This window comes from Vanacampus margaritifer, chromosome 16 (genome assembly GCF_051991255.1).
Source record: "Vanacampus margaritifer isolate UIUO_Vmar chromosome 16, RoL_Vmar_1.0, whole genome shotgun sequence".
NCBI lineage: Eukaryota > Metazoa > Chordata > Actinopteri > Syngnathiformes > Syngnathidae > Vanacampus > Vanacampus margaritifer.
In genome coordinates, this window is record NC_135447.1 from 16,002,862 (window position 1) to 16,147,040 (window position 144,179).

The 144,179-nt window shown below is 38.1% G+C and overlaps 5 protein-coding genes across 12 annotated transcripts in view; 2 read left to right on the plus strand and 3 right to left on the minus strand.

Moving 5' to 3' along the window:
- The window catches only part of bbx (BBX high mobility group box domain containing), a 43,256-nt gene extending 25,023 nt beyond the window's left edge, over positions 1 to 18,233 (minus strand). For all 4 annotated transcript variants that reach the window (XM_077547292.1, XM_077547293.1, XM_077547291.1 and 1 more), the window contains exons 1-7: positions 18,091 to 18,233; positions 16,901 to 16,985; positions 11,565 to 11,760; positions 4,229 to 4,474; positions 3,886 to 4,087; positions 3,740 to 3,807; positions 118 to 189 (exon numbers count right to left, since the gene is read on the minus strand). In XM_077547292.1, the coding sequence (XP_077403418.1) occupies positions 118 to 189; positions 3,740 to 3,807; positions 3,886 to 4,087; positions 4,229 to 4,474; positions 11,565 to 11,747 (771 nt within the window). In that variant the 5' untranslated portion in view covers positions 11,748 to 11,760; positions 16,901 to 16,985; positions 18,091 to 18,233. The remainder of the gene's footprint in view (positions 1 to 117; positions 190 to 3,739; positions 3,808 to 3,885; positions 4,088 to 4,228; positions 4,475 to 11,564; positions 11,761 to 16,900; positions 16,986 to 18,090) is intronic.
- A 14,384-nt stretch (positions 18,234 to 32,617) lies between these two features.
- LOC144036574 (zona pellucida-like domain-containing protein 1) lies at positions 32,618 to 57,459 on the minus strand. 3 transcript variants are annotated; one of them, XM_077547296.1, is made up of 12 exons: positions 57,391 to 57,459; positions 50,854 to 51,020; positions 50,619 to 50,722; positions 43,714 to 43,940; positions 43,444 to 43,628; positions 39,344 to 39,416; positions 38,032 to 38,129; positions 37,639 to 37,719; positions 35,530 to 35,701; positions 34,374 to 34,491; positions 34,265 to 34,285; positions 32,618 to 32,804 (listed from the first exon to the last, which is right to left on the minus strand). In XM_077547296.1, the coding sequence occupies exons 3-12, from the start codon at positions 50,710 to 50,712 to the stop codon at positions 32,647 to 32,649; spliced, it is 1,227 nt and encodes a 408-aa protein (XP_077403422.1). In that variant the 5' UTR covers positions 50,713 to 50,722; positions 50,854 to 51,020; positions 57,391 to 57,459; the 3' UTR covers positions 32,618 to 32,646. The 3 variants fall into 3 exon arrangements, with proteins under 3 accessions (XP_077403422.1, XP_077403421.1, XP_077403423.1); XM_077547295.1 differs by having other exon boundaries at positions 50,619 to 50,725; XM_077547297.1 differs by lacking the exon at positions 35,530 to 35,701 and having other exon boundaries at positions 34,374 to 34,465; positions 50,619 to 50,725.
- hspa8 (heat shock protein 8) lies at positions 57,455 to 65,511 on the plus strand. The gene is made up of 9 exons (XM_077547294.1): positions 57,455 to 57,619; positions 59,931 to 60,148; positions 60,263 to 60,468; positions 60,542 to 60,694; positions 60,881 to 61,436; positions 62,541 to 62,743; positions 64,036 to 64,234; positions 64,323 to 64,555; positions 65,077 to 65,511. The coding sequence occupies exons 2-9, from the start codon at positions 59,944 to 59,946 to the stop codon at positions 65,272 to 65,274; spliced, it is 1,953 nt and encodes a 650-aa protein (XP_077403420.1). The 5' UTR covers positions 57,455 to 57,619; positions 59,931 to 59,943; the 3' UTR covers positions 65,275 to 65,511.
- A 3,292-nt stretch (positions 65,512 to 68,803) lies between these two features.
- Positions 68,804 to 100,037, plus strand: jhy (junctional cadherin complex regulator). Of its 2 annotated transcripts, XM_077546970.1 has the most exons (9): positions 68,804 to 68,961; positions 74,065 to 74,405; positions 80,436 to 81,105; positions 89,058 to 89,144; positions 89,279 to 89,361; positions 91,981 to 92,251; positions 94,793 to 94,879; positions 98,068 to 98,196; positions 98,881 to 100,037. In XM_077546970.1, the coding sequence occupies exons 2-9, from the start codon at positions 74,101 to 74,103 to the stop codon at positions 99,085 to 99,087; spliced, it is 1,839 nt and encodes a 612-aa protein (XP_077403096.1). In that variant the 5' UTR covers positions 68,804 to 68,961; positions 74,065 to 74,100; the 3' UTR covers positions 99,088 to 100,037. The 2 variants fall into 2 exon arrangements, with proteins under 2 accessions (XP_077403096.1, XP_077403097.1); XM_077546971.1 differs by lacking the exons at positions 68,804 to 68,961; positions 74,065 to 74,405; positions 80,436 to 81,105 and adding an exon at positions 87,536 to 87,575.
- Positions 100,038 to 107,079: 7,042 nt separating this feature from the next.
- bsx (brain-specific homeobox) lies at positions 107,080 to 109,753 on the minus strand. Of its 2 annotated transcripts, none has more exons than XM_077547273.1 (3): positions 109,445 to 109,753; positions 108,221 to 108,411; positions 107,080 to 107,889 (listed from the first exon to the last, which is right to left on the minus strand). In XM_077547273.1, exons 1-3 carry the CDS (start codon positions 109,725 to 109,727, stop codon positions 107,665 to 107,667), a joined length of 699 nt encoding a protein of 232 aa, XP_077403399.1. In that variant the 5' UTR covers positions 109,728 to 109,753; the 3' UTR covers positions 107,080 to 107,664. The 2 variants fall into 2 exon arrangements, with proteins under 2 accessions (XP_077403399.1, XP_077403398.1); XM_077547272.1 differs by having other exon boundaries at positions 107,080 to 107,907.
- Positions 109,754 to 144,179: the final 34,426 nt, after the last annotated feature.

Here is a 144,179-nt window from a genome sequence, read left to right on the forward strand (position 1 = left end):
GCATTTCATCTACTATTTGACACCTATTCTCAATTACTATTTCCAAATTAATTTTGTTTGCTGAATTACTCATTTCTCTTCACGAGTATAAGAGGATGACTTGGTCTAAGAACATACCTGCTCTTTTTCTGGAATAGATCTCCCTTCCTTGGCTTTATCTGGTAAAATGGATTTCGTGATCGAAGGGCTCTGGAGAGATAGATGTTGGAGTTATAGAGTACAAAAATTTAAAGGCCTTTAATTTGAATTAAATAGGCTGCTTCAACATTCTGCAATGAAAATTAATGTATACTGTGGAGACTCCGACCAGTTTTGTAAGGTCCAACTAAAAACTCACAATGACAAGGAAAATATGTCTCAGAAGTTAAATACAAAATCCTTGCAACTTGAAAATTAATGTATACTGTGGATACTCCGACCAGTTTTGTAAGGTCCAACTAAAAACTCACAATGACAAGGAAAATATGTCTCAGAAGTTAAATATAAAATCCTTGCAACCTTTACATACAATTGCCAATAAAAAAATATTGTCATAATAATGCTATTTATCTCATTTTTCAAATTATTTGAAAAGAAGGGATAGCAAAAGGAATCTCAATAACTCCTTCTGAAAGTACCATGGACAACTGAGCAGAGGACTTTTTGCATAGAGACCTATTTTCAGATTAGGTCATTTAAAGGTACTGTGTGTAAATGTTCACCACTAGATGTCGCTATATCATAGAAAGCAGCCGCAGCACGAGCATTTCGAAGCACGCACACTATGGTGACTCAGAGAGACCAAACTTCACAAGTCTACCACCACTTATTTGGCATAAGCGAACGAGCATTTTGGCGGGCAACGGCGACTTGGCAACTGTTAGCCAAAGCAGCTAACAAGAGCAGCTACTGGGAGTTAGCCCGAGCCATAGGCTGGATTGAGTGGCTAACAAGAGCGGCTAGCGGGAGAAGCTAGTAAAGCTTGCAAGTGCAAAGCAGAAGGTGACAAGCGACGGGAGCCCGAATCATGGGACGACCACATGCAGGCCCCAGCTGTGGAAGGTAAGCGGCGGTCGACCCATTGTGTCCGACACTAGCTACAAGCACCACCAGGGCTAATTATGTTCCCAAAATTGTCTTTCGGTGCCACACAGAGCTGGCCATCTGGCAGATGCCCAGTGGGCCGGCGTCTTTTGGGCTGATGCAGTGCTTTTTAATTATTATTTTCCTCCATTTTTACCACAAGAGACAGGCCCACAATTTAGATGGGCTAGTCCATTAATCCATTTTCGAATATAGACAGTAAACTGAACCAAAATCAGTGTCAGAACCATGTGTTGGGGAGGGGTGGTCATGAGTCGGGCTGGGTAGGGCCGGCAGATTTAAGTCAAATGCCAGGGCCAACTTTTTGTGCCAGTCCAGCCCTGGTGCCACATACAGTACATTATCATGTACACGGTCGTAACTGCAGACCGCCATGAAAAGCCAACGGACTCAAATCTTGCCCTTTTTAGGAGTCTTAGCTATTCAATAACATGCCTGACTTAAAAGGGATACATGACTTATTGAGGCATTTTCAACAGGAAGAATATAATATTTTGTCTATAATTAATGTGATAACTATTATTTTTCATGAACAATACTTTTAAAAACTAATTTTGCCACTTCCTGTCGAGTGAAGATGGCATCAGATATGCCGAGGGAACCGGTAACGACCAATCATGGCTTAGTTTGCTGACCAAACCCAGAAAACAGGTGAGCCGTGAGCACCCCGAACCAGCAGCAGCAGCTGATAGCGACACACTGCCAAGACATATTGTCTGCAGACAATGAGGATGCCGATAACCCCGATGGCTTTGCAACAGAATGGACGACGAACAATCACCACTCGATTGCCCGAGGCTACCACAACTGCGTTGCATCTGTGGGTATATTTACCTTCAACACTGGAGCGCAGTTGCAATAAGCTCGGACAACCGAGCAGCAAACACTCACCGTCCATTTCGCCACAAAGCCATCAAAACTTTCAACATCCCCATTGTCCACAAACACGTCCCGACAATACGTCACCCAAACAAAACTCCAGGAAATGAATCATTTGAATGTACCCGATGTGGTCTGTAATGCTTGCTACATTTTGGCCACAAGCACCTGCTGACCGCCCGTCGTCACCGTCAGCCGCCCCCGCGGCTCCAGGCCCGGGCACCAGCGAGCCCCGACCGCGCCCTCAGTCTTGTTCTTTGCACGTGAAATCCTGCACGAGTGGGTGACGTCAATACGCCGGGTACGAATAATGTTGCGTTGAAGTGCGCCATGGAAAATCATCAACTCATATACTCCTGCACAGTCACAACTTAAAACGACGTGCTTCAGAACCGAAACATGGCACCGTTGGATTTTACGTGAATCGGTGCTCGGTAGTACCGACCCAAATCGGCCTATACCACAAAAAGTACTGTTTTTGGTAGCCATCCCTACCGATTACTGGTTAAAACAAAACAAAACGACACATCCGCCCTCCCGGGCCCCAAAGGCAGAAGAGCGCCACGGCATCCCCGGCCGGCCCTAATGGCAGAAGTGCGGCAATGCGCTCCAGGCCAAAATGGGTTAAAGATTAACTTGAAGCGGTGCAACGGAACATCATTAATACCATGGTCGGTTTGGATCAGGCCCCACAGTTCGGAACATGCCTGATCCGCGGATTGGTTGGGTGGGGAAAAACAAAAAACAAAGTGTACATTCACAGTCGATACCATTCTGACATGTCAAGGAAGCAGAAACATACTCAACGTAACATGCTAAGCCTAACTTCAAAATGAAGTTTACCAAATACTGTAATAGATTGACAGCAATTCAAATAGCCTTAGTACACTTTTACTTTGAAGTTGGCCGACGTCGTGGCATGATGGCTAGCTTGACTTCCCTTTTAAACGTTCGTAGTTTTGATTGACAAAGTTGCGACCAACATCAACACAACGCTATCCTGAACTCATGTTCAATTGCTAATTTAGGACCCCAAGAAACCGCTAATTAATTACGCCGTCATTGTATGATATGGCAAAAGTTTCCGACGTAAGTGGCTAGCAGCTACCTGTTAGCATGGTCAACGAGTGTCTGGCTGCTGGCTGGTAAGTTTGACAGCTTACTTGAATTCTTTTTCAATATCCTGGACAAAGGCTACTTCGTAATTAACTCTCCTTGTTTAAAGGAAAGGAATGTGCGTCAAATTGCACGTCTTTTCATTATATATATAAAAAAAAGATTAATAGAACTTTCTCTTCATTCATTTTATAAAACACTTTTAAAAGGCCATTAAAAAGAAAAACAATCAACTCAAAATGTCAAACTTAGCTGTTTAGATGATAGGAATACAACTTTAAGCCATTAATACCTTGTTATTTTACACATGGACTATGTAAAAATAAATTCTGCCTTATATTGCACTTAAAGTTGTGTTCCTAAATCCTAAATGGTTATATTAGACATTTTGAATTGTTTTTTTTTTGTTTATGGGAAAAGGCGTTTTACAAAATAAATGAAGACACTAAATCCTAATTGGCTATATGAGACAATTTGAATTGATTTTTTAAATTTATTTAATGGAAAAAGCGCTTTACAAAATATATGAAGACAAATTACTATTTCTCTTTTCTTTGCATTCTTTTTTTGCTGATCCGAAAAACGATCCGATCCGTGACTCAAATCAGTGATCCGATCCAAACCGTGACTTTTGAGATCCGTTGCACCACTAGTAACTTACCTCTCGGTTTGTTAGGGCATGCTCTCCAGCTAACAGCAGCATACTGAGGCCACCCATCTTAGTTGGATCTAAAATGACAGACAGTGGTAGAAATGCCTTAGTATATACACACACAAACGAATCCTTTGAGTGTTATTTATGCATACCGGCCATTGCAAAGTTCAGTTGTGGGACATCAGTTTTGGGCATTTTTTTGCAAGTGGATGAGTCCTTGGATATATTTGAAGTAAAGGACCACACTTTTTTGCGAGAGCTACAAACCGTCTGACACGATGGTCTCTTAACTGGTTTGCTGGTGGTAGGACACCATTTATAGTCTGGGTGTGCCTTCATAAAGGCCTCCTTGTACTGCAATCACAGGAAGAAATAGAAATCCAAAGTATTTTTGTAAACCGTCAAATGTAAAAAAGATTAAAACGTGCCAAAAGTGCAAATGTTGTATATCAATTTATAATATATGCTTGTCTATGATGAACAGGCAGTTCTCACCTCCTTGGCCATATCCGTGTATTTAAGCTTCTCTGCAGGCTCCAACACAGCCCACCAGTCAGCCAGGATCTTGGTGGCTCCTCGGTTGTCCAGACGAGGGTGTTCATGTCGCACCAGGGAGCGATGCCGTTTGCAGAAGAGAAGAAAGGCATTCATCGGCCGACGAGCTCGTTGTTCATTTGGGTCCTCTGGTGAGCCTGCGCACCGGCCTTGAGACACCTGGCCCTGGCCACACTGCAGTGGTTGCTGAAAATAATACATCCTAAGATTAATTTATAATAAAAAAATGACAAAACTTGTTTTCAATAGCATTTATGTCAGAGTTTTTCAATAAAATGTAAAGCTGAATGATTTGGAAAAATAATGTAATTGTGATCCCCCCTAAAAATGTGCGTTGCAATTTGATTTGTGATTGTATTTCAAGGTCCTTTTCTAACGTATTTTTCAACATTTTTTAATACAACAAACAATATCAGATGTATTAAATATGCATTATAGGATATTAAGGTAAAGGCAAATGAAGCATCGATTAATAGGAAAGACAGTTTGTGTACTACAATCACAGGTTAAAATTTTTTATAAATACTTTGACGTGCAGTTTAGCATTTACCATGACAATATAATTCTGCCACACGGGTTTGGTGTAAACATAAGTCATTGACGGAGTTGATTTCCTATGACATAGCACAAAATATAACCTTTGAGGTCCCAGGTTAGCCCACTAAATCCCCAGACTTGTGAAAATAACATAAGATAAATAAAATTTGATAAAGAGGGTAATGTAATGCTTAAGTTTGAAAATGAAGAATGAAAATGCAAGAGACCTTATTTTTTTAATATATTTACAAGGTTATGTTTTTTTTTTTGTTTTGTTTGTTTTTTGTTTGTTTTTTCCAGGAGAGCTCAGTATTGTTCATTCGATTTGACATCATCATTGCTCTCCTTTTTTTTAAAAAAACAAATAAATGAAAAAAAATTAATAAATGTTTTTATTTTTTTATATACTGTATATATTTTTTTATTTTATTTTATTTATTTTTTTTATATATATATATATACACATATACAGTATATATACATATACACACACACATATATATGTATATATATATATATATTATTTTTTTTTGTATGTGGGTGAGTATGTGTACGTGCGTGTGTGTGTGTGTGTGTGCGTGCGAGCGTGTGTGTATTCATCAGTTCACCTAAAGCCCATTAAAAAAAATCCCATACTAATTAAATAATATAATAATAAATTGCCAAATGCAGAAACATCAATGTAAGTTATCACGATGTAGTGGCTCTCGCTAACAGACAGAATTAAGTAACCAGAATTAGGTTAAAAAATTCTATATACGTAGACCATGTTTCTATAAATTTTGATATTTGGTTTTTATTTGAGGCAGATAGTTTTTCCATTAAAATGTGATTTATGAGGAGGTTAGACCATTGGTCGATATTCAAAGTTTGTTTATTTTTCCAGTTAACAAGAATTGTTTTTTTAGCGATAGTAAGGGCTACAAGTGTAGATTGAAATTGTTTATGTGGTAAGTCAGTTGTTGTTAGGTCACCTAGCAAACACAAGTATGGGGATAAAAGTATCCTACAGTCCAAAATAGCGGAAAGTTTTTAGACTTTAGTCCAGAAATACATAACCGGAGTACATAACCATAAAGCATGAACATAAGTGTCTGTAGTGTTTTGTAAGCATTGGAGACAAATGTCGGAGTCTGAGAGTCCCATTTTCTTCATCATATATTGAGTAATGTATGTTCTGTGAATAATTTTATATTGGATAAGTTGTAAATTTGTGTGTTTTGTCATTTTAAATGCGTTTTCACAAACTTAAATCCAAAAGTCAGGTTCCGGTGCTATAGACAAGTCTGTCTCCCATTTCGAGATGGGTAAAGACATTTTATCAGTATATGAAAGTAACTTATATATTTTTGAAAGTTTTTTTGTTGTTGTCGGAGAAAGCTTGTTAATATCTTTAGCTAAAACAGGCGGTTGGAGCGTACCCCGAAGTGTTGGAATTTTTTTCTTTATCATATTTTTAACTTGTAGATAATGTAAAAAATTTCCGTTTTTTATATTGTATTTTTGGAGCAAGGATGTATATGATATAAACATATTATCTGAGAAGAGATGGTGGAGATGTGTAATTCCTTTCTGCTCCCACACAGCTAAATGAAACGGTTGGTTGTTAAGTTGAAAGTCGGGGTTATGCCATAGGGGAGAAAGTCCACAGGGCTCCACTTGGGCTTTTGTCAATTCTAGTGCCTTCCACCAGGCAGTCACGGTGGCGGAAATCATTGGGTTTTTAAAACAATTATGACGCTTAATCGATGTTGTAATAAAGAGTAAATCTCGAAGTCTGAGGTTATTACAATCCTTCTGTTCTAGTTCCAACCAACAGTTAGTGTCTCTGTTGGGTTGTGCCCATAGAACGATATATTGTAGCTGGTTAGCTATATAGTAGTACATAAAATTTGGTGCCTCTAGACCACCTTTGGATTTACTTTTCTGAAGAGTAGATAGACTAATCTTTGCTTTTTTTTTATTCCAGTAAAATTTTGTTACGGCTGAGTCCAACAACTGGAACCATTTAGCCGTAGGTTTAAATGGAATCATTGAGAAAAAATAGTTTATTTTGGGTAAAACTTTCATTTTAATGGTGGCTATTCGTCCTCTTAGAGAAATAGGAAGATTATTCCAGCGCTCCAAGTCACTATAAATGTTATCCAGAAGTGAAGAAAAGTTTAAATGAATTAAATCAGTTAATTTAGGTAAGATTTTTATGCCTAAGTATTTTAAATTACCTATAGGAAATGAGTAGTGTGGGTCCTGGCTTGCAGGGTTCCATGAATTTTCTGTAATAGGTAGAAGTGTTGATTTTGTCCAGTTAATAGAATAATCTGATAACTGTGAGAATTTAGTTATTAAATTAAATACTTCCCCTAGCGAAGTAGCCGGCTTTTCTAAATAAAGTAAGATGTCATCGGCATATAGATTAATTTTATGTTCTGTTACCCCAGAGTGAATTCCTTGAATCCTTCTTTCCTGACGTATGGCTAATGCAAGTGGCTCAATAAATATTGCAAATAATAAAGGGGATAGTGAGCATCCCTGTCTTGTGCCTCTCTGTAAAGTAAAGATCTGAGATATAATCCCATTAGTAGTAACTGTAGCTTTTGGAGAATCATATAATACTGATACCCAGTGGATAAATGATTTCCCAAAGCCAAATTTATTTAAAACAGCAAAGAGGAAGGACCAGTTAACTTTGTCGAAAGCTTTTTCTGCATCCAATGATATAATAACTGCCTTTTTATCATGCCGCTGTGACATGCTAATAAGGTTAAAGAGTCTCCTAATATTATTAGTAGAGTGCCGATCTTTAATAAAGCCTGTTTGGTCGCTATGAATGATTGTTGAGATTACTGTTTCTAGTCTAGATGTGAAAGCCTTAGTGATAATTTTAATATCAGTGTTAATTAGTGAAATCGGACGGTAACTTGATGGAAGGGTGGAGTCTTTTTCTGGCTTTAATAAAAGTTTAATTGCTGCTGTATTCATGTGTGGGCGTATGTAACCCTTAGTTTTAATTTCTGTTACTACTCTTAAGAATAGTGGAGCAAGCATTAACCAGAAGTGCTTAAAAAATATAGCCGGATAATCATCCGGGCCAGGTGCTTTGCCATTAGGCATACTATCTAGAGCACTGTACAACTCGTTTATAGTAAGTGGCGCATCTAACATGTCTTTATATTCAGTAGTTAACTGAGGTATATTTAAGCTACTGAGGAATGCCTCAATATGCTCAGGGTTAGGCTTGTTAGTTTCTAAGTATAGGTTACGATAATAGTTATAAAAAATGTGATTAATTTCTTCTGGTGATTGTGTGCATTCACCAGTTGTCCCTTTAATAGCCGTTATAAGAGACTTTTCCCGATTGCGTTGAAGTTGGTTTGCAAGAAATTTACCTGATTTGTTATTATATTCAAAGTTGTTATATCTCAATTGTTGTATTATAAATTCTGTCTTTTTAGTTAGCATATCGTCTAACTGTGTTTTTGTATTTTGTAAGTCAGTCCATATTTGGTTATTTGGGTTTATTGCGTACTCATCCGTCAGTTGTTTAATTTTATCTTCCAAGTCTTTTTCTGATTTTTGATCCTGTTTCTTTTTATAAGATGAATATGATATAATTTTACCTCTAATTACTGCTTTCCCAGTTTCCCAGAGAAGAGATGGCGATAGGTCTGGAGAGTAATTTATTTCCAAAAAGTCTGCCCATTCTTTTCTTATAATTTTGTCAAACTCTGCGTTATGTTATACAAGGTTATGTTATACTTCACAAAAAGAATAGTATAGTGTTCAAAAATAAAGCATTCGGTGTGAAGGGCGTAAGGCTGCTTTCATAGTTTTGAGTAGTAAAATAAAAATATTAAGTTTTAAAGGGACAGCAACGTGAAAAATCAACTTTTTGGAGCTTTTAGCCATGTTAAAATGCTAATTCCTCACCAAAAACATCACCAAAGTGGTGTTGCCCCTCTATGAGAAATTCATTCATTCAAGTCATTCTGCTTTCCAAGCACCAGCTCCTCCCAACCTGAGAAAACGTGCAGGTGCTCACTTTGTTTTGTTTTTTTGTTTGTTTGTTTTTTCTCTCTTTCTTTTTTTTTTGTATGTGCGTGAGTATGTGCATATGTGCGTGTGTGTGAGTGTGTACTCATTAATTCACCTAAAAACTATTATAAATCCCATACCGTTCACCTAAACTGAATACTTCAGAAACCAGCGTGAGTCGTGAGGTTGTCAGGAGACCCGAGGAAGTATCAAAGAAAAGAAAGAAAAGAAATCCAGCACCGACCAGACATCACCTATTACCCACCGGGTTACCAACCAGAATATTTCACCAGCCCCAGAAACATCTAAATTCCAACAAATTAGGGAGAACTCAAGAGACCAAAGGAAAAACTGAGGAAAGGAAGGAAGGAAAGATGAAGCAGAGTGAGAGCCACAGACATCAGCCTCCACCGATTAACGACCATAGGAAGAAGCAGATAGTTTTTGAATTTCGGTAGATGCTGGTGTGGTGGATCTGGCATGCATGAAAACCTCCACCAAAGAGGGGAGCCGTCGACCCCGGACAGGACAGAGCAAGCACAACTCCCCAGGTCACCCCAGGCCACGGCAGCGTCAAGGCTCAACCCTCGAGTTCCGCAGGGGGCCACCGGCCGGAGAGCAGACCCAGGAGCCAGGATCACCCCAACACGGCCCGTGCCCCAAGCCCAACGCAGCAGAACGGGGCTCAGTTTGTGACGTCATTAGGTGAGGACCCACGCCCGCACCGCCTCTGTGGACTAAACGCACACCCACTTTCTCTCTTTCACCCACCTCCATGGGATAGTGACAAAATAGCCTTTATCAGTAAACATTCTGTCCAAATGAATTCAAAGCAATCAATTAATTATCCTTCACATTTGCAATGCCAAAGTGCAATGAAATAACAATTGGCCCTCTTACAATCCCAGAAAAGGTTCTTGTTGACACTTGTGTAAACTACAACGAGAACTTTTGCACTGCCTAACCTAACTGAACGAATAGTGTAGTGGTTAGCGTGCTTGCACTGTATGCAGTAGGTCCCTGGTTCGTGACCCACTCAAGTTTTTTTTTCCTCCTTCCTTCTCCTCCTCCACGATTTCTTACGGCAAGGAGCCGTTTTGTTTCAAATGTTTTTTTAAGAATTGATGGCTTGCGTGGCCATTCAGAAGAGTGCTCTAACGCAGCGCTCCAACAACAGGCTGCAGCCGGGTCGTCGAGGGCGCAGCAACCACACGGGGAGAGGCAGGTTTTACTGAACTGGGCGTCTTACTTCCGCGTTAGAAAAATAACCAGCAAAATACCCAATATTTCATTAAAAATTACATCGCCATGGTGTTAAAGGTAATATTTAGGCCATGTACACACATAGCAAGGTATTTTTTTAAACGGATATTTCCCTCTTCTGGGTTTTAGAAAAAAAATTGTGTCCACACCACCACGTTTGTAGAAAAGAAAACATCCACAGCTAACCGCATTAATGCATTTTTAAGTACGTTCATAACAATTCCAGACCTTAAGGTGGCAACAGTTCCCCAAATCCTATCCAATCAGAGTATGCCTCAGTCAGGCGACGCCACTTCCACAAATTGGGCCTACAATGAGATGCATGCCAAGCCTCTAGGTGGCAGCCAAATACTGCTCATTTCTTGACGTCACTTCACCATACGTCACACAAGCACGGACTGTCAGCCGCTAATCTGTATATATGTGGATCAGTGCTGTCAGCGCACACAAGACTTAATTTTTTTATTAATTAAAAAAAATACTTGTAAACAGACAATGAGTACATAATTAACGGGGCATAGAGAAAAACAAAGAGGATAAATACAAAATCTTAAAAAGCTTCACTTTTTTTTTTAAACAACTTTTTCTCCCACTCACCACACACACACACACACATATATATACAAACATGGTCTCCCCAGTGAGGAAGCGAATCCACGCTGCCTTTTTTCTCTTCTTTTTTAACAACTTGAGGTATGTGATTGAGAGTGATGTGTGTAGAGGACGACGTAAAACTTTGTTTACTAACGGACACACGTGACCGCAAAGCCGGAGAAACCTTCGTTTGCAATTCGTTTCCAACTGCGCTCCCGCTCATCAGCGGGAGGATGTTTTGGGGAGGATCTGAAATGCTTCGGACATTGAAACAGACACTACACACTCGCAGCCTCGCACCCGTCGACGGGAACGCGCAACCGAGGGGCACAAAGGCGGAAGCGCAAGTACTGGGACGCAGCCCACACGTCGCAAACCTGAAACAGAAACAAAGTTGATGGGTGAAAACCCGGAAGTCGGAAGTCCCGCCTCCTCCGTGACATATAGTCCATTTGCACACGACCATGTTTTTTTTTGTCTTTGCATATGGACACTTGTGCCTGGTATAGCGATGTTCCCCCAGTGCAATTTTGACAGACAAATTGGCCATGCCAATGTGGCAAGCGTGGGAAAGATTTACTTCGCTATTCACCGTTTCACCTTGTCATTGGCGACGTGCTGAAAGGGGAGCACAAACCTTGCATAGATAAGCTTCTGTGAATTGCGACCATTGTCACACATACCCAATCAAATTCATTTTCCTTTTTTTCTTCTTTTTTTCCTGGAAAAATCCATTTAATTTTCCAATATCAGAGCCGATACCCGATCCAAGTATCGAGCATCCGTACTGAAAATGCAATTAATTGTTCAGCTCTAATAAAAGGCACACACAAAAAAAACACAAAATCACCTCGGCCAGCTCCTCTTCATCGTCTTCTTCCTCCTCCTCCTCCTCCTCCTCCTCCTCATCCTCTGAGAAATCCAGTGCCTTTTTCGAGAGTAGCGGGTGCCACTGCAGGCACTTACGCTTGGGCCGCTTTCCAGTGGCGTCCCCAACAGTAGGGGGCTCCTTACACCCTTCTTCACCCTTCATGGTAATAGAACACCTAAAAACAACAGATTTGTACATTGTTGCTTAAGGCAGTGAATGGAGTGCTCAGGCAATTAATACTGATAATAAGGCTATAAAAGAAAAACATTCCAACCAACCATTCCAAGTTGATGTGCAACGATTAATGGATTAACAGACAACTAATAGCCTATTAAATTAATCAATAATTATTTTGGATAACTGATAAATATAATGAATACAATTAGCAGGACAAATTACTAATCCAGAACCACGCGGGAGATAGCGTTGAAATTTGTGAGTCTAATTGCTGCAAAACGGAAACAGATAAAAATATACTTTTTTTTTCCCGATGAAAGAAGAGACTCTAATCGTTGTTTTAGTAGATTTGATGTTTTAATAGTAATAGAACACAATATTCTGTGGGCCTTGCAAAACCAGTCAAAATCCAGTAAAACAGCTGGGAGTGAAGGGGGTTGCTTCAGTAAAAAAAAAAAAGGCTTGGACCTTGGAGTGAATGAGTTTTATAAAAATAAAAAAAAAGATAAAGTAGCAGCTTATAGTCCGGGAAATTACGGTATATTTTCTTGGAAACTTCTTGACCGGCGGCCAGTTTACTTGGGCAAATATTAACATGGTGTGGGAAAGGCTGATATGACTGTTTGAACTCAAACTGGCTGTTTGATCAATTCTAGTCAGGTTTCTGATCTCATCACACTACTGAAATAGCTCTGATTAAAGTACTAAATGATATAAGATTGAACACTGATGCAAGGAAGGTATCGGTGCTCATCTTAATGGCATTTGATACAATTGATCATAATATACTGATGAACAGGCTGGAAACTTGGGTGAGAATTAATAGAACAGTCCAAAAGTGGTTGCGGTCCTACTTGGAGGAATTGAGTTACTTTGTGGCCATTGGAAATTTTGGATCTGATCAAATGGCCATGACATGTGCACTCCCTCAAGGGTCAGTCCTTGGACCCCTTCTGTTAAGTCTGTATATGTTATCTTTGGTTAAATGCTTCATATGCAGAATGATGACATACAGCTGTATTTATCAAAGTCTTCAAATGACAGCATTTCAACTAATGTATTGTGTCACTGTCTAGAGCAAATTAACAACTGGATGAACCAAAATTTCCTTCAGTTAAACCAAAACAAAACCGACGTAATTGTTTTCGGCAATAAAGAAAAGAGGATTGCTGTTAAAAAACACCTCGAGTCACTGTCTTTAGAAACTAAAGCCTAAGTTTGTAATCTTGGGGTGATAAAAGACGCAGACCTGACTTTCAGCAATCATATTAAATCAATCACTAAAACAGCCTTTTACCAGCTGAAAAACATATCCAGACGGAAGGACTGCATGCTCCAAGCAGACCAAGAGAAGCTTATCCATGCTCTTATCTCCAGCAGACTTGTATTATTCTAAAGGTCTTCTGACTGGACTCTCTCAAAAGAACATCTGACAGTTGCAGCTCATTCAAAGCGCTGCAGCTTGGTTTCTGACCAAAACAAATAAATCAGAACATATCAGTCCAGTCACAAAGGATTAATTTCGAAATTATGCTAATGGTCTATAAATCATCATCATCCTGAATATAGTCATGAAATGCCAGAGGTGGCAAATCCAGGTCCAGAAAGTAGAAACCCTGCTACAGTTTGGCTTTAGCCCTTGGTGTTAGCTAGCTAGCTAGCTCCCTAGTAGGTAAATGAGCACCATGGTAGCTAGCTAGCTAGTACCAGGGGCTAAAGTCAAACTGTGGCAGGGTTTTTACTTTCTGGACCTGGATTTGCCACCTCTGGAAATGCTGATTGAATAAAAACCCAGTAGGGTTCTAAGATCTGCATACTTGGGTCAATTAGTGGAACCCAGAGTTCAAAGTAAACATGGTAAAACTGTATTTATCTGTTATGCTGCACAGAAATGGAATAAACTGCCAACAGAAGTGAAGTCAGCCCCGACTGTAAATTCTTTTAAATCCAGGTTAAAAACTTTTTTTCTTGACCTTTGATTAAGGTTTTTTAAACATTTTTAAATCATGTTTTTTTTCCTTTTAATTATTTTAGAAAACTACTCCTCTTTCTTTACTCTAAATGTTTTTCAAGCTTACTGTTAATGTGTTTTAACATTGTCAATGTAGGTTATTTTAGTTTTGTTAGTCTTTTAATTTTTATAAACTACTTTTGTTGTCTTTGCGTCTGAATATTGTTAGCTGTTGTGTTTATTGATGCTTGTAGGTGTTGCATCTGCTTGTGTGAAGCACAGTGTATGAAACCTTGCATATGAAATGTGTTATAGACAGAGGTGGCAAAGCCAGGTCCAGAAAGTAGAAACCTGCCACAGTTTGGCTTTAGCCCCAGGAGCTAGCTTGTTTACCTGCTAGGCTAGGGAGCTAGTAAGCTAGCTAGCATCAGGGGCGAAAGCCAAAATGTGGCAGGGTTTTTACATTCTGGACATGAATTTGCCACCTTCTGGTTATAGAAATAAACTTGCCATGACTTATGGCCGACATCTCCTTTGTGACATCATAGAACTTGTTGCCGCGAGTGGTATACATCAGCTTCTTTAAGCACAACACACAGAAAGAAGTACCTGGCTCTCTTAGTTTCTGGCACCAGCACCAAAAGGCTTTTCATCTCCACCTATTTTTATATCACTGCCCAGCGCCATTTTTTTTTAAGACCGTTGTCAATCAATCTATTCTCTATTTTTTTCTGATCTAATTTCGGTGAAACAACCATCGGCTTGGATCAAGACCACCCGGAAATAAATGTCAGGCTACAGGTTAACTTGGCGGATCATGAATCAGTCAATGGCTGGAGATCAGGCATGGTGCCGGAATACTTTAAGTCCTGAGGAGAATGTTCTTTTGTACAGAGACAAAATTTGAGCTTTTTTTTTTTTCGGGGGGTAAGCCACATCAACTCCAGGTTCAATACACAAAATACACTGTCCCGACTGTGAAACATGGCTGGATTATGTTATGGGGGCTGTTTTGCTACATCTGGCACAAGGTTATTTGAATCTGTGCAAGGTACGACCTAGAAGAAATCTCAAGACTATCAAGGCAATCTGGAGAGAAATGTGCTGCCTAGTGTCAGAAAGCTGGGTCTCAGTCACAGGTTTTGAGTCTTACACCAGGATAACAACCCAAAACACACATCCAAAAACACCCCAAAAAGGCTTAAAAACAAAAACATTGGACTATTCTGAAGTGACCTTCTATGAACCCAGATCTAAATCCCATTGAACATCTGCGAAAGGAGCTGAAACATGCCATCTGGAAAAGACTCCTTTCAAACCTGGAACAACTGGAGCAGTTTGCTAACAAGGAGTGGGCCATAATACCTGTTGACAGGTGCAGAAGTCTCGTTGACAGTTACAGAGAGCAGTTGATTACAGTGATTGCCTCAAAAGGTTGTGCCAGAAAATATTAAGTTACAAGTACCATCTTTTTTGTCCAGGCCTGTTTCATTCGTTTGTTTTGTTAAATAATTCTGTTGAGCATTGAGTGACAATTCAAAAGTAATGCCTGATTGCGTTTGATTAATTTTCAAGTTTTTTTTTTATTCTTTCTTAAATGTATTCAAGTAATATTTTTCTTTCATTACCAGAGGAGTACCAGCAATTTTGTCCACGTGTGTACGTGGAACCCAAATTATAGTATAGATTTTAGAAAAAATATTAACCACTTCAGACCCGCATTTTTTTCTGCTTGGCAAAAAACTGATTTTGACTCTTTTTAGACATAAGAACAACATGAGAAAAAAAATTGGGGTTATCTCATGTTTTTATTTGTTATAGTGGACGCCAGGATAGAATGGCTGTAACGTGCTGTAAACTTACCGAGCTAATACGTAACATTTTTAACATAAATGTCATGCAAATCAACTTGCGTTAGCTAGGATCCAATCATGAAAAGTGCTGTCTCGAACAAATATTTTTAGAATCGATTAATCTATTGATTATTCAATGAATTAATCATTTTAATTTAGCATTCAAGTGTATTACAAAAGCATTTTTTCCCCTAATTACTGCTTATTAACCAGTGATTCGTTGTTTATTTCATACTTCGTATTCGTATAGTGATTAAAATTGGGATTGATGTACTATGTTATCGGATCGGTCATCGTTTTCCAAAGTAAAAAAAGATGTTTACAAATGTCTTATTTTGATTAAACACAGACGATAATCAGTCTTCTTTCATAAAGGACTGCAGATATCAATAAACAATTACTGTTGATATGCTGAAATCAGAGGATTTGGATAATTTTTAATAAAAAATGGCTCCAAACGATTACTTGAATATTAAAATAGTTGTCGATTAATTTGATAATTGATTTCTTGTCGCTTAATCGATTAATTTTGACAGCTCTAATCATGAACCAGAAGCGTTTTATTGGTTTAGACACGCAAATATGTCATGTCCACTGCAATCATCCATTGGTCGAAGGGGTTTTAAAATGACCAAATTGGGACATATAAGGTACAGTCCCAATAAGGTAATGATATTTAAAATAAAATAGCAACTGTTTAAATCTTTAAAAACAAGCGCTGTCTTCTTTCCAGCAAACGAACAATGGAGACAAATACAACTGTAAGTTTGAACAAAGTAAAGTGTTTCTTCGTGTTCAACCGTCAACATGGTATACTATTGTGCCCTCCCTAAAAGTGCCATTCTGTAGAAAGTGAACAGCTTTCCAAACAAGAGGAAGCGATTCATTTGTAACTCCTAGAATTAACTGTAAAACTGACACATACATAAAGCATTGTATATGTAAAGGGGAAGCCAATTAAAAAAATATTTACAGTATGTTCTGCGTACTCCTACTAGTCTAAACACGGTACTCTGATTAATATTGCGTTTGTGGGCTATGAATGAAGTAGAAAGATCCACCCGTTTTTATCTATCTTGAGGGTTTGACAATCTGCCTTGTACTGCCACTTGCTGTCAACCGAAAATGACATCACAGTGCCTAAGAGCCCAGGTAACGACAGTCACGAATTACCTGTTTTCTGGGTTTGGTCATGTGACACTGGTAAGCAGAATATTGCACATTCTGCACATGAAGAAAGTCATGACATGGGTGCCATATTCAAAAAAATAAATAAAATGAACTTGATCCCAGTGCTTGTCTTTAAGAATGTTAAATGGAAATCCAGTACTTACAGATGAAATTATGGAAGTATGGAAATGTTCTGCGCGTGATGAAGACGGATCTGCCAAAACCTTTTTGCCATGCAATGACGATGTCCTATAACATACAAAACACAGTTCTCAGTTCTCACTGCAACATTTATTTCTCTTTAATTAATTTAACTTTAATAACACATAGTCTATAACAATGGATAGTCGATCACATTGATTCCTAACAACAGTGGTCCACTGTGTCTGATTTAATTACAGTTCACTTCAATAGTGCATACAATCTGCCCTTTTGACCAAAACTTAAACGCCCAGCATTAACGGGATGCAGTCCATGTTATATGTCAGACATTCTAAACATAGACTATAGATCTTGAGAGCATCCTATTGAGATTTAGCTGAGATCTCGGGTCAACCCAGCTGAACCAGATCAGACATCCTCTTGAGTAAAGTCTTGATCATCTGTATTAAGCATTTGTCAAATCACCTTTCAAAATTCGATCCATGCGCAAACAAGCCGAAAAGAGTCCATTTTGCTTTCGTTTCGAGAAGAGAAAGTATAGTAGTGAGGCATTTCATACTGTCAAGCGCCCCAACGGCAATCCCCCTGAATACATTCCATTACCTTAAAAACAGTTACACGTATTTATTAATTAAACTGGCACTAGTTTGTGCATGCATATGGATTTTTGTGCAGCATTTTGCTCTACATAGCTCCATGTTCCAGCCGTCTTACTACGAATTAAAGTAGCTAGTTAGCTTGCTAGCGCTACACCCTGCTAACTGGATGTGTCACTGTTAAGACAAAATGATTAGAACAGTGCGAGCTTGTTTAAAATGAAATACAGAAGCCACTAACGAACTGTGATCTTTAGCAACAGTTGCTTTACATTCATCACGGATTTGGCGAGATCTGATGCGGACATGGAGCATATGATGGGGCAAGTTATACCATGTCACCGATTGCAGTTGTAAACATTGCAATTATTTTACACGGTAGTTTATCGACAGAAGCGAAAATACATCATAAATGCAATACGGTACAACACAAAATCAGTGGCTTTTCAAAGGGATAAGGCCAGACATTGCTCCAAAGCGGCGATAGTTTTCACGATGATAAACCGTGAGGCTGATGAGTTACGGCAGAGTTTGACCGGAAAATCGATAAAAGACCATGTCCTTTGCCATGATTGACTGTATATTTTTTAACTTACCCTTTCTTCCTGGTCAAGTAACGCGAGGGTCTCTCATTATCAGTGTCTTCAACCTTTTTTTCTCTTCTTCTTCTTCTTCTTCTTTTTTTTTTTAACTCATTGACACATCATAACAGTTCAGCACGAGCTGTACTCAACACAACGGCAAGTTCCACTAATCCAGAAGACTGAAATCCGGAAGCAAGGTAATTTGTTACCAAATAAAAAAATAAAAATATATCAAGAGAACGTAAAAATTTAAAAATGTATGGTCTTCTACATGAAATGTATTCTTTAATATATTTGTACTGTACGCAGCATAAGGATCGTATGCTATCGTGACCATTACCACCAAACATGCTTGATTATTTTCGCACTTAATTTGAAACGATGAAGTTTTGACTGCATTGTATCTATATAATCCAATGGGTTACATAATGGTATAAAATAAATGTTTTTGTAGACAATCTTGTTTTTTAATAAATCACACCGGAAGTAGAGTCACTTCTGACTATGATGGAGAACGAAACTCGAAACTAGATGATGTTATGTACGAGATGATGAATGTTATGTTCCGCAAAGGCGAGAAATAAAATGACCACGACCCACATTAAAACAAACAAACATAGTTTGGACAGTTTCTCAGTTACAGAATGAAAACTACGGACAGTACTTTCGTTTTTCTCGATTCGAAGTGATAAAAGTTGAAGGAACAAACTCAAACAAACAGCCAACAATATAACTGGACAGGTTTTGCGCATTTTGTACTTTATTTACACCATCTCATTGCACGCATATTGATGACATGCCACCTGGACGAAGAACGTTTTTTTTTTTTTAAACAACTGTCTCAAACATACACATCTGTATCAAAGACAAATATATACAAAAATGGTGGCTTTTGTTACAGCGCACTACCAAATTCTATGAGGAACCATGATACAATGAAAATAAAATACACAATAAAATAAAATACAGTTTAAAAAAAAGTTAGGGATTTTCACATAACATGTTTATCAATTGTACAAATAAGTTTAATAGCATTCCTATGTTTCATCAGTCTAAGGCTCTTTGGAAAAAACTAACTCGTGAAAATAGCAGAAATTTGGTTTTACCTTCAAGAATTTACATTTGTGTAGAATTTTTTTCCCTAGGTTAAGAATGGAGTTAACCAGATATTCATCAAATAACATCTTTCAAAACAACACCAAAAGATACATCTTTTTGAGATAATTCCCTTAATTGGAAAACTTTCGATGGAAGCTTGTCATGTATATCGATACACAATGTCTGTGACCACATACAATCAAAAAAAAACAAATGTACAGTCGTTTCTACTTCATCACAAAAAAATACATTTACTTGTTTCAATAACAAATCGCTGTTGCACAAAGTCATTAGGTAGATAAACCACATTCATAACTTTAAAGTGTACTTTTTGGCTTTGGGAATTATTGGAAATTTCAAATATTTAGTTATTAATCGGCAAATAGTGTCTTTAGAAAATTATTTTAGGAATATAATTTTTATAAGACAAGAGTGGATATGAAATATTGTTAAATAATGTTCTCAATACCTTGTTTGGAACTTTGGTTTCCTTAAAATTATAATTCCCAACCCCTTTAAAGAACTGGAAGACCGGGGATTGTTGGCACAAGGCCACTTAAAATGCATCGGATCAAACCAATAAATGAATTAGGGATGGCGTTAGTTATTGAGTAAAACATTTGCGACAAAACTCAACCAGATAATGTTAGGAATCAAGGATGCATCTGTCGAGGAAGGACGCATCTGTACTTGCTCCTGCACTCGCTCGTGACTTTTAACTATTTTGTTGACATTGAGATTTTTAACTACATTGTTGCAATAAGCCTGGCGTAAAAAGAGCTGACGAATTTGAGGAGATAAAATCTTCTCTTGCAAAACTCAAAGAAATGGTCACCGAAATACTTGAAATGAAAAAGAGCATCGAGCCACTTCTGCAGGAAATTCAGCAGTTGAAGAAAGAGACACAAGAAAAAAATCGCCGCATTGTCACCTTGGAACAAAAAGTGGATGATTTGGAACAGAATCTTCAAAACAACGATGTGATAGTTACAGGTATCCAGATTAAACTACGCCACGGCCCTCGGGCAAGAACTGCGACCAGCACAAGTGCAGTTGATTCTGACCAAGCTTCAACGAACGAGACTGTGGAACAGCAAGTGACAGTTCAACTGAGAGATTTGGGATTAATTGTGGATCCAGCGCACGTTCAGATGTGCTTTTCGCTTCCAACTGGGGGGACACGACCACCGGCAGTTCTGATCAGGTTTGTTGACAGGAATAAAAAGATTGCTCTTTTGAGAGATAGCTACCATCTTAAAAGGTAAACATGTCTACGTCAATGAAAATCTCACAAAATGAAATGCTGACATTGTCAAAAGGACGCAACAATTGAGAAAGAATGGATTTATTGAGAACACATGAACAAAAGACTGTTGGATCTTCATCCAAACAAAAGAAGACTCATCTTCTCAGAAGATAATACGGATCGTGAAAAGAGCGGAAGAATTGGCGGAGTTTGAGAGACAATAACTGCTATCAGTAACTCACATCATTAAATTGTGGATTATGTTTTACCGAAATGAAATTATTGTAACATATTACTAATTAACCCAAAACTGGAACTGTCAGTCATGATTTGAATAATGTAAAATAGCATATGATTACTTGCTGACAATGCAAAGGTTAACTCTTGTTTATACACCTGCATTGATAACATGTATTGCTGTTCCTGTAAGAATGTAAACATTATCTGTCTCTATTTCTGTTTTGACATGTGTTGTAACATGCAAGACTGTCGTGATAAGGTTGTATTGTGGCTGCAATGTATCTGCTGTAAATAGTTACAATGGGGTTGGTGAACATGGTTCTGGGATGGGTCTAGCGGGGGCTACTCCGCCGGGTGGGCCGCCCTTGGTGAGCCCTCAGGAGTATTAAGATCTAAGCATCATTGGATGCTGGCAACAGTGGTGGCTGAGCTGACCAGAACCGAGTGAACATTGCTGTGGACACAATGGGCAGAATGCAAACCAATCTACTCTTCTGGAAGCCATAACATGTGTGAAAGCTGATCCAAGGTCAGCGAAGACGCTACTGGTGAACGAGCATGCGCTCGCCTTGGCTGCTCGCCTGGTTGGGTGGACCTGTTGGTGGCGTTCGGGAACCGATTTACCAATTCCAAATGATTGGTACTAGCTGCAACTTACACACAGACATTACTCAAGATGAACTGAGCGAGGAGTGTGCAGACTTAATTCTGGGATTGATAACGATATGAATCAATGAACTTCATAATCAATATATATGACTGATGCGTATAGTAAGAATCGATGGGGACTGGTTACTAATAAGCCATGGCTTCTACCCGTCAGCCCTTGTTTTGGATGTCAATTTTGCAAATTATATGATGTGATCGATTTAACCTGTAATAATGTGTCCGAAAGGAAAAAATAATTCAAAACAAAACAAACCAATTATATAGCTTATATTTGCAATAACAAGTGTTATAAGACAGAAAATCTCTCTGACTGTCAACCATATGCAACACAGACCAAATGCCCTTTTTCAGCCAGACCTCACTAAACAGCGATTTGTATTTAATTGTGATGTATCTGTTGTTCCAAATTGGTGTATTGTATGGGGGGAAGTTATGACTGTATAGAAGTTTCCGGTAAAAAGGACCTTTTGGTAAAACTGTGATAATTGATGGGGAGTCTTTGAACATTGAAATCAGATTTTTGTAAAAAATGAAATTCCACCAAGTTTCTCAAATATTTTGTTGGGGATATGATACCAGAACGAATTGTCATTTAGGAAAGATTTTAACCAATTGATTTCCAGGGTTCCATTTATAAATTCAAAGTCAATAGATTAAGGCACCTGGACGAAGAACGTGAGTGCAGCATTACAGAGAACCCAACTTGCAATCTGGACACAGTCATGAAAGCAAAACAGACATTTGATATTTCTAAATAGGATCATTGTTTTATTGCTTGCTTGTGCTCAGTAAATATCATTCGTTAGCTCTTTTTATTAAAATCTAACATTAGCCGGCAGGAGCCGTATGTTGAAGCTGTCCTTTTTGAAACCAATGGAGCAAAAAAATACAAGAACTGGACAAGCTACAAAAAGGCACAAAACGAATGTATCTTTGCCTCCTTCCATGGAAAGAAAAAACGACATGCGAAGCAGCAAATGTGTTTTTTTTTTTTGTGATAAGGAAGTCCAACTTTTGCATTTATTTTCACGAATGACCCTCAGATGGCTCTAGTATGCCAGTGCTAAGGAGGAGTCCTTCTTCGTTGAGAAGAGTCCACCATGGAGGAAAGAGATCATCCTTGCAAGTCGGAGAGGAGCATCCATAACATAGATGATAACATGTAATATAGGCCTGCTTAATAAATCCTTAAGCAAACATCGGTGTTATCATGGCATGAACTTTAATACAGTACTTAAAAATGCATGCCACTGGTTGCTGTGACCCAAACAGCTTTATTAGAGCCCGAGCAGCAACCGTTGCTCCAACCAGCAAGTTGCCTGTTTTCAGGAAGAGCGGGGATCACTCCCATAGAAGCTCCAAATGTGTATTACTGAGGTCAAATATTGAAATGGGAATGCATATTAAAACCCTGGAGAACCCACGGGGTCAAATTTGGCCACTATAAATTCTGCTACTCAAATAACAAAGACCTTTTTTTTTTTTTTTACAAATTTAACTTCAAAAGTCCAGAGTGCCACTTCTGACCCCTGCATGGGGCCATCTAGTGGATAAATATTGCACTTACATGAGCCAGAGTGGTGGTGACAAGATGGCTGGCAACATGCTGTTTTGTTGAGCTGGAAATCAATCCAAACAAAACCATCTTCTCAGCAAACCATCAGATGGTAAAATTTTGTTTTTTTTGTTAATCTATTTCATATCATGTTGCAGAATGCCTAGGAGTATGTTTTATATATATTTATTTTGATAAATTAGCAACTCTGAGCTAGTTCAAAAAACAAGGGTTAAAATTGAAAAAAACATATATTTTGGTGATCAGTGAACTTATAGCAGTCATTTAATGTATAATTTATAATTTTCCAAAGAAGAAAAGGGTTCTTGGGTTCTCCAGGGTTAAAAGCATTTGTGGGGCGCTGCTAAGCTTGACTAGAGTAGGACGCGAATGTGGAAGCTCCTGTCGGTTCTGATGAAAATTGTATTATAAGTGTGCTTTTTGCAAGAAAAAATGATCCCCGTTGCATATTGCTATACACTTTGACTTTAATTTCAACTTTTGACCGCATTACAATGGCTGGTAAAAGTGTAAAAACTTGCAATGTTGTACAGACTCAACTGAGGCCTACTTTGCAAGCCGCGTCCACGTCTCCCGATGGTTTGCCTGCTATCGCTAAGACCCCCACCTCGGCTTTAGCAGACCAGGACGTCGCAGCTCTCAAGCTAAAGTTGTTGGCTTTGCTGAGGAAGGACATAGCTGATATTTTCGACAAGTTAATGCAGGGGGCTTTGCTATCTCTGTTTTTCCCGATCACACAGCTAAGATAGCACAAGCCCGGACCGCATTTAATGATGTTAAGAGACAACTTTGGGCTATCGACGATGTCAGATTTGGTCTTTTTCATCCTGCGCGCCTTCGCGTTACCTACAATGTGGTGGAGACGGACTTTGTGTCAGCGGAGAGGGCCAGCGAGTATGTCAAAACTTTAATTTCTGAGTAGGCTGTAATGAAAGTCTTCTTGAGTGTATAGAGTAGACCCTTTTTTGTTAGTTTTTAATGTACATTTTTGGAGGTTTTAGTTGCTTGAGGGGATATCTATGTATGCAAATGTCTTTGTTATGTTTGTTTTGTTTAATATCCCCCTCCATTTCTGAGCAGGCTTTAGGCCTATTGGGAATCTTGAGTCAACAAAGGTTATTTTTCCTTTTCTTTTTTTCTTTTTACAATCGATTGCTGAGAAACCTGCATTGCGAATTTTGAGTCTATAGAGCAGATTTTTTTTTCTTGTACATTATTAAAATTATACAAATTCTGTTAGCTCAAGGTGATATTTGTTGTTTGCTAATGCCGTTGTTTTGCTAAGCAAGCTGTATTGGGAATGTTGAGTATACAGAGCAGACATTTTTCAAGTTGTACAATTTGTATTTGCTCACGGTGATATGTTTTTGAATACTTTTTCTTTCTTTTTTTCATTATTATGGAACCGTTTTGTTACGGTATTACGTCATTAGTATATACGTCATCATGTTAATTTACTTTACTTTATTATTTTGTATTATTATTTGTGGTTAACTTAATATATGAGGGTCCAATTATAAATGCAGGGTTGCATTTCCATTCTGTGCATCATGTTTGTCAGAGTTTGAACCAGCAGTTTTTTTCCCCTCTTTCTTCCACTCTTTACTTCTGATTGTTTAGCTTTTTTGCATCTCTGTTGTTTACACAAATTGTGTGGACAACTTTGGTTACTGTGGGATACAATGCTGTCTCTTTTCTTTGTTCATGGAGATTTTGGGTGTTTACTTGTTTAGGGGGATGGTGAGGGAGCGTGCCTCACCTCTGCATTTCTAGGTTATTTGTATGCTTTTTGTTTTTTATTTGACTGGTTAGCAAAATTGCAAGCTTTATCGTAGATGGACCAGGTACACATCTTAGATTTGTTGACTGGAATATTAGAGGCATGGGTAATCCTGTCAAGAGATCTAAAGGTTTTTACGCATTTGAAGCGCTTGAATTCTGCTGTAGTGTTTCTACAGGAGACTCACCTACGGATTAAAGATCACCATGGACTGCATTGCCAAGTCTTTCATTAAAATTTTAATTCAAGGGGGGGGGGGGGGGGGGGGGGCTGCCATTTTAATTAACAAAAAAGTACAGTTTTCACCCACTCAGGTTATTTTTTTATACAACTGGCAGGTATTTGATAGTAGCTGGTACGGTGATGCAACAAAAGGTGATGCAACAAAAGGTTTTAATGGTAAAAGTATATGCCCCAAACTTTGATGATGTTGAATTTGCTAATAGATTATTGAGCAGCCTTCCCTTACTAAATACTCATCAGGTGGTTTTCGGAGGCAAATTTAACAGCGTTTTTTTTTATTATCCATCATTGGCTTGGTCCAGTCTGCCTAAAGTAACTATCTGCTATGGCTAAAACATTTTTAGATTTTATGAAGCGCAATGGGCTTGTGGAGCCATGGAGATACCATAGCCCTTCTATGAAGAAATGTTCTTTCTTTTCCAAGGTGCATCAATCATACTATCAGAATTTTTTTTTGTATTGATATTAGGTTGAATTCATGTGTTGTTGTTTTCCGATTATTCGGGTATCGTTATTTCTGATCATGCACCATTACTGTTAAACATTCACCTTGCTAATTATAAGTGTAATCCTCCCCACTGGAGATTTGACTCATTACTGGCTGACCAAGAATTTTGAAATTATATTTTGAATTCTATAGATGATTTTCTTTCCTTTAACCAGAATGATTCAATTTCATACTCACTTCTATGGGAGACCCCCAAAGCATATCTTACTATATTATTATTATTCAATTATATCTTACTCGGCGCTCTCCATAAAGAGGCTTGATTCTAGACAGAAGGAAATCACTTCTGCGATTAGTAAGTTGGATCAAAGATATGCACTGAACCCAACTCCGGAACTGCTTAAAGAACATGTTGATTTACAAGCAGAATTTGATTTAATTTTAACTAAAGAAGCTGAGCGCTTGCTACTACTGAGTCGAGGTACCCATTATGAATATGGTGACAAAGCTGGCTGGTTATTGGCTCATCAGTTGCAACCACGAATGGCTTCCCGTTTAATACCCAGTATTAAAGATGCTTGTAATGCGATTACCACTGATCCCATTCAAATCAACACCACGTTTAAATTCTTGTATTCTTCGTTGTATAAATTTGAGAGTCCTGTAGATTCAACTCAAATGGATGAGTTTCTTAAAGTTTTGCCAAACCCGGTCGTTAACCCTGATATTGCTGAACAGCTGGACTCGTCGTAAGAAATGCAATTATTGTAATGCAGTCTAACAAGGCTCCTGGACCAGATGGTTTACCTCTAGATTTTCTTTAAAAAAAAATATTAGAAAATTGGCGCCACTGCTTTTGTCTGTGTTCAATGAGTCCTTAGAATGTGGTTCGTTGCCACCCACTTTGACACAAGATACCATCACTCTCCTCCTCAAGAAGGACAAGGAACCAACCTCATGTGTTTCATATCGACCATTATCTTTGCTCAATGCTGATGTGAGGGTGTTGGCTAAAGTAATTGCATCTTGTTTAGAAACAGTGCTTCCGTGTATCATATCTGAGGAGCAAAATGGTTTCACCAAGGGCCGTCAGCTGTTTTTTAATACCTGTACACTTTTTAATATAATCTATGCTAAACGCACTGCTGAACTACCGGAGATAGTAATTTCATTAGATGCTGAAAAAGCGTTTGATAGAATGGAATGGGAGTATTTGTTTGCCGTTTTGAGGAAATTCGGGTTTGGTGATAAATTTATTTCTTGGATTCGCCTTTACTCATCTCCTAAAGCCAGTGTTCATACTAATGATACTTATTCTAACTATTTTGATCTCGGACTTGGAACCCGTCAAGGCTGTCCGCTGTCGCCTTTACTCTTTGCTATTATTATTGAGCCCTTGTCGATCGTGCTGAGATTTTCTTCCTTTTTCAGAGGAATTCGAAATGGGGTAGAGTACAGATTATCTTTATATGCTGATGACCAATTATTGTATGTAACCGACCCAGGCCTTTTAGGCATTATGGAGAATTTTGACTCCTTTTCCGGTTATAAATTAAATTAGGAAAAAAGTGTGTGCTTTCTGTTAATACCAGTGCATTTCTCTTGCAGTATTCTGCCTTTTCAGTTTGCAGTGTCTGGTTTTAATTATTTGGGTATCAACATGACACGGTCTCTGTCCAACCTTTTATCCACTAATTTCACTCCACTTATCTCGAAGGTCTCCTTTGATATTCAGATGTGGAGTAACCTCCCCCTATCATTGATTGGTAGGATTAATGTTGTTAAAATGAATATAATACCCCAACAAAATTTATATTTCAGTCAATCCCTCTTTTATTGCCGAAACAGTTTTTTGATTCTCTGGATAAGATTATTTCTTCTTTTATTTGGGGCTTGAAGCCACTTACGGTTCAGAAGACTTTGCTGCAAAGTTGTAAATTGAGTGGTGGTGTAATTTCCACTTTTAAAATTTGCGGCTCATGTACACAAACTTGGCTTTTATTTAAATGCCCCTGACTTTGCATGGTGTAAACTGGAACTTTCAGGCTGCAGGGGTTCTTCTTTATATGCTCTAATATATTCCTCTTTACCCATAAGGCCTTCATTGCATACAGACAACAAAAGTGGTTCTTAATACTCTTAATATTTGGTGTCAGTTTAGGCGGCGCTTTAAATTTTTAGAGGCTTCTTCTTCGGGTCCACTATATACAGTAACAACCACTTATTTCCTCCATCGCGTTTGGATCCGGTATTTTTAGGGTGACATGACATAGGTATTAAACAATTTAGGAATGTATTCGTACATGTCTTTAAACATTTTGCTAGCTTGTCTGCCACGTATGACCTCCATCAGTCACATTTGTTTCGTTAATTTCAGGTTTGTAATTTTGTTTCCCAAAATTTTGCTAGTTTTCCTTCTATTCCACCGATGCAGACTTGGTGACAAGTGCTCTCTATTAATCCACTGAAGAGGGGAACGATCTCTGGCATTTATAATTTTATCTTGTCCTTAGGCGACCAAGTGGGTGCCAAAATTAAGAATACGTGGGAGAAAGAATTGGGGATACAAATTGATGAGGACTACTGGGAGCGTGCTATTTATAGCATACGAACTACCACTTCCTGCGCTCGTTTGGGATTTATCCAATTTAAGGTTATACATAGGGTCCACTTTTCTAAAACAAAACTTTCTGAAATGTATCCAGATGTTGCGGATATATGCGAAAAATGTCATCGATCTCCCTGTAACCTTAGTCATATGTTTTATTCGTGTCCCAACCTGTTTGATTTTTTAACTGGATATTTTTGGATTATTCTGTTGTACTTCAAGTGAATTTACAATCTTCCCCATTGGTAGCGATATTTGCATGTGCCAGACACTACTCTTGCATAAAATTCTACACAAAAGGAAATTGTAGCCTTCGCATCTTTACAGGCAAGATGTTGTTTATTATTGCACTGGAAGTCTCCCAAGTATTCTTCCATTTCTTTGCAGCTTAAGGACACCAGGTTTTTATTTTTTAACTTGAAAAGATTAAATATCCACTTGAGAGGATCCACTGAGGGATTTTTCAAAAAGTGGCAACCCCTAATCACTTCACGAAGTTGAAGCTATTACCCATGTAGATACGATACGATACGATACGATACAATATACTTTTATTTTCCCCGTGGGGAACTTTTTCCTGGACTCCGTCCAGCTGCAGTTTACAGTAAGGAAAAAACAACAGAATAGAAAGAGATAAAATCAAAATTAAATAAGAAGTGCAGCAGTAGTTTACAGTAAGAAAAACAACAGAATAGAGAGAGATAATTAAAATAAATAAGAAGTGCAGCAAATAAGTAGAAGTCTTCACAGAAGTATACATGTGTAGAGAAGCACATACATGAGGACTGTACACACTCATATACACACACACTCCTTTATATGTATATTGCACCACTTAGTTAATGTCGGTTATTAAGCAGTTTGACGGATGTCGGCAGGAATGAGTTATTGTAGCGGTTCAGCCTGGTTCTGGGGGCCCTGAATCTCCTGCCGGAAGGCAGTAGCTGGAACTCATGATGCTTAATGTGAGTTGGGTCATTAACAATGTTCTGTGCCAGTCCGGTGACGGACCGCTCATAAAGCATCTGTAGGGAAGGATGATTCCTGACCCCCATGATCTTCATGGCAGTCCGCACCAGACCGGCAATCTGTGATCTTGACTGCACAGTCAGGTTGCCGTACCAGGCCGCAATGCCGTATCTGATGATACTTTCCTATGCAGCCCGGTAGAACAACAGCATGATCCTCTGCTCCACTCCATAGACCCTAAGTCTGCGTAAGAAATAGAGACGCTGTTGGAGTTTGGAGCAGAGACTTCCAACGTGTACCCTCCAGCTGAGTGTGTTGTCGATGTGGACCCCCAGATACCTGTATGAAGCCACCTGGCTGATGTGATTGCCTTTAATGACGACTGGCCCGTGGTCACCAACAGTTTTTGGATCAAATATCACCTCCTCTGTCTTCACTCACTTCCTCCACTGGACAAATTTCTCTATTTCTGAGAAATAGTCCAGTGGGCTACCGCCGGCCTGCAGCAAGCTGACGATAGCTGTGTCATCAGAGAACTTAATGATAAAGTTCTCAGGGTGTGATGTCACACAATCATTTGTGTACAATGTGAAGAGGACCGGGGAGCTGACGCAGCCCTGTGGGGCGCCTGTGCTTTTCTATCTGGGTTCCGAGAGGGAGCTGTTGACCCTGACCTGCTGTGTGCACTGTGTCAGGAAGGAGTGATACCACCTTGAGATGTACGGGTTCACATTCATCTCCTTCAGTTTACCCAAAAGCAGGTGCGGTTGCATTGTGTTGAACGCTGAGCTAAAGTCAACGAACAACACACGTGCATAAGCTTTAGGGACGACCAGATGTTTGCTGACCATATGTGTGATGCTGTTGATAGCATCGTCAGTGCCGCGACCCCGCTTGTAGGCAAATTGTTGTGTGCCTGTGTGTGTGTGTTTTTTTTGCTAACCATTAGGAGTGTTGAAAAAAATCGATTCAACAATATATCGCGATATTACAGCGGCACAATTCTAGAATTGTTTCAATATGCGGCCGAATCGATGTTTAAACACATTTTTATTTAATGGGAATATTCAACAAAACGTCTTAGGGTTAGGGTTCACATGTTAAGCATGGAAGAATGTTAAAAATAATGGAACATTAAGGGTCTGTTTCTCTTTTGGTCATTGGATAGTTCGTTTGGAAACAGATATTAAAATTAGAAAGAAGACTCGTTATTTGATTTTTGTTTTAAAATAGATTGAAATACAGTTTGATTTTCTTGTTTGGATGTCTAGGACAAGTAAGGGAAAGTCCAATAACAGTTTAATTTTCAACTTTTTTATTTCAGAAATGAAAATAGGATATGGCAAAAGACACAAATCGAAAAACGGCCCGTATTTTGTGTTTTTTTTTCCGGAAGTTGTCACTGCGGACATTTCTCATACTGGCCAGGAGAACAACAATAAAAACAATAAAAACAATATTGTCTTCTGTATGACCATCTGCAGCCAAAATTCCACAAACGGTAACCACACGAGGAGATAATTTCTGGTACCCGCCTTGTATTGCGAATAATACTAATAATAATCATCATCATCATTATGGGCACCATCATTTTTTTGTCCAGGCCTCTTTCATGATTGTTTCTTTTTTTTCCCCCTTTTTTTAAAATAAAGCTGTTGAACTTCAACTCAAAAGCAATGTCTCATTTTCATTTGTTAATTTTCTGTAACGTTTCATTTATTACTACGTTATTTTAAATTTCTTTCTTTCTTTCTTAAAAAAAAAGGTTGATCAACATTTTTCTCCAAGTGTGGAATTTAGAATATTGATAGATCATTGATTGCAGAACACTACATCGTTTTCAGACGCCACGCTATCGCCATCTGCTGGCCAGTATGAGAAATGCTCATGGTGATCACTTCCGGCGATCAAAACAAAAATATGGGTGTTTTTTCGATTTGTGTCTACTGCCGTATCCCATTTTCGTTTCTGAAATAAAATTTTAAAATCAAACTGTTAATGGACTTTCCCTTACCCGTCCCAGACATCCAAATGAGAACATCAAGCTGTATTTCAATCTATTTTAAAACGAAAATCAAATAACGAGTCGTTTTTTTAATTTTTAATATCTGTTTCTAAACGTAAGATCCAATGACCAAAAGAGACACGGACCATTAAGCCTTAATATTTTGATTTCAATGCTGTTCAAACATGAACAGATTGCAACCTTGGTTCATTGTCTTTTCCCCATGTCATGCTGCCCGTTTTTGCCTTGTTGGTCCCCCCCATGTTTTGCATTTGTTTGCCTCCTTGAAGTTTTTTGTTTCTGGACAGTACATCGTTTACCTTCTTGTTTAATTAAATCCCTCTTGTGACTGAACCTCGGCCTCCTCGCTCTGTCTTCCCGCATTTGGGTCCTCAAGCTCCCCCATCTTGACAGTTTGTGTATGCTTAATGTATAGGTATTTCTTTTACATATTGACACACAAAACCATTTTGCATATGCATGTTTAAAAAAAAGAAAAGTATTTTGTATCATTGTTATTGTTTTATCATTCTGTGTGCAATAAAAATACTTTAAAACTTGTATTTAGTATTAGGTAAAATGGACTGAATACCACGGAGGAGGCGGGACTTCCGACTTCCGGATTTTCACCCATCAATTTTGTTTCCGTTTCCGGTTTGCGACGTGTGGGCCGCGTCCCAGTACTTGTGCTTCCGCCTTTGTGCCCCTCGGTTGCACCTTCCCGTCGACGGGTGCGAAGCTGCGAGTGTGTAGTGTCTGCAGCATTTCAGACAGCCGAGACGTCCTCCCGCCGATGAGCGGAAGCGCGCGGTTGGGGGCCGCAGGGGTGGGGGTGCGGCCAGCAGTGGCCAGAAACGGCGCTGATGTGTAAAACCCGGAAGTCCGTAGCATCTATCCCATTATACTAAAATGTGGAACCTTATATATTAGGGGTGTCAGGCAATAAAAATTTCTATTGTAATGAATCACATGACTTCAAAAGTTAATTCGTGATTAATCGCAAATTTCATATCTGTACTAAATGTACAATAAAATGTACAATCAAATATTTTTTTCATACTCTTGTTAACATAAAGGTGGAAAAAATGTTAAACTAATAGAAATATAGTTGCATCTTTTAGTCATTGATACAGTAATTTCATAATAATTCATAAAATTTTGCTAAAATTCAAAAGATTTACTGTATTGTAAAAAACGAGTGGGATAATGAATTGTTCTGAGGTAATTTTTCTGCCACTAGATGGCATAGTAGCAATTGTAAGACATTGGTGACAGCTCAGTGTATTTTTTTCATATTAAAAGCTATCTAATCTTTAAAATGAAGTAACTTGTGAAATTCGACACATTTTTAAAATTGTAAAATACAACTTGACCCCAGTCTCCACAAATAGATGCATTATTATTAAATTTATTACTACTAAATTTTGACATGGACGTGTCTGCTGCATTGTGTCCCCCAGTAAATTCTTTCCAATTAAGGGGCGGTCATTAATCACGTGTTAAAAAAAATTGTGGCGTTAAAGGAACTTTAAATTAACTCAAAATTAGCACACTAATTATGACATCCCTATTCAAAATATATCAATAAATTCAAGAGTACAAAACACACATACAAAAATGTCAAAGACATCTAAATGACTGTATAACTCATTGACCACGTGACAAAAAAAACAGCTTTATCGTCAATCACTTTTGGTTTGACAGAATTGTCTTGTTGAAATTGATTGTTGACTTCTTCATATGTACAACAATGAATGCCACCAAACTAATGCAGACAAGTCCAACAATGCCTGCTACGACAGAAACAGCTAGCATGCCGTCAATCACATCAGTCTGATGATGACCTGGGGAGACAATTTGTAATGTATTAATATAGTGCAAATGATGCTCATTGCTGACATCCATATCAAGAAGTATGCACAAGTGTGCACACATTCTTAATCACTTGGGATGTGGCTGCGCTCACAATAAACCAATTACAACAAAACTCGTGTTAAATTGGAGGCCGCACACACCCGAAACCATTAATTTTATCCTTTTTGTGAGCAACTTGGTGATGCGCTGATTGGCACAGCAGCTCGGGACACTGGAACGCCGAAGGAGGCACAGCGTGTCTACCAAACATTATTTGTATTATTATATTTATTATATTAAAATTAGAAAGAAGACTCGTTATTTGATTTTTGTTTTAAAATAGATTGAAATACAGTTACATTTTCTTGTTTGGATGTCTAGGACAAGTAAGGGCAAGTCCAATAACAGTTTGATTTTCAATTTTTATTTCACAAACAGAAAATAGAAACAGAAAATAGAGCCCTATGTTTTCCAGCTAGCCTGGGAATATCTCAGGATCCCACAGAAGAGCTTGACGAAGTGGCTGGGTAGTGGGAAGTCTTAAGTGGAGAAATAGATGGATGGAAAGATGGATGGATGGAGATTCTATCAATAAATTCACTGGAGTTGAGGTAAAACGAATTAAACTTTGCATTTTTGCTATCATGACCAAAGAAAACAAATAATGTTGCTGCCAAATGATTTGGAAATGTGCTTTATTGCATTCATGAAATTAAAGAAATTATGATCTCATTTGCTTCCAAAAACGTACGGACATGTTCTATTTTGAGTATTGCCATTGGTCCCAAAAACTTATTTATATGTTTTTTTTTATGCTAAAGCAGGGTTCACCAATTTCGGTCCTCGAGGTCCGGAGTCCTGCAGGTTTTAGATGTTTCCACCCTCTAGCACATCTGATTCATATAATCAGCTCATCAGCATGCCTGTAACGATCCTGATCATAAGTACCAGGTGTGTTGGTAGGCGGAAACATCTAAAACCTGCAGGACTCAGGACCTTGAGGACCGGAATAGGTGAACCCTGTGCTAGAGCATACAGAAGGCTTTGATGCAGCTTCTGACCTGAAGAGGTCGCTTCAAGCAATGGTAGTTATTACAAAAAACGGCCAGCAGGTGGCAGCATAAGCATAAGCATATAAGAGATCAGCCAGGGCCATGTTGCAACAAGCTCTTATTGCCACTGTTTTCAACAGGTTTGTGAATAATGATTAAACTTAGCTATATTCTAATGCTAATTGCTGTAAAACAGAAACAAGTATACTTTTTTCCTGATGAAAGAAGAGACTTTAATCTTTCTTTTGGTAGGTTTGTGTCTTAAAAGCAGTACAACACAATATTCTGTGGGCCTTGCAAAATCAGTCAAAATCCAGTAAAACAGCTTGGAGCAAAGGAGGTTGCTTCAGGGAAAATGGCTGGGAGTGAATGATTTAAAAATAACTGAAATTACATACCTCCTTCTGCTGATAAATAATCTGTAAGAGACACGTTCACATTGGTGGTCAAAATCAATACTAAGAATTCTCATGTGTGTTATGCAAAAAGTACAATTGGCAATCCTACCGTTGTTCATACGGATAGTTATGGGGCCTGAGCTCACTGTGGCGATTTCGCTCACACTTGTGTCTTGGTCATCTCTGATACTGCGCCGCCTCCTGGAAAAGCGGTTGGTAGTGCAGTTCTACAGATGAATGAGGATATATTCATTGATATTGAATGTCAGCAGATCTGTGCAGTATCCTATTTGTTGGAATATTTGTGGATAAATACATTCCTATGAAACAAATAAGGTAGTGCAGCCCATGTTATTATTCCTTGGCCTGCTTGCAAAGCACGCACTGCCTTTAACTGCTGCGAAGCAATATAGCAAAATTCTCAGGGGCTCCATTTGGTGAAAAAAAAAACAGCAATCTGTTGTCACTTATAGCTTCAGACTGTATTTAATTTTTTTTGTTGATTATTGAGACTCTTGCACAAACATATATATTTTTTTACAACTGTAGTGTATTTACTACCTTAAATAGTTAAAACCAATTATTAATAGTTACACCGAAACGTTAAATACTATATAAAATGTTAAATATACATCTAAATATAAATCTATATTTAGATTTAACATTGTAATTTAAATGTTATTTGGATATAAAACTTACATCAACATGTGAAATCTTTAAATATAAATCTGAAATCTAAATATTTAATATATACATATACTGTATGTTAAATAAATGTTATAATTCAAATTGTTTATCTTGTCCAGGGATGCTGGAGCCTATCTCAGCTGTCTACGGGTACACCCTGAACTGGTTGCCAGCCGATCACAGGGCACACAGACGATTAACCATTCAAATACAAACACACCAAGGGACAATTTAGTGTTCAATTAACCTACCATGCATGTTAATAGTTTTCTATAAATGTATTGTGATGCCAATGTATGCCATTTTGTAATCTACTTTTGTTTTCCCTGCTTTGCTTGTGAATGTCATTAACTGTTGTGTTTGTTGATGCTTGTTGGTGTTGTGTCTTTGCTTGTGTAAAGCATATTGAGTTGCCTTGTGTATGAAATGTACTGTAGAAATATAACTGCCTTACTTTGGCTTACTTCTTTGCTGGTCAATGAAGTTTTCATCTTTTTGCAACATAATTGCTATTTATTAATCTACAAACCTAATGATTGAATTGTGTCAATGTGTTGCATTTGGAGATGGAGACTTACCTGAATGAGTCTGGGGCAAAAGGTACTCGCGCAGAGCCGGGTGGCACAGTGAATATAGAAGGTCGAGAGGGTTGCATTTATATGCTGGCTAAAGCGAAAAGCTTCAAAGGAGAAGTGAGCTTGCTGTGCTTTTCCATTTACACCCATTGTTGTCTGGACATCATGGTTACAACTTTTAAAGAAAAATAATTATTTTTAGCTTTTTGTATGAAAAATTCTATTTAAGAGTTGTAATACATTAAATTGTTACACACCCATCTTACAAGGACTTTTGCAACAACAATAAACTCAGGTAACTTTAACGCATTGGCTTGACGATAATAAGAGTATCAGTTAAAACACTGCATAGCATTTGTCCTATTTGATTACTTTCCACCCAAAAAATGCATGTGTTCCTCTGTAATGGTGCACTTGCATGTTCACATTAGATTTTTTTATATATTTCAATTTTGAAGTTATCGTGGGAATGCTATACGTTACTGTGATTTTTATTCTGCACACTTTTTTTGCCGTGTAACAACTCCCACATAATACTTCCGATTTACGTTTAAATTTCAACTTGCTTCAAAAATTCACGCTATCCGGGGTATATATGGTCTGATTTCACATTACTTACAGTATTCGCACAATTTAACGTTAAATAAAAACTTTTCCCCATTCATTTTCAATGGAACACTTTCCACGCCCACTTCCATGCATACAGCTCATCATTACCACCTATCTGGCGTAGTTGGTAAAGTGTATTGTCCAGTAACCAGGAGGTCGTGGGTTCGAATCCCACCTTCCACTGTACATTGCAAATACAGTAATTTCTCGACTACAAGCCGCTACTTTTTTTCACTAGCATTCAACCCTGCAGCTAATACAAAGGTGCGGCTTATCCATCAGATCACAACAGGGCGCACTATAAAAAAAGCAAAAGAGCATCAGGCAGAGCAAACCAAACCAAAAGAGCCCAAATACAGTAGGAGAGACAGAACGACAGTGAGACAATTTGCACCCTCATTATGAAAAATAAACTAGTGGGACCCCGTGCGGTAACATTAAAAACACCTGCGGCTTACAGTCGGTTGCGGCTTATATGTGTCGTATTCCCCAAATTTAGCTGGCGCGGCTTATAGTCAGGTGCACCTTTTAGTCCAGAAATTACTGTATATCCATGGCCATTATGCTAAGTGATGTACATGTATACCAACTGACTACCATATCAAGAAATTCATTATAATTTCACTGAAATGGTGAAGTGCAAGTTAGCTTTCAACATTAGATGACACTTTTCAAAATAAATACGCTATTAGCCATAATTTTGAGTTAAGTTAAGTCAAGTTAGCTCACTAGTTAGAGCAATTGCCTTCCACCACGGTGTACCTGGGTTCAAACCCCGCTTCGACCACATTTTAGTAATTTATCTTTCAATTTACTTTATTAAAATCTTAGCATTCAGCTAATAGCATTTAGCTTTTCAGCATTCCCATGCAATTTCTGCAACTTTGTCTAGTCTTTATTTGATATTTATTTATTCAATTCAGTTTGATTATTATTAATATTGTTGTTTTTTTAGTTTAGTTTTTTTTATCACAGCTGTTAGCTGTTTACTGTAAGGCCAGTGTTGGTTATCATGGCAATGCAGATAGTACGCAGCTATATTTCTCAGTTTAGTTTAATTAAGGTGTTGTGCCATTGTTGAAAACACATTAATGACTGGATGATCCCAAACTTTTTTCAACTAAAACAAAACAAAACTGAGGTATTTGTTTTTGGCAAAATAAAAGAGGATTGCTTAGTAAATGCTTGGCATCATTCTCTTTAAAAATCAAAGACCAAATCCGAAATCTTGGGGTGCTGATTGATTCGGAGCTGACTTTTAGCACTCACATTACGGTAAACTAAACACTAAAACAGCTCCAGGCAGACCAGGAAAAACATTTGTCAAGACTTGAGCAATGGACCATATGAACAACACCTTATTACCAGTAAGAGTTTCCGTAATATACACATATATCCATTCAGTTGTTTCTTTACCAACTTTTTTTGTAATTGTGTGTACCTATATTGCTATGGCAGTTTTACTACGGGATTAAAAAAAAAAATTATACAATCATAGCTCACCCAACAAATAGATCATGATATGCTGTGTTCACAGAGAAAGGTGACACTGTAGCATAACATCGGTCCAGGAGTACATTAAATCTGTGGGAAGGAGTTTTTTGTGTCAGAAAAAACTGCAAAAGACATCTTTCTTATTTGACATTATTTTGTTAGAGCTAGCTCTTACTCAAGATATTTACAGCTAAATTCTGTACAACAAAGGAATTCTTACTCTTCTCAGGTCAAATACCCATTAATGCATTTCACAAGAAGTATTTCTATATAATATTTGTAGATGTGTAAGTTGACCATAATTGTTAAAAAAAATAGTTCATATTAAAATATGGATTAAAATAAATTAAATGTAAAAACAAATGAACAAATAAATGAATGAATGTATTTTGTGGGAAGCACCTGTTAGTGAGGTTAGATGCTTTAACCTCAACAAAAATCCTGGTCTTGAGCTGTAGGCCACCTGGAGGTATCTGCAGCACAGATGTGTATTGATTGTCCTGTAAGCAGCATTTATCCAGCGTCAGGCCACATCATGTCCAACAATTATTTTTTTGACATACTTTCAGAATGAACGACAAACATTTTACTGTTGACGCAAAACAGTGCCTGTGTGGGTTTACTTCGGGTTTCTCCCACATTCCAAAAACATGCATGGTTGGCCGATTCACCACTCCAAATTGTCCATAGGTGTGAATGGTTGTTTGTTTACGATTGGCTGGTGACCGTCCTCCTGGACGCCTCCCTGGGGAGGTGTTCCGGGCATGTCCTACCGGCAGGAGGCCCCGGGGACGACCAAGGACACGCTGGAGAGACTATGTCTCTCGGCTGTCCTGGGAACGCCTTGGGGTCCCGTCGGATGAGCTGGCTGAAGTGGCTGGGGAGAGGGAAGTCTGGGCTTCCCTGCTAAAGCTGCTGCCCCCGCGACCCGACCCCGGATAAGCGGAAGAAGACGGACGGACGGCTGGTGACCAGTTCAAGGTTTACTCCGCCTCCCGCCCATTGACAATTGGGATAGGCTCCAGCATGCCCTTGACCCTCGCGAGGATATGCGGTTAAGACCCGTAAACCTTGCGAGTATAAGTGGTTAGGAGAATATATATATATATATATATATATATATATATATATATATATATATATATATATATATATATATATATATATATATATATATATATATATATATTAGAGCTGTCAAACGATTCAATTTTTTTATCAGATTAATCACATCTTAGAATTTTGATTAATCACGATTAGTCGCTTAATAAAAAAGCCTTTTTTATCTACATTTTTTCCCCCGCCAAATTTGAAGAGCACCGGTTATGTGTTGATTCTTTTGACGTTATGAAGAGGTCTTCAACATTTTTTGATCCACTGCACACGCTCATCCTCCTCTTTTTCTAATCAGTTAATTACTTGTATAATTTAAAATGGAAAAAAATGACCCTGATATTTTGACATGAACAATTATTCTAAATGTGATACGCAAACATTAAATGCTTTACTTTAATGCATGAAATTATGTTTATTGCTCTAACACAACCCGTGCTACCTTAAACGTAGCCATCCGCTGTATGTTTGTGTGTTTGGGATCTGCACACCACACCCCTGACTGAAACAAACTTGTTTATCCGACATCCAACTATTAATTTGCTAACTTTTAGCTAGAAGTTTTTCCTTGGTAAAAAAAAAATCTCAAGACTCCTCATACCGGATATAGTTGCATGCTCAGGGTGCTGATGAAACTTCCATTGCTGTCCTTCACAGCTAGACTGACTCCTGACCTAATGGATAAAAAAAAAAAAAAGAGTTAATAGTGTTAAGTGTTAATAATCTTCTAGTGTTTATGGGAAAACCCCAACATGTCAAAAACCAGGTCATTGGTTTATCAAACAAGAGTGAGAAACACTGTTCAAATCAGGATTCAAGCCCTGTGGGAAAATGTGTAAGATTGACACACCTATTCACCATTAAGTATTGTCATGTATCTCAAGTACGTTGACAGCAAACGTTGGTTGGATATCTCACCTTCTTTCTTTCAACACACAAACGGCTACTGTTACGCCGAATGAGGACATATGGAGGAGAGATGTAGGAAGGATATGAGATATAACAACCTTAAACAAAGGTATCAACACTTGAAAGTGTCTCCAAACGTTCGCCTCTCTCTCCACTCCGTCCTGCTCCCCCTCCTCCTCCTTTCCCATGAGTCGCGTGATGCATTCACAAACACTCGGAAATAAAGCAGCACACCAGCAGCAGTAAAAAGTTAATATTTTGTCCAGAATTATTATTAATTTGATAACTTCATTACTTTTCATGTACAATTAATACCTTTAAAAACAATTTTTTTCATTTGCTGTCAACTGAAGATGGCGTCACATGTGCTGAAGAAATAGGTAACGACCAATCATGGCTCAGTTTGCTGACCAAACCCAGAAAACAGGTTGTTACCTATTTCCTTTTTTTTTTTTTTTTTTTTGCCGAGAGAGCTCAGTATTGTTCATTCGGTAATTTTACTGATTTGACATGTCATCATCATTGCTCTCTCTTTGTTTTGTGGGTGAGTATGTGCATGTGCGTGTGTATGCGTGTGCAAGTGTGCGTGCGTGTGAGTGTGTACTCATTAGTTCACCTAAAACCTATTAAAAATCCCATACCGTTCACCTAAACCGAATACTTCAGAATCCAGCTAGAGTCGTGAGGATGTCAGGAGACCCGAGGAAGGATCAAGGAAAAGAAAGGAAAGTGAAATCCAGCACCGACCAGACATTACTTTACTACCCACCGGGTTACCAACCAGAGTCTTTCACCAACCCCAGAAACATCTAAATTCCAACAAATTAGGGAGACCTCAAGAGACCAAAGGAGAGACTGAGGAAAGGAAGGAAGGATAAATGAAGCATCAGCCTCCACCAATTCAACGACCAGAGGAAGAAGCAGATTGTGTTTGAATTTCGACAGATGCTGGTGTGGTGGATCTGGCATGCATGACCCCGGCCAGGACAGAGCAAGTACAACCCCCCAGGGCCCCCAGGCCACGGCAGCGCCAAGGGACAACCCCTGGGCCCCGCAGCAGCCACCGGCCGGAGAGCAAACCCAGGAGCCAGGAGCGCCTCCCCACCCCAACACGGCCCGTGCCCCCAACCCAACGCAGCAGGACGGGGGACGACAGGCCCGCCAGGCACCCCACCGGCCCACAGCCCCCGCACCCCCCACGACGACCCCCCCCCCCCCCCGCCCCCCATCCACCACAACCCAGCCCCAGGCCCCCAAACTCCCAGACTGCCCCCCCAGGTCCTTCGTTATTGACTGTAAATCACACTTCTTGCGTATGTGCCTCGAGTACGTAGCTTGCGTAGGCCTCTAGCGTAACAGTGTTTACCAGTGCAGCGGCGGCGTAGCTTCATCCTACAGTAGCTAGCTCCTCGCGCGTGTGTGTTCAAAGTTAACCAACAATGGCAGAGAAGGATACAGGACCATCGAGCTGTAAAAGAAAGACTGTTTTTGAGGTTGCCGAACGGAGGAAACAAGGACTGAAAGAGCGAAGCCAAACAAAAGTCATTATGGGAGAGTCTTTTTAGCGATGGTGTGCGGTAAAGCAGCAGAGAAGCATAAAGACGGATGCTTTGGTTGCTAAGTTTCTGCTGGACAGGTAACTTCAATTTACTTTTTGAGTAAGAACTAAAGTTGTATAATGACACCAGTGTCAATGCAGCACAACGGTTTGTTTATTGACGCTAACTTTTCCTACGTACGCAGTGCAAATAGCCTATGTCGTGTAGCTCCTCTCTAATACCTTTAATTGTTCATAAAAAGTAATGAAGTTATCACATTAATTATAGACTATATAAATATTATCTTATTGCTGCTGAAAATGGCTCAATCAGTCAAGTATACCTTTAAAAAAAAATTATTTAAATGATTAATCGATATTCCAAAATAATTATCATTTAATTTGATAATCGATAAAGTTGGTATCCCACTGAGCGGTTTATGTTTGCAAACGCTTGCAACCCGAGCAAATTATTATTGTTTTTTGTCATGGTTAGTAAAAAAGTTGCAAAGATTTTTGCACTCAGTTTTTACTTGCAAACGTTTTTTCCTGTTGCACAAAAAATAGTACTACGTTCAACATAATTTGAAGTTGATTGATACAAGTTGATATACTATACAGTGGATCCTCGAGGTACAAACGACTCATTTTAAGAGCTTTTCGAGTTACGAATGAAATTTTGGTTGAAAACATACCCCTAGTTGCGTACATGTTTTGTTTTACAAACCTTCTCAGCATGGGTGAGAGGACGAATTATACTGTGTGGCTCGCGCTATTTAGGTTAATTTAACCATCAATGGCTCTGTGCGTAACTCATTACCATAGTTGTGCTGATAATTGTGATTCACTCAAGGGCGTTCTCCACAATGTCAATCTGAGATCGCTTTTCTCGGGAAAGGCGGGACATTCTGTAGCGTACTATGAGCTGATTGGACGATGCATCCTAAACAACGCCTGATTGGTCTGGCCTAAAAAAGGTTGGTTGTGAACGGATCAGCGGGAGCAGTACAAGATGGATTTTCGTGGCGAGAATTCAGCTTGCTGACAAGGTTATCTCATTGAGGAATGACACATAAAACTCAATTTTCTGCTCCCCACGGAGCAAGCTGCTGTGTGTGCAACCATTTTGCCCTCCAAACTCGTTTCTATCAAATCAAAACAACAGAGGCTGCTTTAATGTCATTAACATGTCAAAAAAGAAATTTGGATTGTTTTTTTTTGTGTCCAAAAAAAGAAGAAAATAAGAAAATAGACAACAAGAAAATGAATAAGATTGTTATGTTATTTTGGAAGGAGACTTTTTCAGTGGAGGAGCTGCTTTTCTCGCCTCTTCACGTAAAGTTCTTGTTTGTTTAGTGTGGGATTTCTTAATAGTAATGAAGTATATTTTCACTTATTATTATGTTTTACTGTATTTATTTTTAACCACACCCAAATTAAAATTAGGAAAAATGTATATATATATATAAAACGGCCAGCAGGTGGCAGCAGAGTATAAGAGATCAACCAGATCGGCTTGAGGTTATCTAGGGCCACCAAAAAGGCCACACGCCGAACCCGAGCGGCCGGATGATGTGTGTGTGTGTGTGTGGGGGGGGCAGCGGAGGCCCGGGGGCCGCCATCAGGGTGGGGGTGGTACTACTGCGGTGTGCCAGTGTTTCAGCCACCACTGTCGGGGGGGTATGAGAAACCGGGTGCTTCCGGAGACACTGCCGCCTCCCCGGGGAGGGAGGGGGGACCGGCGGGGCGCCGGGCTCCGTCGTGGGACGGCCAGGTGATGGCTTCTGCGTCTCTGCCTCGCTTCCGATCGGGCGCGCCAAAAAGCTCTTATTGCCAGTGTTTTCAACAGGTTTGTGAATAATGATGAAGCTTGGCTATATTCTAATGCTAATTGCGGGAAAATTGAAACAGATACAAATATACTTTTTTTCCTGATGAAATAAGAGACTCTAATCTTTCTTTTGGTAGGTTCCATGTTTTTATAGCAATAGAAAGCAATATTCTGTGGACCTTGCAAAATCAGTCAAAATCCAGTAAAACAGCCGGCAGCAAAGGGGGTTGCTGTGTGAAAATGGCTGGGAATGAATGAGTTAAAAAGACACCTGGGGAAAAAAATGCCCAATATGCCTCTTTAAAATTCTAATATATTCAAAATGTCTATTTAAACACATCATAAATATTGTAATTGCATTTATGCTTGGGTATGCATTTGTTACCACCTGAAATACTATTTTGAAATAGAAAATGTCACTCACACACTCATTTGTGTATTGTTGACCAGGTACTGCAGAGGGTAGCGGCAGGAGAACTTGTATATCACCTCTTGGTGGTAAGTAATGGCTTCTGTGATTGGGTCCTCAGAGCGAACCATGCCTGATATGTTGATATACTGGATAGTAGAGAAGCCTGAAAACAGTCCGGTTCCTACCTCCTGACTGACCTGTCAGACAAAATAGATCCATAATGAAGAGGTCACAATCCATGTTGACAACATATACTGTAAGACTCTCATTAAAACAACCTACCGTCAATTTATTAGAACAAGTGCTAATCTCTTCCTCTGTAATGGAGAAATTGAATTTGATGACAGGTGTGTCTGCTGTCCAGTCAACAATCCCTTTGCAGTGCTCGTTGGAGTGCTTGGAGTTGAGCGAGACCAGTGACTCGTTATATCCGTTAAAGTAGATGGGACACAGCAGGATTTGGAGGGTCACCATCTGAGAGCCGCAGAAAACCTCAATATCGGAATTAGCTGCAGAATCAAAGATGTGAAGAACATGATTTTGAAAGTGAAAATTAATGTGAGGCTGTAGAGCATAGGTTGGCAACCAACGGCCAACGGCAAATAAAGTTGGCCCACTGCCAAGTATATTTGGGCCGCCAGATGACATCAATGAAAAAACTCATAATTAGTGATTCTGTTTTAAAAGTGCTTCGATGATGTGGTCTTGTTAGATTTAGGCCAACCAAATCGAATCAAATCATAATCCCACTGAGTCAAACCAAATTGTTCCACTTTTAACCCCTTCGCACCTATAGACACCTATGTCAGTTGACATGACATACAGTATTTGCGTGTCTAGACCAATAAAACACATAATTTGGATGATATTAACACTTCTGGTTCATGATTGGATCCTAGCTAACTAATCACAATCGCAAATTGATATGCATAACGTTCATGTTAAAATGTTTACATATGGCCAGATTATACCTGATGAAAAGTGGAGAGAGGTATGTACGGTGGCACACCAGACCACTAACTCCAACACATGGAGAGAATTTAAATGGAAGATACGTTGTAGATATTTCAGGACCCCAGACATTGTTGCTAAGATGACCCCTAATGTTCTGAGTCTGTGTTGGAGGAACTGTGGCATTGAGGTGCTTTATCACACACATATTTTTTGGTCTTGCTCCAAACTACAGGGTTTCTGGGATGAAGTGTACAGGGCCATAAACCAGATTTTTCAAGTTACAATACCAAGGGACTCAATGGTAGCTGTACTTGGTACCGCTCCACCAGGGATGCAGGGACAGGCTGCAACATATCTTTTAAACATTCTTTTCACAGCAGCTCTGAAATGCATTACAAGCTCTTGGTTGCAAACTGAACCTCCTTCCTTTAATTTTTGGATTAAAAAAAATGAGAGAACTCTATCAGATGGAAAAGATAACTTACTTCTTATTAAGACTCTAAATGCACATTTTTAGAAAGAGATGGTGCCATGTGGAAGATTTAATATTGAGGTCCAACTAGGCAATACACATTAGGTGGAGTGTTCGTGGCTGTGCCACTCATTGATTGTAGTGAGTATACTCTGACTATTGTTTTGTGGGAATGCTATGTAGATGACACTGTTTATAACCCGAATCTTGTGTTTTATTTTCATATATGTATATTGTTGTTGTTGTTTTAATTATTGTACAAAATGCTCTATTGTTGTAAATAACTCAATGGAATTTAAAAAAGTTACATATAAGCTTGGTAAGTTTACAACACGTTACAGCCATACTATCCTGGCGAATCGTCTTTAGTGGAGAGATGTAGTTGTGATCAAAAGTTTACATGCACTTGTAAAGATCATAAGGTCATGGCTCTTCTGAGCTTCCAGTTATCTCTATAACTCAGATTTTTTTCTGATGGAGTAATTGGAATGGATACTTTATTGTCACAAAAAACATTCAGAAAATGTTGTTCTTTTATGATTTTATTAGGGGTTAACAGAAAAAGTGAGCAAATCTGGTGGGTCAAAAATATACATACAGCAATGCTGTATATATGTAATATATGATTGCATGTTTCTGGACCTTTTTCACTTCAATTAGGTGCTTTTGTAGCCATCCCCAAGCTTCTGAGTGAATCTTTGACCGCTCCTCTTGACAGAATTGGTGCAGTTCAGTAAAATTTGTTGGCTTGCTTACATTAACTTAATATCTTAGCATTGTCCGCGTGTTCTCAATGGGGATTCTAAAACCTTAATACTAGCCTGATTTAGCCATTACGTTACCACTTTGGATGTTCGGTTGGGTCAGTGTGCTGTTAGAACACCCAACTGTGCCCAAGTCCCAAACTTTGAGCTGATGATTTTGAGAAAAAAATAAAGTTTATCCCCATTCTTCATTATCCCATTTACTGTGTGTAAAGGACCAGTTCTATTGGCAGCAAAACAGCCCCACGGCATAATGCTACCACCGCCGTGCTTGACGGTAGGCATGGTGTTCTTGGGTTTAAGGCCTCCAAACTTATTGCTGGACATTGTGGCCAAACCGCTCCATTTTTGTTTTGTCTGACCACAGAACTTTCCTCCAGAAGGTCTTATCTTTGTCCATATGATCAGCAGCAATCTTCAGTTGAGCCTTAATGTGCCGCTTTTGGAGCAAGAGCTTCCTTTTTGCACGGCAACCTCTCAGTCCATGGTGATGCAAAAACACATGCTTGACTGTGGACAATGACAGCTGTATCCCAGCAGCTTCTAATTCTTGCCAGATCTGCTTTTTGGGGTTTCTGGTTGACACTTCACCTTCCTGACTAATTTTCTCTCAGCAGCAGGTGTTAGCTTGCATTTTCTTCCTGATCATGGCAGTGATAAACAGTGCCATGCACTTTATACTTGCGAACAATTGCTTGCACTGTTGGCCTTGGGACCTGCAGATGCTTTTAAAAGGCTCCAAGCAACTTTCCTGACTTATTCAAGTCAATGATTTGCATTTTCAGATCAGTTTTGACACTGCTGAGCTCCTTTGACTGTCCATTGTTGCATTTGTGGGCATTGGTATCCAATTAGCCCTATTTCAATGGCCTCAGAGAAGTCACAGTCACTCAAAATCACTCACAAGAAGTTAAGAGGCAATGGTATGAAGTGGCTAATTCATGTTGCTGTATGTATATTTTTGACCCAGCAGATTCAGTCACTTTTTCTGTTAACTGTCAGGGTGGTCGTGATTGGTTGAGGGATGGTGGACCCAAATGCAGGGAAGCAAGGCAGTGAGACTGGAATGAAGTGCAATATGTGGAACTTTTATGATACATATGGAGAAAGGTGAGCAGACAACCAGGACTTGACAGGACGTGACTGGACTGGACGGGATGTGACAAGACTGGTCGCCATGACTGGACGTGACAAGACTGGTCGCCATGAATGGACAGGATTTGACTTGATTTGACTGGCGCTATGATTTGGCTGTGACGAGGATGACTTGGTTGGCTGTGGCGATGACTTGGTTAGCTGTGGTGATGACTTGTTAGCTGTGGTGACGATGGCTACTTATCTGTGCCGAAAACGACTTGGCTGTGACAAAGACTTGACGCACAAACTTCCACACATAACATAGGCAATGCACCCACCCCGACTGGACAAACACAAAACACTAAATACACCAACACTAATGAGACACACCTGGGGAAGGGAAGACACACACAGGTGGACGTGGTTAGACATAACGAGACATGGGAAGAAACCAGGAACACAAGACAAAAAACACCAACCACAGACAAAAACAACAAGAACGCCTATAACAAACAAAAACCTAACCCCCACAGAACCGAAACGTGACATTAACCAATAATAAAGTCATAAAAGAACCAAACTTTATGGATGTTTTTTTTGTGTGCCATAAAGTATCTGTTCCACTCACTCTATCGGAGAAAAACTAGAGTTGTAGAAATGACTGGTAAATCAGGAGAGCCATGACATCATGTTCTTTACAAGTATATGAAAACTTTTGATCACAAATGTACATTCTTAATTGTAAGGGGGGAAAAAAATTCCTCAGAGCCAAACTTATTTACCGACCCCTGCTGTAGAGCAGCCATGGCAAACAAAAAAAATAATTAAAAAAAATATCCATGTTCAGCTATCGTGGACACTCAATTTGTAGTTTTTTAAGTCGGACATCATCATGTGAAGTCAAGTGAGATGAACTCACAAAAAAATAATAGCTGTGTTTGTTTTATTGTTGTTATGAGGGCACCAATGATGGCAAAGACGATAAAGATGATGAAGAGTACAAAAACGGAAATGGTCTCGCAGCAGGGGAAAGCAATATAAAAATCTCCATCCTGGCTGCTCAGTATAATGCTGTATGGTTATAGGTGATAAGGCAAATAGTTTTTGCAGAGTTTCGGCTCTGTATCCCACTAGACGAGATCAGCGCTGCAACTGCACTGTACAGCGACCAAATCCCATCTCCATAACCAGTGTTGTTCCGATACCGTTTCTTGGCCACCGATACCGATTCCGATACCCAGCTTTGCAGTATCGGCCGATGCCGATACCATACTGATACCTAAGGTTTTTTTTTCTCAACATGAAAAAGCTGTTCTGCCATTGGTTCGGAGCATTCAAGGGCCAATAGGATATCTTAGATCGGCATGCATTGAACACGTCACACGTGCATGAGCAAGACACAAGATTCTGCATCCAAAGTCCTCTATTAAGCGTCAGAATGAATGGTATCGGCATGTTACTTGTTAGTACTCACCGTTACCGATACCACTGTTTTAATGCAGTATCGGGGCCTCTGCCGATACCAGTATCGTATCGGAACAACACTATCCATAATCAGAGGAACCAAAACATGAGCAAACAGTAGGCACTTGACTATTTTTTTAAAGTTACTTGAGGATTATTAATGTTCATAAATCGGACCTTGACGCAAAGCAGGAAGTGGAAGAAATCATTTTTGCTTCTAAAACTGAATTATTTATTCACATGTGAAGAGGAACTGCTATTTTAGTCTTAGTTTATTTGTATCTTAGTATATCTAGAAAAGCTCCATAGTATATGAACAAATTTAACCATTCTCAGTCTGCCACCCCCCCCCCCCTTTTTTTTTAAAACTAGCTTTGTGGGCCGAAATGTCAATTTTAATATATGACGTGGGCTACTAAAAAATAGACGGCAGCCCACAAATGGCCTCCTGGCCGTAGTTTGGACAACATGGTTTTTTAAGGTGTTCACATGTTCACCCATGACTTCAGTTAAAGGGGGAAGGCTCGCAAGGGAACCCGCTGTTAATGATTCATGTAAGTGTGCACTGCTCCTGTTGCTGCTACAACAATAGTTCAACAATAGACAAAAATGTCACACTTTTTTGATCGTCCTTACTGTTTGTATTTTACTGTATGCTACTGTAATATTTTACTGCATACTACTGTATTTTTTTCACAGTATAGGAATCAATAAAGCAATATAAATAATGCATATTTGATATAATGTATTTTTTAATTAGTGTTTCATTTGACAAATAATGTGGTTATAAATTAGGTGAAGTAACCAAAAAAATTGAGGAGTCCCTTGGGAGCCTTTTCATGGAGCCAGGCTTAAAGAAGCGGTTCTCGAAAAGAAAAGAAAACTATGTTTTTGTCTATCGCTCTACTCATGTACCACCAAATTTTCCTGTGCTGTAAATAACTCTTTTTTTAAACATTTAAACACTTCTGATGGTTACAAATTCCATACATGAAGCCACATTCACTAAGCCTGCCTCTCCACACGTTTGAGTTATCAGAGGGTCAGGGTTTTAATGGTTTTGGATTTTTCATTATATCCATCTACCCATTATCTGAGCCGTTTTTATTTCGTTTTGACTTTTGTTGTTTAATTTCAGTGATTTTTACTTTTTGCCTTTATAGATCAGGTTTGTTATCATGTTTTCAAATTTGTTTTTGTTTTAGTTTAGTTTTTAGTTTTAGTTTTCAAGGGATTTATTTGTAAATATGTACGTGGAATACTGTATTTGTCTAGTCCAAAATAATTAAAAACAAAAGTACTTTTAATTAGGGCTATCAAAAGTAGTGCATTCATTTTGAATTAATGTAATTTTCCTTGAATGCCACTATTTAAAAAATAAGTGCAATAAATGTTTTTTAAATGTGCACAATTAATTTCCAGTTGCAACACAGCAGACACGTCCACGTCAAAATTTAGCAATAATACATTTTAGTATAATGCATATATTTGTATTACACTAATCCATTGTTTAAACAACTAAAAACTTTAGAATTGAATGAATTGATGGAGTTTAACCGCCTTAAAATAATGTATGAAGCCCATCATTAAAATTTCACCAGTTAACATACAAATCAAATTTTAAAAAAGGGAAAGTGAGTACAAATTAAGAGGTACGGATATTTTTCCAGACCTAAATATAGAACAAAACAAAAAGAATGATGTATTTCATCTCAAGGTGTCAGTCTGTGGAACAATCTGGATTGTAAAACAAAAATCTTCTCAGGCTATCTGTGTTTTTAAAAAATGTATAAAAGCACAATTACTGGAATAACATATATAGAACAAGGACATACTGTTGAATTATTTTATAGAATTCTTACATTGAAAGCGTCTTGACTGCTTGCTGTCATTAATTTTTTTGTGTTGATCAGGGGCAGATATTAGACATTTTTACTTCGTTCTGTCCCCTTTCATTTATTTTTCTTTTAAAGAGTGAAATAAAAAAATAACTGAATTGAATGATTACTTGTTAATGTCAAAATGTTACTTAGAACACTGCAATGTTACGTTTTATGATAGTGACATTACAAGCCTGATTGTTTTTGTATGACTTTGTAATACTAGGTAAAGGATGGGTAGCAATAATTTGATTATTTATGAAGAAGTATGGTACTTGTATAATTCCTCTCAAATTTGCTTGTATTTTACTGTTTGCATCATCCACATATCTATCCACCCACACACACATATGACAACAATAACATTAAAAATGAAAAGGGATCAAACCTAAGCACTTTTTTTTAACCAGCATTATTTTTGCCATACACAATGTAATTTTGGGTGTCACTGAATGCATTAATGTGTCTCTCTACTATGTGGAGAAAGACAATCAAATAAGTCTCCCATAGATGGAAATAGAGTTATCATTTGAGATGGAGCTGAGGAAGGTGAGGGGTAAGAGCTTATTCACTGACCTGGTCTTCTGAATGTGGAGTGTCCAATGCAGGCATGTTTAGCTTGGGTAAGAAGGAGTGAGGCAAGTTGAAAAGCAGAGAGAGCCAGCCACATTATGCTCAAACTGCTGGAAAGAAATGTGAAGAATTTATGTTCAGGTCAGAAATTGACGTGACTGGTTAAATAGCATTTGCACTTTGTTGTAATCAGTTTCTGAAGATTTCCTTTAGAAAGCATCTTAACAAAGTTATTTACCTTGAAAGGATGGTCAAAGAGTGTTCCCCCTCCGTCTTTGCTCTTCACATTATATCACCGCAGTCATTTATACTGTCCTCATTTTGAGCCAAATAGAGTTCCCAGGAAGCCCACTCAGAAGAAAGTGAAAGGTAAGAGTGCTCCGATGGAGTCCTCAACCGGATCATCTGACAGGTAGAAACAATAGATTAACCTATATATACAGTATGTCCATGACGTGAGGGGATTTTATGGCAAGTAACTAAAGCCAACATACCATTTAGCATTATGTAATAATCAGTCATATTTATATAGAAGATGGAGTTGATAAGCAAAACAACTGAAATGGGGGGAAATAAATGCTATATATGTATATTAGAGCTGTTAAATGATTACATTTTTAATCCGATTATACACATTTTAGAATTTCGATTAATCACGATTAATCGTGAATGTCATGCATAAGCATGAATTAAATGCATTACTTTGATGCATGTAGTTATGTTTATTGCTCATGTGCTACCGTTAACGTAGTGTGATTAATCTGCATTGATACATTATTAATGAGATAATTTTTGGTGATTAACTAATTAATGCTTTATATATATATATATATATATATGAAGATGATATATATATGATGATATATAACATCAAGATCACGTTGTATATATATATATATATATATATATATATATATATATATATATGCATCTCCCACAAGTATGCCTGGGGCCACTTCTCTTTGTCAACAAATTAGGTCTTCTGACACCATTTCAGACTTGGAGAAAAAGGCCCGCCCTCATCTAACAAAACCGTCTACTATTGTCACCTGAATCTGAAATACTTGCAGATCACCTCCAGTGACTCTAAACAATAGACTGGAGATAATCTCACATGGAGATGATCATGAAATAGAATTCCTTCTGATATTTCAAATTTTACTGACATAACTATCTAATAGACTTGGAAGCAATTTTTCCACCAACAGTTGTTCCGGACCTCGTTTTGAGAACAAGGTTCTCATTTCAATGCTTTCATCCAATCTGAGAAGATAAGATGTGGTAATTTATACAGTGACCACACCAACCAAACCTTTAATGGCCAGTTGCATAACACAATGTGTCCACAGAAAACACTTCCCAATTTCATGATGTCACACTGTAACCCCAAATAAAAAAGAAAAAGTCACACACACACACACACAAAGGTGACATAATATGTTGCCTAACTTTTATTTTTTGTTGATTTAACATAAAAGTCAAACTTTTCCTAACCTTTAACGTTTGGACCAGATTCAAGATTTTTTTTTAAATGAATATAAGCTCTCTGTTACAGCAATTTAGTGATTCTTAGCTAGTTTATTTAAGCGTACACGCACCATGCCCGAGCTTGACACAGAGGCTGCAGTGACATTTCAGGACAGAGGTGGCAGTCATGAATAAAAAAGTGACCAATTGCACAATGCACCTTCAGAACAAGTGAGTCATTTTTTTGGGGCAACGGTGTATTTTATGCCATGGACCTGAGCGGTCGTTTGCATAAACGTATGCTTATTGGTGATGCGTGTTAGCGCCAAGAAACTTTTTTGGGTGGCTTTTAATAAAGTAAGTTGCATGTGGACATTCAGCCCATTTTTGCTCCCTATATGGCTATCCAGCAGCGCCGTCCATGGCTGTTATCCGCCCGAACCATCATGCGTCAAACCAAAAACTCAAAAGCAATGTATCATTTTCATTTGTTAATTTTAAGTAATGTTTTATTTATTACCACTTAATTGTTTTATTTTATTGTTTTCTCTTTATTTCTTTAACAGATGATCAACAGTTTTCTCCAAGTGTGTACTCATCGTGTGTGGAATTTAGGATGTTGATGAATCAACAAGTTGTTCTGATTGTGTAGGCCTGCCTACACTTAGTGATGGCCAAATAAAGCTTTTCGTCACCCTCTTAAAATAATTGCCGAAGTCATTTTTTTGAAAAAAATATTATTTTTGCCTAAATCATCTCCTCATTAGGCAAATGGTTAAAATTTGTTGTGTATCCTGAAAATTTTGAAAAAAATGACAGGCGATTATTTTAAGAATGCGTCGTTTTATGAAGCTTGGACAAATTGCTTCGAAAATAAGCGAAGTGTGCATCACGTTTGCAAATGCGTGAAAATAAAAAAAGCGTGGCTAACAAAATAGTAACCTTGACAGCAAGCTGAATTCTTGCGGTATTTGTTCACAAATAGGGGAGACCGGGGCTAGTTGTATCTTGGGTAAGTTGTCACGTTGCAATTTTCTTCTCTACCAGAGGGCGAAATGAAAAAGTGGAATACTTCTCTTCGTATAAATGGTCGCGTGTTGTGTACTGTCTAAGAAGAGAATAGTGCATTGTGAGCTGAGATGAGTGCCAGTTATCTGTTTTGCACAACTCAAAGTAAATTTTTTCAACTTCATATAATTTGAAACAGGCATCATACATAGACAAATTCTAGCAGCAAATCATGTGGACTGGTTAGAGGAGAGATTCAGGCATCTTGTCATGCCTCATTCACTGTTTTAAGAGAGCAAGTATTAGCCAACATTGTAGTTTAGGGCAACTTGTCTCAGTCGTTTTGGGGTTTGTTGTCACATATACAATGAATGGGCCAATAAAAAATACACCTCTGGCAACTCGGTTTACATGTGCCAGAACTACCCTTCAGATGATAAAGTCTGAAGGATGAGGAAATGAGTTTGCCATGTTCTGTTTCATTGTTTAAAAATTGATTTTCCAGTTGTTGATGGAACTACAGTATGCCCATGTGTCAGGACTGGTTTAAGTTTCATGATGATCCATCCATCCATTAACAGAAAAGTTTAATTTTTTTTAAATTCAATTTAATCTTAAATTTTCAGTTTAAGGGACACAAAACAGGCATTTGAGGCTGATAGCTACATGACAGCAGTTCCTAAGGACGTTATTTCTATTTCATATTTTATGTTAACGTTTGCTCAATGACTATGGCAAATTTCCAAGATCAATGATAAACAATTTCTCTGGCTGTAAAAATAAATAAATAAATTAATTAAAAATAAATAAAAAACAGGAAAGCAAGGATAATTTTGTCCTTGTTTTGTTAGTTGCAAAATCCAGGGTGACATCTTACCCCATATAGTGTGGCAATTTACCCATTGGTGGGGCAACATGTCACATGTTCACTCCCTGTATTTGATGGCTTATAACTCTGCACTGACACAAAGTATGAAAATTGCATGAATACAAAAAATATACCTTAAACTTTGGTCTTTCATCTGGTATATGTTTTGATTATATATGATGTATTGATTCCAAGAAATATATAACAGTATAAAAAGTGATTCTATAAAAATACATCTTGTACTGCTCCCGCTGATACATTTGCAACCAACCTTTTTTTTTTAGGTCTGACCAATCAAGCGTTGTTTAGGACGGGACATGCAGCTGTGACGAAACCAGGAAGGATTTTCTGTATCAAGAGGTGTGCGTCAAGGCTGTCCTATTTCCTGTTTTCTATTCATCATAGCTGCTGAACTTTTATAATTTAGCGTTTCCCCAAATTCCAATGTTCACGGATTATCTATTTTTGATCGTGAGTTAAAGATTTCCCAACTAGCCGCTGATACAGTTATATTTCTTAAAGATAAGTCTCAAATTACGATAGCTCTCCTGATTACTCAGGAATTTTCTGATGCTTCAGCTTTAGACCTCAATATTAACAAATCTGAAATATGTCTATATAATACTGATGAAGAATTTACATTTGATATTCCTGTTAAGCAAACTGCTTCTAAACTTTTCCTCCAGGATCCAAAAAGCAAAGTTAATCTTTAACAGGTGGTTGCAGAGAGATCTTTCAATATTTGGAAGGGTGTTACTGTCTAAAGCTTAGGGTGTATCAATATTTGTTTATCCTGCTTTATCTCTTTTTATAAGTGATTCACATTCACAGCCATTCAGTTTGTTCGTTTTGTTTGGAAAAACAGGCGTCTCCATCGTAAAAAAAAAAAAAATTCTTAGAATGAAGAGCGCAGAGGGAGGATTGGAACTCTTAGATTTTTCTCATTTGAATTCAACCTTTAAAATCGGAATGTGTGGAATGTCCAATTTCACTCTGGAATTGTATTCCATATATGTAAAACATATCGATCATATCGGTCTACCATTTTTATCACGTTGTAATTTTGACATTACGAAATTGCCACTAAACTCTCAAAATTTCATCAACAAGCATTATTGGCGTGGAAATTATGTCATGTTCATAATTTTTCCTCTCATAAAGGAATCCTTTGGAATAATAGTAATATTACCATTAAAAAATGAATCTTTATACAATAAAGTCTATATTGAAAAGGGCATAATTTATGTTTCGGATATGTTTGAACGCAGCAGAAATATTTGTAGTTACGAAAATGTTTTGTAAACAAAACGCTTTCCAGTAAAATTCAGAGGTTAATATTGTTGCAAAAGCTGAAGTGTTCAGGAATTGATGAGATGTCAACTGGTGTATCAAGATATAAAAACTCAAACACCTTCTCTTAAGATCAGAGGTATTGATTTATTCAGTAAAAATTGTACAAATAAACATTTTGTTGCTATAATAAAATTTATTCTCAGGGAAAATTTTTTACTGGAACGCAGAAATAAATTACATAAATTGGCATAGAACATGGTTATGCCCTTTTCAATGCTGCATTTCAAATAAAATAAGAGCTTCCATTTAAAAAACTACATCACATTTATCCTTGCAATAACTCACTTTCCATGTTCACTGACATAGATGATAAATGCACCTTCTGAGGAAATGTATCAGAAACAGTTTTGTTTTTATTCTGTAATTGAACTGCATGTATCATCATTTTTGAGGGATTTAAAAAAAAATATGTATGTGACGAAACTGGACATCATTACAATTGATCTAAAAGCTGTAATTACAAATTTAATTCATGTTAACAAATCTTTAGCCTTTGAAATCAATCTTATGCTCCTAGTTGACAAATTGTATTTGGAAAAAATAAGAATTTCCAAATCCCTTCCGAATGTTCATATATTTTTGCGTTATTAGATTTATATATTAATTCCTTGACGTTGACAAGAAACAAGAAAAGTACATATTGAAAATCCTTAGTGAGTCATCTTTTAGTTGACCTAATTTAGTTTTTTTGTGCCTTAGATTATTTTCCTTTTCTCTATACATTTTTGGGTTGTCTTTTTATGTTGAATTGGTGTTTGGTTTTACTAATATTGTGAATGTTAATAAGCATAGTTTAAACTGTGAATTGATGTTTGATGTCCTAATACTGTGAATGTTAAAAGCAGAGTTTCAATTAAACAAAGAAGAAGCGGTTAAGGAAATGGCTGGATAAATGGAAGAAGAAGCCCTCTCCTGGCGAAAAAGCAACACAGCACTGGATTTTACAGATCTGCTTCAAGTTCGAAACAGCCCCCCCCCCCCACACACACACACAATAAAACTCAATATCAAATAAAAAATACAATCAAAATACTTTGTAGAACAAATAATTGGTGGTGAACGTGGGTATCGATTCGAAAGTTCTGGTGAAATATGTCATAGGTTGGGTGTGCCGGTGTAACTATGGCATTATGTGGGGTGGGGAACACTCGAATAAGGCACTTTTTTTTCCCGCCGCGACTTTCTGAAACCCCTGGGCGTTATAATTTTGAAATGGCTTGGTCAGAACCAACAAAAAGCCAAAAAATTGTCAAATAACGCCCAGGGGTTAAGCTGGTTCCTTTCTAAAAAAAAATTACGATTAGACCGCGAACCAGTCAGGTGGTTCATTCAAGGTAATGAAGCAATTGCTGCTTCATAATATGTCACTTGATTTAAAGCACGTTTAAAAAGCAGTGCTGAGCCTAAATCTACTAGTGTTCAGTATCAGCCTATCATCACAACAGAAAACAACAATACACCGTTTTCGGACGCCACGCTATCGCCATCTCCTGGCCAGTATGGAAAATGCTCTCGGAGACAACTTCCGGCAATCCCAAAAGCCGTTTTTCGTTTTGTCTCGTGCTTTATCCTTATTTTCGTTTCTGAAATAAAAATTGAAAATCAAACATTTATTAGACTTTTCCTTACTCGTTCCAGACAACAAACAAGAAAAACAAGCTGTACTTAAATTTTGGTATTTCTATTCTAAAACGAAAATCAAATGAGTCGTTTTTCTATTTTTAATGCCTGTTTTTAAACTTGATATCCAATGAATTTGAAAATTACTCATCTGATTTTTAAACGAATGACACACGAACCGTGGTCACATGGAAAAAAACCCGCATTCATTTACTGCAATGTTGCTTCATCGTTAGACGACAACTCTGGAGAGGGGGAAAATAACTGTTGAGTTGACCTATAATAATGTCTCAGCTAGTTATAATTTTATGATTATAGTCAAGACGATTTGCCAAGAACGTAAAACCTTCTAATTTCTTTATTCTGTTTTTGTCACATTTTGCCGGTGGAGAATGTTCTCGAAATTGATGACCGTTGTATAAAGCCACGCGGTTGTACGTTGGTTTGCGAAACACTTACGTCAAATAGGAAGCGGTCACTTTCGTTGTCGCGTCACAAGATTGGCCATTGGCTGTACGTTGAGTACGCATAGAAAACGTTGCGTGTGATTGGGTGCTTTGACTGCCTTAAATACCGGCCAGTTCTCATGTACCTCCCTTTCCTGCGTCCCCACCAAGGACAAGCATCGCCAGTCCAGATCTTCCCTACGACCCCCGCCTTGTGAATTTATACCAGACTCACGCCTTTGGTTAGTCCTGCATCGATTCTTTTGTTCTTATTTTTTCCCCACAATTGTTTGTTTGAACGGTAAATTAATGCTAGAGAGTCTTAACGTTTTACATCACTTATGAGTATTGTGTAATTCCGATCGAGTGCCATTTGTATATTACTAATACACAAATTTCCACCTTCACCCATCATCTTAAAGTGTAATTTCCCCGTAGTGCTTAAACAAATCGCATTCGCTCTATCTTAAGATAATGAGCAGAGATTAGTGGCAGGGTGGGGGCGGAGGATGCGAAACATTCGAGAACGTTCTCGCCTCGAGGCAATCTAACGGTTTACTTGCATCCCGCTGTTGAGGTGAGACAAAGAGCGAACCCTACAGCTCGTCGAGTGTAGGTTTTGTTGTCTAATTAAGCATATTTTTGTGTGTTGTGTGTGTTTGTTTTTAGTTGAATCAACAGTCAATTTAAGCGCACCGTCTGTCGAAATTAGCGAGCACCATGGTCTCCATTTTGTATTTCACGCTGAGTGTCCCCGCCGCTGAACTGCTCTATAAAAAATAATAATGGCCACTCATGAGTGAAATCCAAACGGTTGGCTTCCGTGTTCTTGCGTTCGCGGTTTTTCATTTTACCATTATAAACTACTAACGATGACGTCGAACAGGTGTCGCAGTTTTATTCATGGCTTAGAAATTTCTTAAAAAAGATGTAGTACACGCGTTACGAGTCTGTTCAATATTTTCCCAATTTGTTGATGACAAACCTCCTCAGAACTTAGCCGGTGAGTGAGGAAAAGTGAAATCCAAATTTATGTTTAAATGTTTCAATATACAAATACACTTAATTTTATTTACTTTTTTCATGTTAGTTTGCAGGGCCCTCGTGATGTTACTGACTCGCCATGATTGCTCATGTTTTTTTTTATTTTATCCATACGTCCACTATACAGTATATCTTTAAAAAAAAAAAAAAAACACTGGTCAGGATTTGTGTAACCATTAATTATGGGACTGCTGAAAGCAGCACATATTACTCTCCCCCCTAGAAAATCCCCAGATTTTTCCGCAAAAATGCGGCCCGTACCGTAGATCGCACCGGGACAAATGAGGTATCAACGATGCGGCTCGATCTGACTCGGTGCGGCATTACTTTTCTAGGAATTCCGTTTTAAACTGTTCAGCTCATTTACATTTTTTTAAATACATTTGCAGGGACAGTGAGATACTTTTAGTTGATGTTGATTATGGTTAACTTCCACATTTCTTGACCGATTCCACATTTCTTGAGCGATTCCAGTGGTTTAAATTTTAAACTGTTCAGCTTATTTACAAGAGTCAGCAGTCCCATTCAAAATTTCCGCGGGAATTTTTCAAGTTAATGATTATATTAATTTTTGCTATAATTTTGTACATTTTTTTGTGTATAAAGTACAAGATTTAATTGATCACTTGGTAACTCTAAAGTGTGAACTTGATTTCTTGAACAAAAAAATCACGGGCTAAGTTATGGAGAGGTTTTTTTCTCGTTAATGTTGGGTTGTTGTTTGTTTAAATAAATTTGGCTTGTAATCAGTGCGTGGAAGTCATGTGGATAGAAATGTTGCAGTCAATACCAGACACTACAGTTGCTTGTTTAGATTGAAAATTGACTTGGAATAAACGTGTGACGTCATGCATGCTGTGATCCACTGTTGAAAGGAGACCGAATCTCCTCTTTCATCTATAACGTAAAAGATTAGTTGTTTTGGTTAAAGGCGCAGAGGTCGGGAAAGCGCTGTATAAATAAAAATTAGCTGTTCTGAGTCTGAGCAGGCAGTATAGGGACGGTGGATCACAAAAAACTCATTTTAAACAGATATCATGTAACTTGTGTGTTTTTCATTGTCTATTGTAAACCTATATGACCTCAACTCTAAAAATAAAAGATTTGTGCACCTTTTCTGCCCTGCCAGTTTGAGTTAATATCCTGTTTTTTTGTTTTTTTAAATAAAGTGATGGGAAAAAATCATGATTAATTGAAAATAATTGTCTAATTTATTAAGTAATCATGGTTGAGGCTATACACCGATCGGATCAGCCTGGCATATGAAATATATTGCGTATATATACATAAGTAAAAAAGTTATTTAAATGAACATTACTGAATTATAGTTATTGATCCGCTGATATTTTTTATTTTTATTTATTACCCCATCGTTTTACCTTACAACCACTTAAGTTCTCTTGAGACTTAGGTGAGTGTTTTGTTAATTTTACTTTAAATTGAAGATAAATTGATGCTTGCCTTATTTTTTTTTTATTTTTTAAATATACATTTCCTTGAATTTTCCAGAGAAGCAGCAACCATGTCGAAAGGACCAGCTGTTGGTATTGATCTAGGGACCACCTACTCCTGTGTTGGTGTATTCCAGCATGGGAAAGTTGAAATCATTGCCAATGACCAAGGCAATAGGACAACACCTAGCTATGTGGCCTTCACAGATACTGAGAGGCTGATAGGTGATGCGGCCAAGAACCAGGTTGCGATGAACCCCACCAATACTGTCTTTGGTAAGGTATACATTGTCCTAGTGCTGAAATGATGTAAATGCCCCCTTTGTGGGAGTAACAAAGTTCATAATCTAATGACGCGTGTTTACCAATTTATCGTTCATGTTTCTACAGATGCCAAACGTTTAATTGGCCGGAGGTTTGATGATGCAGTTGTTCAATCCGACATGAAACACTGGCCATTTATTGTAGTTGATGACAACACCCGCCCAAAGGTTCAGGTTGACTACAAGGGTGAGACAAAGTCCTTCTACCCAGAGGAAATCTCCTCAATGGTGCTAACAAAGATGAAGGAGATTGCTGAAGCTTATCTTGGAAAAGTAAGGTTCTAACGATTAGCGTGCATTTGAAAAGTTTCAGTAGTAAACAAACTCATTTTTGTTTTGTTTGCAGACTGTCAACAATGCTGTTATTACGGTACCCGCCTACTTCAATGATTCCCAGCGCCAGGCCACTAAGGATGCAGGAACAATCTCTGGTCTCAATGTTCTGCGTATCATCAATGAACCAACTGCAGCTGCTATCGCCTATGGCTTGGACAAAAAAGTACGTTGTTAACTATTTGACTTATGATTAGGGCCAGTTAGGAGGAAACAAAGTGTTGGCAGGATTCTCACTTAAAAAGAGAATTCTGACTTTGTGACGTAAAGCTAGGAAGTCAGAATTCTAACTAAAGTCAGAATTCTGGGGATTAAGTGAGAATTCTTACTATTATATATATTACAATTTCAGGTTGGTGCAGAAAGGAATGTGCTTATATTCGATCTTGGTGGTGGCACCTTTGACGTGTCAATTTTGACCATCGAAGATGGAATCTTTGAAGTAAAGTCCACTGCTGGCGATACCCATCTTGGCGGTGAAGATTTCGACAACCGCATGGTCAACCACTTCATTGCAGAGTTCAAGCGCAAGTACAAGAAAGACATCAGTGACAACAAGAGAGCTGTCCGTCGTCTGCGCACTGCGTGCGAGAGAGCAAAGCGCACCTTGTCTTCCAGCACTCAGGCAAGCATTGAAATTGACTCTCTGTATGAGGGAGTTGATTTCTACACCTCCATCACCAGAGCTCGTTTCGAGGAGCTCAATGCTGACCTCTTCCGTGGCACCTTGGACCCAGTGGAGAAATCGCTGCGTGATGCAAAGATGGACAAAGGGCTCATTCATGACATTGTCTTGGTTGGTGGCTCCACTCGTATCCCCAAGATCCAAAAGCTGCTGCAGGACTTTTTTAATGGAAAAGAGCTTAACAAGAGCATCAACCCAGATGAAGCTGTTGCCTATGGGGCTGGTAAGTGTCTTCACCCAGGCGTTAGAAACTGTTGGAAACAGAGGTAATTTTGATATGTCAACTTGGAGAAACCTTCGGAAATTTGGCCTGTCCAAGCTGATTGGTGGATATTAATGAAACATACCAACCAATCGAAGGTGTTCCCAGAGTAGTAGCTGAAACTAAAGGTATACGGTCACCTCAAGGTATTTGAACAGCAAGGCAAATTCCTTGTTTTATACTAAAGACACCGTTTCAGGTCAAAAGGTAAATGAGACAGAAGTTGAGAATTTCAGCTTTTATGTCATGTTATTTAGATCTAGATGTTACATATATAAAACATAGACAGCCCATTTTTGTTTGAACCCACCCACACCAAGTGAGTTCAAATATTGGCACATTTGACTGAGTGTTGTTGCCTTTTAGACCGTTTTAAACATCGAGGTAGAGCTTGCCTTGGATTACACATATGGTCGGTCAAGGGTATAATTTGTTGACCAACATTAAGACTTGTGAAGATAAGAAATATACTGGCCGTACTACAATATGCTAAGAGAATTGGAAGTCCAGATTGGGTTGAGTGATACATGAGCTACAAAAGTTTTTGAACAAAGTGTTATGATAGACAGAGATAACCTTTACCGAAGGGATGTAAAAGCCATAGTATGAAGAAAAGGATCTGCTTATGATCCAAGCTGAGCACAGGTTGCATTTTACCTCCTGGAGAAGGAAGGGAGAAACAAGAACTGAAAGTGTGGTAAAGGCCTAGAAAAGCATTTTAAATGAAGTCTGAAGTCGCTGGGTCAGATGCTTGATGCCATTAACTAATACTAATGTCTGTTCCAATACTTCTGCTCACTTGAAAATTGGGTTTGTTCAAACAAAAGGTGCCTTGTCCTGAGTTAACCCACCCAGATGTAAATACATAAAATAAAAGATAGAATCCTCAACTTTCTCATAACATTTCTCCGGAACCCTTAAGCAGACCTTCAAATTTCTTGTTGCATTGTACTCTGGATGAATTGGCGCCATTCCAACCAAGCCAGCATTTTGAAAATAATTTATTTCTTTTTTCTTTTTTTGACCCCCGCCTTGTTAAATTGCTGCGTGTGTATATGTCCACAGCTGTCCAGGCTGCCATCCTGTCTGGTGACAAGTCAGAGAATGTCCAGGACCTTTTACTTCTGGATGTAACTCCTTTATCACTGGGTATCGAAACAGCGGGAGGTGTCATGACTGTCCTGATCAAGCGTAACACCACCATTCCAACAAAGCAGACTCAGACCTTCACAACTTACTCTGATAACCAGCCAGGTGTGCTCATTCAGGTCAGTGTATATAATTTTGTTTTTTTGTATTTCCATTTCAAATGTTTGTTATATACCTCAAGAGTGAAAATTGTTTCAAGCACAGAGCAGGACAAACCCGTGTATTAAAAAAAACAAAGGTCCTATAGGTGATTTATTATTTAGTATTAAAGTCTAATGGTGAGCAGAAAAATGTAAACTTTAACACATAGGTGTCAAACTCCGGTCCTGGAGGGCCGCAGTCTTGCAGGTTTTGGATGTTTCCGTTCTCCAACACAGCTGACATATGATCATTGTGTTGGAAGAAGGGAAACCTGCAGAACTGCGGCCCTCGGGGACCGGAGTTTGACACCTTTGCTTTAACCGTTCTATCTAAAATGTGCTTGACACAAATGACCGTTCGGTTTCTGAATACAGGTAGCAGGAGCAACTTAATTCTTCCTTCCTAAAGACTAGGGCTGATCAATTTTGGAAACTAATCTTAACTGATGTTTTAATTTATCCCCTCATTATTGCGATTGGGATTTCATATGAATTTTTAAAATCAAATTTCCCCCCAATACATAAGCAATTAACCTATATAATAAATATCAAATATTCTATACATTATAGGAAAATGAAGTATTAACATTAAAGCTGCTCTCTGTAACAATTTGGCCAAAAATGTATGACCATTTATGACTGAAACTTCTAATAATTATTAGATTAACACCTTACCTGTTCACGATGGTATGCCTGCAAGCATCTGGCAAATAGTTTTCAGACTGGATTTCGGTGGGATTTTCCCACCCTCTGCGGATGTGTACATTGCGTGTGGTCAGTTTAATTTTTTGTTAACAGGTGGCAGTAGTAAATTGAATTATCTGCCTTCAATAGCTTTTAAAGCATTAACTCATTGATTAGCACAGGTTTGAGTAATAAACATAACTGCGCGCTCTTCAAATTTGGAGGGAAAAAAATGTTTATTTAAAAAGCCTTTTTAATTACGATGAATCAATTCTAAGATATAATTAATAAGATTAAAAACTTATTGTTTGACAGCTCTACTTTAAAGACAAGTTCAATACAAGTATCAATTTACTAAATACTTTTATGTTGACCATGACAGCAAAATTCTGCCATTTATGTAAGAAACTACATACACATACACAAACTAATTTTTAAATAGAACATCACCCTACATGTCTACATCTTCCCATTTCAAAAACAAATGCATGCGAGCGGACATTACAAGGGCAGCGGCACCGCAGTCATTAGATGAACAGTAACGTGTGCAAGCTTGAATGTTAAATGCTGCTTCCACCCTCCATCAGGTATATGAAGGTGAGCGTGCCATGACAAAGGACAATAACCTGTTGGGCAAGTTTGAGTTGACCGGCATCCCTCCAGCACCTCGTGGAGTTCCTCAGATTGAAGTGACATTTGATATTGATGCAAACGGCATCATGAACGTCTCTGCAGTTGACAAGAGCACTGGCAAAGAGAATAAAATCACAATCACAAATGACAAGGGTACAGTGTTAATTTGAAGATACTTAAACATGAGCAATCTGAATTGTTTAAAAGCACAGGGTTGAATGCTTTCGTATTTTAATTTTAGGACGTCTCAGCAAAGATGATATTGAGCGCATGGTTCGTGAAGCTGAGAAGTACAAAGAAGAGGATGATGTCCAACGTGACAAGGTGTCATCTAAGAATGGTCTGGAATCGTACGCTTTCAACATGAAATCAACAGTGGAGGATGAGAAACTTTCTGGCAAAATCAGTGACGATGACAAGAAAAACATACTGGACAAATGCAATGAGGTCATCAGCTGGCTTGACAAGAACCAGGTATGTGATAAAATTTCCTTAACTCATTTGCGCCCAAAAATGTTATATTTTAAATATTGCCATAGCTCCAAAAACGTATTTATAAATTGTTTTTTTATGCTAGAGCATACAGAAGGCTTTGATGCAGCCTCTCACCTGAAGAGGTTGCTTAAAGCAATTATGGTTATTACAAAAAGTTGGCAGCAGAGTATAAGACATACCAGGGACGTGTTACAACAAGCTCTGTTTGCCATTATTTTCACCAGGAATGTGAATGATGATGATGATGATGAAATTTAACTATATTATGCTGCTAAACTAGTAAAAATATACTTTCTTTTTTTTGATGAAAGAAAAAACTAATCTTTCTTTTGTTAGGGTAGGTTCCATGTTTTTATAGCAATAGAACACAATATTCTGTGGGACTTTCCAAATCGGTCAAAATTCAGTAAAACAGCCTGGAGTGAAGGGTTCCTTCAGGGAAATGGCTGAGTGAATGAGTTGATGGGAAGTTAATTTTTGTATTTATTTTTTTTGTTTAGACCGCTGAGAGGGATGAGTATGAACACCAGCAGAAAGAACTGGAGAAGGTGTGCAACCCGATCATCACAAAGCTGTACCACGGTGCTGGAGGCATGCCAGGTGGCATGCCTGAAGGCATGCCTGGTGGATTCCCTGGTGCTGGCGGTGCTGCTCCTGGTGGTGGATCCTCTGGCCCAACCATCGAGGAAGTTGATTAAGCATTCCATCACATGCTAAATAAATATTCTGCATCTAAGAAGGTAGCCCTCTTGTAGCACTTTGATCCTGCTGAAGAGTGTGATTATATTGTAAAAAATAAATTAAAAAAACGGGTTCAAGTTTTGTTTCATTGTTTGAAACCGAATAGTTGGGCACATCGCGCTAATTGTTGAAAAACAGTGAGAATGTTTGAAATGCCTTGACAATAAAACTTGTAACCTTTTTAGGCATCAAAATCAGTCTTTTTTTTTTTTTTTTTTTTCAAAAAAAACCTGCAGTTTTTCCATTCAACCGATTTGAGTTGGAAGTGAATAGTCAAGAGTGCGTGTTGTGAGCCGAAAACGTACTTTGTGGGTGTGATGACCAACCATTCACACTCTTAATGCTTGCAGTTTAGGGCATTAATGTACAATTAATACCTTTATAAAAATACACGCACTTTTCCATTTGCTGTCGACTGAAGATGACATCACCTGTGCTGAGGAAATGGGTAACTACTAGTGAATTGCCTAGTACCTGGCGATTCGATACAGATTAATCCCGATATGAATCTATACATTGATTTTTTTCTTAACTAATTTAGAAAATACTAATCAGTAAAGTTGTACATGTACACTAAGATTTGTATGAAAATGTATTTCTCTGAAAATTCAGGCTTATAACAGCCACTGCATTTAACAAACAGGTTGCGGTCTGTTTCATGTTTGAACAGCCCTGAAATAAAATATTAAGGCTTAATGTTTAATTAGTATAACATTCTTCCATGCTTAATGTGTGAATCCTAACCCTAAGTAAGACGTTTTGTTGAATATTCCCGTTAAAAACATTGACGTTTAAAAATTGTTTCGGCTGCATGTCGATTCGAGAATTGCGCTCTCTAATATCGTGATATATTGCCCAATAATTTTTTTTCTAACCCCTAGTAACGGCTATTCACCAACTGGGCCATGATTTGTCGTCCCTAGTTTTCTCAGCACAGGTAATGTCATCTTCAGTTGACAGCAAGTGGCAAAATTGAGTTTTTAATGGTAATCATGAAAAATAAACTCGCATAGACAAAATATCTTACTGTTAAAAAGGCTCAATTAAGTTAAGTATCCCTTTAAGGTGCGTATTTTTGAAACATGGGAGGAAACTGGAGAACATGCAAACACTACACAGCAAGGCTGATCGCTATTTGACCCCATGATTTGACCTAATTGGCGGCATCACTATTTGAGCCCATGATTTGACCCAAATGTCCGCAATGCCGGCTTAAAGTCAACATAAACATTTTCTGAACCATGTTCACCCCACTAGTATAAACACAGTATTCTGATTAATACTGGGTTTGTGGATTGAGTTAAGCAGCAAAATCCACCTGGTTTTTAATCTCTCAGCATGGCCATTTTGCCACTTGCCGTCACCTGAAAATGACATCACAGTTGCTCAGGTAGTGACAAATTGTGGCTCAGCTTCAGAAAACAGGTAACCCTTGATTGATTACCTGAGCCACTATGATGTCAGTTGACAGCAAGTGGCAAAATAGCCGCCCCCCTGGGATGGATAAAAATTATGGTGGATTTTGCTGCTTAATTCTAATTCCACAAACAAAATATTAATTCAATTGCCATAGACCAGTGGGGGCACAAATTACTTGTAAATTTAAAAAAAATGTGTTGACGACTTCAATGCAACGCCAAAATTTAACAAATTTATTTGCCGGACTATTTCAGAATGTATATTAGAAGCGTCGCAATGTGGAGAGAACTTTTCAGTCGCCTCTGTAATAAGTCATTTTACCAATAGATGGTGCTAATCTGAGCCGCGTGTGTGCGTTCAAAACTAAAGTGAATTTAAAGCACCAGAAAAGTAACACTGAATCAATTGTAATGGTAAATAAATGCAAATAAACTTGTTTTCTTTTTTTGCTTGACCTAACGTCCTTAAGGTGCAGGTAAGAGGGTCATTTTGACCACTTGCAGCCTCGGGTGGCAGACACAGACGTGATCGACTCGGTTGAAACCGTTACGTGTTTGCAAAGATCATGGTTGCATTGGACCACTACTATAAACGTGCAACCCCAAAAAATAGTGTTCAATATAGAGAAAAAAGTACATTCAGACAAAGTAGTTTTCAGTGCAGTGCAATTTTGTTACTAGAGTCATTTGTACGGGTGCATATCGGACGCATACCGTGCCTGGATAGACACCTTTGGAGAGAGTTGGAACTTGAAGCGAAGTGCAGTGACCGTCATCTGGAAGCAAAGTCCCGCTGTGGTCTTTCCCCGCCACATATTTGGTATGAACACGCTTTCTTCACTAAAAAGAAAGATTTACTCGTATGAAAAGTTGTCCAATAGTGTGAATCTGATGGATGGTTGATTTAATTTGTAATTTCACATAACATTATTGGGGCACAAAAATCCATCAAATAGCACCGCTTTACTATCAACGAGTTTCTCATTTTAGTTTTAAAATGTGGCGCAATCGAATTTTCAGAGATGTGGATGTGATCACTGAAAACAATGTAAAATGGTGGTTGTCGCAACCGTCAGTGGTGGGTGTTACTGTCTTCACCTCAGAGGTGCTATATTCACAGGAAAATAAAATCACTAATATATTAATCCAATTGATGACCCCCCCCCCCCCCCCATGTTAAAAATAAATAAATCCCAATTTAAGAATATAATGAAGGAGCTTTAACAACAATAGACTTTTAATCTATGATCAAAGTAGTTTGATGTTCTTTGTTGACCTTGTGGCCAGGTCACTCTGGAATAGATTTTTAATCTATTTTTTTTACCCGGTTAAATAAAGAAAATGAACTTTTAGAAATGGAATAAAGCTTTTCTAGACAAACCGGATTCTTTGTGGTTTCACATTCATAACAGTATTTTTGAACAAGTTGGGGGTTTTGATTTTTTTTTAAAATGTGATTTTGAAATATCCAAATTGCCAGTGATAGTGAAATTATCTGCGTATCATGAACACGTGTTACATTTATGTAAGATAGTATTTACCCACAAATGTTCACCGCATGTCTCCACCTTATGGAACAACTGGGTAATTACATCCAACAAAAACGTTTATTCAAACGTGACATGAGAAAACCACCAATCATTGTTACTGATATATTAGATGAATTTCTGAGTTTGGCAGAATTTAAGAGAAAATTTAACATAAAAAGTTATACGAGAGAATATAAAAGAGTTTGTAAAGCGGTTCCTGAGGCCTTCGCCATCATGATTAAAAAATAATAATAATAAAAGTGTCAATCGAATATTTAAAATGAATATTTTCATGTAATGGATGGATGAATGGATTTTGAAAGAAGTGAATGGACGAAATGGCCGGTGAGTCCCCGTTCAAGATGGCGGCATAACCTGCACGTCTTCAACCAGGCAAGGCTCCCTCTAACAAATATATACGATATCTACGGGATGAACATTGAAAGCACACTGTACGCGTCTGTGTCTCTATGGTTACGGCGTTGCCAATTTTGTTGTTTCCGTATATTTTACTTACGTCATTAAGGTCAACGATCCAGCACAGCACTCACTGTAGCTAATACGAAGCGTTACGCCCAGAGTAGTTTCGGCTTGACAAATTTACTTATTTAAATATAAGCGATTTTGTGAATTTTGTGTCCGCTCTAAACTATCTCACTGGCGACATTGAGCAGCTTGCTGGCAGAGGAGGGACAAGGTAAGTTTCAGTTTCAGATGTGGTACATGAAAATACTTGGTTTAGCTGTCCAGTTTTTCTAGAAGAAATAAAATTATGTCCACATTGTTTTAATATGTTTGCATGTCTGCTTAGGCACACTTTCTAGGTGATGGTTACAAGCCAAGTTTACATAAAAAGCAGTTTTCTAGGATGTTTGTAGGTCTTTAATTAGTGTTTTAAATTTCCATTTGACAATCAAAAGTTAAAAACGAAGAGGTGAGTGACTAATTATTTGTTTTTTTGTTTTTAAATCTAAAACACACACAAAAAAACGTACCATGTCATTTATATATATAAGTGACATTGTTCGTTTTATATATATATATATAATTTTTGGCTGAGATAAAAGAAAAAGAAAAAAAAAAGTAAATGTAAAAACGGACCACATGACTTAATGTGATTGCAACATGATTAATTGGCCTGGCTATATGTCCCAGAAGTTCGTTACAGCTAGACAAGCTGGAGCCGCCACAATCTTTTTGTGTTGTTGACTTAATACAAGCGATACAACAACTTCATACACAATGCAATTTACTACTCAACAAGGAAGTCCGGAGCTGTCAACTTTTGATTAAACCACAGCACGATTACAAACCAAAACCTCCACTGCATCCATCAAAAATAGTCTTCCCTATTTCGTTAATATTGTTTACCTTTTACAATGATGCTACAGCACAACAGGTAACATTATTTGAAATACATGTACAGTACATACAGTAGCATATAAATAAAAACAATATAACATAAAAAAATAAAAGAAAAAGTACCACCATTGAAGACAAAAATATATATGTATAAGTGTATGTCAAGAAAAGAAGAGACACAGTGACGGTAAATTAAGTACTCCAGCAGCACCCATGTTTCAAGATGTACAAAATTGTTGGTGCCCCGGTGTTAAAGATGAATTGCTGAATGCGGAGTTTGTCACAACTGGCACCTCTGGTCTAAAGCATAACTGCAGCGTCGGTGTCAAGCCCGTGCATGGTGCCCGTGTGAGTATATGTGTTCGAATAAACTATGTTTGCAAATCTAACACTCCACACTGAAGGGAAGATACAAGCTGATAGGTACAGGTGCAGTTAAAATGTCAGGGCTCTTTGTACTCATCTGGGCATTGGTGGAGCAAGCATGATATTGAAACATCTTTGACATTAACATTTTCAACTCTGCAATGCACCTTTAATGAAAATAAAAGTCACTGTTGTCACAGAAATAACTTGAATATGACAAAAGTAAGAATAAATAAAAGTATAAGGAAAATTAAACACTGAAAATCAGACATTGATTTCGAAGTGTGGTTCACCAGAATTATTTTCAAAATCAAACTCATGAAACAGGCATGGACCCCAAAAATGTTTGTGGCACAACTTTTTGTGGCAATCACTGCAATTAAATGACTTTTGTAGCTTTCACAGTGACCTTTGCACCTCTTAACAAATATTTTGGCTCACTTTTCATGAGCAAAATGCTCCAGTTGTCTCAGTTCTGAAAAGCACTTTCTGCAGACGGCATGTTTAGCTCTTTCCACAGATACTTAATGTGATTTAGATCAGGGCTCATAGATGGCCACTTTTATTATTATTATTATTATTATTATTATTATTATTATTATTATTATTATTATTATTATTTTATTATTATTATTATGTATTTATTTATGTATTTATTATTATTTTTTAATGAAGTTGAAGAAGCATGCATATAAAATGGGTCACCATAGTCCAACACTGTTAAGAAAATGCACTGTGCTAACCTTTTCCATGCTGAACAAGAAAATCACTTTAAAAAAAAAATTCTAAACAAAAAGTAACAAAAAACAAAACAATTAACTTTGGTCTAAGTTAGTTAGAGGGGCTCACAATTTGTCTGGGTTTGGTGACGTGACGTTAGCAAACTCAGTCATGAATGGTTGCACACATGATGCCATTTTCAGTTGGCAATTGGCAAAATATATATTTTTAAAGGTATTAATTGTACACGGAAAATAATGAAGTTATCAAATTAATTCTAGACAAAATATCATCTTCTTACTGCTGAAAATAGCTAAATTAGTCAAGTATCTGTTTAATATGATACCCAAATGGCAGCTTATCGTCAGAGGTGGCAAATCCAGGTCCAGAAAGTAAAAACCCTACAGTTTGGGTTTAGCCCCTTCTGCTAGCTAGCTAGCTCTCTAGCAGGTAAACGAGCACCTGAGGAGCTCCCTAGCTAGCACCTGGCGCTAAAGCCAAACTGTGACAGGGTTTTTACTTGCTGGACCTGGATTTGCCACCGCTGCTTATCGGCCAACCAAATACCAAAGTATTTGTAAGATTGCACTCTCTCTATTGAGAGAGGTTTCTTGAGATATCATTCTCATCTGCATAGATTCAAGACACCCTGTGCCAAATGTAGCAAAGCAGCCCCAGAACAAAATAACGCCTCTCCCACGTTTCACAGTTGGCCCAGCGTTTTTATGTTAGCATGCATCATTTTTGTATCTGTGAACATAGAGGTGATGTACCTTAGCAAAAAACTCCACCTCTTTCCCATCTGTCCATAGGATATTTTGTCAGAAGCGTGTGGCTCGTCAGCATGCAGTGTCCTCTGGCAGGAACCACCGGTAGCTTGAGGAGCATGTTGCTAAATTAACAGGTTAACATTCTATGTGGCACTTACCTGTCCAACAATAAGCAGGCCAACTCTGCGTCGCTCTACAGTCCAAGCCTCTCCTTCAGGGCTCGGAAGTTCTCGAAAGGGCTGTTGCATCGAGTTAGGCTGTGTTTCCTAAAACACTTACTTTACCTTTATTTATTTATTCCTACCATTATTTTTGACAATTATATAAGATAGTTCAAACAGATTTGAATATAAATAAAGGACTTCAGTTCATTTCAACTGGCGGTGAAATATTTGCTGATAGAAATGAATTATGAGGTTGATCACCGCTGCAGTATGTCCGGTTAGAACATAGCTTGTCCAGGTGAGGCAATGATCAGACCAGCTTATCTCTTTCTGTTGTTAAATTATGGGGTGGGGCTGGGGGTGTATGTGTGTGTGGTTTCTGTAAAGCAAATACAATACAATACAATACAATACAACACCAATTAATGAGGAGCTATTGTATGGCTATACAATGCTACTCAGCTGGGCTACTTAGCGATACATAAAGTCCAAAAATAGGACAAGTACCATTAACTTAAATTAATATAGATGAATTACTAATACGTTACATTGAGGCACCTACCCGCTAATGCACGCACACATTTAGAAATGAGAATTTGTAGCAAAGCTTGAACATGTATTGACCAACTACGTCTGTCTGTCGATTAGCGTGGGTCTTAACAACAAGCATAGGTGGCCATGCAAGAACATGCCTAACTATAATTGAAACAGTGCCAATAAACTGACCAACACAGGGCGTTGCAACCTCACAAACACAGTTCAATCTGGCCTTTTTAACAGTACATGGAGACCTCAAGCTACGTCGCACGCGACCCACGTCGTTTCGACTTTAGGGCGCCTGTGCCTCGTCCATAGCACCTTCTTTTTCGTTCATTTCCCACAGTAATCACGCCATTTTAAAGTTAAGTTTAAAGTTGTGTTGTTGTTACCTCGAGCAACGGACGTCCATCAGCCGGTCGGCTCGCCATCAGGCGCGTCATATTTCCGTGTTTAAGTTTGAATTTGCGACGCTCTGCTGTTCGTCAGCAATGAATGTCCGTGTGGAAACACGAACTATTGGTTCCAGCGTCTTCCGGGTCGTGCAAATGTTTTTTTAAAATTACTGTACAAAGTATTTTGATGTAAATATCGACTTTAACAGGGAAATCCGACTAAAGTCCAAATTCGGGTTACATCGCCAGTGTAGGAACGGAACTCCGCCGTAACTTGAGGACTCCCTGTATTACTTTCAGCTTGCCTCAGCAAATCAGCGGCAGTACACCGGCCCACAGTGGCATGCCCTCCTGTCTGTGATTGGCTGGTGGGAAACTCTTGAGTCTACGCCCAGAAGCGTCCCGGTTAGGTCAAAACAAAAACAAAAGGCCAAAATACAGGTGGAGATTGGGGACAAATTTACCACCACACATCAACAGAAGCCCAGAGGTGTTGATTGAGACTGATTTCATTTGTACACATCCAGCATTTATTTTTGAGGAATGCTTTGGACTTGGATTCTCTTACCTTGGTTTTACTGTTTGATTGTACGGTGTTGTTGTGTGCTGTGGAAGGCATCTTTAAACAAAACACATTCTTCTTCTTGTGTGAAGGCCACAGCCTTCACACATATGTTATTCCTATACTTTAAACTTATTAATATTATTCCGCCCATTTTTTGGCATCTACTTCCACATAATTAATCCAATTCTTGTCATTCCAATTTTAACATATTCCAAATATTCACGCCATTCTAGGTTCCATTTTCTTTATTCCAAATATTCACGCCTTACCCACAATTCCCGATTTTGTACCCTTATTTTCCCCATTCATTCCTAATAGAAAATTCAACATTTCACATTTAAATCATTTCAAAGTGACATTCAAAACATTTTACTGTGTCATTTCACTTTCGGAGTTTGCATGTTCTCCCCGTGCCTGTGTGGGTTTTCTCCGGGTACTTAATTGAACACTCTAAATTGTCCCTAGGTGTGATTGTGAGTGTGAATGGTTGTTCGTCTCTGTGTGCCCTAGATTGCTGGCAACCAGTTCAGGGCGTACCCCGCCTACTGCCCGAAGGCAGCTTGGATAGGCCCCAGCACCCGCGAAACCCTTGTGAGGAATAAGCGGTCACGGAAATGGATGGATGGTTGGATTTCACTTTTAGAATGATTATTCGGTCCATTCCCTACTTGATTCTTCACACCCTAGCCCTTTTTTGTTTTGTTTTTCTGCTGAAATTTCATTTATTCACCAATTCAAACCATTGCAACTTTCAACTGTTCAGCTCTTTCCAGGTTATTGTGCAGCATTGCATGCCATTTAATATCATTCCAAGTCATTCCACAGTGTTCATTCAGCCTCACAGCCCTCACGTAATTTCTACAGGAATGGCATTTTATTATTATATTGTTCATTTTGTAATATGAATATTTTTCTCTGTAGGGTTTGACAACTGACGTTGCCTTACAACCTGCAATTATGGACAACGCAGTCAGAGGTACGTCTCCTAATCAGAGAACAGCTGCTCTGACCGAACAGTGGGATTCTCTGGAGACAGACACAAAGCGTTCGGCCCAGGCGAGCGTCTGCAAACAGCCGCTAAGAATGCACATTGGTGATGACACACTGCCTCAAGGAAAGATGGATGACAGTTTTAAGGAAGGAAATCTGGACGTTGCAGACGCAAACAGTAATCTACATGAAGATGACATGGTTTGTGATAGCATTGAAGTAGCAGCACATTCACAGAGAACGACGGAACCTGGAAGAGATACTCAGAAAAGGTATTTTGTTTTACATTAGAACCAGGGTTATTATTATAGTTTTGGAACTTTCATTTTAGTTGTATTTTTTTGTTTTGTTTATAAATTCAGCTAGTTTTAATTAGTTTTCAGGTTTGTTCTGTTAGTTTTTATTAGATTTAGTTATTTAAAAAATGCTTAGTTTTAGTTTAAGTTAGTTTCAGTATTAGTTTTCTTTATTTTCTTTTGTTTAAATGTGTATTACTTGTCCACAATATTTAACAAACACAATGGTAAAATGAAAAAACAAACACATTTCTGTGAGTTCATGAGTTAAATGAAAAAGCAGGCGAGCCGAGCCATAGGTATGACGGCGTATTAGGGCTACGTAAAATAATATATATTTTAGAAGGTGGGGGCAATATTTTGAAAGAAAAAAAATCGCAAATTTGCCACTTTATAAAGGTGCTAATTTGCACCAAAAAAACTCATTAATTTGCGATTTTATAAAGTGGCAGATTTGCAAGAAAAAAACTCAGAAACTTACGAGAAATACACGTAGCGTACGACTCGACAATGTAGACCCCCCCAAAAAAACCCAGGTTGACGGCTAAGCAAAAATATATTTTATGAAATAATTGATAAATGAAGAAAAGTCAAGTTTAGTTGTATAACCCTTAATCACAAAAGAGTCTCAAAGGGCTTCACAAGCCCACAGTTGACAAACATTAGCAACATCTCCTGACCTAAACCAACCAGGCAAACAAAAATTTAAATAAAAAATATATGAGGGGGTTAATTGCAAATAAATAACAAAACTGACAGCAAGCTTTACTATGACGGCATATTAGGGACACGTATAATATATGTTTTTAGAGGGTGGAGGCAATATTCAGAGAAAATAAACGTGCAAATTTGCCACTTTATAAACTCAGAAACGTATGTGCAATATACGTAGTGTACTACTCAAATGTTTGTGCCAATACTTTTTGGCCTAGTTTTCAAATAAGGAGATAGTAAGTATAGCTTTACCAGAGATGAACCTTATCATGTTAAGCATTCGCACTTTGAAACGTTGGGTACGGGCAGCGACAAAGATGCCTCGCTTTGCGAAGGTCCACACCCTGAGGATCAAGCGTTTTAGTTCATTTTTTAAAATGTATATTTACGTGTACATTTATGTTTCCAGAATTATTATTTACACATTCATACCTTTTTTTTTTGTACAAGTAGCTAAGTTGATGTGTTGAATCTGCTGCTCTCCGTCATTTACTTGCATTTACCTAAAGTAGATTTATTTTCCTCGCCTGTCTCTTGTCACAGCTCTGTGCACTTATAACACTTTTTGGCCTATATACAACAACACTACAAAAGTTTTTTTTTTTTTTTTGCAGCGCAGATACACCTTTTTGCATCTATGTATCATCATATAAAATTACTTTTATTATTAGTATTACATTATTATTACATTTTTACACAATGATCAATTTTATATTGTAACGAACTAAGTGTGTTGTGTGTTCCGGTGTTGCCCATTCTGTTTTGCACTCTTATGTCCGAGTGTTAGTAAACGCAACACATGTCTCGCTGTAGAGAGGATCGGTACGTTCGGAACTTCGGGTTGATTGCGTGTGTTCTTTGCTATCACTGCTCGCCGCTCGTAAATTGTTTTCTTGTTTTTGACGTCGGCTAAGGCCAACAGTAGCCGTTTGTTAAAGACAAATAAAAGGTTGACATGCTGGCGGCATTCTTGCAAGACGTCACAATATAAAAATGTATGACATTTGTTTTAAAAACTGTCATATTTAACTAAAACAAAAATATCTTCAAACTCCAGTGTCTCCCCAAACTCCCACAAGACGGAAAACAAAAATATGTGCATATCTTTTTACTAGGAAAAAAAAGACATAAATAGTAACACACCGTGACTTGGATAAAAAACTTTATTCTGATTACTGTTGTGGAAATATTAACACGTTTGATTACTACCCCCCAAAAAAGAAGAAGTAGTTATTTGCACATTACTGGCATCACTGGTTAAACGTGTGTATCATCAGACCAGGCTGCACAAGACCATTTTTATACCATGTAGTTGAAGGAAGTTGCCAGTAGATGGCAGTAATGATGTTTGTAGCAGTGCTGAGAACATTGTGGTTAAATTATGAACGTGAAAGGGTATTATCGTTTAATGAGTTCATAATAACAATAGTTTGCGAGGTAAAACATGAAATTAACAAATTATATTCACTTCAAATAACATTAATCTTAAATAGCGCTCTTTCAAATGACTCTGACACAGATAATAGTGCTAATTAAACAGAACAGGAGAGCATCAATGAAACTTTGAATATTTAAACATCACGGGTAGATAAATCACATTCATCACTCAACTGTAAAATGGTGTTAGAGTGGCGCATGCCCTAACTCAGTAACAAGGAGAATAAAAGCTTTCATTCCAGGTAAATTATAGTTTTGTTCTGTTTGTGTGGTCACTTGTGGACCAATAACAAAGATTACTGCAACTGTAAGGGAGAGCTCTCTTTTGACTAAAATGTGCTAGTCATCTTTTATATGTAAAGCACAACAGGACACTTGTATTACAAGTCTTCTTGACTCAAACTTTTGTCTGCTTCAGACATCAAAGGATAGTAAATAAAATTTAAAAAAGGGAATTTATTCTTCTGCGGTCATTAACCTGTGGATAATGTTCATCTGCAAGCAAAGTATATTGTTTCAGAGGAAAATGACCTTGGTACATTTACACAAAGGGTTCAATCTAATAGAGCCAAGGTAGAGGACACAGTCGTATTCCCATCATCATGTTCTCAGTCCCTTTTTACCGACTCCTCAAAGCAGATAAGCCTTTTCACACAATGCCACTGCATACTTTACAAACCCAGTGCCCATTCCTCATTCAAGTGAACAAATCCTATCTAAGCAGCTCCATTCATCTCCCTGCACTATATTTTTCACCTATTTACTCAATATTGGAAAATAGTGTTTGAGTCCATGCAACTATTTTCTTTCATTGTCACTGTTTTTCCACTTGCTTTTGTATCCGAACTTCTATACTCATGGGCAAATGCTGTATTTTTCCATCACACCCAATTGCATGTTTTAATGTATTCGCTGACTAGTTTGACTCGTTAGAGAGACATCTCTTACCCTTTCGGTCTCATTGACAACAGTCCTACACCTATGACACCCCCTCTTCTTCCCCCACACATACTCATCATGATGTTTGTTAGGCTATTTTCATCATTCGAACTAAAGGGGATGCTCAGCCCATCAGTTCAGTCACTTTCACAATCAACCAAATTAGTCGGATGGTCCCATAATGATTCACGATTGATCTTAAACGTAATGTATTTTTTTTAGGCTTTGACCTTCTGGTTAATGAAATCTAAGACAAAGACTCATACAGCTCTATTTTCGTAGACAGGCAGGTTATTCTAGTTTTGGAATTTTCATTTTTATTTTGTTTTGAGTTTTGTTACTTAAATTTAGTTAGTTTTAATTAGTTTTTTTTTTTTGCAGGGTGGTTCTGTTAAAATTGCTTAGATTCAGTTTAGTTTGAGTTAGTGTCAGTATTAGTTTTCGTAAAATAAAAAAAGTGTATTACTTGTGCACAATTTTTTTAATAAACACCATGGTAAAATGAAAACATCACTTCAGTGTGACACACTTGCAAACGTCTTTATTTCAGTTAATATTGAAATAAATATACTGTACTGGTACTTAAAATCACATTTAAAATGTATTAAATTAATTACCAAAGACAAAAACAAAGGACATTTTCGCGATTAATTGTAATTAGTTTTAGTTAGTTTTGTAAACATAAAATGTAGTTTCAGTTAGTTTTAGTTTTTTAAAAAGCATTTTCTTTTTTATTTTATTTCGTTAAGGAAATGTAGAATTTGAATTTTAGTTTTAGCGTGAGTTTTCGTTAACTAAAATAACCTTGGCTTACATATGCATATCATTTTTGTGCTAGGGCAAGTGTAGTTTAGTGTTTTTGTGAACTTGGAAGGCGAGCTGCATGTTGCTGGGCTGCCACGCCCCTGGCTTATCTCACAGTTTGGTGCAAAAAGTAGACTAGATTTGACTCGGTATAACCATGTCTAACTTGTGGTGCAGGTGATTGAATGCAATTTTGGTGGATTTGATTGGGAACAGGCTCCGCGGGCAACTGTACACTGGATGTCATCGTATTTCATTCATAACAACAGCGTGGGACAATCAGGGGAGTGTTGGTCATCTTGAAATTTGGGAAAAATCCCGTATGGCCGGTCCATTCCAGGCCAAAATGGTTGCGCATTGACCAGGCCGCGTGAACACCGGCCGCACATGAGCCAAGGGGTAAAGCGGAAGAACACACGACTGCACTGGACCAGGACAAACCTGTGCCGTGCCAGGGACAAGGCTTAGTCTGTTGCCCCAGATAAGCTGAAGAAAATAGATGGATGGGTATTCTCTACTAGAAATGCAGGCCAAGTTTTCTCATTCAAACACAAAAACGTGTAAATATGTTTTTTATTACTTATCTTTCACTCCCAAAAACGTATTTATGTTTTTTTTATGCAAGAGCATAGAGAAGGCTTTGATGCAGCCTCTGAACTGAAGAGAGATCTTAAAACAGTTGTAGTTATTACAAACAATGGCCAGCAGGTGGAAGCAGAGTACTGTATAAGAGATCAGCCAGGGCCATGTTGCAAGACAGCTTGTGTCCCCCAAATCCTCAGTCAGCGTGATTAGTCAGACCATTCACGGCACCATGGCAGCGATGAGGACGGCTATTAACTCATTTGCCTTCAAAAATTTATAAATACGTTCTATTTCAAATGTTTTAAGTGTTCCCAAAGACGTATTCAGGCTTGGGGAATAACGGAATACATGTACCGCCGTTACGTAATCAGATTACTATTTTTTTTTAACTGCATTCCGTTACAGGTAAAAACATGTAATCAGAATACAGGTACATTTATTAAAAATGGGGATTAGAATTTCTACGATGAGAGAGAGAGTGAGAGAGAGCGAGAGAAAGAGAGAGAAAAAGAGACAGAGAGAGAGCGACAGAGCGAGAGAGCGCGCGGGCATGCCCGCGCGAGTGGGACCGTTGCTACATGTCGGGGAGGTGGGGACAAACAAACTGACTAGTTGTGTCCTCCACACGCGGGCAGTTTGAAAAAGCTTCACGGACAGGATGAGGAAATGGCGACCGGTATTCACTAGAACTTACTATACGTTTTTTTTTTAATGTTTTTTTTTATGCTAGCCCATACAGAAGGCTTTGATGTAGCCTCTGAACTGAAGAGAACGGTTGAAGCAATGGTAGTTATCATAAAAACGGCCAGCAGGTGGCAGCAGAGTATAAGAGATCAACCATGTTGCAACAAGCTGTTTCCCCCCAGTTTTAAATAGATTTGTGAATAACGATGAAATTTAGCTATATTCTAATGCTAATTGCTGCAAAACAGAAACAGATAGATATATGCTTTTTTTTCCTGATGAAAGAAGATACTCAAATCTTTCTTTTGGTAGGTTCCATGTTTTCTATAGCAATAGAACACAAAATTCTGTGGGCCTAGCAAAATCAGTCAAAATCCAGTAAAACAGCGGGGAGTTACTTCAGTGAAAATGGCTGAGTGAATTAATTAAAATGTATTAAGTGTAACAAATGTTTAGAAGCATAGGGCCCGTGTGGAGTGGTTCATAATTACATAATAGAGGTATAAATCCCCCTCAAAAAACAAAACTCAAATAAACAAACAAACAAAAGTCAAAAGCTATTTTGCGGATTTCATTTATTGCGGTTAGTTTTTTGGAACGCAACGAGATATGAGGGAACACTATTGAGAACTCACTCAATTTTTTTACAATGGATCACTTAAAAAAAAGAAAGCAACTTTGACCCACAGTAAATTTCAGTCAAGGAACATAAATGGGAAGGGGAAAGTGTAAGCTAATATAACATCTTAGAAATTATCCTGCTAAAATGCAGATGCAGAGGCAGATGCAAGTCTTTGGCTATATGTACTGAGTGTCTTCTTCTGTTTCCTTTTTACATTACAGCAAACTGGATGTCAGTGATGCCTACTCAGAATTGTGCTGCCACCCAAACTGGAGCACTAAAATAACGGGAGATGTCATCTCTGAGAGTTTAAAGTTCTCTGTCCCGGAACATCACCACTTTCAATCGCAGAAGCCATTTATAAGAGGATACAAGTATATCGCTGACACAAGTTCAGTGACTCCTAATAGTTCTAGCAGTGACTGTAATCAGCCATACCACCTACACCCCCAAGATGATCATGTCAGCTCAATAACAACCGAATGCTATCACAGCAATGGTTTGTGTCATAGCGCACCAAAATCCCACCCATCTCATAGTTGCAGTGATTCCACTACCAACAGGCAATCGGAAGACCAGCCAAAGAATAGCTGTCACAATGTGGATAAAAATATTAAAAGATCTCTTGAGACGACAGAGCACATGCATGTTAAGTGCTTAAAAGAATATCAAACCTACTACCAGAAGGAACTGCAAAACATACCTGGAGGATCATTTAAAATCTCACTGACAACAGAAAATTCTCAGACTCCCGGAAAGAAAAAACGACATACGCACACAGAAGACCTTGTGGAACGTAACAGAATAACACTGGGCCGCAGCACATCTGGTAATGGATCCTATGTGAATATGCATACACTTCAGCAGAAGAAGGCTTGCGTTGTGAAAAAGGTACGTGAAGATGATAGAGATTTTGAACTGTTAATCAGTACCTTATATCTTTACATAATAAAAATTGGGCTGCTGTAACCTGTATAGCAGCTATTTTATACTGACATCTTGCACACACAAAAATTGAAGCGGAAACTCTCCAAAAAGTTCAATGGACTTAAGAATTGTGAAATTTCCAGTGGCGGGCGGTGAGTTTTTTTTTTAAACTTGGCCTTTAGTGGGGTTCAACACAAAAATGTTCTTTAGAATATTTTTGTCTATGCAGCCCCACTAGTCTAAACAAGGCCTTCTGGTTAATGTTGCATTTGTGGAATTTGAATAAAGCAGCAAAATGCACCTATCTCAGGGGGCGGCCATTTTGCTTTTGACTGAAAATGACATCACAGTTGCTCAGGGCTTAGGAAACAACCAATCACAACTCACCTGTTTTCTGAGTTTGGTTAATGGGCGACGTTCACAAGCTGAGTGGGCTCAGATAACGTCCAATCACGGCTCACCTGTTTGGTCATTGGTTGATGCTGAATCTGAGCCATAATTGGTTGTTATTTGAGCAGAGGTGGCAAATCCAGGTCCAGAAAGTAAAAACCCTGCCACAGTTTGGCTTTAGCTTTAGGTAAACGAGCACCATAGGAGCTAGCTAGGGAGCTAGCTAGCTAGCACCTGGGACTAAAGCCAAACTGTGGCAGGGTTTTTACTGTCTGGACCTGGATTTACCAACTTTGAATGTGAGCAACTGTGATGTCATTTTCATGATGGGAGCCAATGAGACCAGTCTATGGATGGAGTGACACAAAAAAATTGTCCCTGTCTTTTTGATTTCGACATGCTGGCCTATCCTAACACCTGACCACAACTGGCTATCATGTAGCTTTGCCACTGATGTTGCTTGGTTCAGTTTGCTATCTATATTGCAAATTGATTAATGGGTTGCTCCCTCTAAATTGTGGGCCGGTCTGTTGAGTAAAACTGAGGAGCACGCTGGCCCACCGGGCATCTGCCCTGTATGACAGATGGCCAATCTTTATTTTAAATGAAACTGTGTTGTATACCTTTTGGTTTGTGTTACGGGGTTCACTTTACGCTCTGCCCCTCCCCCAGACATCACATGGACCTTAATAGTTCCATCCATCCATTTTCCGTACCGCTCATAGGATGAATACCATTACTGAAGCAAGAAACATAATTAACCTTTATCTTCCAAATCTTCCAAAACATCACTTCCAAACGTCTACACTACAATATAGCAGCTCACAATTAATATTTCTCTAATAACGGCTCCTCTCTTTGGTGGAGGTTCTTATGCATGCCAGATCCACCACACCAGCATCTACTTGAAACTCTGGCGTTTGTCGATCTCACTCTGCTTCATCCAGCCTTCCTAAGTTCATTCCTTTAGTCTTTCCTCTGGTCTCTTAATATTTCCCTAATCCTTTTGGAATTCAGATGTATCTGGGGTTGGTGAAAGATTTTGGATTTGTAACTCTGTAGGTGGAGGGTGATGCCTGGTTGGTGTTGGATTTCACTTAATCTTTCCTTCCTTTGATCCTTCCTCTGGTCTCCTGACAACTTCACGACTCTGGTGGGACTCTGAAGTATCCGGTTAAGGTGAAGGGTTTCAGGTTTCAGGCTGCTGAATGAATAATACTGAGTTCTCAAAAAAGAAAAAGAAAAACATTTTTTTTATAACATGACACAAACATTCAAACTTAAGAGAAAATACATAATGCTCATTTTTTCTTTGCTCCCGCCTGTCTGTGTAAGATAGCTATACCGCTCATACATGTTGCTCTGAAAGTGCTCCACGTAAAAAACTTTTACGAGTTGAGACAAACTAGTCAGCAATGGTGTTGGTTGATCTGTCCTTACATAGTCCAGTTTTTCTTGAAAAGTGCACCTTGAAAAATAATTTTTAATCATTCATGGCCAGCATCCCCTGCATCTTTGGTGTGCATATTTATCTCAACCAATCAGAAAGGCAAAAATAGCAGATTAGCTGAACCAATCAGAGGACAAAATAATGTCACTGTCACTCTCAACATTGGGGTTAGTAAATGAAACAGCCATTTCAACACTGTGTGTATATTCAACGCTATCACTCGGGATTCAGAAGGCGTTTGGAAGATTTTATTTACATGGCAACACAAAGAGTTTGAAATCTGATTGGACAAAAAACACAAATGACACAAATGACTGGAAGCTGGACAACCAAGACACTCTTTGCAATGAAGACAAAAGACTGTTGTAAATGTAAGTCAAGTGCTTCAGATAGTGTTTGGGCCAGCAGAGGCGGCTTTGAAGGCCATGACTGGAAGCTGCTATCAAATAAGGAGTCCTACTGTATATTCAAACGTAATGTGGCCTGTTTGGATGTTTTTGATTGAAATAGCTTTTAATTTCAGTAAATTACTAATAGTGCAAAATTAACAAATGACTCTTTACAAATATTTACCCTACATAAAAGGGAATCTTAGTGCAATTAAAGAAATGACCACCAGGAGCTGCACTGGCGCTTATACAAGTATTAGTGGGTTCTAACTATGAATATCGGATTCAAGGAAGGTTCAGATAATGGATGGATTGTTTCAAAACTAGTCCTTATTTAAATTTCAGCAATGTTGTTTGTATTGTGGAAAAGTAAGGGTTAGCATTTCTTTTCCCCCCCAATAAACTCTAAAGGGAATTATCTTTGCCTACTACTTTGGAAAGCATAACCCTCCACCCTGTTATTCGATTTTCAGCTTGCCCCAGCAGGGGTTGCCACAGCAAGTTCGCTCGCATGATTTTTTTGGCACATTTTATTTTGTCGGTGACCTTCCTGTCAAAACCCTCTCATTTTTATTTATTTAAAGCATTTATTTTATCTGAGCTTGCGACCAGCAGAGGCCAGGTGTTCACCATATATCCTCCTATACACCAAATGTTAATGTAATGTTCCCAATAGGGATGTGCCCAAAAAATCGTTTCTCATAAGAATTGCGATTCTCATTTGGTACGATTCAGAATCGATTTTAAATGTCCCGAAATCGATAAAAAAAAAAAAAGATTTTATACTGTCTTGCCTTTATTGTGAGCGCTGTTCATGTTGTACACAATTTGACCACTTAGGGGCAGTGTGGTTCTGTGTGTTCTGATACACTCGTAAGTTGTAGGAACATTAGAGAGTAGAAGGAAAACGTCACAATCAACTTATTCCAATAAATGTTTTTTTTTGCAGCGTAGAAAGAGCACATGCCGGTGGGTAATGTTAAGATGCTTTTCTACATACATACATACATTCCTAAAGCATTTTGTATGAATAGCCGTTTTTTTTGAGTGATAAAAGTGCCGTGAGTAGCGCACTAATTAGCTTTAGCGAGTCCAACTGGAGAAGATCATGATGATTCTTTGCACATCTATAAATTGAAGCAGAAATAATTGTCAATCAAATCATTTTGAATCAAAAATTATTCTGAATCAAAAATCGATTCTGAATCAAATCGCAGACCTAAAAATTGCAATCAAATCAAATCATTAGACAGTCAAAGATTACCACCCCTAGTTCCAAGGTCCGTATGGTTAGCTTGATTACTTTTCATTTGGAGTTGAATGCAGCTTTGCTACCCAAAACATTATTGGCATCTTTGTGCTATGCCTGCATCAAGCAACCCTTTTCTGATTTATTTGTATCATGTATCATGTCCTATGATGTTTGCTTTAACCCCACCCGGGAAATTAATTTGCAGGGTTTCATTTTACTTCTCTTCAACCATATGAAAGAGCCATACATATTTGTCTGGCTATGTAGTGCTTATTATGACTTGATGTGTACAACCAGAACATCAGAGACATGGCTCCCAATAGGCTCTCAGACATCCATGCACCTGGCACAGTGGCATAATTGGTCTGGATAGCACGCATTCACCATTTGTTGGGCCACATGACTGTTTTTCTGGCTATAATACCCTCAACCTTGTCCACCCATCTGAGCCCCAGCCCTCGACAATGTCTCATATCATCACCATTTACATAGTCAAGAGCCGTTAGCTTTGTGTAGTGGTAAACAGAGCCGGGGGCTTTCCCTCTCTTGAACCCTTGGGTTTTGTCAATATCGCTCTGAATTTGCTCATTAGTTTTCAATTGCCAGACACATCTTACTTAATAATAATTGTTCTATATTCAATTATTTCACTTAAGAGATTAAATTCTCTATTCAAAATAATGGCATATATATTAATATATCTGTGACGATACATCGAAAAACATTTAAATTGCTCAAAACATGCATCGATGTAAAAAAAAAATTAAAGAATAATATTTCTTGTAAAGTTACAAAAAGTACAATATATATATATATATATATATATATATATATATATTTATATATATATATATATATATTTATATATATATATATATATATACATACAGGTAGTCCTCTAGTTACGAACTTCCGAGGTACGAACATTCGCAGATACGAACAAAGGCTGACTGTTGTCTATGAAAGCTGTATTTTGCGTGCCACATCATACATTATGGTACACTATTGTACTGCAGTGCCCCTCTCTGTCACAACCCCACTGAGCAGCACCGCTCCATTTGCGCATTTCAACTACATGTCTGTCCAGCGATGAAGGGCATAGCCTGCCTGGAACCACGGCCAGCGCACGCACTCTTCATGCACTCGATATTGGCGCTACACTGTCAGTACATTTCAGAGGCTCTCCTGGAGGATATTCATGAAATGCAGCTTTCAGTCGTCTTCTTTATCGGCGTAGTAGTAAAACGTACACTATCTCTTCAGACGGTCGCCATTTTGACTCGTTATGCGCACCAATCACAATTTGTGTGTACTTCATGGACAGTCGGAAAACATATTTTCCTGAGACCGTTACACCCATCAACTCAATAACTCCTCAACCATCTATTTTCAGTAAGCATATTTATTGTGATTTTATTGCATTATACTGTGAGGGAAAGTAGTTCAGATAATGGATGGATGAATGATGTAATTTGTTGTATGTTTTTAAATTTAATTTATTTACTGTATAGAAAGTATGTATGTATATATATTTTTTCCATATTTGTATTATTATTATTTTTATTTTTTAATTTCCAAACCAAAATTTAATGTGGTTCCATTTAAAAATTCGACTTACAAACAACCTCTAGGAACCCATCATGTTCGTAAGTTGAGGACTACCTGTATATATTAGTGCTGTCAAAGTTGAAGCGTTAACTAAGTAGTGCTAATGTATTAATGCAGATTAATCACATTTTAATTGATCCTTTAGCTGACAGCAGATGGTTACGTTAAAGGTAGCACAGGTTGTGTTTGAGCAATAAACATAACTACATGCACTACATGCAAAATTTTTGAAGACGTCCCCATAACATTAAATGTAGAAAAAATAAACACATGACAGGTGCTCTTTAAATTTGGCGGGCAAAAAATGTTGATAAAAGCCTTTTTAATTAAGCGATTAATCGTGATTAATCAAAATTCTAAGATGTGATTAATCTGATTAAAAAATGTAATTGTTTGACAGCTCTAATAAATGATATTTTTTATTGCCTGACACTCCTATATATATATATATATACAGGGTGTCCATAAAGTCCCTTTACCATTTAAAAAATCTATTTAAAATGCAATTGATTAGATATTTTATTCAGATTTGTTCTATTGTATTCAGTGTTTAAAAAAACACACAGTGTTTATCATTACTGACCTTAAGCAAAGGATTACTGATGCCATTGCCACAATTGATGAGGCTATGCTACAGCGAACATGGCAAGAAATCGAGTACCGTCTTAATGTGCTTCGTCCAACTAATGGTGCCCATGTAGAAGTGTATTAAAAGAGGTAAAAAAAAAAACTTTAATAAACGCTGAATACAATAGAACAAATCTAAATAAAATATCTAATCAATTGCATTTTTAATAATTTTTTTAAATGGTAAAGAGACTTTATGGACACCCTGTATATATATATATATATATATGAATGAAGGTTAGCCGTAGCAAGACGGAGTATCTGTGTGTGAATGGGAGGGACCCAAGTGGAAGAGTGAGGTTACTGGGAGAAAAGACTAAAAAGGTGGAGGAGTTTAAGTATATAGGGTCAACAGTCCAGAGCAATGGATAGTGTGGAAAATAAGTGAAGAAGTGTGTGCCGGCAGGCTGGAATGGGTGGAGAAAAGTGTCAGGTGTGATGTGTGATAGAAGATTTTCAGCTAAAATGAAAGGAAAGGTTTATAAAACTGTGGTGAGACCAGCAATGTTGTTTGGTCTGAAGACAGTGCCACTGAGGAAAAGACAGTAGGCAGAGCTGGAGGTGGCAGAGATGAAGATGCTGAAGTTCCCTTTGGGAGTGACCAGGATGGATAGAATCAGGAATGAGTACATCAGAGGGACAGCACATGTTAGAGGCTTTGGAGATAAAATCAGAGAGGCCAGACTGATATGGTTTGGACATGTCCAGAGAAGAGATAGTGAGTATATTGGCTGAAGGATGCTGAGTTTCCAAATGCCAGGCAGAAGGTCTAGAGGAAGACCAAAGAAGATAAAACTGTTGACAGTAAACAATTTTGATTCCCCACAGAGGAAAATCATTCAACACAAGCCAGTTGTTACCATCCCACAATACCACATTTGGTCCTTGTTGTAATTTTGTAATTACACATTATTAAATGTACACTCGTTTCTAATGCGGCAATTGCTTGCACCATCAAAGTGGGACTGTGGCAGTAGCAACGAGTAGGTTCGTTGAGACTAGTATTCTTTGATAATAACAGAAGTAGCAGATCAATCTTCTGCTATTGCGCTCACGGTCCCGTCTCGTTTTGCAGGCCCTCACTTCAAAGCTAGGGTAACATAATGTACAATCTTTTAATAGCTTTAGACCAAAGCTTTGGGAAGGCCTCTGCTCCTGCCTCATTCTAAACACCCAATCAAGATTACCTAGGCTGTCTACAATAGCAGCTAAATGCAATTCAAGATCCACATCCTCTTTGATGTCATCATTGCAAAAAAGATGTTTCTGGGGTACAGGAGGTAATACAGCCGGGTGCAATTGCCAGACTTTGTTGTGACATTGCCTCATGGAGAAGCAATTACTGGTCTCCCAATTTAGAAGAAAAGATATTACACAGGTTACCATCCTCCAAATGCAATTCTGGCAAGATTATTGGCTCCATTTGATTGGGAGTTTCGTAATGGGTGTCAAAAGGCAATGACAGGGACAAACACATTTATGTGCATATTCACACACACACACACACACATATATATATATATATATATATATATATATATATATATACATACACATACTGGGTGTTTTGCGTAACAATGGTAAACCTGCCACTGATTTTACAGATGCTGATCTGAAGCTGCATCAAAGCAATTGGTCATTTCAAATTTATTCCTCTAGAGTCTAATTTTATCAGTCAACATCTATGGAGGACCAAAACTGCCAAAATTTAAAATAAATAAATGAATGAATGAATGAACGAATGAATAAATAAATAAATAAATGACTAAAAGCGAAAATAAAAACGGATATGAAAATATAATTCAAAAATTACATGCAAGAAAAAAATGAATATAAATTGAAATAAAACAATATATATATATTTTCCATTTATAATTATTTATTTTTATTGTTCACTTTTAGTCATTTATTTATGTATTTTAAAATTTTGGCAGTTTTGGTCTTCCATAGACATCAGTCTTAATCTGGAGGTCCAGGGTTCAAGTACCTGCTTGGGCTGATGTTGGAAGTGAAAGTAGTTCATGCATCTTTGGACCTGGAGAGTCATGGATACGAGTCGGTCGGGCAAGACACAGATTTTGGTTCTTGTCTTTCTTAATGTCCAGGACTAAGTATCTTAAGCAACCAGATTTTTTAAAATTAATATTAAATGTGTTACAACTGTTCATTCAAGTTGCTTTCTTTCTGTCCTTTTGTGAAGTTGCATCAAGCTGCTCATAAGGTGGCCACTGCTGAGTGTCCAAAAGAGTGTTCAGATCCAGACCAAAGTTTAACCCAACAATTGAAGGTATGCATATACTCTGTTATCCCAGTTTGGAGACAGTCTTCGCATAAGGATGTATTTTATGTACGGTGTAGTTTATTTTCTTTGCTGGTACTCCTTTATTTGTGCCTAAAGTGTTAAACCACCTTTAACCTCAGGTCACCCATATCATTGAAGAAAGTGCACAACAGGGGAACATGGAACCCTACTTCAGAAGCATGGAGAGAAGCCCCGAACAAAGGTGATTTACTGTAAAAATAATAAGAATAATAAAGTAAGTGGAGCATACATTATTTAATTGACATTGTTTGACATTAATGATAAGAAACTGGATTTTGAGCTGGCAACTTTTCTCCTATTAAAGTCTGTGTAATTTTTCAAGTGACTGAATTGATGTGTTTTTAGGCAGATTCTCTGGCTCAGACAACTGACAGCGACCACTCATACATTTTGAATGAAGGTGGCCTTATCAATACAGGTTATTCGTTGACAATGGAGGCGGATAATCATGAAACATGGAGCTTTCCGAAGACTTGTTAGTAATATCTTTGAAAAGGATGAAGCACAATTTAAATCAGAAAAGCTTTTCTCTTTGAAGGAGAGCAGTTTTTTTTGTTCTGATTCAAATGCGGTAAATCTCCTCGGCGTTTCTTAAAAAAAAAAAAAGCTGTAAAAGTGCATAACCATAAAGTACTTGGTTGATGTCAAGTTTATTTAAACTAGAGCATTTAATAAACAACAGACAAGGAAGGAAGACGAGATTTAGATAATTTTTTACTCGCGAGGAGAACGGACAGAGATGTACACATTTTACAATCTCCTACCCGCTCTGAGCACAATCCACCTAATCCTCTTTTTAATTTGATTTTCCCTAGTTTACACAGATGTTGCTGCTCTAAAGGGGAGGGGCTCACACAGCAGAAAACTTCAAGGATTTGAGTCATAGTGCAAATAATAATACAGACGTGTCTTTCTTCTGCGGTGAAGGTATCAACAGTCAAAGTTCAACAGTTCATCCACAAAGTGTTTCAGCATCTATCTTGTAATAAGGCACAGTTCCTGTCCTGCAGCTGCAAGAGCATAAGTCATGTTTTGCAATACTATAAGAGTAAATATGGGATAACGTATGTACATTTATTCTAACAGTTGAATTGTATGTAATATTTTAACAGCAAAAATACAGAACTGAGCCTTCCTCAAAAATGTTTTGTTCCGCCCAATCCCTTCCACCTTGTCCCGATTGGGCTCTGAGCGTGTGGGCTGCACAGATTAATATCCTACTTTCCAGTGATACACAGTCATAGTGAAAGTACCTGCCTTAAACCAGAATACCGTTGCTGCTATGTGAAAAACACTTACGTCCATTTTGTTTCATTTTTTAGATTTTTACATTTTTGGGATATCTGCATTCTGTTTCGTCCCAAAAATATAAAAATGTATCATTACCATTCCTAGTTTTTGCTGCATTTAATGGTAGCTGTTTATGTTGTTAGGTAGAGGATAGCTGATATTTTTGGGGCAAGTAAACTTTTCAGGTGGTCAGAGGGAGCACCACTGTCCTCCGTTTGAATTTGAATTGGGGAAGCTAGCTGTTTGTCATGTGCATGTGTTAATATTAAATTAATATTAATATGGTGGTACTGACAACTACTGACAACCTGATAAATTGACCCGCTAAATCTAATAAAAGTAATTTAATCAGAACACTTTGCTTATGACTAAATGCATATTTGGAGGTTCGTCAATAAAAAAAATGCACACTGGATTCTTGGTGTTAAATATCTTGTTACTATAGTAAGCACAGATTATTGGAATTAATTAGCTTGTTACTATAATAATCATATCTATCTATCTATCTATCTATCTATCTATCTATCTATCTATCTATCTATCTATCTATCTATCTATCTATCTATCTATATATAGGGGTGTCAGGCGAGTAAATCTTTTATTCATAATTAATCGCATGGCTTCAATAATTAACTCACGATTAATCCGTTATTTTGTATCTGTTTTAAATGTACAATATGTACAATACAATTGTCCAAGTTTTAACACTCAACATTAAAGTGGAAAAATGTTAAACTAACAGAAATATGGCTGCATCTTTTAGTCATTGATACAGTAAATTCAAAATTCATAAAATTGAATTAAAATTCAAAAGATGTACTGTACAATAAAAAAAAAGAGTGTGATATTGATTTGTGTTGAGGTCATTTTTCTGCCACTAGATGGCATAATTGCATTTATAAAACGTTGGTGACAGCTCAATGCATTGCTCCTTTCATATTAAGAGCTATCTAATGTTTAACAAAATTGTAAAATACAACTTGACCCCAGTCTCCACAAATATATGCATTTTTATGAAATTTTGACATGGACATGTCTGTTGCGTTGCGACTGGAATTCCCCCAGTGCAGGCTTTCCAAGTTAGAGGTGGTCATTAATCGCGCGTTTAAAAAAATAGTGGCATTAAGGGAACGATAAATTAACTCAAAAGTAGCAATTGGTACCATTTGGTACAAATATGTTCCAACCACAAACCTTTTTCAGAACATTATTATTTTGTTAGATGTATTTAATTAGGTAAGGGCTGTATTCAGTTATACAATGTCAATGCATCTAAAGAACACTTGATGTTGTTATAGGCAACATCTATTAATAAAACACTTACTGATAGTTATGAATCCTAGATTCTCCACTGCCAATGAGTTCACTGGGTCAGAAAAAACAATGAGCACCAGGTGACAACCTCTGGTGCTACTTTTGAGTACCAGACCAAAATTATATGCTGTTTTGTGTACGTGACTGTATTTTGTTATACCATTATCATTTATCAAACAATGATTATGTGTTTCAGCACAACTGCATTAAAATGCTACTTAACCATTAAAGAGGGCGAAGAGAAGTTGTGCCCAAATGAAGACAGCATTCAACAAAGTCTCGAAAACGTCTCCACGCTACCTTCAAGTACTTCAGACAACAAGGGAGTCTATACAAAGCTGCCACCTATTATGCCAAAGCAGTACTATAGACAGAGTGTGAAGACAATCAATCCACACCATAGAAACAGCTCTGCTGAAGTCTTGGCACAGATGGAAGATAAGACGATGACAAGAACCAATTACAAGGTTGGTTTGAGCTTCAGTATTTTCTGTTTTCCCCCCAGATCTTTTATGGGGTGGTCTTGGATGCCCCAAGGCCTTAAGTCATTCAAACATTTAAGCGTATTTACATTATGAGTACAGAACAGTAAAATGGACTAATAAGATGGTTGAGGAGAAAAAAAAATGTGGCATCCATTCTAATCCCCATATTCATGGAGGTTATGCTTCTTTGAAGTCATAAGTAATCCCCTCAACCGTCGTCACAGGGGCTGCTTAATCCAGCAGGAGGGTTTTAGTTACTCAGGGCACAAAGCATCAGGTTAATTGTCTAGCTCCTCTAAGATTCACTTAATTGCAATAAGATGGCCACTGCTGGCTCTGTAAAGCCATTTGAAGATGTGTTAGATGATAAAGTGATTATACAGCAGAGCCAGTGTAAGATACAAGGTCACTAAAGATACATGTGCATTTGGTGAGAAGGCTGTAGTTTATTTTGTTTTTAGTATGGAAAGATGATAGAAAATGTATCAGATGAATGACCCACAAGGGATGGACATTCACCAGGGATTTGTACCTAAAAGTAACGGAGAGGCTTGAGTATGATGTTTCTTAGTTCAAAGGAATGATAGAGATCAAATAGTTATGTCACAGATTTGAGGCGGAGCGAGAGATGTGGACCCAAATGCAAGGAGGCTCAGTGATCAAACAGAGGTGATAAGTAAACGTAGATTGAATTATTGACAAACAGTGGGCAGAAAAACCAAGACTTGACTGGACTGAAACGAGCGTGATGTGACCTGACTTGCCTTAACGGGGAGTGACTTGCCTTGACTTGGCTGGCTGTGGCTATGCCTTGGCTGTGGTTGTGGCTATGACTTGCCTGTGACAAAGACTTGGCTGTGGCTATGGCTTGGCAGTGACAATGACTTAGCTTGGCTGTGACTGTGATAGTGGCTTGGCTGTGACGATGGCTGTGACTGTTACGATGGCTTAGCTGTGATGATGGCTTGGTTGTGACGATGGCTTGGTTGTGACGACGTGGCTAGACTAACGAGACGTAGCTATGATAACAAGACGTGGCTATGCTATCAAAACTTGGTTGAACTGACAAGACGAGTTACACGACCTTCCACACGCAACATCAACAATGCACCCACACTGACTGGACAAACACAACAGACTAAATACACCAACACTAATGACCTACCGAGACACACCTGGGAAAACACAAGCGACTGAGGGCACTGATTACTCACCCACACTGGGAAGGGAGGACACACACGGCTGGACATAACAAGACAAGGAAAGAAACCAGGAACACATGACAAAGGCACCAACCACAGACAAAAACAACACGAACACTCAAAACACAAACAAAAACCCAACCCCCACAGAACCAAAACGGGACAGGTTAAAGGAGAGTAGCTGCTTGTCTGGAGAGTAAAAGAGACATAAATTGCCTTCGTCTCCTCCTCACGTCATTGACCTTATCTCCATAATTGGTGACCCTGACGTCCGACTTGGCAGCACAACACTTAGCCGTGGTCTCAGCACATCGAGGACCAGTTCTAGCTCAGGAAAATAACACAGGATGTTACAAAATACTTCCATGTGGTGGCAGCCTTAAATGCCTCGACGACAGCCAGAGCGATGGCACTGCTGGAGGCTCCATCAGCTAATGGCAAATGCGATGCGCTCAAGTCATTTATTTGAAACTCTTTAGATTGTTTGAATGAGCAGAGCGTCTGCAATAATCTCAATGACGGCAAGCCATCCAAATAGATGGAAAGGATGTTGACCATGCTGAACTCAGCTGATCCCTCATTGCTATTCACACACATATTCCTGCAGCAGCTTCTAGGGATGATGTGCAGATCACTAGCCATTTCAGCCCCTCTCCTCCAGGAACTACAATGCGCTTGCTGAACAGGAGACAGGGTTTTCCTGGCTAATCACCAACAAGTTGTCCACACGCTGATATCCAACCAGGACACCGGACCCTATTATCAATTCATTGTTGCAGCCAATGGCCCCTCACATATCGGCAGACAATCGTTCACTCTCACATTTACACGGTCCTTGAATGGGAACTAAACAGAAGCTTTAATGGTTTTCATTGGTTTGCTCCTTAGTCAGGGGAACACATTTAGTTCGACAAACATAAGTGGAGTGTGCAATTTGCTGATAATACTTGGACTGACGGCATTAACTTTACGTTTAAGCTGTATAATTTTTAGTTACTACTCTTTCTCTGATGTCAGAATTGTTTACATGTTCTATTAAGTGGGCATGAATCATTGTATTTATTTTATCATCAAATCCACATCTTAAAACTAAAACATGTAAACACACAGTGTCACAGTGTCTTTAGCTGCTTATTAAGCTTTCTCAAATTCTGTATTTCCTTTGTAACCAAAGCAACAACAGCAGTTGCAAGTGTCACCAGGCTGTAGCTGGTGAAGAATAGAAAAAGTACTCAGAGATCACCTGTTGTTTATCATGATAAAACTGAATTCAACTGGATTTCACAAAAGCGCCCAACAACTCTCTCCTCTATATTTTCAGACATACAGCCTAAAAGAATACAAGGAGTTGAAGCTAGATGTAAAGCTACAAGGTCTGGGTCCTGATTACACAGCAGCTAAGAAGCAAGTAAGTAGCACCCTGTTTAAGATCCCCAAATCTATGATATGGTGAAGCTGTAATTAAAAATTACAGTGGTACTCTGACTTACGAGGGCCCCAATTTACAAGGGTTTTTTTTTGCATTACAAGCCAGCTCTCAGTTGACACCCCCCATTGTGCGAACTAAAATTTTATATGTGAGAGGGCATTCAGGCACTCCACCCCTATGTCAGCAGCGAACTTAACTAATTTGCTCCCAAAACGTATAAACACGTTCTATTTTAAATATTGTCATGGTCCCAAAATCATATTTATACTTTTTTTTTTTTTTGATATATACATATACATATACATATATAATATACTTTTTTTCTCTGATGAAAGAAAAGACTAATCTTTCTTTTGTTAGGTTCCATGTTTTTATAGCAATACTGTAGAACACAATATCTTGTTGGCCTTGCAAAATCTGTCAAAATCCAGTAAAACAGCCGGGAGCGAAGGGGGTTGCGTCAGTGAAAATGGCTGGGAGTGAATGAGTTAACAAAGTGCGAGAGTACAGGAAACTAGACTAGTTATAGACGGGCAATAAAACTAGCATTGATATCGCACAAGTTATCAACCTTTTTACAACTGATCTGAACACAAATGGTGCACAACACAAGAGCCGTTTCTCAATATGCGTTCTTGGTCCGTACTTCCGTCCTTGAGATCTCGTGAAACGTAATCAGTCGCGGCCCAAGTACTTTTCCAATTGAAAGTACGCAAAAAGCAAGAGCAAAGAATGAAGGGAATACCCGGATGTTGTATTCTGCGAGGCTTCCTGGTGACGCATTGCCGTAGCTGTGTACCATGTGACTAGATGTTATATAATTCCGAGTTATGTGTTAAAGAAGTATAATTTGAAATTATACATAGGATTTATCCAATTTAGGATTATATTGAAAAAAAAGAAAGACACCAATGTGAGTTGCTTGTTTTGTTCTGATTTTCCTGAAATTGTGGCTATAAAAATGATCTTTGAATGTGTGTGTGTGTGTGTCGTAAATCATATTTAATACATATTAATATATTTACATATGATATTGTAAATTGCAGTTGTTAAACTAAGGTGTGTAAAAAAAAAAAGACTAGATTTAATAAAGTTATAATTTACACGTTAAGTTTTTTATTTTTATTTACGCTTATAAAAAGGAGGAATACTTACAAATGTGATGCACCTCAGCTGCCAATCGTACGAAATACATCTTGCGATATTTTCCCAGCCAAACCTTCACCAAGCAGCAACCGATTCATCCTTGATTTAAGCTAGCAAAAAATAACGACATCCGGGAATTCCGTGTGGTCTTGGCTTATGCGTACTTTCGATTGGAACAGTACTTGGGCCGTCATTGGTGACATCTCACGAAATCACACGGACGTAAGTAAGGTTTTTAACCGATGTATGTTGAATAAACACATTTTGAAACATCGAAACAGTAGTACAAATTCATTGAAAGCTAGTCACATGATACAACTGCGGTGGATTACGGAAAAACGCCAGCGACATATGCGTGCTTGGGAAGTACGTTCTTGAGACTGGGCGTACCAAAACGTACTTGTTGCATCACAATAACGTACTGTGTGTTCTTGATATTGAGAAACGGCCAATATGTCCAGGTCCAGGAAGAAAAAACCCTGCCACAGTTTGGCTTTAGCCACAGGTGTTTCTACTCAACGAGTTGAATAGAAGCAACAGGTTTTGGAAAGCCGTGTAAACATGCACAAAAACCCAAATGTGCTCTAATTCAGGTTTTCAAAGACCCAAATAAGACCCCTGAGTTACCCCTTCCGTAACCTGAATTCTTAGTCATATAAACACGTATCGAGGTACCTCAATTGATCGACAGTATTCTGAATCTTTCAGAAACCGGAATTATGACCTTTACCTGCCCGAATATTTTATTTTTTATTTTATAAATTTAAATTTTTTTTTTAGGGTTGACCTGACCGAATATTGACGGCATGTAAACGTAGTTGTCTGTTTCCCCCTTCTTATCTCTCTTCTCCCTAAAAGTTCTGAATCTTCACCCACCAGTTCTTTAGGTTCCACCCTCTTTCCCTCACCCCCTAACCATGCCATTTGCAGATCATTAAACAGAACACTTAGCTCTTAATTCACACCAGTGTTCTCCAGGTGCTTTCAACCTAATCCCCTTACATTGGGGTCGGCAACTAACATTTGAACCTGTTTCATAAAAGAAACCACAGGAGCCACAAACCCTTTGGGCATTAAAAATGGAGATTGAATCCCGCCTTCACGAACCCCCCCACCCTCTTTTTTTCTTTTAATTTCTGCTGCAGACACCCTTTTTTTTTTTGTGCAAACAACAGACAACACAACTTTCTCAAATATCAACATCGAAAGATAATCAATACAATATCAATATAATTGAAACAATCAAATACAGAACAAAGAAGAAGAAGATACTGTGTGTGTATATATATATTATATATATATATATATATCCATCCATTTTTTTTTAACCGCTTGTCCTCACAAGGGTCGCTGGTGGTGCTGGAGCCTATCCCAGCTGGCTCCGGGCAGTAGGCGGGGTACGCCCTGAACTTGTTGCCAGCCAATCGCAGGGCACACAGAGACGAACAACCATCCACACTCACAATCACACCTATGGACAATTGTCCATATATATATATATATATATATATATATATATATATATATATATATATATATATATATATATATAAATAAATAAAAGGAAAAGGTCATTGTCATCTAGAAAACATTACGCAACATCCCAACGTGTTTGGATTTGGGTTTTGTACATTGAGTGCTTTACGTGCACTGCCTCTGTTTTCCGTTCATCATTTAAAGGCTCACTTGCTACTCCACAGATAAAATGACATTTACAAAGCAAATGAGAGTAGCCATTAGAAGTTAAGTGCTCTTTGGCTTCAATATATCTTTTCTTAATCCCCTGTTTTACAAAGTGAGCATGTTTGACTAATTTACTCTAAATGGAGGTCTGCGTATGTCCAGGGCCATGCCTATTAGTGAATGATATGTGTAATTGTTTATAGGCCCGGTGAATAGCTTGCTGGGTTTGGTTTTGTTGGGTTGTGTGGCTCGGTTCCTCTTTATAATCTGCATGTGAATCTCTCAGTCGCTTTCTTTTTTTCCTATTCAATTTGTTCCCATTGTTTGACCATTGCCAGGCTGAGAAGATGACTCAACAGAAGCTGTATTCAATTGCGGTCCAAGAGAGGAACAAAAACATCAGTAAAATACCCTTTCTGATGGCCAAGGACCCAGTAGGCAAAGACAGGAAAGTTCCCAGGATTAAGGTGGGTCTGGATTTTTGTGTATTTGTTTTAGGGGTCCCTTTGTATGTTGTGACTGTATTGTGTGACAGTATTTGATACAGTAAAAGTGTTTCATTTTTCAAATCTCCATTTGATTGTGTCTTTTTTTAAGGTCAATTTGATTACACTGAAGGTGTATGGCATTAATCATGATGCTAGATATCATTAGCATGGTAGATCAAAATTTTGTTATTTGCAATAGATGTGTATGTGAATGTTTTATGAAACAATTTGAGACTTGATGTTACAATCTCTCTCTCTTACCCTCCCTCCCTCCCTCTCTCTCTCTTTTTCTCTCATTTGCTCTCTCTCTTTTGCTCTCTCTCTTCCCTATCTCTTTCTCTCTGTATGTCTATCTGTCTGTCTCCCTCTCTCCCTATCCCTTTCTCCCTCCTCTCTATCTTTCTGTCTGTCTCTTTCCCTTCCTCCCTCTCTCTCTTACCCCCTCTTTCTTTCCCTCTTTCCCTCTCTCCATCTCTATCTCTCTCTCCCTCTCCCTCTCTCTCTCTGGCTGTCTGTCTGTCTCCTTCTCTCCCTCTCTCTGCCTCCCTCTGTCTGTTTGTCTCTCTCTCTCTCTCATTCTCTCCCCCTTTCTCTCTTACCCTCTCTCTCTTGCCCCCCCCCCCCCCCCCTATTTCTGTCTCTTCCTCTCTCCCTTCCTCTTAGGCATTGGAGTATGCTAAAACCATAGCCAAACCTCTCATTCAGCTTCCTCAATCAAAACCAAGTAAAAAACAACAATCAGGAGATGCCATTGGACAGGCGCCGTGTTTAGACGGCTGTAACATTTCCCAAAAGGCCACGGTTGACCATCTTATGAAACGTCACCAAGAGGAAAAGGAGGCCCTCTTGCGAAAGGTGCATGTTATTTGAGGAAATCTCAAATCCTTCGATTCAATAAACACTTAGTGAAGAGACAATGTATTGGTTTATTGTTTATTTTTTACCTTTTTATTTTTAAATTATTTTTGGGGGGGTTGTTTTATCTGCGTTGCTCAACAATTCCAATGATTTTACTGAAGTTCCTTTAAAGCACACAGGCATGTTTATTCATACGGTCTTAGATGAGGTTTGCAAGTATTTTTAAAATTGACTTTCTCTATTGAAAGTTGTTTCACAATTGACAACACAACAGTGCATTGAAATACTAATTCCATGGTAACCTTTTCACTTTTCCAAGAAGCGAAAGCTACAGTGAATTCGAACTTCAATATAGAATGTGCGTTATTTGACCAATTGTGTAATAAAACAAAACAAAACACAATAATCACACTAATGGCACTTGGTCTCATGAATAAAGTCACTACAGTAGACCCCCTTAGATCACGGGGGTTATGTTCCACACATGGATAACACAAAAATTAGGGAAAGTCTATTTTAAAAAAACAACAACAAAAAAGAACAAGCAAACAACAACAACAAAAAACCTGTAATAACACTTATATCTATAATATACTTTAACACAGTGATTCTCATGGGTTGAGACCCAAAAGTGGGTCGCGGACAATTTTTGGTTGGGATGCAAGCAGCTAGTAAAAAAAAACCCACATGTATTTGTATTCATATTATAGCAGTGTTGTTGTGTAACAAGTTCCCACATAGAACATACAATATTCGATAAGCATCAGGAAATATTACTTACCTGTGCTCTGGTCACTAGTTACTCTAGTGTAAACAAACACAGTGTAGCTCAGCCTTTGGCTAGTAAATGTCAAACTGCGTTTAAAAAGGCACTATACTGTACATGTATTTTCAGGGGCGATTTTTAAACAACGAATGCTTTATTGTTCTTAAAGTCTTTAAAATAGGTTGTGATGTTGCAAATTTTTTCCCTTAAATATCATTATTTATACTCTCTGTATTTTTCTATTCCAAAATTGTACCTATTGTTATTCATGATGTCCATAGTTTAGTAAATAAATCATACCTTAAAACAAAAAGGAAACATGCTTCATGATTTTGTGTGGAGTTGATTTGAGAAAATATGACCGCTGTTACCAACTAACGAATCCTTGGAAATGTTTGTAACTGCTCATTGGATTTTCCTCGTTTTAAAGCAAATTGAAATTTACCATTCACGTGAATTAAAAAGACAATTCAGAATCGCTTTAATTTATATTTACAATTATTGAAATATTGATCATGAAATATTTTCATCTCATCCTTGCTGATGTCAATGTTCGTGTAACACTTAAGTGATGGAGTTTTTATCATGTCCTTGACATTTAAGAATAATTGATATGCCAGAATTAAGCGACATCTGATTGAATTGAAGTGAATCAAAACAAATCGGGGAAAAACAGAATCAAATCCAACTGAAGTCTTGAGCATCGAAATTGAATCGATTGAGGAAATTAGAATTAATACCAAGCCCTAAAAAAAAAACACTTGAAATCTCAGCTACATGTGGAAAATGTGTTCTAGTCTGTTCTAGTCTGTTGTAACTTCATTGTGAAAGATTGTGTCAAATATTTGTATGTTTCTTTGATTGATTTAGCACGGTTAAGATAGCATTTTTTTGCTATTATGTAGTCATTTGATTTACAGATGTAAATGAGTTGGTTTGCACCATTACTACATTTCCCATGATTCTTAGGCACAGAAGACCGAAGTAATTCTAGTTAAGATGTGATGAAAACAAAAAATTTTAGTCCTTAAATGCGAATGAAAATGTTTTAATATTTCATTTTTGTTGCAAACCTAATGGAAAAAAGATACAGTTTTTTTCTTTCTTTAATATATACAGTCTTGGTCTTGACTCGGCCTCGATACTCTCTAGTCTCGATAAAGTCTTGGTCTCTGTTTGTGTGATCTTGACAACAACAATACATGTACATGGAACCTCCTCAAAGTCCTTGCTGCTTGATGCGTATCAGAATTGTGATAAGTGAGTGTAAAATGGTGTCGTGTGAACAAATTCTGGGTTGCAGTCTAAGCATTAAGGAACTTTGAATGTCTGTGTACTACCTGGAAAAACACGCGCAGATTATGCAGGAACTTTCTTCTTATCCAGCAGATTTTTTGTGTGTGTAAATAACTTGTTTCTCCTTTTAACCCTATAAAGAATGAACCATAAAATATGTAAGAAAATTCTGATTGTTTGTAAATAGAGTATTTTTTGGTGCTTTTGAACAAATAACAAACTTTTTTTTTTTAAATCGACTTCCACGCATGACTTTTGATTTGTGTCATATTTGATACATCTGTTCACATTGCTTTAAATTCGTACATTTATAACTGTAAAAAATATTATAATAAACACACATATCAAACATATTAGTATTTCCAAAATATTAGAAAGAAGATTTCCCATTATTAATAATTATAGGTGTCCCACATAGTCATGAAATAGAGGGCTCCATTATTGTTATTTTTATTCTCCACACTTTTGCCATGCAATAACTCCCACATAATTCTTCCGATTTACACTGTTCGAATTTCAACTTACTTAAAAAATTCACGCCATTCTGGGTATATATCGTCTGATTCCACATTATTTACAGTATTCGCACAATTGAACGTTAAATATCAGCTTTTCCCCATTCATTTTTAATGGGACTGACATTGAACTTTGTGCCACTTTCCACGTCCACTTCCATACACACAACTGTAACCAGGAGGTCGCGGGGATCGATTCTCACTTGAAGCTCCTTAGCGTTATTGCCGTTTCCTTTTCTTTTTTAAAATGTATTTGTCATCCAACAACAATTAATAATGAGTAATTTTCATATAATTTTTCTTTATAAGCATTTCACAAGCATTCCACATGCATCCAGCTTTTATTAGCATTCAGCTTTTAGCATTTCCACGCAATTGCTGCAGAAATTGCACTTTTTCTAGTTTTCAATATGATACGTTTGGCGTCATAAGCTTAAATGGCTCCACTGACCATGAGGTCATGTGACGAGTCCCATGAACTTTCACAGGAGGTGGCTTAGCTCTAGGACCGAGTCTTGAGACGAATGACTTTTGGACACGGTGCTGGTAAAAGCAGCTAACACAGTGCAGACGTCGGGAGACGGCGGTGTGACATCAATGGACAACATGGTTTTTTGGACCCTAGGTGAGCAATGGGCGTGGGACCAAACACTCTGCAATACATGCCACCGGAGCCGGCGTGCAGCGTATTCCACAAGAAAACAAAAAAATAACAAACAAAAAAAAAACGGTTAAATTATTGAAGAAGTACAATTAATCCAATCTACTCAATCTTTATTAATGACAGTTCAGAATGAGTCTTCAGGACATGAACAATGAATGTTTATACGGATTGTATGTATGTATGTTCAAGTATGTTCAAACAGGCTTGCAAATAAGTTTAAACAAATTTACAAATACGTTCAAATGTACTTGTAGGCTAGATGACAATAGCTTTGCACTTTTCCCCATAAAAAACAACAACAAAAAACGTATTTTTAGTATTTGGCCTATATTATACAATACATAAATTAAGTACATAAACATTCTTTATTCATATTTTTTATGATTGATTATTATGTCTGCAGTACACAAGTTCCATTTGGATTGTTTCCCATAATGCAATGTGGCATTGACTTGCGCATGTGCAAGTTAATGAAAAAATATATTTTCTTTAGCAATTGGCCTAACAATAGCTACGTTTGAAAATGAAGTAAGTAAACATTGTTTAATAATATTTTTATGATTTATCATTATGTCTGCAGTGCATGATTTCTGTTCTTCATTTTTTTCCTCCATAATGCCACAGCGTATGCATGCACATGCGCAAGCAAATATCCCGTGACAGGAAGGGGAAAAAAATGCTTTAAAAAGTTTTAAGCAGTTAGCCTACAAGTACATTCAAACGTACTTGCAAACACATTTAAACGTATTTGCCAGTCAACAGTGTTTTTTCCACATTGACAGTTCAACGCTTTAGTATTTTGTTGTTGGTGACATTTTTAACATAACAGTCAATCTCTCTGTCACAGACACATTTTTTTGGGGGGGTGATGGTTTAAGAGCAGCGGTGGCTCTTTCCGTTAAGGGCCTCATACAGAAAAATGGATGTGGCATTTTTAAATTGTGACGTCTTGCAAGAACACCGCCAGCAAAGGTTGTTTGGGATGTCACCCACTTTAGTTGTCATGAACAAACGGCTACTGTTGGCCGCCGCCAAAAACAAGAAAACAATTCACGAGTGGCGAGCAGTAATAGCACTGAACACTCACAGCGTCCCTTTCCCACTGCCAGACGTGTGTTGCGTTTACTAACAATCGGACACAAGAGTGCGGAACAGAACACACAACACACTTATTAGTTCGTTACAATATTTTTTTCTCGTGTATATTTGTGTAAGTCAGGGATCTTGCAGGAATCAGTAAGTTACATTTTAGACCCATTTTTAGACCTTTTTAGACTATTATGCGAACATTTTTAGACCAACTTCAAGTCGTTTTCCGGCTTTGGCGTGTGACTCGAGGGCCTTCACGCCCAAAGTTCCCAACTTAATATATATATTTTTTGCATACTTTGCAAAGAGCCGAGTGTCTATCGCCTGCTACCTCTCCCAACAAGCTGGAAAAGTCGGTACGGTACGCGGTAGTGGACACACTGAGTCGCCTAATTATAATGCGACATTCACACTAAAAAACGAAGGGAGCGTTTCGCCTCGCTTTACTCACTAGCGCTTCACTGCCGGAGTGTACACGGGCACTTCATTTGTGCACACCGGACGGAGCGAGGGGCTTTGCTTTGCTTCACTTATTGCAGCCACTTCCACTACGGTAAAACTCCTCTCAGAAAACAAAGTTTCAACATTGTTGAAATGTGTGACACGGTGCTATAACACTTTAGCTAATGCAGGGTTCCACGTTAGGCCTTTTTGGGTGGTGGCCCTGCCAGAACCAGCACTGACCCTGTATATCGCTAGCCTTGGGCCGATTTAACTTTTTTTTCTAAAAATTAATACTTTTAATCATCCTCACATGTGTGTATTTTTATTTTATTTTTTACAAATGATTCACCAATCTCGAGTGTTGAAAATCGCTTGCTTTCTTTGATGATGCAATGTCAATGATTGAAAAAACATTCTGTTCTTGAGGATAACGACAACACAGCACATCACCAGAACTCGTCCCTTCATCACCGCAAGCGCGACACCACTTGGCAAAACAAAAAAGATAGCTGTAATAATAGGAGAAAAAAATGAGCATAATTAATTGATTCCTAGTAAGAGATAAAATAATTCACAATTAGTAAAACATAACTCTAAAACATTGTATATTATATATTAAAGTGCTGATTTCATCACATTTATTGATCAAATTTTGAGAGCCATTTGTATTTTTACTGTTGTCCAGACATCCTGTACAATACTCTAAATACGTAAATAAAATAAAATAAAAATATCTAGTGGCCATAAAAGTCACATTAAAAATATGTAGTTGTACAAGTTTTCTTTCAAGGCACGTGCTAATAATTAAATTGAATATACAACAGCTTGCCTAAGAGTAGCTCCCATTTAACCGGTTTCCACACAAATTGCAGTGTCTCTGTCTGAACACTTGGTGGCACACTGGGTCGCACCCACATAATGACGTAATTCATAGACAGCCGAAGAAGAGAGCCGCTAAAGGATTCTTTAGCGTCATGTGCTAACTTTGAATCGAAGCTGTTAATAATGAATAAAGACAAGTACAAGACTAATTGCTGAGAATGCTGCCAGATTATCAAACCCAATGTCTGCTACAGCCACAGACAGCGACCCCCACCCAATTTAAAACTATTTTTTTCTGCCGTGATCCGAACACAACAAGCTAGATGCTATGCTAAGCGCTAGGAACTACACGCCTGCCCGAACAACATTGCCTACAATACAAACGCACCATCAAATGCACCCCTTTGCTTTTGGTGAGGATGTTTTTTTCCAGCACGCAAAGAGAAGAAACAACAACGCAACAGGCACTTTTTTTTTTCCTACAGACATTTCTCGGAATGGACGGAGCCGATATAAGAATTTATGGCTTGGGTAAATTAAATGTTAGACCTGGGATGAAAATATCGTAAGTAAGGGTTCCGTTGGTGGTTAATGAAACAATCGCTATACGATGAGAAAGCAGGATGGAGACTGATTTCTTCTGGAACAATGCTGTTTACTCGCACTTCCTGACCACTCATCAGCCGACCAACACTAACCAACCAGGAGCTAGCAACTTTTGGTACATGCAAGTGATTGAGAACAGAAGATTCAACACGTCAATTTAGCTACTTGTGTTAAAAAATATATATATATATATATAAATGTGTAAATAATAATTCTGGAAACATAAATGTATAAGTAAATATATACTTTAACAAATTAAATTAAATCTTACTCATTTCTGAACCTTACATTTGCAACATCTAAACTGTCTAGTGATTAAATTTATTTTAGTAGGCCAACATGATAAGAAAATGTATAATGCAAATGGCTTTGAGCACTCCTGTTTTGGGCTATTGTGCCAGCATTACACTTTGAGGTTCACCTGTCCTGATCTGGTGCCATTCCTGCTCGCCCATAAAGTAGCGTCCCGAAGAACCGCCCCCTTCATGGGAAACACTCTAGCGCAGCTCATTATACTAATTGTGCTCTCACATTATTATCAAAGCTCTATTTACCTCTGAAATATTTTAATTAGATTACTGTCTCTATTTAACCCATCGTGTACTCTTTGAAGCGGTGTGTTCTTAGTGATAAATCCTCAGATGCCTGATAGGAAACAAATGACACATGAGCCCTTTTAATTCAATGAGAAATGTTGCCTATCCAGACTCTGTAGTCCCTGCATCTTTTTCAGTTCCACCTACTCGTTTTCCCCGCATTGAAAGCCAGTTAATTGAAGGAGTCTTTCACTGCTATACATGAAGGGCTTCAAATTAGCATCCCTTTCTGCCCATTGGGAAGATGATGCAGACGTGGACGCTTTGATGTGACAAGGACGCTTCAGTAGGCGGCAGGCTTGGAGAAAATGAGCTGATGGCTCTGCTATTAGGCCCAAATGCAGATGCAGCCATGTGTTGCAAAACGCTTAATCTTTTAATTGATCACCTTCTGCACGGCCTATTCTTGTATTTCCCCCCGCTGTCTGATAATCTGAAACACATTAGGGCATGGCATGGGTTGCTTTTCAAAAGGCAGGACTACAAATTCGATACAAAAGACACAAGTGTATGTTATTTGCAAATATCAATTGGGGGAAGCTGTAGCTCATTAGTATCCTGAAATGATTCAATGATGGCATGAATGGGACTCATCATTAGTCATTACGCCATCACGTGATTTATATTTTAGTATTGCAGAAGAAATATTTTGTAACTAATCAGCTTTTTCTGTCAACATGTCAACGAGAAGAACCTGCTGCGTCACGAAAGACGCTGAGTGTGTTGATTATCACGAACACTAACCACCCAATAAATCCACTAAATATTTCATAACTTGGAGAACGTAAGGTCCTAGATGTGTAGAGATACTTTATTGATAGGCTATAGTAAAAAAAAAAAGTGCATTTTTTTTTTTTAAAACAATGCGCGCGTTTTGAATGGCATTTTATGTATTATCAAGTCAAAGCAAAAAAAGAAGAAGAAAAAACTCTAATTTTCTTTAAAAAAAATCTATTTTATTTGACAAAACAAACCAAAGCGAATGAATTATAGTCGTCAGAATTTTATTTGACCCACCAGAAGTTCGAGGATAAGCACAATTATTCGCTCATCACAGCACATCGGTCAAACACCCGTAACAGATTTCCAATTCGAAATAACATGGACATGCGGCTTGCGTTCTTTGTGACATTTGCCAAATACATCCTTTTTTCTTTTTCTTTTTTTCGTATTTTGAATATAGCCTATTATAATTTGCCACTTATTTGAAAGCACGACACACACAGACTTCAAAACGGGGCCCAAGATGTAGAGGTTAGTTCAGTTCAAACTGATCGACATCAGAGATGAGGGTATAAAATAAGCATAGCCTACAACTAAATTATTTGTATAACAGTACGCAAATAAATGAATGCCTTCAGTATAAAGGGGGAAAATGTGGAACACAATATAAATTTACATGAAAAAAGTAATGCTCAGTATTTTAAATGCCATGATTATTTAAGTCTAGCAAAGACAAAACGCAAAACAAAAGAGCTTTTCGCCGGTGTGTTAAAAAAAAGCCACCATTAAGCCTTCGGTCTGAAAAACAAACAAACAAACAAAATAAATAATTAATGTAAATAATAGATTTGAATTAGATAATGTTATAACGGAAATGTTGTATTAGATTCCATTATATATGATATTTATAATTTATTTACAGGGATGAAAAGAAATTATTAAACATTTCAGCAGGTGCGTGAATGAACATCACATCATTTTTCACCGCTAAATATTTGCCATGACAATAATATAAAGTCAGCGCTATTTACAAACGACGTGCTGCATGTAAAACAGCCACGCAGCCTACTAAAGGAGGTGATCCGGCGAGCAAATGTCATCCTCGATATCCACATCGTCGTCGTTTTCTTCCAGCAAATATGTGTCCCGCTCCAGTGGACGTTTCAGTTCCTTGCCGCTCTTCTCGGTCAATTCGCTCTCGTTCGAGTTCTCTGCGCTTCTCTCCAGCTGCCCGGCTGGCTTGTGCTCATCCTGGGCTTTCCTCAGCTGCTTCTTGTGCTTCATCCGACGGTTCTGAAACCACGTTTTCACCTGTATGAGGAGAGTTCAATTCAAATTCGGACGCCAACATTAAACCTTGCACGTAATCGTGAGAATTTTCCCTAAGTGTTAGTTTTTGCCGGTTATAATGCATGGCAATTTTGTTAAACTTCTATATTAAATAAACAGCTAATTATCACTATCGGAACTCTGGTGTGTTATTAATTAATTATGTTAATAAGTTCTAGGACAACGAAGCGACACAATAAATGTCATTTAAATTGTAGGTTTGTCACAGCGCCACAGAACGCTTTCCACCTTAAAGCGCCTTTTTTCTTTTTCTTTTTAGCTTGTAAGAGCATACCTGCGTTTCGGAAAGGCTGAGGGCAGTGGCAAGCTCCACTCTCTCCGGTGTGGACAAGTACCGCTGGATTTCAAACCTCTTCTCCAGACCGGAGAGTTGCGAGTCGGAAAAAACCGTCCGGGCCTTCCTGCGTCTGCAGTGCTTCCCCGGTAAGTCTGCGTGGTGCTGAAACAAGGCAGGCATCTGCATGCCTGCACAGGGAAACGGGGTGGGGGGTTAAAATATACAATTAGCCTACAGTTGACTGTCTATTAATTTATTTAAATGGCCTAAATGAATACATGTATCAGTTTATTTGAATAGAAACGCTCTATTTAAACAGGGGGAGGAAAGTTAAGAACAATTATTTACCATTAATATCTGCCTTTACAATTTAGCTTACGGGAAAGGGTATATAATGTGCTTATTGATTTAATTTTGAGAGGGGCAAAACATCAAAAGTAGGCTATAGTCCATTGGATGCATTTGCTGTTGAAGAATGAATTGCAAATTTTCTTTTGTGAATTAAAAATATAGGCTATACTATTATGCTTTACAACCGCCAAATTATATAGCCGACTCTTTTATTAGACAAAATTGAAGGTAAAAATACGAATCTTGCAGCTTGGGCTATTTTGCCATATGGTCACTCACTGTAAAAAAAACAACAACAACTGTAATATAATGGAATTTTACTTTTTTCATTTGACAGTTTTTTCCTATATATATATATCATTTAATTTACAAAAATAAGCTCTGATTTTACATGTCAAATGTAAAATAGCAAAATCACTGTAACTGTAATAACACACAATATTTTTGTTCTTAAAAAACAAACAAACAAAACCATAGAAATACATATATAAATATAATAAATATTTGTAAATGTAATTTCACAAATACTTGTCTGTTATTTCATGGAATAAAATGTAAAATTCAACTTTAAAACCCTAAAAACAAATGGGGAAAGAACATTTATATTTACTGAGAAATTAACAGTATTTTTTTTTTATTTTACCATAATTTTTTGTGAATTGAATTATTTTTTTTTAAGTGAGAAGAACTACAATTTCTGTAATGTTCTATAATGGTATAGCATTCATTGTATTACCATTTATTTTGAAAGGACATCTAATGAGATATAAACTGTATATTTAAACAAAAATCGTCAAAAAACGGTAATTTTCTGGCAGCTGGGGCGCCAGAAAAAAAATACTATGTAGCTATATCGTGATCTGTACTTACCAGATGTAAAGAAGTACTGGTGGTGTTCTGGTTTGTGGAGCGGATGGTGTGGATGTGGGGCCAATACTGGCGTTGGCATCAGTGGGTATCCATACTCCAGGATGGGCATCCGTGAGGCCACCGAGCTACAGAAAGGCGACTGAATAACTTCTCTCAGCGGCTTAGGCTTGTGCAATAAAATGTCTTCTATAAAAAACGACGTCGACCTCTGCGTGGGACCTGCTGTTGGGTAATTCATGCTCATGATGAAAGTTTTTGCAAGTATGCTGTGACTTTTAAACATACATCGGCGCCTGCAGCCTCTTTCTAGTCGCCTCTCAGTTTTGCTCCTAAGTGACAGTCACCATGTCCTGGAAGGGCAGATTGTCATCAAGTTCTTATTCAGACAGGAGTGTGAAAATTGATTTCACCATCAGCCAATTAGAGTCCAGATGGGCGGGAGAGACGGTCTGAACTCCGATTGGTGGAAATTGTGCACTTGGTGAAACGGCGATCATCCAGAAAAGCAGAGTGCGTGGAACACATCGTCATTCGGGTGGAAACAAATACTTAAAACAGGGCTTATTTGGTTGCCAGGCAACCGGCTGTTTTTATGTGCAACCATTTACCTCCTGCATGGGTCTGGGGTGTTTCTAATTTCTGCATGAATCCGCATATGATATGTTTAACGTCAACATTAAATAAAAAGATAGTACTTTATATCCAAAATATTGTTCTTTTTGGGAGCAAAAATATTAAGTGAGGACCAGGAGGGTAGCTATACACATTGCTTAAATTTATTTATTTATTTATTTGATTTCACTTCCCCACGCATGTGGATCAAAATGTTCTTGGACCTGTTGTATTTTTCTAAACCAGTTGATTTTTGTTGTTGATAAACTTTAAAGTTGCACTCTGATGGTGCAGCAGTTTTTTTTTTTGTTAAAAAAAAAACAGCCTAAAAAGTATTTGCAGTCTTTCTTCATTTCAGTTTTTTAATCGGGTGTCGCGGGAGTAATCTCTCTTGCAATTCCTTCCGAATGGACTGTAATTGTCGGTATTAAAATCTACGCGAGTACACCGTGCCCATTTACGAACCAAAGCTGTTTGCTATAATTTGTTGATATGGTGCCGTCATCACATTTCCAATCACGACAGTTAATGCGAAAGTACCTTAATGTAGGCAGAATCAGCCTGCAATGCTATGTTAGGCAATTAGGAAGAAATTAGAGCGGAAACTCGAATCCTGAATGTGCAGGGCAGGATTTCCATTTGATCAGATGGACGGAGAACAAATTAATTACAGGGAATCAGCAGGTTTGATTGTGTAAAGTGAGAGTCATGCACTTTCAGATATGCCTGCAGCTCAAAAACAGTATTTCATATCTATAGGCTATAATCTGCCCTATAAAATAAAAAGGCATGTCATTCAAATGAAAAAAGAACAACCGTAATGTGACGTTTAGAGCAAAATAAGAATAATGGGAAGAAAACATGCTACTCATATGTAAGCTCTTATGCAGCATCTGAGCATCACACCGAGATAACTAGTTGCTTTTGGAGAGGAAATTGGAAAATAAATGGATCAGATGGTGATCAAATCGCCTTTGGGATTCATTCTTTGGGCACTCTTAAGCGGCTTTGTGGCAATTTCATTAGGTCGAATTGGAGTTGCAAGACAGTGCGTCACTCAATTCTTTACGTGCAGGCTATACGTTTGGGTGACAGTGTCATTTTGGAAATGTTATTTTTGTAAATTTATAGTTGCTGTACAGAAGTGTTACATTTCCATCTATTTTTTTCGGCGCACATGCATTGCAAGTCATGTTTATTAAACATTTTCACGTGTTTGTGCATTCATTCTCAGTGGGGTAAACTCACATTTTCATTTATTTTTCTCCAAAAACGTAGAATTTGGAATGGCTTATTGCTGCACGTTATTGCTCATTTGTTGAGTTCTGTTTGATCAATTCCCCATTGACAGTTTGTTCCTGCTGCAGCATAAGCTTTTGATGAATAATACACCTGAAAAGATACTCTTCATTCAGTGTTTATTAGGTTAGTGTGTGTGCTGCACTACGTCATAATGTGTCAGTCGATTTGTTCATGTTCAGTAAATTTATTATGTCTTTAGCCAGTTTGAAGTTAATTTCGTCTTTGTTTAACGGAGGGGCACCATCTAGCGATTAGTGCATTTGTATACTTTTTTTTTCACCAGATGTGAAAGAAATTCTCAAAACAGGATATATATAAATACTAGAAACTTCAACCTTGAAATGTAATTGCGGGGGGAAAATAGGCAATAAGTGAATTTAATCAGAATATTATATTTTTGCAGTCCAATGCTGTAAGGAAGAAAAAAGAAAGGAAGGAGAAAACCACAATTCAGATTTTTTTTTATAAAGTCAAGGACTTCATCATGTGAGATAATTCTGACTTCATGTGTTTTTGCAATGCTTATTCTAAATGTCACCAAATAATGGCAATCATAAGTCTGAGAAAAAAAACAAAACTAAACCACCACTGTATTAAAAAAAAGATAAAGAAATAGGAAAGCACTACATAAATCTCTGATTTGATTATTCGGCAGAAGAAACTATTATCATGGTTAGACTTGAGCTGCTGGCTAACTGAATTATAATAGCAGCCTGTCAGGCTTGGTGTTAACATCAGGTTGAATGGTCCTTATGCGCAGCAACGTGCTGCATTAAGCATTTCTGCTCGACAAGTCAGATGGCATAACAAGCTCCGCTGTCAATACGTTAGGAGCTACTGGGAGGCCATCTGACTGAAACATTTATAACAATCCCTTCGATTTACGTTACAACCTCTGTCATGAAAGGGAAAGTCAACCTTAAACATTTCTTGACAATAATATGTGAGTTCACTAGTCTAAACATGACATCTGATTAATAATTACATTTGTGCAATATGAGTTATGCGGCAAAATCCAGCCATTTTTATCCATCTCAGGGGGCGGCCATTTTGCCACTTGCTGTCGACTGAAGATGAAATCACAGTTGCTTAGGGCTCAGGCAACGACCAATCACAGCTCAGCTGTTTTCTGAAGCTGAGCTGTTATTGGTTGTTACCTTGGCCAGTAGCTGGGGTAGAGGCTTGAATTGGCTAGGTTGGTTGGTAGAGCTGGACTTGGATGATCAGTTACTTGTGAAGGTGCAAAAACACCTTCCTCAAATCTGGCTGCATTGTATGACCAATTCTTTCAAAAATAATAACACAATTTGTACTGATGCATTAAAGTCAAATTTAGCATGTAGTAAATTTGACAATTTTATAAATGTTATACAAATTACCCAAGGTAAGTTTGTTATAGCCCGCCAAAATAAAATAAATGGATCCAGTGCATAACAACCACACTCTTTGTGTTATTTGTGCTTGAAGGTGCCCCTCTGACAAAAGTCCTGGCCCCAGTGTCATTTGGCAAAATAAATAAAGTTTCTGGGTCTCCCTTAGAGATTGGGTGAGAGGTTCCGTCATCCAGGAGTGGCTCACAGTAGATCCGCTTCTCCTCCAGATTTTTTTTTTTCAAGTAGCACATTTAGCCTGTTATGTGCTTGTTAGCTCATTCAAACCCCCAAACATATAAATACGTTTTTTAATACTTTGATCTGCACTCCCCAAAACGTATTATACGTTGTTTTAAAAAAAAAAAAATTATGCTAGAGAATACAGAAGGTTTTGATACAGCTTCTGACATGAAGAGGTGGCTTAAAGCAATAGTAGTTATTAAAAAAAAAAGAAGAAAAAAAACGGCCAGCAGGTGGCAGCAGAGTTTAAGAGATCACCCAATGCCATGTTACAACAAGCTCTTTTTGCCAGTGTTTTCAACAGGTTTGTAAATAATGATGAAACTTAGCTATAGGCTAATGCTAATTGCAGCAAAACAGAAACAGATACAAATATACATTTTTTGTCCTGATGAAAGAAGAGACTCTAATCTTTCTTTTGGTAGGTTCCATGTTTTTGTAGCAATAGAACAGAATATTCTGTGGACCTTGCAAAATCAGTCAGAATCCAGTAGAACAGCCGGGAGCGAAGGGCCTTGTTTCAGTGAAAATGGCTGGGAGAAAATGAGTTAATATTTACAAGGTAAGCTTCAGGAGTCTTTCGTACCAGTTCTGAGTGAGAGTATCAATAATTTGACAATTCATTCCTGAATTATTTGGAGCAATACAGGCATTGATGATGGCCTGACGATGCTCAACAACTGCCCGATGGGCGAACTTCAGCTTGGTGTGTAACAACATGGATGCTTCTTTGAATTTTGGAAGAAAATTACCGGGTTAACTCAGGGAGGATTAAACCCACGCAAGCATGGGTAGAACATTCAAACTCCACAAAGAAAGGTAAGCAACTTGAAATTAGAACACAGAACATTTTACACTTTGAGGCAGATGCCAGCCACGTACTGCTCAATGGTAAATTAGCCATCTACACGAATCCTTAATAGAATGCCCAAATCTACCAATGTTCTCATTGTGTATGATCATTTCCCAAGCATACAATAGCAACAAAGAATCTGATGCTTGTAATTACTGGACTGCTGATCCTGTTTCCAGTATCTGTCGCTGTGGAAACGATACAGAGGATGTTCCCTATGCCAGGCCAAACAACTCTCCACCCATGAATCCTGACCTGGAGAAATAATTGCACTGGGTAAGGTCATTTATCCACACCTCCAATCCACCTCACATACCACTAGAGATGAAATGAGTCCTCAAGTAATTTGAGTACATTGATTTAAAAAAAAAAATGCTTGAGGATTTTTTTTCTGCCTCAGGTTCGCTCAGTTGGTGTGCAATGTCGGTTATATTCAGCCATAGCAACAATTCTTCATTCTATGTACGACGGTAACTCACCGTCAACGTGGTGAGAAGGCCTGATGTGGCGACTGACTTGATATGACTCGTCTTCTTGACTTAAGGCTCGATAATTGGAGCCCTTTTCTTATTGATCATGAAATCATTTTCAATCGCTAATTAATGATGCTAAAAAACAACCTCAAATTATTTCCGCTTGCTGACATTGTTCTATACAGCCAGCGTTCATAGTAGCTAGCAGCTAGCCGCTAAGCAAGTGCCCCATACTGTAGGCCGGTATGATCCATCAAATTTCTTTTCGAAGGCAGTTTAATGGGCGAAAATCACTCTGCACACTTTGAACCCGACAGCCTGAAACAGTTGCAGTAATGATCATCAACTAGGCTTACTCAAGTGTGCTGTTTTAGACGCTACTGTGGATCTTACCTCACTTCGTATCATAGACCAAAATCTCACTAATATTTATGGAGAAAAAAATAGTTTGCTGCTATGTATGATTTAAATTTAGGACAAAATAGGCTCACTATCTAATATATATATGTATATATATATATATATATTAACCAATTAAAAAAATATATATATTAACCAATTAAAAATAAAAACAAACAATCTGAATCTACTAGAATGCTAATAAGATTGTCTCAACAGTTAAATCTTTAATGTGTGTCTATCAATCTATGAGTTACAACTAGTGCTGTCACTAATGACTTTTAAAAAATAAATAGTCTCCTATCGATTATTCCATCGATTCATTGATTATTGTTCTTTATCTTCTGTACAGATATGCCACAAACCGCAACAAAATTAGCCTACGCTAAACGGATCGCGATTAGCATTATCTCTGAATAAATTCAAATCACTTTTCCCAAAAATCACTTCCTAGTCCAACATATGAAAAATCCAATTTGATCAAAATATTAAATGTTAAATGGAGCACACTTAAATAGCGCTTTATGTTTACTTATGTTTTACTAATCATTCAAACATATTGAGTTGTCAAAGCCTACACTGGCCATTGATGCAGCATACCAACCACACGGAAAGGTTTTTCAAATAACTTACTTTATGTTCCAGGATCCCACGCCATCACCCTAATGTTTTTGTTTGGTTCTATTCCATTTTAAATCCATAAACGTGATGAGGACTCGCTTATGATAATGCTACTAGCTAATGCTAATCTAGCTAATGGTATGGCATGCCATGCATGTCTTTGGAATTTGGGAGGAAACCGGAGTACCCGGAGAAAACCCAAGCAAGCACGGGGAGAACAAACTCCACCCAGGAAGGCCGAAGCCCGGACTCGATCTCACGTCCTCTGCACTGGAAGGCTGACGTGCTAACCAGTCAGCCACCGTGCCACCCCCAAACAAAATATAACTAACTTAAAAATAACTTATTTTTAAGAAATAGAGTGAAGTGCAAAGAATTCAATGCAATACAATAGTGCTTCAAGTAATTTAGTAATATCTACAATGTTAAGAATTCCTCAAGCTGTTTAGTGTATAATGTTTAATTATATCTTGTTTTGAAATCCATGCTTTTAATTTGGAAGGCTGCTCTGTTTAGGAATTAGTGTACATAAAACCCAAAGGGAAATGAAAAAGCGTCTAGCACTGCAGCTCAGACGACGTTAGCAAGGCAATTAAGAGCACGGCAAACCTAAACGAGGCTATTAAACACGCCAAAGTTACGTGCGCTACAAACATGTATGAACCACAGATATAGATGCTATTACTCAAAACAAGGGTACTTACTTATTCTCAGTAACGCACACCGAAATGGCGCTGTCGGAAGTTATGAAATGATGTTACTTCATATGGAGACACAGGAAATGAACGAGACGGAACAAAACTTTCGATCCTCTGACAGTTCCTGACCGAAAAATGGCCACAAAAGCGGGGGCCGATACCAGCATCGATTTCCGTCGCGAGTACCGATACCATGAAATGTGGCCTGGTATCAGCCCGATACGGATACCTGGTATTGGTACTTGTCCATCCCTAGTTTTGTTACAAACATCAGACATGTAGCAGTGCTAATTTTCTCCCTTTTCAGTCTAAAGAGACCACAAACCCTAGGAAGCATCTTACTAGTGTTTTGGTGATGGCTGGTCGGAGTCCGTCAGCAATAAATGTCTGTGTGGAAACACGAAACATTGTTTCCGGCAACTTCCAGGTGCCGCAAATATGTAAAAAAAATAAAAATAAAATAAAGTAGCTTTGACGCATGCACTTGGTCCACTTTTCCCCCAGCCCTAGCTACAACCCTTTTTTTTTAGGCTGGGAAAATACATTATTTGGGGTACTGTATCTTTTAGAAGGACTCCATTACTTCAAGAGATTCAGTATACACACGTCAGAAAGCAAGAGTGTGTTAGTAATTGCTTTCTAATCAACTAATTACTGCTGCTGGATTGAGCTGCAGGGTCACCAGTTTGTGTACAGTCCACTCGGTTATTAGTCCCTCAAGAGGGGCTTACGTGCACCCTTATTGTCCATGCACGCATGCACATCTGCGTGTGCTTGCACCAGTGCACACACACTCGAGTGTATTCTGTGATGCTTTGATTCTTATTGCTTTGCCGGCAATCCAATATTCTGCAATCATGCCCTCATTCTACTCAAACTATTTTGTAGATCCATTTGAGTCCAAACATACTAGCAATCAGTCGCTCAAAATATACAAAATTTGATAACCACTCAGCCATTGTATTTTATATATATATATATATATATATATATATATATATATAATATTCATTCCAAAAACATGCAGAATGTAGAGTGCATACTACTATTGCTCAAATTCAGCCTACGTAAGTTCCAGCTCACACAATAAGCAGAAGATTAACTTAATTAAAAGTTCATTTGTATCTTTTATACATCAATGTAGTGCTATTTGAATGTGTACTACGGCAGTACTGCAGTTATATTAGCATAAATACTAGGGGTGTCAAAATTAGTGCGTTCATTTTGAGTTAATTTAGGTTTGTGGTTGGAACATATTTGTACCAAATGGCACCAATTGCTACTTTTGAGTAAATTTATAGTTCCTTTAATGACACAATTTTTTTTAATGCACGATTAATGACCGCCTCTTACTTGTAAAGCTTGTACTGGGGGAATTCCAGTCGCAACTCAGCAGACACATCCACATCAAAATTTAACAGTAATAAATTGTAATAATAATGCATATGTTTGTGGAGACTGGGGTCCAGTTGTATTTTACAAATTTAAAATGTGCATAATTTCACAATTTACTTCATGTTAAAGATTAGACAGCTCTTAATATAAAAAGAAAAATGCACTGAGCTGTCACCAATGTCTTACACATGCAATTATGCCATCTAGTGGCAGAAAAATGACCTCAACACAAATCAATATCACACTCGTTTTTTTACAGTACAGTACAGCTTTTTAATTTTAACTAAATTTTATGAATTACTATGAATTTACAGTCTCAATAACTAAAATATGCAGCCATATTTCTATTAGTTTAACAGTTTTTTTTCCAAGAGTATGAAAACTTTGAAAAAAAAAATCAACATTTTATTGTACATTTAGAATAGATATTAAATTATAAGATTAATCATGAGTTAACTACTGAAGTCATACAATTAATTACAATTACAATTAAAAATTTGAATCACCTGACACCTCTAATATATATATAGGTACAGACGCTCCCCAACTTACGAACGAGTTCCGTTCCGAGCGGTCGTTCGTAAGGTGAATTTGTTCGTAAGTTGCTTCAGCGCTATATTTTGCTTCAGCGCTATATTTCGTATTCTAATTTATGTTTAAAGCCTACATAAGTATATTGAAGGTTTATATAAGTATGTTTAAGGCTTGTATACAAATAAACTGCATTGGTTTGTACTGAAAAAACTTTTAATAAAATGGAGAGAATACAGTACAGTACAGTACTGTACGTACAGTACAATGTTAGAGAGAGAGCGAGAGACACTTAATAGAAGAACACTTAGGAAGAAGTTGAGGGTCGAGGAGACCCGTTTCGTCGACATTGAAGATCTGCTTAGCCGAATAGCCACCCTCGTCAATGATCTCCTTCAACACTTGGGGGAATCGCTCGGCAGCCTCTTTGTCCGCAGATGCTGCCTCTCCGGACACGGACACATGGTGGAGATTAGCCCTCTTTTTGAAACGACAAAACCACCCGTGGCTGGCAGAAACGTTTCTTCGGCAGCGCTTTCCCCAGCCTTAGCCTTGACATCCTCAAAGATAGATTTGGCTTTCTCCTGAATGAGCATAAGGCTCAGAAGAATACGCCGCTGCTGCTGATCCTCGAGCCAAATGGTGAGAAGTTTCTCCATCTCTTCCATGAGTACGTAATGAGAAAAAAAATAGAGGAAGAGGAAGAGGAAGGTCGATGCTGGGTGAGCTCTCACAGCGTGGATAAACTCTCACAGCGCCAAGCGTCGGTATTAGCGGCGGAAAGAAGCACTACACTCGGAAAAAGGCGCACAATACAAAATCTAACTCTTTCCGGACATTTTCCGACACACGCACAGAAATGTTCGTATGTACCGTTGTTCGTAACTCGAATGTTCGTAAGTAGGGGAGCGTCTGTATTTTATTATTATTATTATTATTTTTTTTTTACAATTTCTAACATTTTCTGCAGAACTGTGGCTCCATGAGAAGTTAAAGATTTAGGCTAGAATGAGAACTCATCCATTTGCAGTATAAATCCATCTTTGTTATCAATTATCAGCCCCAAATTTGGTGGTGAGGGAAGGTGCTGAAAACGCAAATATTGACACAGCAAGTTGAAATGATGATTGCATCGTTTCAATTCAAATGAGCGGCTTTGGAGGTGGCTAAGCAAAGCATTTGAGCCGTCTTAAACTGCACTTGTGACTAGCAAGTCATTAAAAAAATACTTGCTTGAATATGATTTTATTTGAAAGTTTTAGGTTAGTTTTCCCGACAGTAAATTTGGTGTAAATTAAAGTAATATAATAGCGTGAAAACAAATGACTTATTAGCCATCTTAAACAACAGATGTACATACTTATTCGTCTCAGAGTCCTGGTAACCATCATCATCAGCAACTGAAATACAATTTCAGTTTGATTGGGAGTAAAGTAGCTGCTTAATAAAACAAACAAACATAATTGGAGAGTTAAATCAAGCAAAGCAGTGAATTTACATCCCAAATTTGTAGCACATGTGGCATGTGCACATGAAACAAGCATATGTTATACGGAACAGCTCACACCTGTGTATATCTGTTCGTGTCTTCTGACTAGACCTCAGGGTGTATTTCCTCTATTGTGCCTCTTTCCCATATCCAGGTTCACATTGCTTTGACACACACATGCACAAACCTTGAAGATGAAAGGAGAAGAGTAGCTCCATTACCTGCATTACAGCAAGTTGCATAGACCAATTGACAGTGACAAAATGCTCCAGAAAAAGCATTTTTTCTTCCCCCACAGATTTGAGTGCTGTACTTACATATAACTTCATTTTTATAGACCACAGCCTATTTTCTTCCACCCTGAGGGTTGCAGCCAGGGGGCATTTGATATCCACAGTCAAAGTGGACATTATGCCTCTGTGACCAAAAAAGAAAATCCATATTCTGCCAATGCGTCCATTTTTTTGACAGCTTATAGCCAATCTTCATTTGTGTTTTATCATCAATGAACAAGGTGCTAATTAAGGACTTTGAAAAAAAAAAGTACAAATACAGTATGATACACACACATTACATGTAAATACATCATAAAAAATACTGATCTTATATCCACAAGATTAGTGCAATAAATATGCAAGTGTATATACGTATATACTGTATAAACATGTCCTACGTAAGTCTAATTTATATTTAAAAATTAATAGATTCTTCAAAAATAACATGCTTAATAGGTTAAAGTTGAACGAATCATCCAACTTTTTTTGTGTGTGAATTTGTTGGATTGTCTGGTCTACAGTCTGTTATTCAACATGTTTTCTGCAAAAGGTCACAATATTGAAACACACCCAAAAAATTTAACAAACTTCACAAGTGTGTTTTCATTGTATATTTTAAATATAAAACAATGGTTATGAATTTATAAAACAAAGTGAGCTTCAAACAATATTTTCCATAAAAATCTACCTGTCAAAGTTGTGTCTTCAGTTTGCGTCAACTCCATCAGATTTCTTCATAACCCGCACCAAATTAGACAAATGCATGGTCAGATATAGCCCTTGACAACCCCCTTTCTTCTTCCTGACTGTGCTGAATGCAGCACTACCAGTAATTTTCATGCAAGTTTTACATAAGCAATATTGATATTGCTACGGTCACAGCTGGAACATGTCAACAAAGTCTCTCCTTTATTTGATTTGATTTATTTCTTAAAGCAGCACTGAATTTAATTTAAGATATTTAGTGAAGCCATTGGGACAGCCAGCAATGGAGTAATATCCACCTAGCTGAAGTGTACAATACTTGTTTTGGCAGAAAATTACATTTCATTTTGTCAGCTTTGTCAGATTTTAGGACTGATGGAGTTGACAATATCACTGTTAACTAAAATTAGAGCTAGCAAATCAGATTAATCACATCTTAGAATTTTGATTAATCACGATTAATCGCTTAACAAACAAAGCCTTTTTTTAATCAACATTTTTTTCCCGCCAAATTTGAAGAACACCAGGTTATGTGTTAATTCTTTTGACATTTAATGTTATAAGGACGTCTTCAACATTTTTTGATCTACTGCACATGCTCATCAATATTTTGATAATGAATAAACACACAACACAGAAAAGAATACACAAACATCCTTTCGAACAAATCAATTAACCGAAAAAGATATCGGCAGAAGCTCTCGGCTTATTATTGGCTATCCTATACAGTACCATTGTTTCACATAAAATTACAACAAAACAAAACAAAATAAAAAACTACTACACTCACATCATAGTTCTTAAATGTTTTACATTTTATCAATACATTTTTTTAATGTTTTTTTTTAATGCTAGAGCATACAGAAGGCTTTGATGCAGTTTCTCAACTGCACAGAACGGTTGAAACAATGGTAGTAATTACAAAAAGCGGACAGCAGGTAGCAGCAGAGTATAAGAGATCAACCAGGGCCATGTTGCAACATGTTGCCAGTGTTCTCAACAGGTTTGTGAATAATGATGAAACTTAGCTATATTCTAATGCTAATTGCTGCAAAACTGAAACAGATAAGAATATCCTTTTTTTTCCTGATGAAAGAAGAGACTCTAATCTTTATTTTGCTAGGTTCCATGTTTTTATAGCAATGGAACACAATATTCTGTGGGCCTTGCGAAATCAGTCAAAATCCAGTAAAACTGCCGGGAGCGAAATGAATGCGAGAATTTCTTGTGATTAATCAATGAGTTAATGCTTTAAATTTTGACAGTACTATTCCATTGAGAAGCGTCTTTGAGTGTCCAAAAAATGCGCTGTATAAATCTGATGCATTATTATTATTATTATTGTTTTTATTATTCTTATTATATTTATTCTTATTATTATTAATATTGTTATTATCAATCATCCAAGTATTTGCGAGTATGTGCGAACATATTTGCGAGTATGTTCAAATATATTTAAAAATGTTACAACAGATTTACAAATACATTGAAAGTACTCGCCAGTCAAAAATGTTGACTTCACATTGGCAGTAGCACACGTCTGTAGTTTTGCCAGTGTAACACAACTGCACAAAACACACAAAAGAAAAGTTTACAGTGAGGAACTGGAAAATACTTTAAAGCACCTCTGGTGTCAATCATGATTATCTATAACGATGGGCCCATTTTGACACTTCAGAATCAAGTCACAGCAAACAGCAGAAGGAAGAAAAGCCACACACTACAAAATGGCTTTTCGCTGATATAATTTCTGGGGGAAAATGACAAAACACAAGCTGGAATGATGTGTAAAGTCAAGTTTGGTGAGAGAGAAAATGGAAAAATTTAGGGCTATGTGCCACACTAATGGATATCCTTGTAGCTGAGAGAAAATGGGACCCAATAATGTGTCCTTAATGTCTGCCAGCGCTGTTTCTGAAAACGTATCAAAAGAAAAGTCCCCTGCCATTTCTGCAAGCAATCACTTAATGGGATAGGTAAATCTAAAAAAAAAAAATATGATGCACTATCCATTTCTGTGCTCTGCAAATGGAATGACGCTGTGGCTTTATGAACAAAAAGAAATCGTAGCACACAAAGAAAAGCACAAAAGCTCCAAACAATAAAAAGGTGAAAACACGCCTTTCAAAATTCATTCAGCCACAGAGCAAGCCGGCAATCTCTCATCCTTAAGTGCAGACACTGACAGGAATTTCAATTATTTCATTAGGGAGAGAAAATAAACAGACTTAAGTGTTGTGATTTCTGCAGTCTTTCATAGATCAATCTAATGTGTGCTCACACTGGAAATCAACCGAGATGGAAGGGGAGTGAGTGAAGTAGAGTCTCCCTAAATCGTGCAATTAAAATAGTAAATTAGTTTCTTGATATATTCATTTAAGTAGTTAAGTGGAGAGGTTTTTCTCCCGGCAACTGTCTCATGGGTGGATGAGGAGAGGCGGCTCCATCCACTAGCTGGATGACAATTGCCATTCATTTACCCAGAAAAGCCTGAAAGCACTTGCTGCACAAATTTTGCCATTTGAAGGCTTGAAAACACCATCACAAGAGTTGATTTAACCATTTAGGCAGAGTATGTTGCCAACATAAAGGTTTCCAAGCATTTGCTTCACTAATGCCAATCATTTTTAGAAGCCCCATTAAACATTGTGCTGGCCTTGTGCTTCATAAATGGCACAGCTGGGAAATAGTGAAATGTCCATTTTTTTTCTTGTTACAATCGATGTCAAACACTCTATTCATAAACGAGCTAGAGGTTGCTCATTGATGCCATGTGATTTGTTTATAAGAAAAGGTCATTTAGTACCAGTCACTAATTTACGACAGCACATTAGGGCAACATATATATATATATATATATATATATATATATATATATATATATATATATATATATATATATATATATATATATATATATTATTATTTTTTTTTAGAGGGTGGGGACAATATCCCGAGAAAAAAACTCACACATTTGCCACTTTAAGTGGCAATAAAGTGTCAAATTTGCGAGAAAAAAACTCAGAAACTCGCGAGTTTCTGAGTTTTTTTCTCAATTTATAAAGTCGCAAATTTGTGAGTTGTTGTTTTGTTGCAAATTTGCCAACTTTATAAAGTGGCAAATTTGCGACTTTATAGAGTGGCAAATTTGTGACTTTATAGAGTCAGAAATTTGCGACCTTATAAAGTGGCAAAAAAAGGCATGCAAATTTGCTACTTTATAAAGTACAAATTTGCAAGAAAAAAACCTAGTAAATTTACAACTTTATTAAGCGACAAATTTGCGAGTTTCTAAAGTGGAAAAAAAACCTCAGATACTTACGAGTTTCTGAGGTTTTTTTCTCGCAGATTTTCCAGTTTCTAAACTTGCAAATTTTCGAGAAAAAAACTCATACATTTACAACTATATAAAGTGGCAAATTTATGACTTTATAAAGTCCAACTTTGCGAGAAAAAAAGTGGCAAATTATTTTTTTCTTCACCCCAATGAATTTCAATGTGCGGTAATGGGTGTGATAATCAGTGGTACAACTATAAACAACTATAAAAAACTATAAACATAAAAAAAACCTTTCCTTATCGGTTCCCAGAATGCATTGTGTAGTGCAATGTATTTAATTAATGAAATTATAAGGATAATAAACCTTCCCATATGTGTGTTTGCGTTCCAGTAGTGTGTCATATTTAATACATTTATGTTTGATTTATGTTGCCCTGTTTTTGTATTTATTTTATTCTTATTTAAGCAAACTGTGACTTTAAATTATGTTTGAAATAGTAAGACATAATCCAACATTTAATGATGTGAGTTACTGATTGCAGTTATTGTCTCTCAAACTCCGCCAATTCTACCACTCATTTCAGGATCCATATTTTCTTCTCAGCTTTTGTTTGAAAGAAGATCCGACAGTCTTTTGTCCATGTGTTCTCGATAAATTCATTCTCAATTGTCGCGCACTTCTGGCGATGTCAGCATTTCATTTTGTGAGATTTTCATTGACGTAGACATGTTTACCTTTAAGCTTGTAGCAATCTCTCTTCCTGTCAACAAACCTAATCAGAACTGCCAGTGGTGGTGTCCCCCAGTTGGAAGCGAAAAGCACATCTGAATGTGGGCTGGATCCTCAATTAATCCCAAATCTCAGAGTCGAGTTGTTACTTGCTGTTCCACAGTGTCATTTGCTGAAGCTTGGTCAGAATCAACTGCACTTGTGCCGGCCGCAGCGCTCGCCAGAGGGCGCGGTTTAATCTGGATACCTGTAACTATCACATGCAACAATGTAGTTAAAAATCCCAATGTCAACAAATTGTTAGAAGTCACGAGCGAGTGCAGAAGCGTCCTTCCTCGACAGATGCGTCCTTGAGTAATACTGTATTTGACTGACACTGCACATTATAGAAGTATAGTATTTAACAAGGCGATGTGTAATTTGGGAAATTAAAATGGATGATATTAAGATTTTACAGTTCTACTGTAGGCCTATATATAGTATCTCACAAAAGTGAGAACACCCCTCACATTTCTGCATAAATCTTTGTGCAAAAATGGGACAATATTGAAGAAATAACACTTTGACAAAATGAAAAGTAGTCAGTGTACATCTTATATAACATTTAAACGCTATATTACCAATAAAATTTTATAAACTTGTCACTAGGAATAAAAAAAAATTAAAATGTTTTTTGCAGTTAATCTCACATATCCTACTCATCCACCCATCCATCCAATCAACCAACCAACTCTGCAGCATGGTGCACAAGTGGTTATCATGTCTGTCTCAGTCCTTATGCTTCAGATTTAACTTGAGGGTTCTCACTGTTCAAGCTCACACCTGCATTTCAAAACCATGCATATTAAACATACATAAGACAGAAAAACCATACAAATACATATGTATGATTTAAATTTAGGACAAAAGCAGGATGACTATCTATTATAATATCTATGTCAACTGTAATTCTGAAGGAACACTCAAAGCAGCAGTTTAATGGAATATATATATATATATATATATATATATACACACAGTATATATAATCCCCCCCCTGATTACTCTTTATTAACGAGTCATTGGTGGTCATTTCATACTTTGTATTTGTATAGTGATTTAAAAAATAAAGGGGAATTTATGTTGTACTATGATACTGGTTTGGTGATTAATATCCAAAGTAAAAACAGATGATTGCAAATGTCTTATTTTGATTAAACACAGATGATAATCGGTCTCCTCTCATGAAGGACTAAATAAATCAATGAATAACTACTGTTTATATGCTGAAATCAGAGGATCTGGACAATTTTTTATTAAAAAATGGCTCCAAACGTTTACTTGATTATTAACTCATTCACTCCTAGCCATTTTCACTGAAGTAACCCCCTTCACTCCCGGCTGTTTTACTGGATTCTAACTGATTTGGCAAGGCTTACAGAATATTGTGTTCTCTCACTATAAAAACATGGAACCTACCAAAAGAAAGATCTCTCATTCTCTGCTGCTCCCTGCTGGCGTTTTTTGTAATAACTACCATTGCTTCAAGCATTCTCATAGTTCTGAGGCTGCATCAAAGCCTTCTGTATGGATAGTAGCATAATAAACACATACAAACGTGTTTGGGAGCATGGTAATATTTAAAATAGAACGTATCTATATGTTTTTGGCAGCAAATGAGTTAAAGTAGTTGTCGATTAATTTGATTACTTATCGATTAATTGATTAATTTTCAGATAATGTGCCCCAACTGTGTAAACATTAACAAAATGAGGTCAACTTGGTCTTGACCTCAAGCGTGCTTTTCACACATTCAACAACTGTCGAATATTGCTGTATGAGCACTTGTAAAAATGCATCCAAGATCAGATCCACCAAGAGGTCAAGCCTTTTTTCACAGTGTTGTGGAGAGCAGAATCACAGAAGCGTCAGAAGGCAGCTCAAAGGCCACAGGAGCCCCATGCTGAGCTGACATTCTCATCGTGCCTTGCCCATTAATTCTGTCATTGTTGCTGCCCTGGCCTCCCGGAGTCCTATCAAAGACTCAATAAGCACTGCTTAACCAAAAGTCCATTGCCAATTCTCCTTATTGCTCCCTCTCTCTTTGCTGACAGCATATGGGTGTGTGTGGAGCAACTGCCTTTCACTGCAACGTGGCTGGGCTGAAAAGACCATTATTACCCTGTAATTGTGGGAGTCAAACCCAATTAAGCAAATCTGTATGGGGGCAGATGCTGCACCCCCGCCCTCACTCACCACTTCATTTACTCTTTTCTCCCGCTTACTGTTACTTCACTTACGGTGGCGTGATCTCTGATACCGGATGAACAAGTCGTGTCTCAGACTCCCGACTGGGTGGCACATTGCTAATTGAGTTCTTGCTGGTCATTTGCTCCTTGGAAGTGAGCAAGAAGAAAAAGAGAAAACTGCTGCCTTGTCTGCCGAGGCCATGGGAAGAAAAAGTGAAACGTCACTCCTGTTGGCAGAGAGCGAAAGAAAAAGAGGCAAGCGAAAGCCATTTAATCCGCAGGGAAGACAAGTGAGAAAAGAAGGGCTTATATGTTCACTTGCTACAGCAGGGATCCATGCGGTAGCGAGGGTCTCCAGCTCCAAAAGCAAATGCTCCCATTGAAGCATCACAGCCCCCGTGGAGCCTGACACTTCCTGTCTCTTGGAGGCTCACTTCTCAAATTAAGAGAGTAGAAATAAAGCAATGTTCACGCTGACATGGATAAGCCATCTTGTTCACAGCGCTTTCTTGCCATTCAAACCACTTGCTATGACCTATGCAGTATGTTTTCAATTGAAGTTTATTCTTTTCATAAACAATGTAAAGTTTTTGACAAGCAAGCATGCATGTTAGGGCCCGACCGATTAATCGGCTGCCGATTCTAATCAGCCGATTATTGCCCTTCAATCATTAGTCAAAACAATCGGCCAATTGAGCCAAATGGCTGATTATTATCATCGAAGAAAACCAAAGTTTCCGACGCTTTTAAAGTACCCTGAATGCACCATTTTGCTTGCGTAGCATTAGCAACTAGCCAGTGTGTAGCGTATGTATTCTGGTTATTCTGTTGTCCCTAAGCATCCTTTAAGCTGTTTAATGACACCCCAGTTGGAGTTCACTGTAAAACTAAACACATGACGATAAGAATTACATCCACTGCATGTTTAAATACAAAACATGCGTCATTTTTAAAACAACGCTAGCGTAGTGCTAATGCTAAAAGCGAAGGGAGGATCCCATTTAAATGCTAACAGGAAGTTAGCATCGACTTCGGGAGTGTTTTTTCTTCAAATAACGAATATTCACACACAAATGCTCTGGGATCACATACCCACAGGTAAGATAACGCCACACAAAGGCATAAATTCTTCCCATTGTGTGAAAAAAACGAGTCCAGTAACTTGTTTCTGTACTCACTTTATGTGTGTACACCATGGATGCATGGCACCACACTGCCCCTAAGAGGCCATAACGCACAGTTTTTGTTCATAATGTTTTCTTTAGTTGCTATTATTTTAGTTTATTCTATTTTTATTTCACTTTCTTATTGTTTTATTTATTTTGTCATCGAACTTCCAAGTTATATGTAAAGATGATATTTCAAGAATTCAAAGACTTTCTTTTTTAAAATTCAAGGATGCAAACATCCAAGGATAATTTTTTTTTGGTCTTAACACACATCATTTCCACATCAGATGGCATAAAATACAACCCTCAAGTTCCCAGGGTAGCACAATAAATCCCGAGACTTGTGAAAATAACACATGATAAAAAACAAATAAAATAAAAGGTTAATGCTTTACAGCAGTTGTAAACAAGTACAAATGGTTTTATTATTGACACATACATTTATACAATAACCTTGTATACTACATTAAAATTAGTTGCTAAGGTCATACGATGGAATTGTCATTCAAAGCAGAGAATTTCAATACATATAGCTTGTGCGTAAATGACACCCATTGAAAAGGAATTTGGGGGGGGAAGTGATTTTAAAATACATATTTTTAAATAATCTGCAGATTAATCGTTAATCAGTATTTTTTTCTGCTAAAAATCGGTATCGGCATCGGTCTAAAAAAAAATTGCATATAGGTCGGGCCCTGCATGTTAGGTTAATTGAAAACTCTAAACCACACAATGTGAATATGGATGAAAATGGTTGTTGTTCTATAAATAGGTTTGCGATTGACTGGTGACCAGCCTAGGCTGTAGTCCATCTCTTTCCCAATGTCAGAAGCAACACATTAGTGATAGACCGATATGGCTTTTTCAAGGCCGATACCAGTTATTAGTAGTCAAGGAGACCGATAACCGATATTTCAAGCTGATATTCAGTTGCAGTAAAAGAGAAAATATTAGCTTCAAAATTAACTCATTTGCTCCCAAAAACGTATAAATACTTTCAATTTCAATCATTACCATGGTCCAAAAAACATATTCATACGTTCTTTATGTTTTTTTAATGCTAGAACATAAAGAAGGCTGTGATGCAGCCTCTGACCTGAGGAGGTCGCTTAAAGCAGTGGTAGTTATTACATAAAAAGCCAGCAGGTGGCAGCAGAGTATAAGAAATCAACCAGGGCCATGTTGCAACAAGCTTTTTTCTCCAGTGTTTTCAACAGGTTTGTGAATAATATAATACTATATTCTAATGCTAATTGTTGCAAAATGGAAACACATAGAAATATGCTTTTTTTTCCTGATGAAAGAAGAGACTCAAATCTTTTTTTTGGTAAGGTCCATGTTTTTATAGCAATAGAACACAATATTCTGTGGGTTTCCCAAAATCTGTCAAAATCCTGTAAAACAGTCGGGAGCGAAGTTAAAAACAAACAAAAAAATTATTATTATTTTTTTCTTTTCATTTGAAATATATAAAGAATATAAAGAAAAGCTTTGTTTAAATATTATAACAGGGTCATCAGCAAGCTAAATTAAAACCTAGTAAGTAAATAGTTCCCTAAAGTTTTCTATTCTAAATATTTTTCCAAAATTTCAACATAATTTATCTTTATTTTTAATAAAAAGTGTAAGGAGGTCCCAGTGTCAGCATAATTATTTTTTTTAATAAAGTAGATATTTAAATAAAGCCATGAATGAAAAATTCTTTGTATTTCACTGAGCAACAAATGCATGCGAATGTAGCAAATTTGTTTTTTTTGACAGGGATCGTAAAAGGTTTTAAAAGATCTTCGCAGGGAGTGAAAAATTGTCTTTATATGTTTGAAATGTCAAGTAAAAACTGTAAACATCTTACGATTTCTGATAAAAACCCTAAATTCGCAACGTTCACAAGCATTCACTGCTCAGCTACCAGCTTTATCGACCTTCGGATTCATATTTATATTCAGGTCTATCCCTACAACAGATGGTCTTTGATGGGCTTTTTTTTTTTTTTTTAATTAATGTTGAGAAAAGCAACATCACAGATTTCAGTAGTGACAGAGTTTCAGGAGCTGTTTATGCTGAGATCAACGATCCCAATAGTTTTGGTAAAACACTGTCACATACTTAATAGATTTAAAAAAAACTGTCTAGTGTAGTATTTAATTCAGCAAGTGAAAGAGAAATAGCACAGCTGTGTTTCACCACAGTGCCTATTGTGTGAATAAGAGCACTCCAGCAGTTGATTTGAAATGTGTGTGATTTCACATTTCTGTCACGCCATTTAGGAAAGCCAGGTCACACAACAGGTCAGTGAAAACACACCCTTTAGAGGCTGCATGTGATTTGTGTGGATTGTTCACTAGTTGTGAGTGAGGTAGGGTGTGCGTTTGCATATGCCTTTGGGGTAAAGCTTTGCTTTTAATACTGGCTTTGTGTGGTGTACACAGAAGGTATAATCTTCAAGATCGTTGTCGCAACTAACCTTCCTTTGCCACTTCGTCTGCAGGACATTAAGTATCCTTTGACTCATGCTTTCCACTGAGCAGACACGCAAAAACAATAACCAAGGCTGAAATCCATCCATCAATCCATCTTCTATACTACTTATCCTCACTTGGGTCGCGGGTGTGTTGGTCCTATCCTAGCTGACAGCAGTAAGAGGTAGGGTACACACACACACACACACGCGCATGCAACGCGCGCACACACACGCACACACACACACACACACACACACACACACACACACACACACACACACACACTAGAGCTGTCAAATGATTAATTTTTTAAAATCAGATTAATCACATTTTATAATTTGGATTAATAATGTTTAATCACGTAATTAAAAAGGCTTTTTTTTTACTAACATTTTTGCCCGCCAAATTTGAGGAACACCTGTTACGTTTTTTCTACATTTAATGTTATGAGGATGTCTTCCACATGTTTTAATTCCCTGCACGCTCTCATCCTCCTCTTTTTCTAATCAGTTAATTAATTGAATAATTTAAAATTAAAAAAAAGACCCCAATATTTTGACAAAAAAAATATTCTGAATGTCATACACACATTTATCAAATGCTTTACTTTAATGCATGGAGTTATGTTTATTGCTATGTTTATACACAACCTGTGCTGCTGTCAGGTCTGCGGACCCGACCCCCTGAGTGTGTGTGTGCGTGCATGTGTTTGAGCTCTTCCAGGTGTGGTGCATTGGAGTGCAGTAGGTGTTCCCAATGACAATCAGCTACTCTACTATGGCCTCTGACTCCACCACACCGCCAGATTGTCACAACTCCTCGATGAGTTTGTACATCCAGCCACTCCTTGTAAATTAACGTTAGCCTTTGATTATCTATCCTGACTTGCATTTTCGTCCTTGTTTTCAGACATCTGACATCTTGCCCGCACTCCTCGAACGCTGCACACGCCTTGCCGCCCAGACCCAGCTCTCAGCACACAACGGACCACAACCCTCCTCCAGGCCATCCATCCCTGTTCCAATAAAAACTTTATCAAACTCATTCATCCTCCTTTCTGCATTTGGGTCCCCCCGCAACCGGAACCGTGACAGCACAATCTTGCCAGCTATGGACCCAGCAGAGAACGACCCCGTTCGTCAGACCCTGGCTGGACAAGGTTTGCTTTTGGATCAACATGACAACGCCCTAACCTTGTTGATGGGACAGGTACGTGAATTCTCACAAGCCCTCGCAACCCTCCAACAGCAATTCACATCTCTTCAAACATATAGACAATCAGTAGCTGCTACTGCACTTGCCACGCCCGCCGCTCCTCTCCCTCTAACTCTTTTACTGCCAAGGACGTTAAATGACATTTAGTAAAAACCTACGGAGGGCCGCCAAGGACGTTAAAAGACGTTTAGTAAAAACCTACGGAGGGCCGCCAAGGACGTTAAAAGACGTTCTCCAATTTTTTATTTTTGGAAACGGGTGGAGGAAAGCCTTGGCCAGCTGTGGTGAAAGTTTCAAGCAGATCTAGTTAGCCTAATGAATATTTTTGGCCCCTAGATGGCAGCGATGACTCTCTTTTGACAAGATTGGGTAGGCGTCAGTAGAAGACGTGAGGCGGAGCTAGAGGAGACAATGGCTGGGGATGGGAAGCGAAAATGGCGACCGGTTGCAAGCAGCTCACGCTTGAGCATTTTTTTCAAAGACGAAAAGCATCGACCAGTGCTAAAGAGCACATTGATGACGACGATGATCATCATCGATGATGATGATGGTGACTCCGAGGTTGGAAGCGTTGACGCGACAGTAGAAGACGTGAGGCGGAGCTAGATGGCTGAGGAAGCGAACAATGGCGACCGGTTGCAAGCAGCTCATCGACCAATGCTAAAGAGCACAGTGATGACGACGATGATGATGATGTTGGCTCCGAGGTTGACGCCGAAGTTGGAAGCGTTGACGCGGCGGCTATGGCCACGTCATTAAGCCTCACCAGCTAGCGATGCTAACACCGGAAAACGCGGAGCACAACCGAGCACTTCTGCACAGGCGGACGTTCAATCGGACGATGAAGAGTACCCCGAGTCCAATGCATGTTCATCGGAGGAGTGGGTACAGTCTGCTACTTGCTATTCCCCGGAAAAAAAGGCCGTCAAGAAAGTGTAACGTCTGCACGCGAAAGGGGCAATCGCAGTGAAACGAATCTGTTGTGCAAATCCTGCTCCGTCTCCTTGCACGCAGGGGAGTGTTACAAAAAGAAAAACTGTATTTGAAACATCCACATAATTGTAAATAGTACCACAGTTGCACACATTTGTAATTAGTTTGCGAAATTTTTTGTCAAATTGTTACACTGTTGAATGGAAATAAACGTATTTTGCAATCTAAAAACACTTTTTCATTGTTGGTGGTAGTGTTTTACAGAAGTAAAACACTATTTAGGTGTTTGTGGCATCATTCATGGACAAAAAGAAGTGTACAATTCACTAGAGTGCATGAAATAACAGTTTCACAAAATCTTGTTTTCTCCGTTTTTTGTTTCAAAACAGAGCATTTCGGTGAAACTAACCATTTTCTATTGTTGATCACTGAAAAACGGACAAACTTTTTTTTCTGATGAAAGATGAGAGTTCAATCTTTCATTTGGTAGTATGTGTGTTTCCATAGTCCAAACACAACATTTTCTGTGGACCTTGAAAGATCAGTCAAAATGCTTAAATCGGCTGGCACTGGCGGCATCCCTTTTCTGAAAACGTCTGGCAGTCAAAGAGTTAATGAACCATACCTACCCACGCCTGCCCCTTCTGATGGTGATTTAGGAGCCTGCCGTCCATTTTTAGTCCAATGCTCACTAGTGTTCAGTCAGCATTTTTGCACTTTTGCTGTCAGTTCCATTCGTGGTATTGTCATGGGCTTCTGAGGTGCCACCCTAGCCATAGCCCTGCTCACTTGCATCTGCGAAATGATGCAGCTGAGCACTAGTTTCTCCATCAAAAGTGGGTTGCTTTAGGCATCGTCTGATAGAAGCCTTCTAACAATTGCAGTTCTTTCACCCATTTCATCCAGTCTTGAATTGTAGATAAACGGTAGTGTGTCATCCCAGCCTACACCTTTTCGACACAAGTCTTGAATGATTATTTTGTGTCAGAAGGGTGGAGTTCGGTGGAGGACCCAAATGCAGGGAGCAAAAGCAGCCAGGTAAGGATGCAGATAAAAAGGGGATCTAATTAAGAAAAAGGCAAACAAGGTACTTGGCGAAAAATAACAAAATCAACAATATCCAAAAACACAAGTCAAAGCAACAAACCAAACAGGAACACTGCAAAGCAAGGAAATGATGACGATAGGACATGGCATGGGTGTGACAGCGACAATGACTCAACAAGGACTGAATGAAAGCAGGAAACTAAATACACGCAGTAACGAGAGAACGAGAGACACCTGCACAAGACATACGTGGCTTGGGGAACTGATTGGGTAACACCAGGGACCGGGATGACAAGCACAGGAGGACATGATAAAACTTGACGAGACATTGACAAAGGGAGACACACTAGGAAAACATGACCAATAAAACAAACCAAAACACAGACCATGACATTTTGGCTATGAAGATGACTGGTGTCAGCACTCCCAATGGATCATAGAAAGAGCTGACGGTTGACAATATCCCTCTCTTGGTAATGGGTCTGTTCCGAAGGGTTACATTGATTTTAAAGGTATCACTCTGTAAACACCATTGCACTCCTAAAGCTCTCTCCACTGGTAGGATGTTCTGGTCAAGGTCCAAGTCCTTAACTTCTTTTGCCGTTTCTTCTTCTGCTATTGCTGCCAGCACACGACTATTGCTGATCCATTTAGTTAAATGCAACCCTTTCCTAGCACAGATGGCTCACACGTGACACAGCTTCATGTTCTGTGGGTACAGATGTGAGGAGGTCATCAACAAAAAAAGCTGTGCAGAATGGTTTCTAACACCTGTTGGCTAAAACAAATTCCTGTGTTATCTTGGGCGCATTTGCACAGAGCAAAATGAGCACAACTTGGAGAGGATGTAGCTCCAAACAAATGGACAGCCATTCTATATTCCACTAAGTCCTTGCTGCTGTCTCCATCTGGCCACCACTGGAAGTGTAACAAGTCTGCATCCTCTTCAGGCACACGGACTTGGTGGAACATAGCCTCAATGTCGGCCATCAGAACAAAGGGTTCCTTCCTGAACCGGGTCAAGACGTCAACCAACATGCTTGTGAGGTCAGGCCCTTGCAGAAGATTTGCATTGAGTGACGCGTCTTTAAATGGCGCACCACAATCAAAAACACCACGGATCTTTCCTTTTTTGAGGTTGATATACCCCATGATGAGGGATAAACCAAACCTTGCCATTACTAGGTTCCAGGTCTGAGTCTGGGACTCTCTCATCTTATCCATTTGCCAGTAGGTCATTCATAAATGTTGTGTAGTCTTTATGGAAAGTTGCATCCCTATTAAACCTCCTCTTCAGGCTGATTGTGTGCTGTTCTGCTATCTTGCGGTTGTTTGGCATACTGACATTTCTGTCCCTCAGAGGTAAAGCAAGACTATAATGGCCATCACGCAATTTCACAGATCTTTCAGACATTTTCAAGAACCTGTGGTCTTCTTTTGATAGTTCTGCTTGTTCATCCCAACTGCTTTCAGAAAAGTCTATCTTGAACTGCTGATTCCACATTTCATCAAGTGCAATAGCAGAAATTCTGTTCACTAAAACACTGGATTCATATACAGTACTGCAATTGCCCAGTAGTCCACCCAAGTCTTGTCTTTATGGCATATGGCCCTTCATTCTCACTCTGAACAACTTCTAGGGGCTCCAAAGCTTTGGGTACATGTATTCCAATCTGGACCTCCACATCTGCATCTATTTCTGGTAGACGAATATGTTTCAATTGAGGCCATTTTTCCAGGTCCTTTGGTTGTGTTGCTTCGATTAACAGGCATTTTTTGTTGCATAAATAACTTTGACATTTTGCAGTACACATCACTGTCCAATCCAGAAACTTGTAAGTCATATACAGCAACACTTTCAACGACTTTCTCTTGGCCCATAGTGTGCAAGAGAATCTTTGTGTTTCTCCCAGCGAGATCCAATTTTTCCATCACGCCGATTGTTGAGAAGGACACAGAATTCCCTGGGTTTAAAAACGCGTAGGTTTCCACCACTTTCTGACCTTTGACTGATTTAAGTTTCAGAGGTACTATTGCAAGTTTGCAGTCTTGTTCACCGGCCCCAGTGAGACCACCTTTTAGCTGTAACCTTTGTGGTAACTGATGGGCTCTTGTCTTTCTCCATATCAGCTTTATTTTCCTTTTGATGGATGTGCAGCAAGCTGAAATGTCATAAGCCACATACCTTACAGAAGAGGCGTTTCCTACATTCTCTGACTTAGACGACCTGGAGGGTTATGGACCGGAAGAGCGCAAGTGGTTCCCTGCCCAACAGGTCCTGTGCAGGTCGCTGATCCATGACTTCCATCTTGCCCATCCTGGTCGCCTGGGTCGTGTGCCCGGTGGCGTTTGTATAGGAGGGGGCTGTCTGCGGACCCGGGCCCATGAGTGTGTGCGTGCGCATGTGTTTGAGCCCTTCCAGGTGTGGTGCATTGGAGTCGAGCAGCAAGTGCTCCCAATCACAATCAGCTACTTTACTTAAGATGGCCTCTGACTCCACCACACCGTCAGATCGTCACAACTCCTCGATGAGTTTGTACATCCAGCCACATCTTGGAATTTAATGTTAGCCTTTGATTATCTATCCTGACTTGCATTTCCGTCCTTGTTTCCAGCCTGACATCTTGCCCGCACTCCTCGAACGCTGCTCTTTGCCGCCCAGACCCAGCTCTCAGCACACAACCCTCCTCCAGGCCATCCATCCCTGTTCCAATAAAAACTTCATCAAATTCATACATACCCCAAACATTTTTTAAAAATAAAATAAATATGCTAAAAATATGCTGAATATGCTAATCCACGGGTACCGGACCACAAGTATGCAGGGCTCAACTGTAGTTTTAAAATGTAAAATCACCATTCACCACTCGATGGCAGACGAGGCTTAGTTGTATTTACACTAGGTCTTATAACCCCCCTATACTACAATGTGAGCAGGCCTAATTATTTTTTTGTGGATTTGGAGTGACATGCAGGACAAACACAGTGCCTCAATAATTTAACATTTTGAATGAGATGATTTTTGTGGAAAAAATGCACAAAATAAATAGGTTTGCTGATCAGCAGTTTTGTGCCATCTTTGAATGATAATTTTCATGAAAGAAAGCCCTTTGTACTGAAAAATATATTATGAAAATTGAAATATATTAAGAACATACTGTATATTTTGCACGTATGCACATATTTTGCCCATATTTAAAATATCATTTTTGTTATACTTCTGGTTAGGAAGTGTGTGGTCCTTTACGGCCCCTCCAGTAGCACTGATAAAATAAAATAAATGCAGATTATACAAAATTTTACAATTATGCTATAATATAATACAATACAAAAAATATACACAAAAATATTTAAAAAAAAACAACTATACAGATAAGATGAAGATGTTAAGATGACAACTATGTCAGAAAAGTTGTAACTCTGTGCCCAACTTGTTTGACTCAACTGTACCTCTTTACACACACACACTTTACCATTATGGCAGTTACCTGTGTTTTATAAAGAAATCAGGACAAATAAAAGAAGATACAGTATATATATTAACTATGTCAAAAATAGCGTGTTAATTCTGAGTTAAAAGTAACTCTGTAGCGGCCGTGGCTCAGGGTGTAGAGACGGTCATTCAGTAACCAGAAGGTCAGCTGTTCAATCCCCGCTCTCCCCAAGTCATGTGTCTTCCGTCAGCCTGCCCCGGGGCAACTGTGGCTACTTAAATAGCTTACTGCCACCACAGTGTGAATGCTTGTGTGCATGAATAATGTATCCATTCCATGTAAAGTGTCTTTGGGTGTCTAGAAAAGCGCTATATAAATCCAATGCATTATTATTAACGCCACTAATTTTTACAATGCGCAATTAATGACCGCCCCTTACTTGGAAAGCCTGTACTGGGGGAATTCCAGTCACAACGCAGCAGACACATCCACGTCAGAATTTAGCAGTAATAAATTTAATAATGATGCATGTATTTGTGGAGACTGGGGTCAAGTTGAAAAAAATGTGCAGAATTTCACAACTTACTTCATGTTAAAGATCAGACACCTCTGAATATGAAAAGAAAAATGCACTGAGCTGTCACCAATGTCTTACAAATGCAATTATGCCATCTAGTGGGAGAAAAATGACCTCAACACAAATCAATATCACACTTTTTTTTCACAGTACAGTACATCTTTTTAATTTTAACTAAATTTTATAAATTATGAAATTGATGTATCAATGACTAAAAGATGCAGCCCTATTTCTATTAGCAAAACATTTTAAGAGGTCACAGTAATTGCCTGCTCCATGTGCAAATGAGTAATTAACATACCCACAGTTGTCCTCTTTCTTTTGCTCAGTTGCCACCTCTTTTAGTCAAGGCATAATGGAAACTGGGGAGCAAATGCAGCACTTGAGGACAATTGATGAGGCCATCAGGCAGTAATTAAGCAGTTCACAAGGCAATTTCATTAATTATCCTCTCACTTGTTTATACATTTACTCTACGTCCTGATTACATTCGTAATAAGTCTGAATCTTACATAACAAATGTTCCTTCACTCTCTAAATATCATTTTCAAATTCCTTCATGAGGTAAAGTGTCCACGTGGACCTCAAAATTTCACCACCATTTGCAAGAGGCTTTCATGCACTCAAGCAGCAATGTAATTAGTACTTTCCGTTTTATAAAGCCTACTTGATTGGAAAAGTCTTGCACACCTTTATTCTCCATTTACCATTCTTAACAGAATGTTCTCACAAATGTGCAGGTTTATAAGAAACAATTTCTTTTTGGCCGGATGTTGTGTAAGGTCTGTGGGACAAGGTGTGGAAAAATGCATCCAAAATTTAAATATGTATTTCATGTTTTCATATTTTCCTTGGCAAATAGTGCGTCGCCACGGCAACAGCACTTGAATAAAAATTGCAAAAATTATTATCACCTACTATACAGTTCCACGAGTCACATAAAATTACAACAAAACAAAAATAAATAACTACTATACTCACATTATTATTCCTAAATGTTTTACATTTTATCAAAGGCACTATTCACATGAATTATTTAACATTTACATTTTTTCTTAAACCCCAACAGAGAAGTACACAGCTTCAACGCATCAAGTCCATTCCACAATTTTACACCCAAAACTGTAACACATCAAAATTTTTCATGTTTACACTTTTCACTTTATAGTTTACCTCTCCTAATTTTCATTCTGAATACAAACAGGTATGCTATTGTTTAATGCACAAGTTTTCAAATACATGAGATCCATACATTTTAAAATATTACACTCTATAAATAATTGATTAGTCAATTCTCTGGAGCCAACCCTTATTTATGTTTCTCATTACTTGTTTCCTGTAATTTAATAAGTGGGTCTATATTTGTTGTGAGAATGCTGTTGTTTCTAACTTTTATTATTATTTCAGGTACTTTTCATTCTCCACACTTTTTGCCGTGTAAAAACTCCAACATAATACATCCGATTTACACCCTTCAAATTTCAACTTGCTTCCAAAATTCACGTCTTCCTGGGAATATATCGTCTGATTCCACATTACATTAGTTTCCCCACAATTTAATGTTAAATATAAATTGTTCTCCATTTATTTTCAATGTGACAGACCGGTAAACAGGAGGCAATGGTTTGAATCCCACCTTAGACAGATTGCAGTTCAAGTTTTCTTTTTATTCATTTATCATTCAACTACAATTAATAATTTGTAATTTTTACCTAATTTATTTTTCAATTTACTTTATAACCATTTAGCATGCATTCAAATCTTAGCATTCAAGCTGTCAGCTTTTTCCACACAATTTTTTCCAGAAATTGCACATTGTCTAGTTTTATATACATTTCCCCACAGTTTTTTATTTATTTTATTAGCATAATATGACATCACGAAAGGGAGAAAGAAAAGGCAATAAATACAGTATATAGATATTCTTGTTGATATATATATTTTAGCATTGTATGGGCTTATAGTTCATCGTGCACACCAAATAGCCTCTAAAGTGTTTATTGTTTCTGCTTGTTCTATTTTTGTTTCTGGTGAAAAATGATGAAGGAACGGGTTATAATTAGATTCAAATTTATATTACAGATGGATGTGAAAGGTGAAAACGTTCACTCGTCATAAATAGAACAGTATAACCAAAAAGTAAAAATGCAAACACCTAATTTTCCTCTATTTTTACTATCAAATCTATTGTGCGTACCTCTGAAACGAAAGCAAATATCAAAATTTCCAAGCCCTCTCAAACGACGAGGCTCCCAGTATGGTTTAAAATACAGATAATAAAGAAATGGAAAATGGAGGCCAAATTGACCCTTGCACAGCATGTTAAGTCAGTTTGTATGGGTACCTGGAGTGGCTGTCCCCCTCCTATCAATAAAATAATTTAAGAACACATTAGACTCCTTTAAAAGGGCCCATTTGTCAGAGCAGGTGACTCTTAAAAGACCCAGTGGATTAGAGACGCCCGACATCAGGTACTTTTAATTCAGACACAATCAATACGACTTGGCTGGTGTTGTGTTCAGAGTGAATATTAAAAAACAGTATTCCTGGCAAAATACTTTTTGTGAAAGACATCAATAAAATGGAGAGGGAGACATTACTTTGGCGGCGATGGACGTTATCTATTAAAATATACCGGTAGGTATAATACCAATAGTAGCACGCTATGAAAAATGTTGGCATGGGGACTCTGTTACTCTCCAACATGACAGCACCTTGGCCATCTTCCCTTTCTTATTCTATTTTGTATTATCTGTCTTTTTAATTATACCAAAGACTCTAGTCAAATCTTATTAGCCATAATTCCACTGCATTTTGTTTTATAGTACTCCTGCTTATGCTTTGTGGGGGGAAAAATCTACCTGATACTCATAAGATGATAAATGAACTGCTATTACTATTTACTCATAACACATTGAGTCTTTTCCCTCTGAGATGTTGTAATGTTTTACAAAAAAAATAAGCAGCACAATTTGAGGCATTGCAATTAACTGTAAGTAAATATCAATGTTGTCATGAAATTCCATATGTAACCTTTTATTTGATTTCTCTTTTATTATGGTGATATTTATTTATATTACATATAATTTCTGTATTTCCTGGAACGTCAGGAAGAAAAAAAAAAACTCAAACAAGACGGCTGTAAATCTAAAGTGCTTTGATGTGCTATTTAAATTTTAGATCATTTCTCTGGTGGGCATGGCGGCACAGGAAAGACCTGGCTTACGTATCGGCAGGACACCGTGCTATTGCTAAGACAAAGCACAGGGGAAAGAGAGGAGCTTGCTGATCTTTGAGGAGGTGCGAGCAGGACTAGATGACTAGCGGGCCAGCTAGATAGTACGAATGCATCAGCAAGGAGGCTGGGCGAGGTGGCCCACAAACTGTGGACCACACGGCATCTTAGACCTAGCTGTGGAAAGCTGAATCCCATCAGATAAAATTCTTGATCTAGGTCTATGACATGCTGCCCAGCATATCAAACCTCTTCACCTTGGGCAAGGCAGAGACACCAGCTTGCACCCTTTGCCAGTTGAGTGGAACTCTTGAGCCCATCCTCAGCTACTGTCCGCGAGTCGTGGGACACAGCAAGAGCCTTTGTCCAGTAAGGAACACGACTGTAAGAACTCCAAAACAACACCCGTTGGCCTGTTGGCAGTAGTGGGGTTTCCATCCACCCATTTTTATTCGAATTCTGAAGAAATGTGAAAATAAAAATGAATGGAAATGCTAGAAATTCGATAAAGGGCCCCAAATTTGCAAATAGGTTTTTACCACAGCCTTCACACAATAAAATATTACGAAAATAGTCATCACAGACCGACTACTAAAGTAATTGGTTAATTTGTTTGCGTTTAAATAACCATATTTGTCATTTGCTTGGAAGTTACTGTTCTGTTTTATTGGTGAGTGAAGGTTAATGTAGAAGCGAAGTAGTGATTTGGCATGTTAGGGAGTGTGTTGGGCCTAATCAGACAGAGGGGCCACCATAATGGACAGAATCTGGACAGAATCACAGCTAGACCTGCAGCAGTAATGCAGCTAATTTCTCTACTGTCTCAGCCACCGCATAGACAGAAATGGGGTCAACAAAGGAGCAGGCAGCATGAAATGAACAGCTGTTGCCTTTCTCAGTTGTGAGCAGCCAAAGTGGTGAAAACCCAACCCTTGGACCCCCACCTGTTCTTTGTAAATGCAGAAGAATGTGTGTACAAATTAAGGGCAGGACCCATGCATATTGCTTTCAATTTTCACCTCTGAAGCTTGTATATTTGAGTCAGGATTCTGAAGGAACACTCAAAGTAGCAGTTTGATGGAATATACATATATAGGGTTACTCATAGATTGCTTTGTTGCTTTTTTGTTGTTGTTGCTGTAATGGAGAAACAATTGGCTATTTTAAAGATGCTTCTCATGGGGAAAAAAGATGTGTACATTCAAAAAGAAGGGAAGTGATCTGTATGTGGTGTAGCATATTTTGTGTTAAGGACATGTCCATGTATTAATGCAAATATTAAGTTCAATCATTGGACTCTCCAGTTTGTCACAATTCTCTGTGAAATGACTCACAAATCAGAGACATCCTTCATTTAGGATGTAGCATAACATTTATTAACCATCGTGCAGATTTTGGCATATGGACTTCAGCTCTCATTTGCACTCATGGTAGAAACTATATCAAAATGTATCGTCAGTGCCCAGTGAAAAACGTGTATGTCACATTTATTTTTTTCTCATGTGCAATACCTACAGTACTTTAACAGCAATGTATTTCAAAACCTCCACCATAAACAGCTTGTTAGGCAGGTTTATGATGAGATTTATGGGTTGATGTTTTCCCAACCACTTCACTTCATGCTCTGACATTTACTTTATTAATAATTCATCATTTGTGAAACATTTCCGATTCTTAGATGTTTCACGATTCAGACGTGGACCAATCTGAATCGATCCACAAACGACCACATTTCGATTGTTAAAAACGTTAATTAAGGTAATACAGAACTTTCAACGTAATGCAGAACTAAGAAGCGATGTACCCGTCATCTCCTGGACACTTTGACAAGCGCACACGCAGACACACGCGGCACGTGCAGACGAAAACAAACTTGGATGACCGCCGCCCACCTTTGCGAGAGATCCAAAAGGCTGCTTTTAATTTAAAAGCAGACATGTGGAAACACTTCGGCTTCTACATTATCGAGAGCAGAAGTGAACTGGACAAAGCCACGTTTTATATATAAGCTGCGTCACGCTAAAATAAAAGACTTTGTAATACAACAAACAGGAGAAGTCATTTACTTAATTATACCCTACGGCGGAGTCATGAAGACGATCAGAGAACAATCAAAGAAGCAATTCCAAAGTTGCCAGCCTCATCGGAAAAAGCAAAGTGAATTACGAAGGCCCTCTCGCCATTTTTTGCCAAGGATTTGCGTCCTTACTTCGTTGTGGAAAATGAGGGATTTTAAGCAGTGCTGCAAATCACGTTTTACAGTGTACTATTATCTGAGCATGTTGATTAAGTTTTATTCTACAGGAACTTGCAAATTTGCACAACATTCACTAGCTAAGCACATTTGAATCAATTTGTGGCCTGTCTTTGGCGTTTTTGTAGCAATGGCCTTTTAAAATGCACTTTTCTTTGTTACAGTTAGAAATTACAATTGAGCTGTAGATACAGAATTATACATGTACAGTATGTAACTCAGGGCAGGCTTTTTATTTTGCTGAAGAATGAATGTATTGTTGAGCTGCTGATACAAAAACCTTTTCATTACTGATGTCCCGATCACACTTTTTTGGACCTGAGTCCGAGTCACCTCATTTTGAGATCGTCCGATTCTGAGTCCCAATCCGATACCTCGTCCTTTTATTAAGGAGCAAAAAACAAAAAATGTTTAAAAAAATAAATAATTAATTAAATTATTATTATAAAAAAAAATTCTGGAGAGCTCAGTATTGTTCATTCGGTGATTTTACAGATTTGACATGTCATCCTCATTGCTCTCTCTTTTTTTTTTTCTTCTTTTTTTAAAATTTTATTTGATTTTGTATGTGGGTGAGTATGTGTATGTGCATGTGCGTGTGTGCGTGCGTGTGAGTGTGTATTCATTCGTTCACCTAAAACCTATTAAAAAATCCCATACCGTTCACCTAAACCGAACACTTCAGAACCCAGCCAGAGCCGTGAGGCCGTCAGGAGACCTGAGGAAGGACCAAAGAAAAGAAAGGAAAGTGAAATCCAGCACCGACCAGACACCACCCACCACCCGCCGGGCCGCCAACCAGAGTGATTCACCAACCCCAGAAACATCCAAATTCCAACAAATTAGGGAGACCTCAAGAGACCAAAGGAGAGACTGAGGAAAGGAAGGAAGGACAGACGAAGCAGAGTGAGATCCACATACATCAGCCTCCACAGATTCAACGACCAGAGGAAGAAGCAGATTGTGTCTGAGTTTCGATAGATGCTGGTGTGGTGGATCTGGCATGCATGAAAATCTCCACCAAAGAGGGGAGCCGTTGACCCCTGCCAGGACAGAGCAAGCGCAACACCTCAGGGCCCCCCAGACCACGGCAGCGCCAAGGGACAACCCCCGGGCCCGGCAGGGGCCACTGGCGGGAGAGCAAACCCAGGAGCAGGAGGGGGAGGAAGGCGGACAGGGGAAGGGGAGGTGACGGGGGAAGGAGA

Excerpts from the sequence above, each read along its gene's own strand:
- LOC144036574 (XM_077547296.1), bottom strand. The coding sequence starts at position 50,712 with ATGTGGCTGGCTCTCTCTGCTTTTCAACTTGCCTCACTCCTTCTTACC. Across the intron at positions 37,720-38,031 it reads GCATCTAACCTCACTAACAG|ATTTAATGTACTCCTGGACC; the intron begins GTGCTTCCCACA and ends TCCTTCCCACAG. Across the intron at positions 32,805-34,264 it reads TTATTTATCAGCAGAAGGAG|GTCATCATCAGACTGATGTG; the intron begins GTATGTAATTTC and ends TTGTCTCCCCAG.
- hspa8 (XM_077547294.1), top strand. The coding sequence starts at position 59,944 with ATGTCGAAAGGACCAGCTGTTGGTATTGATCTAGGGACCACCTACTCC. Across the intron at positions 60,149-60,262 it reads CCCCACCAATACTGTCTTTG|ATGCCAAACGTTTAATTGGC; the intron begins GTAAGGTATACA and ends ATGTTTCTACAG. Across the intron at positions 60,469-60,541 it reads CTGAAGCTTATCTTGGAAAA|ACTGTCAACAATGCTGTTAT; the intron begins GTAAGGTTCTAA and ends TTTTGTTTGCAG.
- jhy (XM_077546970.1), top strand. The coding sequence starts at position 74,101 with ATGGACAACGCAGTCAGAGGTACGTCTCCTAATCAGAGAACAGCTGCT. Across the intron at positions 81,106-89,057 it reads AGGCTTGCGTTGTGAAAAAG|TTGCATCAAGCTGCTCATAA; the intron begins GTACGTGAAGAT and ends CCTTTTGTGAAG. Across the intron at positions 94,880-98,067 it reads ACACAGCAGCTAAGAAGCAA|GCTGAGAAGATGACTCAACA; the intron begins GTAAGTAGCACC and ends GACCATTGCCAG.
- bsx (XM_077547272.1), bottom strand. The coding sequence starts at position 109,727 with ATGTTTAAAAGTCACAGCATACTTGCAAAAACTTTCATCATGAGCATG. Across the intron at positions 108,412-109,444 it reads CCAGTACTTCTTTACATCTG|GCATGCAGATGCCTGCCTTG; the intron begins GTAAGTACAGAT and ends TTCCCTGTGCAG. Across the intron at positions 107,908-108,220 it reads TCAGCCTTTCCGAAACGCAG|GTGAAAACGTGGTTTCAGAA; the intron begins GTATGCTCTTAC and ends CTCCTCATACAG.